The sequence below is a fragment of the Strix aluco genome, chromosome 7, assembly GCF_031877795.1.
Source record: "Strix aluco isolate bStrAlu1 chromosome 7, bStrAlu1.hap1, whole genome shotgun sequence".
NCBI lineage: Eukaryota > Metazoa > Chordata > Aves > Strigiformes > Strigidae > Strix > Strix aluco.
This window is the reverse complement of record NC_133937.1, coordinates 21553407-21697585: the sequence shown is the minus strand read 5'-3', so window position 1 is coordinate 21697585 and position 144179 is coordinate 21553407. Positions and strand designations below refer to the sequence as shown.

General features: G+C 41.2%; 3 protein-coding genes across 12 annotated transcripts; all 3 read left to right on the top strand.

The window, feature by feature from the left end:
• Positions 1-38635: 38635 nt before the first annotated feature.
• On the top strand, positions 38636-88613 carry ERCC6 (ERCC excision repair 6, chromatin remodeling factor). 10 transcript variants are annotated; one of them, XM_074830861.1, is made up of 22 exons: positions 38636-38706; positions 39117-39196; positions 39738-40171; positions 42713-42833; positions 45203-45311; positions 47149-47872; positions 57067-57192; positions 61011-61169; positions 66219-66354; positions 73119-73289; positions 73718-73894; positions 75267-75383; positions 76840-76935; positions 78757-78975; positions 79735-79845; positions 80289-80408; positions 81480-81574; positions 83468-83613; positions 83700-84431; positions 85041-85242; positions 85589-85667; positions 86102-88613. In XM_074830861.1, exons 3-22 carry the CDS (start codon positions 39741-39743, stop codon positions 86522-86524), a joined length of 4494 nt encoding a protein of 1497 aa, XP_074686962.1. In that variant the 5' UTR covers positions 38636-38706; positions 39117-39196; positions 39738-39740; the 3' UTR covers positions 86525-88613. The 10 variants fall into 10 exon arrangements, with proteins under 10 accessions (XP_074686962.1, XP_074686961.1, XP_074686959.1 ...); XM_074830860.1 differs by having other exon boundaries at positions 38650-38706; positions 39093-39196; XM_074830858.1 differs by having other exon boundaries at positions 38660-38706; positions 38964-39196.
• A 6565-nt stretch (positions 88614-95178) lies between these two features.
• Positions 95179-101512, top strand: LOC141925636 (bone morphogenetic protein 7-like). The gene is made up of 5 exons (XM_074830048.1): positions 95179-95538; positions 95782-95921; positions 96673-96789; positions 97986-98187; positions 99837-101512. The coding sequence occupies exons 1-5, from the start codon at positions 95244-95246 to the stop codon at positions 100283-100285; spliced, it is 1203 nt and encodes a 400-aa protein (XP_074686149.1). The 5' UTR covers positions 95179-95243; the 3' UTR covers positions 100286-101512.
• Positions 101513-117375: 15863 nt separating this feature from the next.
• DRGX (dorsal root ganglia homeobox) lies at positions 117376-134225 on the top strand. Its single transcript, XM_074830047.1, has 6 exons — positions 117376-117409; positions 120172-120269; positions 120500-120601; positions 123184-123356; positions 123696-123808; positions 133960-134225. The coding sequence occupies exons 1-6, from the start codon at positions 117376-117378 to the stop codon at positions 134223-134225; spliced, it is 786 nt and encodes a 261-aa protein (XP_074686148.1).
• The last annotated feature ends 9954 nt before the right edge of the window (positions 134226-144179 follow it).

Sequence of the window (144179 nt, the reverse complement as noted above, 5' to 3'; positions counted from 1 at the left end):
AATGCTAATCACTAAGGCAGAATATATTAAATTTACCCTCATGCCCCATTCAGTCTTCACAGCAAGTTAGCTGAAAACTGCAACCATTTCCGCTAGCAGCACTGGATGGTAGTTAGTAGTAATTAAATTACCAGAAATCTTCTCATAGAGAAATTCTTTTCATCTTGTGTACTCTAGAAACTGTTTTTACTGACTAGGCACTGCTCTGCTCCAAGGGAATAAGTCCATTTAAAACAGACTACATGCATTTCCCAGGTTTGGGTTATATTCTCCTACTTGATTGCCTCCCAGCTCCCCTCAGCAACAATATGCTGCAAGCAAGAAAAGGCCCAGACTGGAAAAAGAAACATGGTGAAACCAGATTAGGCTGTTCAGGCAAGATAAAGAGAGACAAATTGAAAACTACACAATACCCTGCAAGTATTACAGGCATATCCCACACCATGATCAAACCTGTGGTCTTTAGATACCAGCTATAAAGAAGTAAGCAACCTAAAATATTTGCATATTTAGGTACCTTTTGACATCCCACAGCCAGAGAAGGGGTGGAGGAACCTTGCCTTTTGTTGTGGAGAAAAAGCCTTACAGCCTTCCCTCATTCCCTAGCCTGGCACATTTCTCAGATGGCCTCGTTGGCTGGGCTTCGGACATGGGTGCTGCATGTTCTGATGTGATGGGGACACACCAGAATTCATCCCTGACAGCAGCATTTATAGCCGAGAGCAATGCTGAGCTGTTTGGTGTGGTCTGGATGGAGGTGCAGGATTCCATTTTTCCCTCTGCCACTTGCTTTAAAAAAGTTTGATGCATCCAAGGGCCAGAGCTGTGCATTTAGTGTATTTTTTGTGCTCTCTCTCTCAGGGCCTGGTCTTTATCTCAGTGATTTCAGAGAGCTTCAGGATTGCACTGGTTCAGGCTATGAGGAAAGCCAGCTTTTTCTGCTGACTCTAAAAACATAAAATAAGGCTTTTTACTGACCTATAAAGCAAGCGTCTAGGCCAGAGTTGTCAAAAATAGGGCACCAGCAAACTTATTTCACCTTATTTTTAATCCACCTAAATACCACAGGTTGGAAAGTTCATCTAGTACTCAAATGTTTATAGGGATCTTATTTTGCTCAAGAGGCTATAGAAAGGGAAATGGTGGAGGAGAAAATAGAATCCTGATGAAGAAAAATTAGGGCTGGTGGAAAAATTTGTCAGAATTCTTTTTCTGGACAGAAGTCAGACCCTTGAGTAAATGAAATTTTTAGAGTGCATGAAAAACATGTACTTTCTGCAGAAAAAAGAGCGTTTGTCATAACCTTTTGACTGAAAAGAAAGTGATTCTGCCAGATGCTCCTGGCTAACTCCTTTTGGTTTATAGGTGAAAAGTTGCCTTGTTTCACAGGGAGATTCAAGAGAAAGAGGAAGGGTCAGATAGGGAAGGGTCCAGTTACAGTTCTACACGAAAAGATTTTAAAATAAACCAGAGAATGTCCCACTACAAATAAGAAAGGAAGAAGGATCCTGAAAAGCGGATGAGACAAGAAAATGTAAACTTAAAGCACAGCTTCAGATTTAAGGAGGTGCATAAGAATGACAAAGTCAGTGTTCTTTTAATGTAGGAGTTGGAATAAGGTCTTTGGCCAAGACTAGGGCCTTTTCCACACATTCATTGCCTTCTTTAATGACAAGATCACAACCCATTTTTCCTACAGTGCTGTTCACTGCAGATACCTTGTTATTATGCTCCAGCATATCAAACTACAATATGCACATTTTTTATGATACATAAAAGATGTAAGCCTAGCTAACACAGATGGCTACATGACAGTCATGATGGGAAAAGGACAACATTTTCCATTAGACAAAGAGCCTTCAGTACATAAATATTGAAGTGTGACACGATATCAAGCTGCAGCTTATCACATTGGGTGCAGCTCTCCCTTAGACTGACTGAAATACAAAGTTTTTCTGCTGAATCCATGTCAGCCTAGGTCTGTTTCTTCAAATGAAGGATGTGAATGCCATGGCTCCAAGGAAGGTATTATTTCTTCACTTGCTCTTTCCCCACATGACAAAATGGGGAGTTATTTCTGACATTTCCCATTTAAATTTAAAATACTGCTGCTGTCAGGACCTATACAGAGCAAATCATGTTAGCTCTACTGATGTCAACACAGTGGGGCAAATTTACACCAGTGGAGCTTGTGACCCAAACTGACTCAGATCTCAGCAGTTTCTTCTATGAGATGGACCCCAGAAATGCCAGTTTTATCTCCCAAGCTTGACAAAAGCAGCTTAAAGGCTTTTCCATCACACTCAATGTGAGAGCTGATAAGGCTCAAAATCCAGAAATTGCTTACTTTACAACTTTAAGTCCCTTTCAAGCTGACCTTCTGCCCTGAAAGCCTAAGACCCCTCGCTAACAACTATATTTAGGCAACTAAAGAACTGGAACATCTGGGAATAATAACAGCAGTCTCACTTTGAAATGGCATTTATATACCATTGTCTAGAAGGGATCACCATGCTGCAAAAGCTTTGCAAAATCTACTTTGTAGATTTCAGACTGGAAAATTACCTGCTAGACAATTTGTGTTTCACCAGAGGTGATGAGTGACAATCACATATAGGAATAATCCAGTTATTCCAATAAAATCTTAAAACAAGGCTCTGCAATGTGATCAGGCAAAGAAAAAGACCCTTTAAAAAGCACCCAAAACTTTCCTCAAGCAGAATGTTTTTCATGAACTTTTAAAGGTGTATTTCAACATTGCCCTTCCAGCACTGAAAATGCAAAGCCATCAACAATTGACCAATGCCTGAGAAAGAGGAAATCAAAATGATGGGTATTTTCACCTCCCAAGCTGAGCAGCATGTGAAAAAACAAACAAGCAGTCTTCAGGATCTCATAGCACTTTCTTCTGATAGCTTCCTTTTAAAGGGGGCTGCAAAGCTCAATGGAGCTTTGGGTCAATATTAGCCACATTAGTTGTTTGTCCAGCCTGCTCTTCATCACAGCTTGCCTAGGGCTATGCATGTTCAACACATAAGTAAACAAAATAACTAATCTCATCTAAAAGTTCTTTGTAGATATCCAGAATTCTGTTGGTCCACCCTCTGATTCCTTGGGAATCCCTAAATGCTTTGGTAGTGCTGAAAAATAACAAGCCTACCTCACACAGCCAGGGGAGCAGAAGAAAATGTGGGATCTAGCTTGATCTAACACTGGACACTCAGGACTGTAAGCTGGGTGCATACATTAGCTTTTGGATCCCTCTTTGCTAGACTGTCCTGTACCAGAAGTAGGTGATAATTTGCTCAAGCCAGTGGCTAAGCTTACAGTGAAGTGCAAAAATAGCAGGTTACAGTTACACAGGACATCATATTTATTGGCTTTCTAATGTGAGGACATACTTCCTCAGGTGGGGGCTAACAGCTGTATCTGGATAGACAGCCAGGACAACCCAGGGAATTTCAGTATGATGGACCAAGTCTAGCAAACTTTTTCATGCTGTGGTCAGGAGTGGACATACAGACGGTCAAGAATTCATTTGCATCCAGACATATCAGTACATTGAGTATTTAAAAGCATTTGATGTATCATGCTGATACATGCAGAGATATCCAGGACCAGAATCTGACCTCAATTTGAGGCCAATAACCCAGTGCCTGTGGCTGAGATACTCATTCAGATTTACATCTCTGTTTCTGCCTGCTTGCAGTCATAGCAGCTCCATGTGATAATTAAATGCCTGTTACACTAGTACACTAGCACTAATTCCTGGACTAGTAGGAACATCCTAAATTTAGCAGCACAGCACCAACAGACAGCAAACAGTGTAAGACTGTGGGACTTGTTAGCATTTGCAAAACTCAACACACAGGCACTTACATACCAACCTCTACCACAGCTGAAAGCAAAGGCTGGGCTCCTAAATCCAACATTACTGGGATCAACATCAGGATCACTGTTAAGCTATGATCCAGTGATCATCTGAGTTGCAAACCCCTTTACTTTTGTCACCATCATCCAATGCAGTCAAAGGAGTTTTGATGAACCCCTACATGTGAAGCCAACACCATCCCCAGTCTTTGTCCTCTTTACTGGGTATTTGGAATTTAGTCAGGAATGCAGGACATCAGCCCAAGAAGATCCTCTGCAACTCCACTCCCACTGTCCCTGCACTCCACTTCCTCTTCTACCTCCCCGTAAGTAGCAACAAGTCTGCGAGAGTAGGTAAAAGACTTTTTTAGATAAGATTGCTTCCTTGAGGGGAATTTTGAAAATAATCTGAAATACGTTTTTTCAATGGAGTTTAAAAAAACTATGAAAAAGCAGCAGCATCTGGACAGCCCTGGTGTGCACTGCAAGGTGCAAAGCCTGCAGAGGAAGAGCAGCTCACATACTACTTAGCTGGTGAATTCAGGTCCACTCAGCAACCCTTGCTCAATCTGCAATGTCACACTTCCTCTTCAGCTCACCTGGGTGACTGTGCACTGTCTATGTGCTTGTCACATGCCTGGCAAGTGCTGAGGTCAAACTGAATTCCCACTGCCTCTCTGATTTCAGCTCTAGGCTCACTTAAAAACCCAAAGCTGTATCATGTAGCATGCATTCTTTAATTTTAAAATTAACTTCTGTGGGGACAAAAGGTGAAATAAAGTAGGGAAGTAGGACAGGGAAAGGCAGAGGAAATTGCTTTACTGGAACACATTTTATTAATTTTGGTACTGTCTCTTTTTCAGCTGGCCAAATAATTATCAAGGCTGTTTCAAATCCTGCAGAGGAGTTTGTGGAGACTTGAGTGATATGCACTTGTCACGACTCAGCCAGTCAACTTAAGGTTCCCAAGCATCAGCCTCTGAGCCAACAGGACACTTCATGACTCCACTAACAAAACCAATAATTAGAATTACTGAGAGTGACAGCTATGAAAAATAAACAGCAACAAAGATTAAAGACTCCAAAGTCACCCAACCAATGGGAACTAAAGTTTATGTACTCAGTTTAAAAAAGACCTCTTAGAGTTCCCCTGTGGTCTTTTGGCAATTTGATTTAATTTAGTCTGTCCCTCCAACAAATAATTTTTAAATTAAAAGGGAAAAAAAACCAACCCAAACACTGCAATGCATTTGTCCAGTGCTCAGGCTTGGTTGATTATAGCTCTCTAGCTTCCAGGAAAGCTTGGAAAGCTTTAAAAGCCAGATGACTGTTACTGGATCCATGAATTCTTCTCTTTTGCAGATGTTTCTCCCTTTACTTACACCCCAACAGGGCTCACGATTTCCAGTCACAGTCAGCTAGGAAGACGGGAGTCCCTGTCTCTGTAGAAACTGACCATAACCATATACATAGCCAATGTGTAGGTATACACGGCTCTGTACAGGTAGAGCAGGAGGGGCTGTTCCTGGTCCTGACCCCAGCACCACTAAAGAAGTAAGAGGAGGGTTTGAACACACACTTTCCACCCAAACAGTGGAGTCATTATTGCTTTTAGTACCTGCTAGACACAGGTCGATTAACAACACTGTTTTCTTCTGGACCTCTTATTTGGGCACTTGGGCTTGCCTTCCTCTGTTCTATACACTCTCTGATTGGGCAAATCATCTGACAGTTCAAAAGACTTACCTTTTTTCATTTTTGTCTGCCTTTTGTAGCCTGAAACCTTCACCTCCCTCCTCTGCAGAGGTGCCCCCTCAGTCCCTCTTCAGTTCTGATCATGCTAAGGGGAATTTGCAAAGCCAGCCACGCAAACCTCGGCTTTCCTCTGGTGCCCTTCAGGGTTACAGCCCTAACTCGCCTTTCTCCAACCCAAGTCTGCACCAATTTTAGCATAGAGATATGCACTGTAATCTGCTGAAAGGAGATGAAGGTCAAAGAGATAGAGTCAAGAAAACAGGTCCCATCTTGACAAGCATATGAATCTCTGCAGCTAAAAATCATACATTGCAGTATGAAATTAAGCTCTCTAGACATGTTCTCAAGCTGGAGGCTTACACTAGCCTCAACTCATGAAAGCTGGACTGCATGTGAGTGCTTGGTGCCTGCCAGAGGACCGAGCTCCTTCAGCACCACAGGGTGTGCTGGCCCCCCGTTACTCACAGATGAGATCCCTGAGCTGAATGCCATCTTTCAGTCAACATTACATAAAGCTTTTGAGTTACTGAATTTTCTTCTCAGGTGCTTCCTTCCAGACAGGTGTTTGTCAAACACTCATCCCACACTCTCTGAAGTCCGCAGAAAGGTTAGCAGGCACAGGGCCAGACCACAGCACCGCAGCACTAGCTTTAAATTTTCATGGAGAAAATTGCATACTCACTTTCATCCTCCTCCTAGCTGTAGTTTACAAACACCTGTCACTCAGAGATGGATCAAAAAGTTTCATCTATCTGCATGCCCCCAGATCATCCTCCTTTAGCTTTTGAAACATCTATTGGTACACCATTGTCCACCAAATATTGAAAATCCCTGATCTATTTTGAAAGCAATGTCAAAGGCTACTTGTACTCTTTGAGAGAAGGGATATCCAGTGCAATGAATCTGAGGAAGGAATTTAAGACATGAAAACCCTGACTGAATAGGAACAAATATCTGTGTGACTTCCTAGAAAAATGGTGATATTTCTTCATTTTTGTGGATACTTCATTTTATGCTGGAATATAGTTTTTATACTTTTCCTTACTCTTTTCTGCCAAGCAGGTTCTTCCCCATTCCTCCCTTTGTCTCTATTCCTTGTACTGATGGTGAGTTCAGGAACTTGCTTGTGAGGATCTTAATTTTAGAGACACATTTTTCCATATAAGACTTTTATCTTCTTTATATTCTTGTCCCATCTTTTCACTTAACACTGGGTTCTTACATGGTGAAAGAACAACAATCCAATTCAAAAAATGTTAATGCTGTTGGCTATCTCTTCTGTGGAACACGCACTCCTACTTTCTAGATGACTTGGCATCAGAAGTCCTACTGCTTACATGCCATCATACACACATGACTACACACAACTATACTTTATATAACAGAGCCAACCCTTGTGTATGGCCAGTTCATGGCCAGCATAAACTCAGCTGTGGCTCTATGGATTCTCATCATCCCTTGATTCTTACAAATTTACCTTTCTGATCTATTCAGCATTGTTTCATACAAACATATTACAGCCTCTGATCTATTTGTCTTCTGGATCACAGAGCATTATCATAGCTACAAGAGTGCAGGAATCAAGAAAACTCATCAGAAAAGCTTACCAAAGCTTATTTGGCAAGGATATCCAAGCAAACAAGGCTATGCTTTAAAAAAAAAATATAGTTTCTTTTCACCAGAAAAACAGGACTTTGGTGTTTATATTGCCACCAAAGCAACTGCAGTAGCACAGTAACTGTAGAACTTTGCTGGGACATTGATTTAATAAATAAAATATCTCAATAAACCAACGGCATTTCCTAAAACACCTGTTCTTGTCTGCTTCCTATCCAAGTTTTGGCATGATTGACTGTTGCTGAGCATTGAGATCTGATGAGATCATAGTCCAAAGCAGAATGTTGAGAATTAAAGGGAGGAGTCAACCAACATTATCAGAAGCCCTAAATTCTCATTCAAGTCAACACTGGTGGGCTGCATACCCTTTGGAAGTAATTACCGTATAGTTGCTGGCGAGGCACTTAAGAAATCACCTTTTGTCCTTCAATTCATTTTTATCAGGAAAATAACCAGACAAGCAATGAGTTTCAGTTGTTCCAAGACACTTATCTTTTTCTAGATTAAAATGAAATAAAAAGTGTAACAGTCATTTTTGCAGTACTTCAAAGGCTGATCCATGCAGCAAAAAACAATGGCAACATTTTGAGTCTATATTACAACAGTCAAGTCCCTCTCTATACTAGTGACCTGCAAGTATCACTTTACATCCTCCTTCATATATTATCTCCCTTACACCTAATCAGTCCCATTGTGATCTCAATGTAATTTGTAGAGTCCTTTATTATTTGTCAGTGGGAGGGCAGGGCCATAGTCTTTGGGGACTGCTCCAAAAGACATGAGAATATGCATCAATTGGTAACATTTAGGGACTATTGCAATCATTCTTTATAAATTCCACCCTAATTGCGAGGCTGCCACTGACCATGCCAACAGTTCCCGGTAATAGGCTTCTTCACATGAGGAGTGAAAGAGATCTGGCAGTAAGTGCTAGGTAGTGTCAGTGGCTTTCCTGAGTAATTTCCTGAGTTCCTACAGAAAATGAACCTGTAAGACAGCTGCCTTAAAGTTCAAGAGGCATAATCAGACACAGATGTGAAACAAGGGGAGCTCTTTGGGCTCAGTGAGAGAGTACATCATTTTGAACACACTCCTCCATTGGCGGCTAATTAGTTCCAATAAAATTGGGTGTGCGCTGTTTGTCAGGGCTCTGAAAAGTCATTCATTCCCTGAACACAGATAACAAAACACTGTGCCTGACCCACCTGTGCTGTCATTGAGATGAAACCGCTCATGTTGAGATTAATTTTTTAAAGGTGTCTTATCAAAACAACTATTTCATACTCATTAGAAGTATTTCTACCAGACTTTCCAACTACATTAGTCCCTCTCTATCTACTATGTACAGCCCTGTCCTGCTGCTGTGATCTGTCTGGATTTGCAAAGGCCAGTCATAGCTGAGATATTCAAGCCTAAGTCCAGGTTTTCTGAAAAGCCATCTCCACCTCTTCCAGTGATGGAGCACTGCAGAATCAAGTGAAAAAGCCTTGGAAGATGAAGCACCCACTAATGGGCACCACTGAAGGCCAGGCAGTATTAAACTTCATGCAGGTTGGCTGTTCTCCAGTGAAAGCCACCTGGAAGAGCCGTAGAGGAGAGGCTCAGACAGACAGAATATGCAGCATCACATTTGGAAGACTGCTGCTCTCAGAAAACACTGCTTATGACCTCAGGTGGAGTCTCTGCAAGAAATGCAAGTGCCTGAGACAAGTATACTAGAGTGTTGCAGTTTTGCACCAAGTTGATTCTCTGTTTTCATTGGGGTATTTCTTATTTTGCCTTTTTCTTTCCCCCATCCTTATTTAAAAGGAGATAAGATTTTGTCTAGTACTCGTTAAATCAAGAGGGAGAATCCCACTGACCACAAAGAATGGTGCATCAGTCTGTTTGCAAGGACACATTGTTGGTTTGACTCCAGTAGCATGAACAGATTGAAGATGCTTACATATTTACAGACTGGTTTACTCCTTGGAAAAATTCCTGAATGAATCCTGTAATGTTTCCCCTGTTTGAGAATCTTAAAGATAATTGCTTTGGCATAAGCCAATAAAAATGGCTCTTCCTTACTAGAATAACCATATCCTTGAATGAGTATAGTGAATTTGTATTTGGAGAAGAGACAGATCTTACATGTATTGCTCATGTTCAGTGAGTACATTTTTCTGCAGCATTCCTCCTCCTCCCCTTCACAAGGAAGCCTGTAAGTGGAGGATGAGATTTTTTTGCTAGGCTCTCTATTCACCAAGCCAAGGGACTGTTCAAGCCCAGTACCTTGACAGTCTGATCTTTTCATTGTAGAGATAAATAAGAACAGAAGCTTCTGGCCTTCTCTTTAATCAATACTGCACTCCCTGAGGAGGCTAGAATCAGCCAGGATCAGAAGAGAGAAGCTGTGGTCACTGCAGGTCATGGCTGTATTTGCTTTCTGGCTTCCTTCCAAAGTAATACCTTTTCTTGGACCAGAGTTTATTTAACGTTCTGAAAATATTCTTAACAACACCATTTCCTTTTTGAAGTTATTTTTTGCACAGCCCTTTGGGAAACACTGTAGCATGCTGGCCAGCATGTGTGCGTGAGCGTGTGCATGCTTGGGTCTCACACCACTGCCCAGAGCTTTCCCAACAGTTTCTGACCTCTGCAACCTCTGTTAAGTCTTAAGCAGTTGCTCAGTGCCTAGCCATCTGCAGACATAACTAGTGGCAATAGAAACAACCACTGGTTTAGTAGACCTAGGCCTAAACTGTGTCTTGCCCTCTCACTCAAAACCATATCTTTTTTTTCAAACATTATATACAGCTCAGCCATGGCAACATCACGTCGTGAAGTTAAACCATGCAGGATACTTGTCCCAGAAATTAAAAGGGAAGCAACCACACCCTGACAACATTTAGGCCAGGCCTGCCTGGTCTTTCTGCTACTGTTCTATGTTCACAGAGACCACGTGCACCTTAGCCAAGGTCCTCTCTCAGAGGTCAAACTGTAGATATTATGAAGGCAGTTGCAGAAAAGAGCTACGTCCCCATCTGGCATCCTCTGATCTAGGATCTCCAGTTCAGTTGTCATAACTCCACTCATGCTTAAGCCCAAGAAGATCCAGTTTGCATTGCATCCCTTTCACTTCCAGTTCAGACACCAGACTTAGTAAACAGTCTCAAATCTTCCACATGACAATAACATTGGGTCACAGCTGACCACTTTTTCATTTAGGAAATGGAAGATTAAACAGCACTCTGGCTCCCTCAGCAACAAAACCACAGGGCATTTCCTTCAGCCCCATGCTTTAGTTTCTCAGAGGATGTTTACCCACATGCTGCCAGAGCTAATGATGTGCGTCAGGTTTGGGGACTTATCGTGAACCAACTGTAGGATGAACTCGAGAAGCAGATTGTAACTGCATGGCATTTCTCAAGGTGAAGAATGGCTCAGTGAGCAGGAGCAAAGGGTGTTGATTAATAAACTTAAAAATTACACAGCTTACTTGTCCCTACAGAGTATTTATGTTGTACTAGAAAAATAGCAGTCTGAAAAATATGAGACATCACATGCTGTATTTAGAAATACCTCTCTACATTATTTCTCTCTCAGTCACTATGGGGTTAGATGAGACAATGCTTTCCATGGGTGCCGAACTGCATGTAAAAAGTCAGGGCTGATGACTTAGCCACTGCCTCCTGAGCAATGATTGGTTTCCCTTTTAGAAAAGAAAGAGAAAATCTGAGCTTGAACCAAAAAATTCATAGTGATCCAACTCTGTCTCTGGCTTTTGGATCAAGTAGCACGGTCAGCATGACCACTGTGGTACCTATTCAGTATTCTACCATTGGAAAATGTAGTTTTCTTGAACTTTAGATTCTCCATTGGAAAAAGATGTTAGTAGAACAGACCCTGGGGAGAGGGGGGAAGCATGGAAGGAGTCAAGAAGAAACATTTCACTTCAAAAAATTCCCTGCACCCACTCAGTTCCTCATATCCCTATTTTCTCCTATGGACTGCACTAACCTCCCAGTTGTCTCTTAATTTACTTGTTATCAGAGGCTTTGTGAGCTGCACCTTCCCTTATTCTTCCCTATTGAAATTACCTTTTTAATGCAAAGCTAGGAAATATGATTGAATATTTCTTTATACTTCCCTGGTAGCTTATGTGTATAGCACTAGTCTGAGTCTCTGTACTGAAGAAGGAGAGCACAGCCTCCCCCCATCAGTTCAGGACGCTGCATAGTCTCTATGTCTGTATCACAGATGTCAGTATCAGAGACCTTTCCCTGGACACAGCTCTTGTCCCAGCCCGCTCTCAATTGTGGCGCACTTGTGTTTTTCTTCTGCTCTCAATTCTACCTTAAACATGAACTCACAGACAAAATTATTTCCAAACAACTGTGAAGTGCAACTGCAGCAAAGGCTACTGAGTGAATGAGCTCAGTTGTTTAGCTTCTCAGAGTGCCCCAGCCAGGCCAGATCAAAGGAAAAGTGAATAACAGTATCATCAAATGAGCCACACAGAATTACCACACCTCTTCAAGTGAGACCATCCTTATCAGAACAGGCAAATCTCACTAACAGATTTAATTTCCTACGTCTGTGGGCAGCTTCTTAACAATATTAGAAACCTTCTGGTTTTCCTCCCAAAGAGTGGGGGGACAAAGTGGGGAAAATATAATTTCAGGAAAAAAATCTTTAGGACCATCACAGAATCTGTGATCTATTAAGCTTTCTGAAATGAACCACTTCCACAGCATGTATCATTCACTAGCCATTACACACATTCTGCAGAAAATGTCTCCCCCACCATGCAGAATGCCCATAGATAAATGCCATGCATCTGCGCTGTACTGCACAGGGAGCAGGGGAAAGGGCCACTATGTGAGTGAAAGGGTCACACTTCTACTCATGGCCTTGGCTGGAACAGCTGGGACTTCTCAGAATCTGAGGAACAGTCAATTCCTTCTGCTTGATATCTATTTCTTGAGCCACCAATTTACCCAAGTGTACAGTAGAAGGTGGTGTTACTGTAAAAGTCGCTTTCCCTGTGGCAGGTGCATCCGCCCAGTGAAAACAGAGCTTCCTGGCTGTTGAAACGTGGCAGCTTTTGGCTGTCTTTGTTTTCAGGGTCTCGCGGTAGCTGAGACCTTTGACCAATGGGAGCCGCTATTGACTACAGGTCAGATTCGGCCTGGGTATAAATGGAGTCCCCTGGGGGAGCCATTTTGAGCTTGTCCCCTGGAGCTGCACGCTGCGGTCAGAGGACTCTCCCCTTGGGTCAGGACGCTGCCCAAGGAAACTCCTCGAGGTACTTTGGGTCGGGACGCTGCCCTGAGCAGGTCCTCGAGGTTGAGAGCCCTCACTTTCTAGGTGAGTGATAGAGCGTTTTGGGTTGTCGTTAAACCCTAGGCTGTGAAGCTTTGTTTTTCGTTTTGGGTTCTCGTTAAACCCACGAAGTGAAGTTTACGTTTGGGGTTCCCGTTAAACCCCTAGGCTGTGAAGCTTTGTTTTTCGTTTTGGGTTCTCGTTAAACCCACGAAGTGAAGTTTTCGTTTGGGGTTGTCGTTAAACCCCTGGGGTGTGAGGCTTTGTTTTACGTTTCGGGTTCCCGTTAAACCCTAGGAAGTGAAGTTTTCGTTTGGGGTTGTCGTTAAACCCCCGGGGAGTGGGGCTTTGTAAAGTATTTCGGGTTACTGTCAAACCCCAGAAAGTTATTCTGTTCTCCTCTTGTGGACATCCGGATCTGTAATCTACGGAGAGCTGACTGGTGGTTTTATGGAAAAAATAAATCTATTTATTTTTTTTAAATTGGTGGTGGGTTGCTTATTTGGAAGCCTCCGTAACAATTGGCGTAGTCGGCAGGATGTCAATAGAGGAGTTGTTACAGAAATATAGCTGTGCCCCTTCCCCTTTAGAGATACAGTGGGCAAAAGAGAGGCGGCTTGACCCGGTAGAAGTTGTGAGAAAGTTGAAACAGAGCCGGGGAAGTTGGTGGATAAGCAGAAATGAAGAAAAAATGTGCGCCATATTAGGTGCTTGCTTGACTCAGGCGCAGGACTACTTTGCAGCAGTGGAGCTGGCAGAAGGAGTACAAAAGGCGGCTGGCATTCAGGCGATGAATAAGAGGGGGCGGTGTGGAATTCCGCTTGCGGCGCCGGTGGATCCCAGCCACCTTAAACCTCTCATCAGAGGGCTCCCGGATGCCTTAAAGACACATATCCAGTCCCTTAGAGAGATGGGCTGGATTGATTTGAGTGGGGGTGGGGGTGAAAATCGGAGGGTTCGACAAGTTAGTCGAACAGCTTCCCCCGCTGAACAGCCTGCTCGTAGAGAGTTTGAATTGCCCCGAGATAAGTTAGGCCGATTTTATGAGTCAGGAAGGAATGATCTTTGGCAGAAGGCACTGGCACTGGGGGTGCCCCGGGCCGGGTTGCATGGGCGGTCTACTGATAATATCTTAAAGTTGGTGGAATTGCTGGAGGGGAAAACTCGAAAACAAAGGGAAACACAGGTAACTCTACTCCCTCAGGAAGGGAAAATTAACCCTTTTGTGGCATCGAGGGGGGAGTTGAGAGAGTTAAAAAAACTAGTAGCTGCGGTTTGGGGATCGGGCCGCCCACTCCGCACGGTGAATTCCTGCCAATGGTCCGCTGATAAGGAACCTTATATATATATTCCTGTGGGTCCTAAACGGATAAGTTTGGAGTTTTCAATTGACATAGGGGCTCGAGTTAGTGTTTTAAATAGACAAGTCACTGAGTTAGGATTTAAACCATCAAGGAAATTTACAAATATAGTAGGTGTGATGGGGGCAATAGAAAAATGTCCCCTAGTGAGAACACATTTCTCTTGTAATTCTCTAGTTTGGCCAGTCTGTAAGTTAGATGAGCATTGGTGGTTAACAATTGATTATTGGAGATTGAATAGCAATATTCTACCTTTAACAGCTGCTGTCCCAAATATATCACCAGTAGTAGCAGCAATACAGGTAGCTGCTTATTTATGGATGGCTGCTTTAGATGTTAAAGATATGTTTCCTATGATTCCTCTGAGGGATGAAGATAAGCCTCAGTTTGCTTTTACCTGGGAGGGGATTCAATATGCTTTCAATCGACTCCCACAAGGGTATAAACATTTTCCCACTATTGCTCATAATACTTTGGCCAAGCTTCTTAATATGGTGGAGATGCTGTTGGGTGTTCATATATATCAGTATATAGGAAATATTAAAGAACAGGTAGGACAAGAAATTAAATTTTTAGGAGCTTGGTGGGTGGCTGGAGCAATTGTAGTATCTGATGATATTTTATCAGTTATTGAGAAGGGACAGATACCAGGTAATAAGGTAGAACTGCAGCAACTGTTGGGTTATTGGAGGAAGCATATACCAGGGTCTTCAGTAATTGCCTGCCCTTTATATGGTTTGCTGCGGAAAGATAGAGCATGGGACTGGATGTTACAGCATACAGAGGCCCTGAATGTTTTAAAGGATGAACTTAAAACTTATCAGAAGTTGGGGCCCTTACATCCACAGGACCCGTTGAGAGTGAAGTGGGGATTTGCAGAACATGCCTCTTATTGTGGCGTGTTTCAGAAGGGACCACAAGGACCAGTTAGACCTTTGTTATTTTCTTTCACTTCATTTAAGGAGGCTGAACGGCGGTATATAGAGTGGGTAAAGGGCCATGTAAGAGATGGAACCCCTGCTCCAAAATGGAATCAACAAGTAGATCATTTGGCCCAAATCAGGGTAGTTAATAGTGACAAAGGAGATTGGGATCGGCTGGTTGAGTGGCTACATATTAAGAGAGGTCACTCAGGGAAAATAGATCTCTGTTGTGGGTGTTGGTCCTGGGGATGGCCTGTGCCAATGAAGATGTGTGAAGCAATTCTTATGGCTTGTCCACAATGTCAAGTGAGGCTTAAGATTAACCATCCAAATCAAGCACCAGCCCAACATATTAAAGAAGGTAAGGGACTTTGGAGCACCTGGCAAGTTGATTATGTTGGTCCTTTAAAACCATCTCATGGAAGAAGGTACATCTTGGTGGGAGTAGGGGTGGTATCGGGACTAACTATGGCTACAGCTGTTAATGTAGCTACTGGAGGCCAAACAGTCCAAGTTTTAAAAGGATGGTTTTCAATTTTGCCCATTTCTGAATGTATTCAGAGTGATAATGGGTCACATTTTACAGCTGCAGTGGTGCAAGACTGGGCACGAGGGGAAGGTATTGAGTGGGTGTTTTATACACCATATTACCCTCAAGCCAATGGCATGGTGGAGCGATATGTATGCCAACCTGTCATGGTGAAGTTGCTCCTAGTTGGCATTGTGTCTATGGTCCTGGTAAAATCTAGGGGTTTATATGCCTGGGAGGCTTTAGATAAAGGTGAGGAAACCCACCGAATTAGTGTCCAATGGATAATCTCTGATTTTTAACTTGATGCCCGGGTTTTGATCCGAGGCCTAGTTTTGTTTTTATTAGGACCTCGGAGGAATGGATGATGTCGACATCTTGCCTGGCTGTGGGGATCCATATGGACAATCAAGATCCTGATGACAACGGGGTGGTGAAGGAGTCTTGTGAAATTGACAGCCCTCAGAAGAATATGATTGGACTTGGTGTTGTTATATTGGGCATTGATTGTTTGTTTTGTTAGAATGGTTAATCAGCCTTTTCAATTTTGACTGTATAATTACCTAGGGATGACAATCCACAATGAGCATGGAGACTCACCGGACCGCGCTCCCTTTTAACCTTGGAGGCAAGAGGTGACTGCACCACCACTCCAAGGAAACCAGCCGAATCATGACTGTAGTCACGGGGTGGATTGTGGCAGGTGCATCCGCCCAGTGAAAACAGAGCTTCCTGGCTGTTGAAACGTGGCAGCTTTTGGCTGTCTTTGTTTTCAGGGTCTCGCGGTAGCTGAGACCTTTGACCAATGGGAGCCGCTATTGACTACAGGTCAGATTCGGCCTGGGTATAAATGGAGTCCCCTGGGGGAGCCATTTTGAGCTTGTCCCCTGGAGCTGCACGCTGCGGTCAGAGGACTCTCCCCTTGGGTCAGGACGCTGCCCAAGGAAACTCCTCGAGGTACTTTGGGTCGGGACGCTGCCCTGAGCAGGTCCTCGAGGTTGAGAGCCCTCACTTTCTAGGTGAGTGATAGAGCGTTTTGGGTTGTCGTTAAACCCTAGGCTGTGAAGCTTTGTTTTTCGTTTTGGGTTCTCGTTAAACCCACGAAGTGAAGTTTACGTTTGGGGTTCCCGTTAAACCCCTAGGCTGTGAAGCTTTGTTTTTCGTTTTGGGTTCTCGTTAAACCCACGAAGTGAAGTTTTCGTTTGGGGTTGTCGTTAAACCCCTGGGGTGTGAGGCTTTGTTTTACGTTTCGGGTTCCCGTTAAACCCTAGGAAGTGAAGTTTTCGTTTGGGGTTGTCGTTAAACCCCCGGGGAGTGGGGCTTTGTAAAGTATTTCGGGTTACTGTCAAACCCCAGAAAGTTATTCTGTTCTCCTCTTGTGGACATCCGGATCTGTAATCTACGGAGAGCTGACTGGTGGTTTTATGGAAAAAATAAATCTATTTATTTTTTTTAAATTGGTGGTGGGTTGCTTATTTGGAAGCCTCCGTAACATTCCCACAGCACTCCTAAAGCTCCTCTGTCTAGATTTATATTCCTTCTGTTAAATAAATACAATAGCCTGCACTTCTAGTGGTGACTAAGCCACGATTGTTTTGTGTTTCAGTAAAAGTTTACATCTTGACAAACAGAGATGATCAGATTATTATATATCTGATGTGAACTGGAGAGTAATGCAATGCTAAATGGCTTAATGAGCTGGAAGAAAGCAAGCTCTGCTTAACCACTGCTTTTGCAGGCCTGCTAATATCTATAATTCATCCAAATAATTGGCAGATAGATGATCTATAGCAGCCAAGTAATTCTGTCCATTTCCACCTGGATAGTAAAAAATCTTGATGATAAAACAAAATGCTTGAATCTGTTGGCAGCAATAAATCCTTGTGTGTTGACAAAGGATCAGATCTAGCAGAGACCACAGAGATTAGAGACACTCTATGCTGGCTAGATCCCACCAGGGCAAACTGTGGTTGGGCGGGCAAGACAAGTAGCTACAACGTTACCCTCGATGAAGAGGAGGTGGGGGAAGATAAAATTCTGGTCTTAAAGCAATAGCAGCCTTGCTTATACACAGCTTTCTGGAAGGTAGAGTTGTGTAGCCTCCTTGGCCTGTGTCAACCATCATGTGAAGTTCTGTCAGACTAAGGTTTATGGGAAGACAGATGTGCCCCCATGCCTCACAACTATCTTCCAGTGAGAGGAGCTTTTAGACTATGTTGAATAAGATGTGAGAAAGAACTATGTCAGAGAAAAATAAAACCACCCTGATTTTAGCAAAGCCTCTTTCTTATAGCTACCACTCACTCAGCTTCAGAGAAATAAACACTGCAAAGTGGACACACAGCCTCCAGTACCCAGACACTGATGGGGTGCTCTGGGATGTATTAAACTTTCTGACAAAGAACAGCAGCACCAGTGAACTTGTAAGGTATCAGCAAAAATACACAGAGCTAAGCACTGGTCATATATGCTGCTAAAACAACCAGAGCTGGGGTTCCCTTTCTGGCACCAATCCAATACTTAGAAAAATGCTGCTGTTAGATGCAACTCCAAGTCAGCTGTCAACACCATCTAGCTTCTGGGCCTACACACTCTTGCTAACATCTGCCTCTGAACAGATAATCTGACCCTCCATAAACTCTGTTGAATCTAGATAGTGAACCAATCTTGTGTCTCAGACCAATCCAGTTACAGTTAACAGAACCACTAACATGCCAATTGCACTAAGAGCAGGGTTTGCCATTAGGAAGGCTCCATGCTTTAGAGCCTTCCAGGACATGCGACTGATGCTCCCTAACATGGAAATCATAACACAAGCAAGACTTGACAGTGTAGAGAATTTCCCTTCTTCACCTCAATAAACTTGTAGTCTTGGTCCTTGAATCATTCCAGTTACTTATAGGACATCATCAGGGAATCAGGTGGATGCAAACCTTCCGAGCATGAAAACAAATAGACAACACCTTGGAGAAAAAGAAAAAAATTATTTCATTGTGATCTATTACTTTTGCAGACAGATCTAAGGTATAAATCTACATGCTGTCTCTGAGTTTATCAGTTGACATAGGCTATAAGAACCAGAAACAGTCTTGAAAAACCCAAGATAGTCTTGATAAGAACTTTCATTATTGGCCATTGAGTTAAAAAAAAAAAAAAAAGCAACAGTCTGTGCTCATCTGGCAACCTCAAAACAGTCACTAGAGAAGCCCATTCCAGAGTTACAACGGCGCAATCCAACCATCTTCTTTTGCTCCCACACATGCTGTTCAAAGCAAGGCTTTTCCCTGTTCTCAGCAGCACATAACTGTGCTTTCACAGTGGAAGGACAAAGCACCATGGGTTTGATGTGCACTCTCAACATGTTATTATTTGTTCTGAAGAAAAATGTGCACAAGAAACCTCAAGCACTTCTGCAATAGATTGCATCTGGTTTACACTTGCTTTCATTCCAACTTATTTCAAGTTAAGCCTCCTGGTTATTAACCGGAACAAATTGCTCTCATGTTCCCTTCAGCTCGGTAATCAGGGGAAGATTTCATACCCATAAAAACGCATTAGATTGTTGTGATAACACTTTTGGGGGAAGGGGAGTTAATAAGAAACTCCTGCCAGCTTGAACACATTGGATACTTTCTCTTGAGCTAACGTCAGAGGATGTGCTCCACATGACCAACAGAGTCACTCAAGCTAGTGCTGTCCACAAAGCATAAAGAAACGTCCTGTCATACTTCCTAGCTTTGCATTAAACAGGTCCTTTTGACAAGGAAGAGTAAAGAAAGGAAGTTGCAGCTCACATGTCCTTGATTATAAGTAAATCAAGAGACAGCTGGGAAGTTAATCTCAGATGTAGCATTTGCAATGCATTGTCTTTGATGCAACACATCTCTCCCTTGTGATATACTGCCTTCCTGTAAGCAGCTGTGAGTCTTTTAAAATATTGCTTTCCTAAGGGTGACGTACACAGGCAACAGGTAGCTATTGGAAGCACATATTGGTATGCTGAACTCCAAGGAAGCACAAAACCTATGCCGGGGCTGTTCCACATAACCATGTGCAACACTGGAGCCCAGAGATGGCTCCTGTGGCACCTATGTCAGGTGGAATTTTTCTGTCAACCTCAGTGCAAGCAAGATCAGGTTCCTGAAGGCTCTGGCTGCAGTTCCCTCAGCAAACTAAACTGATCTCTGGACTCACTATTGCTGAAAGAGTGAAAGGGTCTTGGTGGCCCTCTCCACTGATAATTTTCACCTACATTAGTGAACTGAGTCAGGTCACAGATGGTCCCAACAAACACCAAAGTTGGCAGGAGAAAGAGGATGGGATGACACAACCAGGAGCAAGAGCAGGAGACACACACACTACCTCTCAACAAAAGTGTGTTAACCAAAATACTGTCAGAGAAGACTTCATAAGATGAGGTAAAATTGAGGAGCAGTTGCATAACAGCAGTGTAAGCTCAGGCTGCTGATGGTAAAAACAGGAAAAGTACAGTACCAAAATACTCCTGTATTCCTTAGGCCAGACAGTTGAGTGGCTGTGGGACAGACTGAACCAGCTTGCTAATCTACCCAGTCTTCATTCAGCTGACCCACCTCATCCAACTGCCACAGCACCAGCACTGCTCACACAAGGAGTGTGCAAACGCCCAGTTGGCAGCAGAGGGGGACACAACAGCACCCTGTAAACCCACAGCACAGCTGCCAATTAGCTTAAATCAGTTGTGAACCTCTATCTCCAATACAAGGGTCCCATGTGCCAGGAATGAACTATTCTACTCTGATTTACCTACCACCTGGTTGTATTAGTTTGTCACAATTTAATCATTCAAGACTTCAGGGAGTTTTAAGAGCATGCTGTGTTCCTACTTGGTAGTATGTTTAAGAACATGCTCTGTTCCTATTTGGTACTAAGTCATCATTGTGTAGTTTAAGAGTCAGAAGCTGTCAGGCTGCCAGCAGCACACTGTACATAGGAGATGATGTTTTTTGTTGTTTAACCATTGTTTAAGTTTAAATAAAATCTTAATTGCAAATGGAAAAAAAATATGTCTAGTCAATCCGGCCAGGTCTGTTCTGAAAAGAGTTTCCAAAGCCTGTTCTGCGTTTTATAATTGGGTAGTTCAATCTACTCCAGAAAAAATTTACTGGAGTTAACAATATGAAAGGGCTTGCTTCAATTGTTACCAAACGCCCGCTCAAGACAGAAAATCAGCTGGAGAGCACCATCTATTGGCCATAAAAAATTGCTGTATTGCTATCTTTTAGCTTTGTGTAACTCAAAGCCAAAGGCACTTCCACCACGGCTGAAGGTCACATCTCTGGCCAGCCAGCAGCTCCATCGCTAAGCGCAGTAGGGTGTGCGGGAAGGCACTCCAACCCATGCACATCTATAAAGCCCGTGCAGGGGCAGCTCTTTTACACTCAGGGCAGAAATTTTGACTTGAACTTACGCGACCCAAGGGCCAGCTGCTGAAGGGAGGACAGTCCAGGTAGTCCCAGTGCTTTATTTCAATGACATTTTCCTCCCTGCCAATGACCTCTAGGATTGGTGACTTCATGGCACAACCAAGCTACTGCTGTTTTCTGATTCTGGCTTTAGACAACCACTGACCCTTCACCTGAAGGTCCGTCCCACAGAACAGCAGCATCCCAGACCTGTGAAACCAATGTCAAAGTGGCACCTGGCCATTGTTTCTTCATGGTGCCAAGCAAATTCTTCAGCCCCTTGGCCTCATTTTCCTGTGTGTCTTAATACAGAAGGGGCAGGAGGAGGCTAGCCTACATCAGCACCTGTATTTTTGTGACACTCCATCAACAGCCCCATAGATGGCTGACTTGTCCACAAAGTGTTTCTTTGACCACAGAATTCTGTTCCTGAGGATTCCTACTCCACAACGGTCTTTAGACTATCTCTATTTAGATGCCTAAGTTTAGATTTCAAGGGTTGGTCCATGAACCCCACTTTTAACTGTGAAACACAACTCCCTGGGAAACACTTTTATTAAAGCTGGCTAACACTTTTGGCCAGAGAAGCAGGAAAGAAATCTTAAGTAGCTTTTCACTACTTTTTGCCTAATTGCCATTTGTGTTTATTAGAAACACCAAGGCGGCATAAAAATTAAGTTAATGCTGTCCTTCCACCCAGGGAGGCTGGCCCAGGCCAGGTCCAACAATGCAGGTCACCACCATACTCTGTGGCAATGGTGCTCTCCTGGAAGGCACCCTTAGAAGTCAAATAGGTTGAAAGGTCTCGCTCAGTGTCCACCTCCAGCAAGGTCAGAGAGACCTGGGTGCGGTACAAACATAAAAGAGGAGCAGAGCTCCACTGCAAAGGCACTGCTGCAGGTAACCTGAGTTCGGTTTCCCAAAATGACACCAGTGGTTCGGACTTTTTGCAGAAGCTGTATAAAGTTGGATAAATAAAAGTTATCAGCAATAACTGTGAACTAAACTAGCAATGATATCAGTGAATTAAATAGCCAGGCTGTGTTTTGGTTTGAACTAAAATGGAAGTTTCCTGAGAAACAGAAAAGCTTTTCTGTTCAAACCTGAGTATTTAATACCTATTTTTTCTAGGGAGAAATCTGTTAGTGTTTGGGGGTTTTTTTTTGGCAGGGGGGAGGGGGAGAGTTCATAGCTAAATTCTGAGTGGCTACGAACATGAAATTTCAGAGCAACCAAAATCCGGTCCCAATCAGAACATCTTGGCTCAACATAATCACTGGCTGAGAAAGCAATCTTAACAGTGGCAACAACTGCAGCCCCAACATCCCTGGAAAGTTCTGTCCACCATCGCAAATTTCCTGATCTAAAAATACAGAATGAAACAATACAAAACTAACTGGATTTCATGGGTGGGAGGGGGGTCCTCTTTTGTCAGAGCTCTTCCCCATAATCCCCATTCAAACTGGCCCAGGATACAGTAAGAGATGTGGCAGCACAGAAATGGAAAGGCAGGCCATGGTAAACTGCAACAAGTGCTCAAATAAATCGGTGCCAATAAGCTAAGCTCTACGGCAAATTTCTGCTGAAGAGTAGAGTGGAGACAATTAAATCAGAAGCAAAAATTATGGCTGACAGATAGCTTGATACAATTAGGAGAAAGATAAATCAGCCTGTTAGTTACTCCAAGAGGCAGGAGAGGGAATCCCCAGCAGACAGCACCCTCTCTGAGCTGCTTAAGCAGAATTCCCCTGGGAGAAGGCTGGCAGGTCTGAGGTCTCAGAGCCCAGAGCACAAATTGGAAAATAATGAAGCTGGTCTGCTGCGATTGCAATAGAGGTGACAGCGCTGCAAAACAAAGGGATTCTGGAGTCTGAATTAGGGCAGTGGGAGAGATCAGCTTGCACATACAGCAAGAGGTTGGGTTACATGTAATTGCTTCTGTGAAGAGTGGGTGGTTTGCAAGTGTTATGACAGCTGCAGAGCAGAGGATGTCTCTGCTATGAGACAGTACAAAGCTGGACCAGAAAAGGGATGCACAAGTCACCAAACTCTCTAACGCAGGGCGAGTACTTTGTCCCAACGCACTTGCACTATGCAGGGACTCCAGAAGCCATTAAGTTTATCAGGACTTACACTCATCCATTCATTCCCTCCCTGCATCCAAGGAGCACACAGTGTCTATACACAGACAAAAGAATAAATAAAACTGCAGGATAGCTAACAGGTCCATTCACTGCACAAATACATGCATTAACCATATCAGCAGGACTTTCTTCTCACAACTTGCAGGGCAGGGCTGGGGGACAGTAATTTTTCAATCTAGGTCTATCATTTTTATTGGGTTTTCATCCTCATCACTTGAAGGCAAAAAAGCTTTAATTGCACGTTCTTAACATGACAGGTTGTCTTGCCAATATAATCTGCATTCAGAAGTTCCTGGAACTGCACAGCTAATTACAACGTGATTTTAACCTTTAAATGACTGATACACAACCTCACCTTTAACTCCATCTTTACATCTTTTATCTAGCAATGCATTTGGCAAACAGTCCCTCTTGTCTGCACTTTCTATTTAAGATACTTAATACAGATGAGCCAGCAGCAGGACAGCTAGCACATTCCTATGCTAACAGCTCCCACGCACACAAGAGCTAGCTGTAAGCCTTGTTTCTTTTAAAAAGCGCTATATCTGGACACCGGTTTGGGTGCAGTGCTCACAAAGCATCTCCTCACATCCCAATAAACTGGGCACTGGTGCCTTGTAAATGCACACTCAGGGAGCCTGGAACTCTGCCTGCAGCCAAAACACGAGCAGGCCCCCAGGCTCTGGCAGGCCAGCTGGCCAGGGCTGCTCAGCCTGCTGGCACTGCCACTACCACCAGCCCTGTTGCACCCTCTCCCTACTCCCCATCTAGCAGGACCCCATGGGTACTGGTTTCTTCCCTCCTGACACCAGCATCGAAAAACTCTTTGGAAATGCTACACAATGGTTGTTTGTGGTGCAAGCAGGGCACATTTTCCCCTTCTGGTTTTATTCCACTGAGTCCTATTTTGCCTGTGCAGTGGTTGATCTCCTAAACTGTGTTAGGGTACCACTTGGTTTTCCTGTTCTTGGGAAACCGGCAAGTGAAAAATGGACTTGAACAAAAAGGAAAAAAGTTGCCCTGAAGAGCAGGGCAGCTGTTAGCCTTCCCTCTGCCAGAGGGGAGCAGGACAGCATTTTTAACACAGAGCGCAAGACAAAACTCCAGTTTAACAGTTTGGTTTTCACACTGCAGCAACAAATGTTCTTCCACAGTGCTTTCCATACCAAGTCCTGCTATGGAAATGAAATGGGGACCAGTATCCACCCACCTTCCTGCCCTGGTGCCCAGGACTCCCAACACTTGACACATCTGTGACCATTTCCTACAGGCCACTGTTTGGACAATCTTTGTTCACCCCTCTCCCAAGCCCTGTGGTCATTTCCCCAAGGATATAAGTCCATTACAAACCTTAATTACAGAGCCCACTTTAGCTCAGTCTGGACAGACCCAAGTGTTTTCAGCCCAGGAGGTGTCTCATTTCAGTCCTGAGGGAACCTGCCTAGACAACCACTGCTGCAAAACTAGTAGAGCCAGATTGTGCCTTGAAGGCTTGGGCCCATGTGGGAGCATCACTGAGCTGCATGACCGGGGCAGAAGCTTGAAATGCAATTCTCCAAGAGGAGGTGCAGTCCTTCCATAACCTGACAGTCATCTCTACTATACAGAAAGCACTACCCTCTTCCCTTGCTAACAATGAGGGTGGCTTGTGCCTGACAGGTCCACTGAGCTCTGAAAGTAAGACCCAAAAACTGCTGGGGAAAGGACCAGCAGAAAAACAGGATTAAACAGATAAAGAGTCTTTGTATCTGCCCCCTTCTACACACTTTTCTTCAAAAAAGCAAGACTATGTATCTCTGCCCCATGTCCTGAAAGAACACCTTTTGGTTCTGCTGATGTGCTTTCTCCTGGACCCTGCCAAGAGCTGTCTTTGATGCAGAGCAAAAACATGCCCAGTGCATCACAAAGTTCAACTGTGCCAGGAAATCTAGGAGTGAAACAGAGAACGATGCTGCAGAAACCCAGTATCTCTCCTTCTGCGCCTCCCAGTTCTTGCAGAAAGGGCAGACAGCTAGCACGGTGGTTTGCTGCAAAGGGATACAAAGCAGCACGCACCAAGCCATCACTATTCAGTGCACAAGAGAAGAGGCACTTCTGCATCAGGTCACTCCTGGGGGCCACAGCTGTACACTCTGACAGCCACTTCTTTCTCCCCAGTCCACTCATTATTCAGTCACACTATGGTGGCTCACAGAACTATAGGAAAAGCCTATTTGACCCTCACTGAGGAAAAATTCCCTTGCCTCTGATTTCACAGATCTAGCATTTTTAGCAGAGAGAATCAGGCTCTTGGGCCAGTTGTCACTCCCACTTAGTTCTCTGACAGTTTACCTGAGTAAAGGCAGAGAAATTCAGCCCTTCCACTGTAACCCAGTATGTACAAACCATGGGCAGGACGTGGCCCTGCTAAGAGTCACAGGAGCATTGTCACTGACTTTGCTTGGGCCATGATTCCACACTTAGTTTTCTATTGAGAGAGGAATGAGAAGCCCCCCCTCTTTCTTTCCCTGCCCCCATTCTCACTAGTGCTTGCACGTTCTCCAAATCTACAGCACAATTTGCACAGGAGATTCTTTGTTATTTTTCCTTTCCTGTAGTAGCACAAATCTAACATGGAACAACCTTGGCCTTTTTGATGTCAGATATGACTCATGAGATAGACACTGGCTTTACTGATTAATCTTACTTATGCACATGTCTTATTTCTCCCCTATGACTTGCCAAGAGCATTTATTCAGCTACACTAGGAACAAAATCTCAGCAATGTCTCCAGAGCATTACATATTGCAGACTCTGTCTCTTTGGCCCTCTGCATTAATTTTCTTCAAATGACACCAAGGGGCCAATACGTTAAGTTTGCACTATTGGTCTGACAAAATTTTGGCTTCTATTTATAATCATTTGTGTAAAAAGCATCAGTTTGGGTTAGCCTAGACCTATTGTGGAGGGAATTGCTCTAGCACAGATCATTCCAAAATTGCTTTCACTTTCTGTACTTGCTGATGTTTGTGATTTTGATGCAGTGTAAATTGTATCAGGGATACTGACAACTCTCTGATGTGCAATTGGAGGTGTACACTGGAAGACTCTATTAATCCTAGCTTTGGTCTCCTGTCCTTTTTAAGAGGATTTCTTTATAGAATTAGGTATTGATCCTACCCTAGTTATTGGAGTTGATTCACAGCTGGATGACTCCGTGGCCTGCTGGCATAAACAGTCTAAAATCAGATGAATACTAGGAGCAGTAATACACAAGATGCAACAAGGGTAATTCCAATTTCATACTAAGGATGGAGATTTCTGAGCCCCTTTGGACCCCTGCCCCAGTGTTTTACTTTCCTTACTGTTCTTTTTCTTCACCATCCATAACCTTATTCCTTACACATATTCTCCCAGGTTTGGGTATATCACAGTTGTATGTGACCCATGCTACAGGGCTTCTGATTTTTTTTTATGCTGACTTAACTGTAAGAAATGTAGCTGTCATGAAGTTCTTTGGTATTTAGTCTAAATTTTGTTTTTTTATGTTGTCATAATACTTCTGGTTATAAATTAATGCTGTCCCCAGATACTCTACAGGGAGAAGGACTGTAAAATGGTGTATCTTCATACAAAACATTCAAAGAACACAAAGGTTTCCCTAACACTGAGAGGTCTAGTGTGGATCCCACTCAGTCAAAGGAAAAATCCCCTCTTCCCTACATGGTTGTTCATGGATATGTTGAAAAAATTCCTGTAAGCTTCCTTTTGATGCAGGAGCTATGAGCTCCTAGATCTGCTAGATCAGCCTGCTCATCTTGTGGACTCTTCCAGGCAACTCACTAGGACCACTCCTGGGAGCAACTTTAAAGCGTACTGAATGCTGGTAAAGTCATATTGGTGTTAGCAGCCTGCTGCCAGACATTTTTTCTCCAGCCCTTCCTTACATGTGCATGGTGCTGCCATCTACCGAAGAGCAGTGATACTGATACGCAGTAAGACAGACACTGACAGTAGGGGAAAAGCTGCACCATGCCACCATTCCCTTACACAGAAAGGATGCAAATAACCTATCAGATAAAAATTTGGGGCTCTGTAAACCAATCCTAGATCTACCTTATATTATTCTTGCTGCAAGATACAGGAATGAGGAAGAGGTGTGACAACATCCTGAATGGACTTAGCAAAGACAGATATTTTAATACAGAACTTACTGGCTCACATTTGCTACTATGTGCCCTGAAGGAAAGCATAGCAATGCCTTTTATATATACCTAAACAAATGTATTGCTCTGCTTTGCCAATTCTAACCACATGGCAAAATACAAACCAGAGCTCCTACATCCTAGAAGTATACACCAGATACCCTACCGCGTAGCAATCATTAAACTCATAAGTCTAAGTTAAAAACATGGGACTATTCACTGAGCAATCTTGATCTGAAGATTTGGCTTTTGATCACTTTACAAGTAACTAAGCAAATAACCTAATGAGGTAACAGATTGATCCATATTTGGAAAAAAATTACTGTGCTGATATATTCAACAAGAAAATACAGCTAACCAGAACTATTCCTTGCAAAAACAGACCAGCATGAACAGAGTCCCAAACACCTCATCCCTTCCTCTTTCTAGCTACATTGTAATCATATTTGGCAGCTTCTGGAATTTAGGAAATATCATTATTTATATGCGTGCTTTTGAAAAGCCCAACAAATTTTTGCAACCTTAACTGCATCCTGCCTTAATGAAAAGCCTCTTAGCAGAGGCTCTGTAGAGCCTGGATCTGCTCCAGTGAAGTCTGTGGAAGGTTGCTTATGGATTTCAGCCTTTTAGGCACAAATCTAAAAAGATTCATTCACACAAAGAGCCTCAGTGAAGCCAAATAACTAGGTTTAGCCTAGGCTGCCCTGAGATATTTTATTACAGATGAAACCAATTCCCTTTGAAGATAAGGGAATGCTTTAGTCAAATGACTTTGTTTTGCTTTTGGCTAGATCTGTGTAAATCTGGAGTAATGCCACTGACTTCATAAGAACCTCATCCCAGATTTACAGTGATGTCACCAGGAGCAGCATGCAAGCCCTGGTTGATTGAAAATGAGTACCAAACCCTTTAATTGAAACTGAATCATAAAGTAACCACTGGGATGATATTTTCTCAATTGCACTTGTGATTATTTTTAATTTGTAGTTAATTATTAATGTAGCCATTAAAGTCTAAGAATTCACATAAATCAGTGTAATTTATGTGAGGAATTGAACATACCTAATTAACTCAAATTGTTGGTTATTAATTATCATTTTTTTCTGGGTAACCCTAATGTTATAGGGTGACCCAGAAAGTCTACTCTCTGCTTTCATAACGTATAGATATTTGAGATTTGCAGCATATTGAAAAGCCCACATTTTCTTCAGTATAACTTCCCCCAACTCAAACACATCCAAAGTGAGGTGCAGGGAGAATTAAGTTTTTTCTTAGGTAGATTCTCAATGTTTTGCTTACAAAATATTTGTATTTTGGACCAAAACAAGCCTAAAACATAAATGGAAAGAGAAAACTTTAGGCATAAAAACTCCATATTCTTCAAAAGTCTTTTCTCCTGAGAGAAACGCATTTTTGAGACACTTTTTTTCCACACTATTCATAATGCCAAAGCATTAAGCCAACGGTGAAGACGTTAGGGTTATGCTACACTTTTCAATGTAATTTAATGTAACATTAAGAAATCATTTGAGTTCCTGGCAAAGTCTACTCATTCCTTTATAAATGTTTAAGGCTCAAAGGGACCATTATCATAATCTAGTCCGATCTTCCACTAAACAGACAGCCAAGCATTGAGAGAGAACATACTGCAGATATCGTCAGTACTGAAGCTTTGTATACCCAGTCAGACATGGAAAACTCCACGGTGTCACTTGGATGTTGCACTGTTCTTCTAGTCTTAACCTATCAGGCTAAATTGGTGGAATTTCTCAAGGTAAATTTATTTACTCATCCATCTTAAGAAATTACATGATACAGAGCTAGGATTACACAACAGCATAGCCACTTACCTCATAGATGATCTTCACCTTTTCACCCCATTCTAACTTGCATCCAGTACTGCCTACCATTAGATCATGGCCTCTAGAGGCACTTGATGGAGGTATGGTACCTTTTAAATCTCCCAACACATGTAGTTAAACCCCTACACTGAGTAAGGTCCATCACTGATGCTCACCTTGGGTCATTATGACATAGAAAGCCGGCTGCGGGGACATTACTATTTCATCAGTGATGTCAGTAGCCAGGACATTTATCCATATTATTTCATCCTCTAACAGGGTCCTTGCCTCAGAAGATGTCATAGGGTCAGGAGATCTGGGGAAAAGTCCAGAGCTGAGGAGACGGAGAACGTCAACCTCAGAATAAGTCACAGAGAGATGCTGTCAAACACATCAAACCACAGACAGTAGCAAACCACTGTAAAGTATCAAGATGAAAGATGTTTTCCTATTATTCCTATAATTGATATTCTGGGTCTAATCAGTAATCCCAAACTTTATAACAGTTTGATCAGTCTCTTGGCCTCGTTGTTCTAGCTCCCACCTGATGCACCCTGGATCTATTTAAAACAGACCAGCTAAAATTATTTTCTTGGCCTGTTATTTGACCATGTCACATACAGCGAACCTGAGCCAAAGGCAGATCCAGTTCAGGCTGTGGTTCAGGTTTGGGTTTAAATCAAAAGAATGCTTGTGCTTTGAATAGATAGAACATTAGCAAGTAACAACAACGTAATTGCAAGTTTCCTTTGCAAGAATATAGTCACAGATGAGTAAAAGAAGAAACTAATCCCCTGGGTGATACGGTTTGAGGATCAATACAGTATGAAAACAGTTAGATCTTCAGAGACATGCAAACCGATTCAAAATGCAGTAGGGTTTTTCTGGACTAAGCTTCCAATTTTGACTCCATCCTAATAAAAATCAGAGTTGTATATATTTTTGTATCTTTCCCTTAACTTACATGAACTGATTTCCACCAATTTAAAGACCTAAACCTTCCCAAACTACCAAAGTTCAGGGGCCTCTTTTCTGCAGCTCCAACATTTTTACTAAGACATCTCCTACTTTGTGACATTTTAATTATTCACAGCACCAGTGTGCTGCAAGTGGAACATGCTGTGTATTCTCCATTCACTCATTCATTAGTTTTAATTAAACCCTTTAATTTTATTTATGCTGTCATGGACTGATTAACAATTTGCAGCACAAACCAGGAAGTCTTAAACAGCACCTTGAGAAATCTTCCTTGCTCTAAACAGAGATCTGCTATAATAACTACAGATCTGCAGGATTATGTTCTGAAAGGCAAAAGGAACCACATCAGCAGCTTTCCCAACGCAATTTTCTTTTAGCTGTTTAACAAAACATATCTCAAGGCCTTTGGTGAGAATCACAGATGATGAGGTATCCAAGGGATTCAACAGAATGAAACTGCAGACAGACACTGTGTAAGTTCCTTTATTAGAAGTAGTATATGGCTGAGCTGGACCAGCATGATGCAATAGGAACAGTGGACCAAGTCCCACTTCAGCAAAGACTCAAGACATTTTAAGTGTTGCCAAAAGGACGAAAGGCACTGAATAGAGCTTGTTAAAGGATAAATTCATGGAACAGCTTAAGTGACTCTAAACAGGGTCTTGATAGCTGTAACTTACACATTATTATTCTTTTAAACTCCTGTTATCCATTTGAAGCAGCTGTAATGTGCACCTTCTGACAACAGACCTTCTGTATCTCAAGACCTTCATTATGGTGATCTTAGAGCACCTGGGCCCATCAGTATGTATGCTATACCTCACTTAAATTCAAAGATTTAATTCCACTCAAAACAGCCACCCATATACATCTGCACTGCCCTGCTCAGCAATTAATTTTGGTCCTAGATTTCATAACAGCCTTTCTCTCACTCTTCACAGCTGTTCTTTCCTCATCACTCCCCCTCTACACATTTTCTTCTCACATCTGTTTCTGTCCCCATCTGCACATCCCAGATCTGCCTCTTTTGCTCCCTCAGCAGTGTGTCAACCCTCCTACCTGACTGGAAAAGCCTCCCTCAGAGGACTTTTTTCCCTCCTTTCCCTGCTACGTGAAGCTGTGCTCACCAGCTGAGGCAAGGCAGTCTTGGAGAAGAAGAAACAAGCACCTCCAATGAACAGAGCCCGTTCAAAGATTTGGGCAGGATACCCAGAGCTCCTGGGCCCTCTCTCCTACTCCCCTTCTCCATGAACCACTCCTGACAATAAGGAGTGGGGAAGAGAACAGGCAATCACACTCCCCCTCCCCCTTTGCTGGAATTAACTTGCAGGATTTTCAGCTACCTGGTGTCTACTTTAGAAATGTAACTTGCAACACTCTGATCAGTACAATACATGCTTTATACAACTCTAGGTTACTCTCAACTGCTGTGGAGCCCTCAAATAAATATTCACATTCTGCTATGGTCTTTTTGTGCAACCTAGCAAAATGCAGTTTACAGACAAGGAAGCAGTCTTACCATGAATGAGGGAGCTGTGCATTACCTACCCCTTATATGGTACAGGAGTCACACTGTAATGGGAGGGGCTAAGGGGGTAAAGGGGGAGAGGGAAAGCCTCCTCAGGGACCACAACCATCCCTATATAGCCACCATCATAAAGTCAATCCCTATTATTATGCTTATAGCCTTGCAATTAGGGAGAAATAAATACAGAGTGAGGCACTGACATTTCATCTTCCTGGCCTCTGCTTTGAGTACAAACTGAGGCCAGACAGGGAAATCTGTTTCAGTGTGTCAGTCTAAAGTGAACTAAAACAACACAACTCTTTATCCTTTGGCACAGCCTTCAAAATCTGCTCACAGAAGAATTCAGCAACGAGCTATTTATAGAGGCTGAACTACCTCCAGGCCCTGTGCATAAGGCTGTCCCAGGAGAGCCCAGCTAAGACAAAGCAGAGCAGCTCAAGCTGAATCTGCCTGCCTCATCAGGAAGGTTGAATTTCACTCTGGCCAAGAGCATTCTGGGCAACAAATGAGGCCTCCCATAATGTATTCCAATAAAAACAGAGGCTTTAAAAAGAAATCAGTGTTTTGTTCCCTTCCAAGACACATAAATCGTTTTAAATCGTGCTGTTTTAGAAGCCTTTGTGATTTCTTTTAGGCGATGCCTCCCTCTAGTGTTAAAGCAGGCAGGTGGCTGCTACCGAGTCTGTTTCTGTCAGCCCAGTTTTTAAGGAGGTGAAAGATTTTCGAGTACTTGAATATTCACATGCTTCTCTTCCTGGCACCATCTGACAGTTCAAATACGGTCTTAGCATGACTGTGCCAGCGAGCTTTAGGATGTAGGAATCATCGTACATGCTAGTCACTGCAAGGAGACCTAGCACAGGTCGCCAGCAGGTGAGAAAGCAGCAGCCTACAGCTGCCTGGGTAAGATGGCAGCAGGAGATCCTGGTTGTGGGATGCAAGGGCCAGAGCTTCATCATAAGCTTCTCACTGAACAGCTATGAAGTACACAAAATGTGAAAAGCTGGTTTGCAAATACTCAATGAACTTTAGGTTCAACTTCCCTCTTTGCCTGCAGGAGATTGATGCAACTGCTCTGGCAAGATCCTATTACACGCTTACTCAGTACTTAAAACTAATATATATTTGTTTGCTTTTTATATGGGGCCTTAAAAAGTGCTGTGTGCACACAGCTATAAAAGATAGATATCAAAGACACATGTGAAGCAATGATCTGGCTGCAAGCTCAGGAAGAGTCCTCTACAAGTTGCAAGAGATTCGGCTAGAAAGTCACTTTTTTCTTCCTCTGGAGAAACATGCAGCCCAAATAAGCACAAACAGAGTTTTCCTAAAAATTTGATATTGTCAAGGACTTCTTTACATGTGAGCCTTAGTCCAGCAATATTTGTTAGAAATACAAAAGGTGAGCAATCTAACCACAGTAAAGTAGTGGGAGAAACCTTCACTCCTGGAATTTGTTCCCATTTGTCGTCATGATAGTCATGATTTGAGTCATGGATAGATTTCTGCATTTAGTATCTTAAATGCACCACAGCAGGGAGAGAGAGGGGAAAAAAACCCAGGTTTATTTCTCTGCGATATAAAGAGTAAAAGCTATTGCTTGCCAACTACACAATTATTTTCAAAGAGCTTAGCATCTCTCTTAAGTTGATATATTGGCTTTATTACACTGGCATGGCTCTGAGAGATACTTGCCACCCAACTCGCTGGTACAAAGAGATACCGATGTTTTATTACTGTGGATGGAATTCCCATTTCTGCCAATGCTGCCAGCAATTCTGTGCCCTCCTGAGAAGTAATGCAGCCCCCTAAATCATTTATTATCTATTTTCATCACAACTTCATAGTTTTAGCATTTTGTTTTAAAAGTGTCAGTGCGCCTCAGCGTATAGCACAGAAATCTCCTAGGGTGTTGACTCAGACCCACAGCTGATACTTCATCAGGAAATTACTGAAAACTAGAGAAGGTAAACTGATACACACTGCCACTGCCATCTGTTTTTTAACAGAACAGTGCTGCCTGTGGGCCCTAGGACACTCTGTACCTGACTAACTGACCCCTCGAGCATAGTGCTGTGATTTTCCCCTTCTAAGCTGGCCTCAGGCAAGACAAGTGTACCCAGTTGATCAGCTCAGCCACAAGCAGCATTTCTAGGAATAGCCATAGCACAGGGAAGCACATAACTGCTTAGGGAAGTTTTAGGTGGAACCTGAGGTGTCCATCCCACTGCAGACCTCTAAGAAGGTAAAGGAAAAGTGTGTTCTCCTGAAATTCTGTCTCAAGATTTTACAAAGTTGTGTTTGAGGCTTCTTACAAAATTCCACTGGAGTCTTTCCCTCCGCTATGTTTAACAGGCTTATTTAAGCACCTGGCATTTTTTAAAGCTATTGTGTTTCACACTACTTGAAACATATTTTTTTCATAGAAAGGGGAATCAGCCCCTAGAACAATCTACCAAGTCATGTAGTGGATTTTCTACTGTTCAATGTATTTAAATCAAAATGTGATGTCTTGCTAAGCCATCTGTGCTACCTCAGCTCCAAGACACGGGCCTGATGTAGGAGTAACGGAATGAGAATTTTTGCTGTGTGTCACACAGGAGGTCAGAAAAAATGATCTAATGGTCCTGTCTGGCCTTAAGCTCTATGAACCTATGAATAAATGAAAATCTTAGGCCTAAGCACTTTGGGACAAGGAACATCTTTAAATATTTAGCAAAGCACTGTGTCCTCTGGGACTGCTCCATGAGGCTTAGCCATCTCAGGTCACCTTAATGCATGTAAACACTTGTGTGATAAGAGCTCAAAGAAGATGTTCAAATCCTGGGGTCACATAACTGAAAATGTAGTGGTTCAGATGATTACTTTTTTCTTAGCCAGTCAGTCCAAGCCTTTCTGTGCAGTTCTTCCATTGCAATCAGTCATAGTTCATGTACAGGATTTCCTCAGAACAAAATCCATTAATATATTCTGTCACAAAGTCCTTCCTTAGCCTTCAGTTTGGCAAAACACATACTAAAATCTATGGAGGAAAAGCCTAATTGAAAAAGCAAGATTGAAGATTTAGCCAACTGTCAGCAGGACATACCCTTAACAGCACAATTGGGCCACTAAAGGGCTTGAGAGGATCATCTCCTGCTAAGAACCAGGGACTTATATGTGGCAGATTATTACTGGGGACACTGGGTACCTCACCAGGATGTGTTTCCCATAGAATTCACAGGCCAAGACTGTTGGTATAACTTTTTAGAGTAGGAAACTGAATGGAAATGATGGACTAAAAATTAAACCACTGCCCCTTTCCTCCTCATCACTGACAATAATTTACAGAACATTATTTTTCATTACCCAGTTGAGAGTCACAGAAACATATTTGCTTCCTTTCCAAGTTGTTATTCTATTTGAGCTTCCTTGGAAGCTTGTTTGTGTTTCTTCACAGTCCTCCAGAACCGACAGCTGAACTCTGAACTGCTGCTTTACACACTCTGCCAGGATCCTTCCCAGTAATCCTGCAAGGCTGATAGAATGCAAAGATGTCCACACAGTTTAATCTCCCAGTCTTGCTAGTTCAAGTAAAAGAGCATAATTATTGCATGTCAAAAGTTGCCAGAACCAGCTCCAGCAAGAATTAAGGGTCATCACTAATGCTTGCATACAAGGAGGGTGAAGATTGTGGCTACATTAACAACATTAAAAAAACCTAACCAAACAAGCAGAACTTGTCCTGCCCAGGAAACCACACCGCCAGTGGTTTAGCAGAGCAGCTGCATTGCAGCTAGCAGTCATTTACATGTAGAAAATAATTTAAAAATTTGAAGGTAAATGCAATTAAATACTTCCATAAAATATAGAGAAACATGCATGCATAAATGCTATGTGAAAAGATCAGAAGCCATATGTGTATGTAGCTTAGAGCAGAATTGAACTTTTGGTTCATCAGAGGTTAACTTTGTGTGAAAATGACTGCACTGAAAATACAAATTTAAATTCATTCTGGTTTATAACAGATTTTGCACTTTTATAGCCTTTGCAATGGACAGTTCCAGGCAATAGCTGAGGCTGAGAACAGATCAAAACCACAGATCTCACCTGTTTACGCAAAACTATGTGTTGAGGTAGAAGAGGTAAAGAAAGGCCTAGTGTTGCAAACACATCAAGGATGGACCTCCACAGCACAACCTCTAAAGGCCTATAGAATCTATCCCTGCTATGACTTTAATGGAGCCATACTGATTTTCAATTGCTGGAGACCTGGCTTCAGCAGACTTCAGTCGAACAGCCTTCATTCACACCACCTGGGAGCCTGATCCAGTTTGCAACAGACTAGTTGTACAACATGCTTATTATTTATACATCATTCCCAGCGTATATGGTGTTTCACAGACAGATGACATTGACCTATCTCTGTCTGAAGGGTCTCCCACACTTTCATATCATGGTTTCAGAACACTCCCACAAAGATCATCTTCAGTCCCTCACATACAGAGCACAATAGGGATCTTTATGATCAAGCTCTACCAGGGATCTTTGGAGTCACAGTCTGGACACCAGTGTAACTGCTTTGTTCTGTGAGTACCTGTCTTGAAGAAACTGTATTTAATATTGGATTAGAGCCTCTTCTTCTGGACTTATTACTGACCATCTCCCACATTAGTAATCTCTTAACCCATAGAAGTCTGTTAACATATAGGAAAATCTTAACTCATTTTCCTCCCAAGCCTTTCATTTGAAAAATCCTCTCCTAGCAAATAATACAAAGATCTTCTTTTTCTTTTTCCAGGACAACTTATCTTGTTCCCCTCATTAATCAGTTTCTGGAAAACTGAGCCTACCCCTTAGTTTTGACAACAGCTTCATCCTTAAATACTCCCCGGTTGCTGTCTTTCTCACTCTGCTGAAAGACTTTGCACTCCACATTTTCAATTGTTTCAGCAATTACAAAGCATCATTCCTTGTACTTAGAACATGGCAACAAAGATTAAAAATAAGCCTCCTCATTCTAGTCATTAAATACTAAGTAAATGATATTTGCAGTAATATTTCAGGGTAAAGGAAACAAATAAGAGTATATCAACTAAGCACTGTTTTATTTACATGCTGACATTTCAGGTATTGGTCTTACAGACCTTAGAGAACCTGTTCTGTGTTTTCTTGAGAATTCCAGACATTGGGGGAAGGCGAGAATAAGGGAATGGAAGGAAAGGAACATCTTCAGTCAAGGACCTAAAATAAAGCCACCAACAATTTTGAGACACTCGTTAATACTCACACCAGTGGGTATTAAAGGAAATGGTATAATGTGTCAGAGAGCTGGCAACATGGAGAACTTGGAGGGATACAGTATTTTTTGGAAACTGTCAGTGGTGGTGATTTACGAGAAAAAAGTTACAGAACTCCTACTCCTGGAGCAACTGTGTAGAGACTCTGTGGGTGTGTTAGGTATGCCACAAATTTGGCAAAAAAAAGTCTCAGTGATGTTTGAAATGCTTGAATTGTTGGCTAATTCATTTATCAACAGTGTTTTACTAGCAATGTGGACTCCATCAATGCACTGTAGGAACACAGTTGAGAAAATGTCAGGCAATCAGTGTCTAGAGAGACTAGGACCTTCCTGGCACAAGAGAGATATGGGGCTACTTAGATAGAGTCCAGCAAAGAGCCACTAAGATGATTAGGGACTGGACCCCATGAGGGAAGGCTAAAAAGAACTGGGACTGTATAGACGAAAGAAGAAGGGAGGGAAGAACTCATCAATGTATACAAATACCTAAAGGCAGGGTGTAAAGAAGACAAAGTTCAAAATCTAATAGAAGTTATCTTCTCTCCCTATACACCCTAACCTACACCCTTAAACTTTCATGATTAAAACATTACATCTAGTCATACACAAACACCACCTCTGCTATTCCTGTTAAACAACTGGGACATTTCTGCATTGCTACAATCACAATATTCTACATGCAGGGTGACTGATCAGTAGGATCTGGGATTTCTTTTGATCAAAGGTGCACTATAAATTTATTATCATTACTGGACAAGCTTTCTTTCTCTCTTGGTCTGTAGGATTTTGTTGAAATTGTGAGAAGGATAAGGTATCATCCCTCTGGCACTTACTTATATACACCTGGTCTCCATACCTGAGTAATTTACAAAATAATACAGTTTTTTAAATTTGCATCTTGTTTCAAGACATTCACTGCAAACACATGGCATTAAGAATACACGGAGCAGGACTACTGAAAGGCAACTGAAGAAAGCAACTCTGTGGTCAAGCTGAATCATAAATTGTCCCCTGAAGCCAAGGGTTAAACTCTATTTGCCTCAGCATTTAATTAGCAAATCATTTCCAAATGTATTCTGCTACGTATTTATCCTCTCTGTGTTGGGCCAAGGCTGTCAGCAAGTAAATTCAGTTCTGCTGCCCAAAGGAGGAGGAGATGGGTCCAGGACTCTCATGCCACTGCAATGGGGAGAATGGGGAAATAAGGTAGCGAAAGCAAAATGACTCCTGGAGAAAATCTTGTTTTCTGCTTTTGTCACTACCAGAGAATTAGGAGGAAAATAGAAATGAATGCAGAAAACATAAGAAGCTGCTGCTAGAGAGCCCAGCAAGCAGGAGACCCTTAGAAGATTGCTCCTATTGCCAATTACTAAGCCTATAAGCAAGCCTGCTGCTAAATCCCAAACTGGACAGCGTCCTTCTTTTTGCCTTGGAGGGACCTCGATGCAGCCAAATTAAATTATTTGCTCAACAACTCTTGCTTTTTGAGTCCTGGGCTAATTTTGCAATCACTAGATCATGTATCCTTCCCCGAGCAATCACCTGCCGTTAAGGCATGTCAAGGGACTCCCTGTCAGCAGTTCCTCTGTAACCCTGGTCTACAGGCTCTTCTGCCACAAGCATCAGTCCCCGCGGGGCAGCCAGCCCGCGGTGACCCGTGTGCCACAGCAAGCGGCCCAGGCCGCGCCCAGGCACTGCCAGGCAAAGGCGCGGTAAGGAGGCGGCCTGACGAGCCCACGGTAAAGGCGGGCGGCTGCCGGCGCTGCGGGGGACAGCCGAGCACAGCTGCTCTCGCCACGGCCGGGCGGGGAGCCGCCGCCGCCGCAGGTCACCTCCCGTGGCCCGGCGCACGCGCAACCGCGACGCTCACCGACGTTGAGGAAGTGACGCATCCGCGCTCGGCGTGGGGGGGTGGTGAGTGGCGGAGCGCTGGGCCCGTATGCCGAGGTGAGTGCCGCGCAGCTCCGGCGGAGGCTGGGAGGGGCGGGAGCCTCCCGGAGCTCCTCGCGTTTCCATCCCGGCTGGGCTTTGTCGCCAGCCGTGAGGGACAGCCTGCGGCCGGCGGTCCTGTCCCGGCCCCACCGGCTCCGGGCTCGCTCGCAGAGAGAAGTGGTGAAGCACGGGGACTCGGGGGGTGGTGGGGGCTCTCCGAGGGGAACGGTCCGGTGCGCGGGGTTATCATGGTGCCTGTTGCCTAAATGCAGGGCCAGACCCATTGTCTGCGTGATTGGAGCTGATGGAAGAAAACCGTGAGCTGGGCCCGAGGTCCACGGGCTGCCGTGCTAGGAGAGGTTTCTGCGAATCCCACCTGTCTTATTAATGACTTCCTGCAGGTTAATATCACATGTTTTATCCAGAAGGTGATAAGAGAGACGTTTTTTCGGAAGACAGTCTCACCCTGAAGGATCCAAACAATACCAGCTCCGGGCTTGCCTTGGTAAGTCCAGTGTTAGCTTCCTAACAACTAAGATGGTTTATGTTCTCCTTCACAGCTGAATTGTCAAACTAAAGCCTACAGCCAAGTGTTCTCATCAGTGCTTTCACTGGCAAGTCTTATCCTGTTTCAAAAACTTACATTTTTTTGTTTTGGATATGTTAAGTTGTGTATGTTTATATTATGTCATAAGTCTGGAGCATGACCATTTACACACAAGACTGAGTTCACGCTCTGGCAAGAAGAGTAATTTTTACAGGTTATTTTATTTGTCTTGATATCAGCATCTTTCAGGAGTATTCCAAATAGCTGTCTTTAAGCAGTTTTGGCCACTTTTTCCTTTTGATTGTGGAAATTGGTCTGGAGAGGCCTTTGAGGGGAGGACTCATGAAGGAGTAGGCTACTAGATGTTTTGAAACAAGAATTTCTCATAAAGAAACGTGCTTGTTGTTTTGCTTACTTTTATTTGGGCACAGTTTTCATGAGGAACTTTGTGTGTGTGAATGTTCTTATGATGTGGTGATTCTTTGTTGCCTTTGAGCAGAGGATGCCAACAGACAACAGCCACCTGCCAGACAGTACCCAAGAACAAGACCCTGTTACTACTTCAAGCAGTAATTGTCTGCATAATGCTGAGGAATTGGGAATTGAACAAGAAAATGGCATGTATAGCAGTGACCTGGCTAATAGTATTAGAGTTCCCAACTCTGCCAGCCAGTCATCCACTTCCACGGCTGTTCCTTTGGAGGTGCCCAGAAGAGGACAACCCCTTTTACAGATCAACAGGCAGCAGATTCAATCCATTTCACATAGTGCACAGGCTGCTGAGCTCAAAGGTTTAGGAGTTGATGTCTATGACCAGGATGTATTGGAGCAAGGAGTTCTTCAGCAAGTAGATAATGCAATTAATGAAGCTAATAAAGCAACAAAAATAGCTGATGCGGAGAAAGAATATCAGTCAGTGCTGGATGACTTAAGGTAAATTGTGTCCTTTCTTACTGTTCCTTTCTGTTACTGTCTAAGGAGGCTTGGTGTTGCATGTTTTTAAAAGCTGGAAGATGAAAAGATGTTTTGAAAGCACTACATCACATGTACTCTTCTGAGTCACCCACCTTTTACAAAAGGAGAAAATATTTTTCTCATCAGAGTAATGCTTCATTGCTCTTATTTGACTAATTCGGTCATGCGTCAAGGCAGTAGAGGACAGCACATCTCCTTTTTCTGATTTGTCTCCTGTCTTACCAAGATGCATGTCCGTTTTCTGCGCAGTGGAGAAGTGCATTATATTCAAAGCTATAGTCAGAAAAAGTGCCACTTCTTCAATTCTGTATGTTTCATGCAGTTACCTGCTTCTGCTTATGTGCTTTCTGTAACTTAAATGACTCCCCATCATGAGTGTACTACAACCAAAACAATCTTGTCACAAATGCTTGTATGAAGTACTTAATGACACCTTAAAAGAAACAAATACTTAGTTGACATGGTATTGATAGTAGAAGACTTTGAGGGATAGGAGCCACTAATCTTTAGAGTTCTGATCTTAGATCTCCCTTTCTGTTTCTGGTCTCCTTGTAGAATTATTGTGTGAACTACTGCAGGTAAGTAATTCTACCTGTGCATCTTTCATTGTATTGCATTAATGTTGGCTTTTAGTGCTCAAGAGTGCTGTAGGACTCCATTATCTGTGTGAACTCTTGCATAGCTTTCTTGTTATGTATATGCTTAATTTTATGCACTTCATTAATTTTCCAGTTTGGGTGTGGAGATGAGAAATTAAGTAAGTTTGCAAAACTGGAACCTAATTTCAGATGTTATGTAGCAGAAGGACATAATGAGTAAAATGGTCATTGAGAGGAAGAATGGAGCAGTGTAACCACTGCAATTAGATTATGCGGTTATTGAAAGAGTGGTGCGCAGCACAGTCAGTTGTTATTTTCCTATTTTTCTTTAAGAGGCATCCTATGATTTTTCCTACCCCTATTTTCATCTTCCACTTGAAGTTGTAACATAAGATTTACGTGAGGGGATGCAAGCGGCTTATGCAGACCTGTAGAACCTCATCTGTATGAGATGTGATGTGCAAGTTTGAAAGTTAGTTTTGGAGAAAATTAGCAGAGATATAGCTGGCTTGTTGAGCAGAGGGACTAACAAAGGTAAAGACGTATGAGTAGAGTGTAATAGAGTTGATTAAAGTCCTATAACACAGTGCATGCATGAGTAGAGGTAAAAATCAGTCAAGAAGTGTTTTTTGAGTAGTTGGCACCACTTCATGGTGGGAGTTGCATGGTTCTATAATATACACACAAATTTAAGGAGAAGGAGAATAAAAAATGGTTGAAGTTAAATCCTGTTTAAATCCCACAGTCCTGTTAAATAAAGCTTTGTGGAAGAGGACAGTAGCAGTATATGTCAAGAGACCCTAGGGCCAAGGAAGCAAGGTCCAAAGGGTAGGAGGCGTGCAAGAGGATGGTATACTTCAAAGCAACAAAACAGAAAACTGAGAAAGGGGATGGGATGGGATGGGATGGTTCAAAAGTGTTGAAAGAACAGAGAAGTGAAGATGTCAGTGATAGCTGAGGAGCTGGTAGAATATGTCTCCTAGGAGAACAGTGGTAGAATCCAGATTAGAGCTGGAGAGAAATGTGGCCCAACAGTTTCCTCCCTGACAACTGAGGAGATTTATGTAGTGCTTTTGTTTGCATATGAGGGGAGTAATGGCTGCTTTGCAGGTGTTGTAACAAGTTTTCTTTGACATTTTTTGTAATGCTTTGAGATGCTAATTTGTGTATCCTTACAAAATATTCTATTTGAATCAACAAACCCAGATTTGTTGCTTCTGACGGTGGGGCAGTGCCTCCTTCTCTGCAAATGACTTCCCAGCAGAAACGGATGATACTAGGTTATAGTATGTGGTTCAACCTGAACTTCATATTGCATATGGAAACATGAAAAATGGTAGTGCAAGAGTAAGAAAGGTTTAATGTTGATGTACTGTTGATTCTTTGAGCTAGGCTGTCTTCCTGACACTATATTTGTATCTTGTAATCTATTCTTTGTGTAAAAGGGACATTGTAAATGTAAAAGAAATAGGCTTCCTTATAGAATGGCATCAAACTATTAAAAGAGTTTTAGAGGATGAAAACGTGGGATTTCCCATTTAGATTTTTGTTTTGCATTTTGTTTACCTTTGAATAATAAAAGCAACTACCATTACTTATTATCATCATCAGACTTGTAACTTTTGAGTGCTAAATATTGCAACAGTTAGTTCAATTTCCTTGCCTTTGGAATTTAGTATTAACAAAATTTTGTTTAAAAATATTTTATGATGCACAACTTCTTAAAGTGTTTAGTATTTCCAGTGTTGTTTAAATATAAGATGCTTATTTAGAAACTTACCTTTATTCCTTTTTAAATCTTACCTTAAATCTCCTGGAATTTCTAAATTGTCTGAATTGAGAATGTGCTATTTTTCTTTCTAGAGTTGACTTGTACATTGCAATCTTCTTGCTTTTTCAGATCATGTACAACGTCTCTGAAACAAATAGATAAAATTATTGAACAACTTTCACCCCAAGCTGCCAACAGCAAAGATATAAACAGAAAACTAGATTCTGTAAAACGGCAAAAATATAACAAGGTGATTGGATTACATTAATTTCCTGCTGACAATACTTAGCTTCTGCTTTGGTTTAAGGTTTGCATTATGTGTTCAATTGCTGTTCCTTCCCTTTTTAAAGGGTTTAATTTTCTATCAAAAAATGGAAATAACTAGTTTAAAGATGAGAGAGCTGATTTTTTTTTTTTTTTTTTTTTTTTTTTTATTCTAAGCTTCAGAACATGCTGTAAAACTCAAGTTCCAGGACCTGCTCGGAAGACTGATTTGCATTAATTTAATTAAATCCCTCCCAGTAGTATTTGGAGAATTAGCAAACCATTGTTAGGTCATGATTCAATAGTTGACCTAAATCTCATCTCTCCTGGTCTTCATTCACTACCTTCCTTTCCTTAATCCTCTTTCACTGTCTGTATCTTTCTTGTACCCAGTACACATCATTCCATTTTGTGAGCCATTTTAACTCATTGACTTGGCAAAAACTGCTCTAGCTTTTTTCTGCCAGCGTAGTACATTAAAGGCGTTTGTAGAGCAATCTAGCAGGCATCAGGGTGGTGTAAGCACTAGACCTCTACAGCTGTGAATAGGAAGGAGATTTGAAAAAAGGGAAACTTCTCCTGGTCAGGAATGTAGCACTTTGATCCGCTCACTGTCTGTGGAAATTCACCCTAATGTTTTCTCTAATGATAACCCTGACTGAAAAACTTATTGTCCTTTGCCCTCAGACACTTCTTCCCAATCTCAGGCTATTTGCCACTGAGTCGGTTGTTTGTTTTTTAACCTTGATCATTTCAGCAGCTTGGATAACACTGTGCTCACAATTTGGCCATTTAAGAGAGTGAGGGGCACAATACTGAGCAGCGGCACAGGACTAAGAACAAGTAGCTGGAAGTAGTGGGAAGAAATGCATTAAACCAGATTTACCACTGAATAGTGATCATGTAATTGGACACTATTTTGCTTGGTTTCATATTATTTGAAGTAATTTACACAAGTGTTAGTTGCAGGGAAAGCTTAAACCTCATTGAGAGTTCATTGTTACCCATCTCTAATAGTCCTTGAAGTGTAAGAATAAATCCCTGTATGAAAACTATAATCTGTAAAAGTGGTCCTAATAACCTCAGGAGTGTTTTGGAGGCTATTTGAAGGCAGGCAATGTATTTAAAGCTGGTGTCAACCTACTTTTTGCATGGAGAAGTGCCTTTTCATCTCTTCTTTTTGTAGTATTTTAAAAAAAATGGTTAAAGATGACCGAATTCATCTGTTATTGAGACAAATGGGAAATTAATGACTGGTACAGGACAGCTACTTCCTTAGGACTGTCATACAGGGAGTCTTTTATGATACAAAGTTCTCTGGTAGCAAGGATAATAGGGCATGCACAGAAGATAAGGTGTCATACCATATGTGAATATGCTTATCCTTTGTGGTTTGAAAAGTTCTACATGAAGACTAGTGAACCATTCTTCACCAAAAAAGAAAAAAAAATGTGCTCATTTTGCCATGAACTTTATTTTTACTGAAGTATGTGCCTCTCTAGGTAAGGAAATATTTCCAAAGAATGGAGTTACAAATGGGGAAAGTTACGTTGCCTATGTCTTTGTTTTACTGGTTGGAATTTCTTGTTTCATAAATGAAAGTTAGCAACACCAAGGAATCGCGTCATCAGTAGATACACAGTTGAGTATTACAGTCAGATAAAAGGTGTAACAGAAGACCTAGCTGTGAATTATTCTCATAGCAGTAATGAACTATACTTGTTATAGCATCTGTAGTGTTGATTTTTTCACTTACTTTTTAAAGTCATTTCACTTTGTAGCTTTTGCTGTTAAATTAGCTATGACCACTCCTGAATTAACTGTGTACAAATATATATTAGGATGATGGACTGATTTACCGTTTTAGTTTCTTTCTAACAAAACATTCCAAAACTTCTGGGATGATAAATAAATCTTATTAAATCTTATAGCTGCTTTTAGTGGCTTGCTAACCATTAACCTAGTCTTGCAAATCATGAACAAATCTTCTGGTGTTCTCTGTGCATCTCACTAATCCGGTCTTCCTTCACTAGAATCAACACATTCATAAAATTATCTGAGAAGATATACATAAAAATGCGTAATGTGCATGTGAAATTGTGTGTATAAACAGTCTGATCCTACTGTACACATCGTAAAATGATTGTATGCACAAAATTGTATGTGTTCTGTGGGTTGGAGCCCTACAGATACTGTAGTAACACTTTTTTTGTTTCAAATGCAATACTATGAACATTTGAATATGAGATTTTGGTGGAAAATACTGCAAATGTAGTAATTTAAGTCTTGTTTAAAATGATAGTAAGTTTATGAACCAGATTAAAAATTAAATTATGTATCTACTTGTTATTCAAGGAGCAACAGCTGAAGAAGATCAAAGCAAAACAAAAGCGTCTCCAAGCAATTCTTGGTGGAACAGAGATTCTTGATAAAGTAAATGAGATTGAGTTCGAGGAAGATGAAGGTATGAGAGAAGGCTATGAAAATTCTGTTCCTTTTTTTGTTTGAAGCTAGTTTGCAAGATCTTTGCCAATAAAGAAATAAATTTCAGTGGTTTGCTTTCAAAGAGAGGGTTAAGAGCACTTACTCTCTGCACCTGCAGAATTGCAGATCTTGTCATATTCATGTGGGAAGTTTTAAAAAATGAATGTTAATCCGTGTTCAGCTCAGAAGGGATGACTGAGGCACATTAGAGTATTGGGCTTAATAAATTGGAAATCCTAACATTTTTTCACAGCTAATTTGATAAAGATGACTAACATCATGACTGAATTACATTTTATATGCTGGATGCTATCAATCAGCATTAACGAAATTGGTTTTTCTTACTGTTGGGAAGTATCACTAGAAATGGAAGGGAAGAGTGCTTCTGTTTTTCAGGCTGCACTGTGATTTTAATAAATAAGGCTTCTTCTAAAGCAGGATATTTGTTCTCTGTGTTTCATGAAGTGTTCTTTCTCACTGCTGTCTGCAAACTGATCTTGGATTTTGTAACTCCAGCTTGGTTGTGTCTTGACCACAATCACTAATCTGCAGGGCAAGTTTGGACCCTATTGACATCTGCGTGTCACCTTTGGCTTGTATTGTTGTTTGCAGAGGTGTAAACTCTTTGTGCTATTTGTCCATTGCAGATGTGGCTAGAGATCTCACAGAGCTCATGTTTCTCTTCCTGATTCAACAAAACTTAGAGGAGTCAAAACCTCAGTAAACATTTCCTAGTAGAAAAGCATCTTTAATCCTTTTTCTTTGAATGAGTTCATGCAGTAAAACTCAGGCACCCAGCGTGATGAAATGTAACTAGGAGGTGTATGGAGCCCAAGACAGAAGAAACATAGTTGAGCAATTTCAGTGGTCTGAGAAACTGAGGGGGTGGAGAGGGAGAAGTTTCATGTCTGATGCATCATTGTTACTTGTTAAACATGTTTTGGTGATAAATACAGTGCTTTAAATGGGACCATATACAGTAGCATGCTGTGGTGGCAGTTCTGGTACAGCTATTTTGAAATTTTGGACCCTAATAATAGATTTCAGGCTGGAATTCCTCTTCACCTTCCTAAATTCAAAGCTTTTCCCTCTCTTTGGTTTCAAGCCAATTATAGTTGTTAATATGTAGAGTAACTGTGTATGCAGTATAACTGAAGTGCTCTTTTATGGCAGCGTGCTGTGAAGCCAGTCTGACTTTTAAAGTCATAATCCTAATATTAGTATTGTAGAGTAAGAAGATGGATTTTGCTTTCTTTTTTCTGAAGCATGTGAGAAGACAGTCTTTTTTGTGTTTTTGTAAGAATTGTGTCTGTCCAGGTGTAGAAATGTCAAATTTCAAGCTTATGAGTAGGGCTGAAAAAATCAATAATAAAATAGAAATGAACGATGTTGCTGCATATGGGAACATAGTGGTTTCTTGCACCAAACATGGTGACATGGGTTAACTTGACAGCATAGGGAGCACATTAGAGTTGATGTGCCATGGGGAACTGTAATTTCATGGTAGTTCTTGCTGCTGTGTGTTGTTTCAGAAGTATTTGTGTTTTGATAGTATCTGTAATGTTTCCTATATTAAGTTTGAGAAGTAGTTTTGAAGTAAAAGTTAGTCTGACTTTTTTAGCCTTCTGTTTTGTTGAGTTTTGCCTTTTTTGAACTTTTATGTGTGGTGATGATAATTTGGACTTTAAGTTGTGTATAAAGACTGAACTGAAAGCATATAAAGCTTGGGGGAAGGACCACCAAAACACCTTTGTTCCTGTGTTTGAGTTATTCAGAAGGGGTTAAAGGCATGCTGGATGTTCTGATTTTTGTTGTAGAACCTGGTCCATCATGTCTTGGCAGTATGCTTATGCCTGTTCAGGAAACAGAGTGGGAAGAGCTTATTCGTACTGGCCAGATGACTCCATTTGGAACTAAAATATCTCAGAAGCCAGAGAGAAAGACACCACGATTAATGCTAAATGAAGCATCTGATTTTGAGAAGTACTTAGCAGACCAAGCTAAGCTGTCATCTGAAAGAAAAAAGTTATCCATTCACAAAGGAGCAAAGAAGAAAGCACAAGCCAAAAATGCTCAGTGCATAGCTCCCACATCTACAAAGGAAAAAAGGGGTAAAGCCCTGTCAAAAACAGATAAACGCTTAAAAAAACACATGAGAAAACTCCAGAAGCATGCCCTCCAGATTCAGTCAAAAGCAGAGATTCCAAAAGAAAAGAAATACCTCGAGGCCAAGAAGTTCAGGCATGAACAGGAGGATGATAGTGGAGAGTCTGAGTATGTACCTGATGAGGAGCTCTTTGATCCAGAAGCAGCAGAGGAGGAGGAAGAGCAGGCATCTTCTCATGCTGAAAATGATTCCGATTATGAACTCAGGAATTTGTCAAGAAAAAGAAAATATTTGGTGAAGAGAGATTTTAAAGAAGCTGAAGACGATACTGACTTCTTTCCAAGCTCTGAGGAAGAAGAACATATACTGGGGAAGCGCAAAGTAAAGAGGTGGAGAGATGATGGAGATGAAGACTATTATAAACAGAGACTAAGGTTAGTCTTAGACATTTTTATTAGTAACTAACAAATGATATTGAACATGCAAAGGGCAATGTCTGTAATACACTGCTAGAAACTGAAGTAAGGAAAACGAGAGTCAGAATGATCATATCCTTCCAAAAGGAATCATACATACCTCTTAATTACAAAGACTTTGCTGTTAGACTTTTCTGATTGTTACAGGTCCTTCAGTAGTAAGCTATTTGTCTATCAGTGTGTGGTTTTTTGCAACAACGTATTACTTGGCAGCTTTATACTTAAGTACTGCTGTTGTGTGTAGATCTTAGGCTTACCTTTTTTAAAAAAAAAAGATTGTCTTCTGTTTCATAGGCAAAATTACAGTGCAGACAATGCCCTCCCTCTTCAGAGGGGTGGCACTTTTCCACTGAGAGAGAAATCTTTGGTTTGGGATGGGGTGAGATGCTTAGTTTTCAGCTTTAAATAATTAACTGCTAGTCAAGAAGAAATCATTTGAATAAATTATAGTTACATACTATTTTTGTAGAATATATTAGTTTATTGAAATCCGAGGCAATTACATATAGTTTATATGGCTAACAGGTTTATTTGAAAATCAATATTAAAAGGGTCTTTTGAATTTAAACTTGTAAAAAATTTACACTGGAAAGGACAATATCTATATTACTTGATTATTAGCACATGATATCTCTTGCATAACTGACATTAGAAGACATAAGTAATGAAGACTGGACATTTATACTGCTGTTAGTCAAGTCTAAGAAGAGCTGCTATGTTTGACAGTGATTTTCCTCTTTGTTCTTGATGAGAGTGAGGGTAACAACATCCTCATCTAAAGAGATAGTGACAGTGGTGGTGGCAGTGGTGTTTTCTGTTGCTATTATGACCTAAGGTTGTAAACTGAGGTTTCTAAGGAGTATCTAGTATGTTAGGTGGGGGAACACAGCTAAGAATGAAAATGGTAGCTGAAACACCTTGTGCTAATCTGTGATTTATGCAGTTTATACAACTTGGGTGTCAATGATCTTCCTGTAGCTACAGTGTGCTGTTGAGATGTTTTCTCTACTGATAGCATAGCTGTTGAGCTCCTAACATTAAGACTGAGCAACATTTCTGTTTTCACAACTGTCTGGAAAACATTTTGAAGGGGCAACAAAGTGACATGTAATTTGTTAGGCTGTTACAATGTTAACTAGACATGCCAGTGAAGTTAGAGACATTTCTGGACATACTGGGATTCAAAAGATCAAGATCACTAAAATGGTTGTTTTGTTTTAGTTGTTCTGTAACCACTGGCATGTTGTCTCTTTTCTCCTGTAAGGGTTGAGCTTCATGTAATGAACTTCAGCTTGTTGATAGCATGCTACTTGTAACTAATTACTTTCAGTGAATGTCCTTCAAGTAGTTTTATAGTCCTCTAGAAAATGATGGATTTCAACTTGAAGACAGCTGCTCTAGAGTGAAAGGAAGAGTATGTATTAGAGCTGTCAGTGAAGGGTGGTTGATGTAGTGGTAAGGCCTAGCATAGGAACTTGGTTAGCGTTTGGGAGACTTGAATTTTACACTTCTATAGAAATATAAAATCTTACTGATTTAAATGAAGCTGTGTCAGAGAAAGGGTCAGGAAGTAGAGGTATAAACACCATCTCTTCCTGTGGTGAGAGCCTGAGTTGCTGTGGAGAAAGAGGTCTCTTCTGATAGCAGAGGTACTCACAGTTGTAGAGTTACTGGTAACAAAACCTCAGGTAGGAAAAGCCCAACTTCACTTGCACATCCCAGGTTGCAGAGGCATATCAGGAACTGATATAAGGCAATAGATTTGCAATCCCAGGATGCTGCTTTTCAGACTTAAAGCGTAGTTTATTGCTCTTGAATAGCAGATTTTGGCAAGAGGCTAATCTGAACAACATCCAAAGGGTCAAAAAGAAATATGTTTTTTTATTGGATGCATTAACAAAAATTAATTGTACTTAATTGGTAAAATATTTACTATTTTATTGAATAAAACTGTATTCTTCACATTTAAATTAGACCAATATTAAATCATTTTTAATTCAGTGTTTTCATCAAGAGTAATTTATTTTGATTGAAAGTTTTAATATGACTCACAGTTTAAATTCATTCAAACACGTTTTTTAATAACGTTAAGATTGTGACAATTTATCCTTAGCAAAGTCATATCATAGACTACATTTCTTTTGGTTACTAAAGTTACAATAAAAGCCTAAATGAATTTTAGAAATATCAATAACTGTAATTGCTACCAAAACACTACATCTCTTAAAAATTTCATAGCTACAGTTATTGTGGCTGTTAAGCTGCAGCTGTCCACATTGACGTTTTTATGCTGACACCCCCAGGTAATCTTCATTATGGGAAATGCCATGAGAAAATAAAATGTAGTGAATTAAGAAACATATTAAGAATGCTATAGAAATGCTGTCATTTGCTTGCATTTATGTCTTGTTTCATGTCAGTTTTACTTTTGAATGCAAACAAATGGGTGAGATTATGGTATATTTTACCCCTGAGAGAGGCAGAGGAAAACCCTTTAGGATTACTTTAGTCTTCTGAACATCTAGTCTTGTGCTTGGCGCTGAATACAGTCCTACACTTTTAAAGATTGAAAATGAGTTTCCTTAACATTAAAACTTTTCAGAGATGGGACTTGAAGAGATTGGTCTGTGTCAAGGGGAAACTACGATGATGTTGTTAAAGCATGATAATTAGCTAACTGCAGGACTGCAGAATATCTCTAGAACAAGAGACTGTTTTCTGAACAGGAGCTGCTGTTATGTGCAGTAAACAGGGCAGGCGGGAGAGCACCTGGCTCTTTTAAAGGCTACTTGCAGTGGTTGGCCTAGTCACTCAAAGCAAGATGTGATCAGTGGAACATGAAAAAGTAAAAGTTAGCAATACAGAATTCAGCTTGCGCTCTCAGTAATTTCAGTTCTCTTCTCTTGCATGGGTCTTGTCTTTCTCTAGTTACTAGAGACATGTTGCTGTGCAGACAGGCAGGGGAAAAATCTATTCTGAAAAGGTTAACATCTAAGGTGCAAGAATAATGAACAGTAGCAAGGAACATCAGGGTTATGGAGAGTAAGGTAAATAAGTAGGATACTGTCAACAGCTAAAAAGTTCAAGATTCAGTGAAAAGTAGCATATCATCATTCCCAACTGTTCTTTGTACTGGCTATTACCAGCTGAACCTGGAGGATTAGATAATCAGACTCTGGGATGGTGCTGAAGATCTCAGAAACTTGATCCCCATCAACAGGTATGTTATCGATGTATATTTTGTTGTAGTCAACAGTGTCCATCTTGATCTAGAAGCATTCAGAATTGGTGCTGGTGGAATCTTAACATGTTGCCTCCTGCCTGGTGGAATGGTCAGGTCATGGCAGAGCCACTTTCTTTAAATACTGAGGAATGGGTGAAAATGCACCTATTCTCAGCTTCTTTTGCCTCAGATCACAAAATAAAAATAAGTTTGTATGCAGATTAAATGCATAGGAAACCTCTTTTTGTTCTCAACAAGAAAACTGCTGAATGATTTTCTTGTATTATTCTCAAGACACTGCAGATATGGAAACTGCAACTTAAGATTATTTTTTTTTGCATATTAATCAAAGTTTTCCTTTGAATGTATTAAAATGCAAAGCATAAGTATAACCAAGTAATTTTTGCTGCTTATAATATACGTAGTTAATGTGTTTACATTATTGACATCACTAATACAGTATCTACATAAGGTAGTAGCTTGGAGTCAAAACAGAACAAAAAATTAGCAGTCTTGCAGTCACTATGCCCATAGCAGTTTTCAGTATGATCTGCCTGGTGTTTCGAAGAAGGAATTACATGCCATGTTACAGGAGATGTCATGATATGGGAGATATGTGTTTTCTTGTGTATTCTGTATAGTTTATGGAGTACAGTTATTTGAATTCTTCAGTTGCTGTCAAGTGCTCAGAGGCAAGGCTGGGAAAGCTACTTCTTTCTGTGTCTCCCAAGCAACATCCCAGCAGCTGAGTAGCTGGAAGTTGTGACTATCAGTGCACAAAGCAGTTGATACAAAGAATCAAACAAAAAAGAAAATTTGCTTAAAAATAAGTTGGTTTTATCAGATCAGTTTTCAGGTGCTAGCTCTCTTTGAAGGATCTGAGTGACTGAATCTCTTGATATTTCAGAGTTATAAATTAAAAAAAGGATTAAATATTACCTTTCCTGAAAGATACTTTCTTAGAGCATCCTAACTGCTCTTTAAAATGACACAGCCAAGACACAAATGAAGATATATTTTGGCTCATTTGCTGAGTACACCTTTCATTCTAAGCTCAAGTGTGTAATTGTCTACATCAGTCTTAATTTACTTATGGAGACTTGTGGTACTAAATGCATGTATTTCATCTGTTAGGACATACCAATTAAATCCACCCATATAGACCATAAAAAGTTAGATCAGAAAAGTAATGCTCAATGCTTCAATTTAGCAAATTAGAATAATCTGTAAGGGATTCTTAGCTGTATAAAATAGAAAACATTTTGTGCTTCACAAATGCAAACTATATTAGACACTCAGCTTGGTTCCTGACTGTATTTTTTTTTTTTTCAAATGTGCTCATTACTGTTTTGGATGCAGAATTTCTTTCTAGGGTATTGCAATAAGTGGGAAGCGGGCTTAGAATCTGAGAAAGATTTAATTGTATGATATATGGCTTTCATACTGCACTTTCAGGATAAAATTGTATTTATGTCAGTGACCATGGACAGCATAAAATAGATTTCTCAAAGGTCATGCTTTTATTTTCAAGAGACCTTGGTGATATAGTAAAACCTGTATTTTCTGATTGTTTAGGCATACTGATGATGTTTAAGTGAGGTGCATAAGGAATGTATTGACCAAATGGCCAATATGTTACTGTGTAGTTTGGTCAAATATGAGCTACAGTTGTTTCTCCCTCCAAAGTTTGATTTCTGGGGAAAGGTGCAAGACCAGACTGACCAACTGACTTGACTGATCTGGTCTAGCAAATAGCATTTGTCCTCCCATTGTTTCAGCCACTTAGATATTTACACTTTTTTAAATAAAATAATGGCGTTTCAGGGTAGGATATCATAATACAATATCTTACATTAAGTTTGCAGCCTTTCAAAAACTAAATAGCTTCTTCAAACTTTGGAAGTTGTTAGTGGTAACAACAAACTGCTGCTTTTTCTTTGAACTGGTAATTGGGGGCAAAAAAACTTCCAGACCTTTGGAAGAGATGTAGTACCAGAGCTTTCAATACTAGAACTTGATGTAATTATACACTTCAGTAAAGCAACAGACACAGTGTGTATGAAATAAACTTTACTTTAGGAAAGTTAAGTACAGGGTTTATTAGTTCAAATTCTAGCTGTACATGTTTTCTAGGTATCTAATAATATTAAGAGAAATCTCAACATTGATCACACTTCTTACAGACAATATAGTAGTTATATTAAGGTGAAGTGCCTAAATTCCTGGACAGCTACGAGCTAATCTCAGAAACGTTTCTTCTTGGTTGTTTCTGGATCACTTTTTCTAATGTACACTAGAGGGCAATCTGTTTCTTCCCAGGGGAGACTGAAGCTCCAGTGTTGGCTAGTGGCAATTCAGATTGAAATATAGAAGCATACACTCATACAAATTATTGCCCTGCTTGAGTTTAATATGGATTGTATACCTAGCTGTCAGTTCAGAAGCTTTGTAATCTACAATTGTTTTGATTTTAGTGTGGTAAGTAGGAGTTTTGTTCCTTGGTTTGAGTCTTGTCATAACCCAATCAGATGAAATAATCCAGTTCTGACATGTCTCAGTTTCAGTAATGACACTGTCAGCATTTGTCAATTTGATTTGTTGATCTTTTCCTGGATCTCAGAAGAATAATTGACCATCAGTGCCTGATAGCAGAATACTGTAGTACTGAACAAAAATAAATGCATTTTATGCTGTGCCTCTAGAATGTATCATATCTGTCTGCTAGACCCCAGAGCATGAATGTTATTTTCCTACATCAAACATTTAACAGACTGCTAGTCTAAGATGGAGATTTCCATTCCTGTGTTAGGATAGATATATGAAAGTATCTGTGGGGAAAGCTTTGACACTTATATATTTTTAGTCAGTTCTTTTTTTACTACTTAACTGGATACCTAATTTCTTATAATGAAATAAGAACAATCCAATAATAAACATTAGCAACTCAATCAGTTTTTAATCAGAAAACTGAAGACCATCTTTGTCCATCTTGGGTTTTTTCCCCTGCATATGCTGCTTTTTCTCTCCATCATGATTTTTGCTTCTGAAAACTTCCTGACTTAAGAGATCAAAATATATTCTAATGAAGCTGGCTCTCTAAACCTGTCCAGCACTGTGTCTTTGTTTTTCAGTGTAATTGGTTTTGGCAGTTATAGTAACTTGTGTATATTTGGAGATGGTGGTATTATTTCCACTTGATAAAACAATGCCACAGTTCCAAGTTTGTGACTGGTTCCATAAAGGCAGACTGTAAGTATTTTCTCAAAAGGTACTGGTCTAGAAACCTGCCATTAATTATCTTTGTTTCATGAGAAATGATATATGACTGTGTTGTTTGTATATGAAGTGTTAAACTTCTTACCTGTTCTCTGGTTCCTAACCCAAGTTTTTTTTAAACAAATTTGCCAGAAACACAGAAATCTTTTAAGTGGAAGTTCCAACAAGTTTCACTGAAGTAAGTGCTCAGGAAAACAAGAGGAACTCTATTAATGCTGCCACTGGAGAAAACACAGCTTGAGCTTAAGTCTTGTTATGAGTTTGCAGATGCTGTGGAAGATGATTTTGAATGACCTAACAGCAAGTGTCTCTCTTAGTTTTTTCACAGTATTTCATACCAGAGAATGCAGAGTGGTGTCCTTAGGAAGACAGTCATTGGTTTAATTGCCCTCAGAACTGCTTATGTAGTTAAAAAATACGAGGGGAACACTTGACCTTCATTGCCTCGTTATTTTCGTGTTTAACATAGAAAACTTGAATCAAATTTGATTTTAAACAGTTTTAGCTAACAGGATTTTTCTCTAGTGGAGAAGGCACTTCTCATACCACATTGGAAGGAGTTATGGTACTGTACATGACATTGCACCAGTTGTCTGCTCTTAACATGACTATCTAGATAGCAGCATGGCTGAAGTCTTAAAGATGGAGCAACACTTGAGATGTTTTATCATGTCTTCTGGCTTGTTTGCCAGGTTGGAAGTGCAAAATATCAGGGATACTAGCTGTCTTGTGAGCAGGTGTTTCAGAAAAATTTTAACAGTGACTTCTGTCCCCCTCCTTTTGGCTAATTAGGTCAGGATATAATGAAACTGTTTAAGTTATGTTTCCATAGCTGATGATATTGACAACTTTGGACCAGAAATTAACTAATATTTTTATGATTATGCTTCTTTTTCCTGATGGATAAAATTGGGCTAGTAGCTTTGAAAACATAAGACTCTCAGCCCATAACTTTAAAGCACACTGGACTGTGCATAGCAAGGCTGGAAATAAAATATGGTTTGCATGTCAACCCCTAGATGCAGTTTATCTTCGAATGCTTAAAAGCAATGCAGAACTTTACAGAAAAATCAGGATAAATCATTTTAAAAATTTAATAAAAGAGGAAAATATTAATTTCCTCACATTTTTAAATAGTTCAGAAATCCTTTTTCCCCTGAATATGGGGTGCGTTTTGAGGAAGGGGGTTGGTTAGGGTTTTTTGTTTGTTTTTTAGAACTGTTAATCTATTATCCTGCCATAGTTTTGGCTGCTACAGAGGCAACCTAAGCTAACAAGAAGCTGTTTGTGTAATGGGTAAATGGTAAAACGTTACCAGGAGGGAAATGTTCTATTCACCTGCCTGTAATGTTTGTCATTCAGAAACTGGAGGTGTGCTGAAAAGCTGTTGCATCCTGTTAAGTCCTCCTCCATCCAGTTGTTGCAAGACTGTTCTAGAGTGCATTCTCCAGGGTTTGTTCAATGTAGAGTTAAAAGACTGGACAGATGAGTTTTCCAGCATCTAGCTGGGGAGACTGTTTGTTGCTTAATGCAGTAGATTTCAGTGCTCGGCAGCTTAACTCACTTTTGGCCTTCATTTTCCATTTGCTTCTTTTCATCCCACCGCTACTATTTATAGTTCTCTGTGACCTGAACAATTTTAGTCTTCATGTTTTATATTTCAGATACTTCTAGACTATCAGGTCTTCTCCTTCAGCCTTTTTATAAGATGAAATATGGCTGGGTTTGTGCTGCATCTAGAAGAGTAACATAAGGATGTTTTTCATTTGTCCTATAGCTTGCCAATTTCTGTAGGGATTTTGTCAGTTTATACACCACATTCAGTGTGCCTGCAGTGAATGGCACTTTCATGGGAGAATTCCAGCAAAACCCAAATTGTCAGTGAAGTGCTCTTGATAGATTAGTACATACTCAGCTAACAGTAGCATACACTTTACTATTACAGATAGATGTTTTTGGGTCACTAAAACACAAGTCCATAGTTCCCTTGGATGTTGATCCTTTGGTGCTTTTTTCAAAAGGGGGGGAATGATGGGGCAGGAAGGTAATTCTCTAACCTGCCTAGAGACCAAATAAGATTAGGCTGCAGACCACAAATCACTTTGTAAATTCAAAACCTGAGAAAAATCGTTCTCTTAATAATGACTGCTTAACCGATTTAGAGCATGTCACTCCAAAGATGATGTTGTTTCCAACTGAGTCTTCTGTATAAGATTATATGCTGCTGCACATTTCTCCAGGTGAAGGAAGTTAAGTATTTGATTAAATTAATAAAATAGCTTTGGAATACCTAAGCTTTATTGATATTTGGGAGGGGGAGAGGGTATGAAGGTTTGGGAATTTAAGGCAGCCAGAATTTTTTGATAGTGTTAACTGTTGATTTCATTCTATTAGTATTTCTGTCTATAGAAAATTATAACTGGCTATAAAAGTGATGGTTTATAACTAGTCAGGAGTGCATGCACCTTTTAATATGTCAGATATTTTGAGCATTTACCTGCATAACTCTCTCCTCAAAAGGATTACTATTTACATCATGACATGGGAGAATGCATTTTTGTTGGGTTTTTATCTGACTGAAAATTCAGTGTAGTTTTTCATATAGTATCTTTTCTATGCAATAATTGAATGTTGACTCCTTGTGTCACTCTAGGAGGTGGCAAAAAGAACGTTTGAAGGACAAAGATCATCAAACAGCTGAGGAACTTTCTGAAGAAAGTGACACTGAATTTGAAGAGGGTTTCAAAGTACCAGGATTTCTCTTCAAAAAGCTTTTTAAGTATGTATCATGTACTTTATTTTAATATTGTTTAATTAATTAATTATTTAATATGTTGCTGTATGCTGTTAATAATATTACTAGTCATGGTGATTCTGGATGCCCTTTGCTGTAACTTTTACTTCAGTGAATGATGCCTCAACTTTTACTTCACTTGTTTCTGTAGGATTATTTCTTTAAAAAAGGCTTCAGGATCAAACCTCAGAGAAACTAATTTATTACAAGCACAAAAGCAGTTACATGATGATAATTGGCTGGTCTGAATATTGTGAATGCATATCAGCTAAACTATGAATTGAGTAACTCTCCTTGTCTATTTTTATAAATGCTTTCTTTTATTGATAAATGCTTGATTTTAATTCAGGCGTGGAGTGGTAGAATATCTTTACTTTGAAGAATAAAGTGTTGGCAAGTTGTGATAATGCAAACAAGAAATACAGGTGTTTCTGGTTGGGTGGAGTGAGTGAAATCTTCTGCCAGTAAAAAATATAGACAACTTTAAATAACGACTCAAAGTCTACTCAAAGTAACTATTTATAATTCATATTATAAAAGTCTTGAACGTTTTGCCCAGTAAAATGTTGAAATATGGAGAATGCATTTTTAATTCCTTTACTAGATAGAAAACATTTTGCAACTCTTTCTTTAGTTATTTAGTGCTGGATTACAGATTTGGACATGACTGCTTTCTGTTTCAGTTTTTTGAGACCATGGGGCCCAGTGACACTTTCAAGTTCATTTCAGGAAGCTATTTACAAAAGGCAGCCCAAACAAGCTATCAGCTGACAAGTTAACTTCATCCATAATCTCTCCCTTAACTTTCATGCATAATAGGTTTGAATTTATTTTTGTTGGCAACATTTTGCACAGCAGGAAAAACATCTTTTCTTTCAAAAGATAACTCTCTAAAATATTATAATTAGCGTAGTAGAAAGCCCTGGTTTATAACGGGCATGTGGTATCCTTTCTAACAGGACCACTTAGTCTTAACCTCAAAGAAGTTATTACTGTTGTCCTGCAGTTCCTCAGAAGGAAAGCACTAGCTCTGAAATGGAATTGAATTAATGACTTGGTTGCCAGGACCATACACAGCCAATATGTGGTCTCCAGTTGTTTATGCAAAGGTACTGCAGAAATAATCATCCTGAGAATGGATGTGTGGTCTGAGCAACCCAAAGGGAATTGAAATAAAGCAGACAACTAAAAATTAATCTTGGAGATACCAGCCTCACTAATGAAGGGTATCCCTGCAAGCATGAGTCAGTTGGCAAAACTTCTTAAGTGGTTAGAAAGATCAATTGAGTTGAATGATTTGTCTGACTTGTAACTTAAATGCTGAAATCTCCAATGTAGGAAGGCCCATAGTCAATAGGCATTAAACTTTGAGTTCTGAACAAGTTTAGTACAAAAGATGGAAGTATATTGACCCAAAGAGGTGTACAGCAGCATATACTGGAAGATACTTACAAGATCTTCCTCCATAGTTGAATTGAATTTCGAAGAAGTTAGCTCACACTGCAATAATAGATCCCTAAGTTCGTTCTTTGGTAAGCCTGGTAAAGTGGACAATCTGTTTCTTACCTATATACTTGTCTGCTTTTGAGGAACATTCAGCAAGAATACAATTGGTGCTGCTGTGGAACAAAACCAAACACAGTGAACAAGACTGACTTACAAACATTGCCTTATACTGTCTGCACTTAGCCTGAGAGAGTGTTGTCTGTATAAACAAGAAACCAGGTTTCTTCATGATTTACTTTCAGTCTGTGATTTCCCTGATAAGTCTGAAATTCAATTTTGTCTCAGAAACAATGCAGCTAAACTCCTAGCTACTGTGGTGAATTTTGAGGGATGCATCACAGCATGATTGCTCACGTGCAATACAGTCCAGACGTAACTATTTTGGAAGACTAGGCAACAGTTTTATTTTACTTCTACAGTGTTTTTGAGTAAAAAACAAAACATAAAAATTGGTGCAATGAAAACGTAAGATAAAAGAGAATTTATTATCTCTCCATATAACCACAAAAAATTATTGGGGGGAGGAGATTTTTTTATTTGAATTTTTGCATACTTGCAGTTATTGCATGTTTATATGATTATACAAAGAAAGCACCTGCATTTTTTCCATTTTTACATAACCTTGGAGCAGAATTTTTCACAAACTTAATTCTTGACTGTGAAACATTCTCAGGAGAAGGGGAGAGAGGGGAAAAAATGCTTATAAATGCAGCTAGCTTTTATGCAGTGGTTATAATCCTAAGAAATAATACAAAATAATATCAGGAAGTTCCTGAATGATTGTCTTCTGAAGAGACATGCTGGACATTAATCTGGGGGAGCAGTTTCTGACTGGAATTAAGGTTCTCTCTAATTCTTTAGTATTTCTGTTAGAAAATATTTTGTCTTTATAAAATGTAATAATGGTAGCACCTTAAGCCAATTATAGCTAATCCTGCAAGCCATTTCATGGTTGTTTTTAGATTGCTGCATTTTTAAGATGAATTAATTTCTAACAAAATGTGTCTTTTAAGGGCTTCTTTGTATAATGCATTTGAGACACCAGCAGATAGTATGATGTCTGAACCATTAGATGTGTTCTTTGATCATCTTTTTCTAACTACTCAAGCCATTTGTTTGTCTCTGTTTAGCATTCTCTCAATCCATACAGAACTCATCATAAATTAATAGTACTTAGTAGACACTAGTGTCATTAGCTGTCAGTAGTCCTAAATATTATTTGTTCAAAGATCAAAACAGGATTTTGAAATGCACATAAGACAATGCCCTAAAATGAACAATCCCTGTTTTACAAAAAAAAATGCATTTTGCTTTTTGCTGTGCTCTGCACTCCAGGAATGCATGCCATCAAGAAAATTGTATCTGTAACCTTGTTCTTCCTCTAAGTTACAAGACGCATAAGGGCTGGAATGTGTATCTTTTTTAATTGTAATTTAAATATACTGTTTCTTCATTTCTTTCTGTTCTGTTTTCAATTTAACCCACACACGTGGTATGTTATTCCTACTGGTCTCACTATTTCATATCATTATAAAAAAGTATGTCCTAAAGCAATTCTCAGTCCAGCATCTTATCTCCACCTTTTTAGCTTGCCATTGTAAATCTTGTTTTCTAGTCGTCTTCTTTTAATTTGAATGTATTTTACATTGTTGCTTATACAATTTTCAGTGAATGAATGAGAGTAGAAACTGCCCTGATACTCTCACATGATAATGCTCTGCTGTATCCCATTCACTGGAATACTTTCTATTGTTTTGCCTTCCAAAACATTTTACCTTGTTGGCTTTTTTCTTCATTGAAAGAGACTAAATGTTGTTATATTAATTTATGTAAAAAATAAAGCATGCTTTGGCAAATGTGATCAGTTTTCACAGTGGAATATAAAGTCTGTACCCCTTACAAGTCAAGCTTTTCCTTCAGTTCAAGGTATATGTTCTAAATAATACAATTTACTAGACCCTTACATGTCACCTTTTCTGAAAAGAGAATGCTTTGTTAGAGTAGCTTTCCAAGTTGCTTTTAACACTTAAAATATACGTGAAATAAAATACCCTCTAATTACCATGACTATCAGTTTAATTAGAAATGTTTTAGTGTTGCATAAAGAATGAAAGTCACATGTAATGTCTGAGTACATCAAAAATGTATGACCTAGTAAATACAGCACTCGTGTAAAACACACATCCAGCATGTTATTGTAACTAGTATAAGAACCTTGCCAAATGATTAATTCATGGGTACTTTCTGTTATGATCTGTATTATCAAACATTTGCCATCTTCTCTTTCCTTGTTTTAGGTACCAGCAGACAGGTGTTAGGTGGCTCTGGGAATTGCACTGCCAGCAGGCAGGAGGAATTCTGGGAGATGAGATGGGATTGGGCAAGACCATCCAGATAATTGCCTTCTTGGCAGGTCTGAGCTACAGCAAGATCAGGACTCGTGGTTCAAATTACAGGCAAGTGCTCCTCTGCAGACTGTCAGTCTGTGGAGCTCAATTAATATTTCATCAGATGTATTGCTGGTGGAGGAGGGTCCTGTGAATTATTAATGACATTTCAATTACAATATTCCTTTAATTCTTTTAGTGGGGGACATCAAAGGAAAAATTTTACGAGACAATGGAGCTGTAGGGCAGGAAAAATTAAACATGTAACACTTTTAATGAATTCCAGGCATTGATGCTTCATTTTGCAGATGAGCAGCACTAGATATTTTGGGTCAATACAGTGTCTAAGGTTAGCTTCCACAAATGGATTGTTTACAAACTCGATTACATTAATATCAATAGTTTACACAATATGGAATTTTAAATTGGATGTAATACCTTTAGTTCCATTTATTAAATTTTACATTAAAATATTTGTTCTGGCAAGCCACCAGGTAAATGCTTTACAGGAAGCAGCAAGCTGATTTGCAATGAAAGTTAGAGTTTCTGATCGGCAGAGAATTACTCATGCCAAAAAAATAATAGTAAAACCAGTAACTTATACAGAGGAATTTCCATCTGCTTTTTTGTTGTTGCTTTTCAAAACTATGTTAGAGTGATTTGCCTTTCTTACAAGATCTTTTACGCTTTATTGTTACTGAAAAATGCTTTAAAATTCCTTCTTCATAGGTGAAATTACCGTAAAAGATACTTGTTGGTGTTCTTGGATTTATAAATGCATGCATGAACAATACTTGATTTTTCTAGTTTTGTTGGCTTGTTTACCTGATGTAAATTACTACATGCAGTTAAGCAAATATCATAGTACTATACTAAACAAAAATAATTAATTTAAATATGCTTCTATATAAAGTTATTTTCAGCATGTACATGAACATGTAAAATAGTGTTTTAAAGAGAAAATATTACTGCTTTTTCTCCAGTTGCTTTCTACTGTAGCTTTTGTATAAAAAACCTCCAGGTCCTCCATCACTCAGGCCAGCTGATTTATTTTGATATGGCTGTCTGATTTAAGGATGCTACTGTATAGATTATTTTGTGTAGGTATATTCCCTGTCCCAGCTGGAGGACTACTGAGTCAGTAGAAATCCTTCAAGAACATCTATTGACATTGTTACACCATTACAGCTTAAGACCTAAGATACTGCAATGAAACTACAATAAAACTTTGAAAAGGCCAAAATATAATTGCACACTTAAGTTGCAGTGTTCTTTCTGCATGTAAGATAATGTGTTCAGTTTCATTTTTTGGCTGGTGCATGTCATTTAAGTCTATCATGAAGTATCTACATGAGCCTGTATCTAGGTTGAAATCTGTTTCTGAAACCTGTTGAAGGGCTTGGGAGTCCACCAGTTTGGTTGTTTCCAAATACATTGTTTTGTTTAACAAAAATGTTAGCTTTCACTACAGACTCTGCTTCATTTATTTGAGAGATCAGATGAGAAACTCTGCCATAAAGTTTATACACTGATTATTTACTCATCTGTGCTCTTCATGATACTGAGATATACACATTAAACATTAAGGCTGAATCTCTATTATGAGTGGCAGAGAGATTAATTTCCATGGTGCTTGCATAAATAAAAATCCATTGTCCCAGAAAATTTGTATTGCTCTTGCTGCCCTGTTCTTTTATGTTCACTAGGATTTAGTTGCCATTTCAGTTTCATTTTGAAGGTGTGATTTGCCAGTTCTTGGCAATCGAGTTGGTTGTAATGCAGCATGTTTTCCTCTGCTAATTTTTTGAGTACTTTATATAGTATGACTACAGCTTCCTTTTTCTTAGTAGTAAGTTGCAGGAATAGCTCTTACTTGCAATTCTAATCACATCCAGTTAAATAAGAACTAATAAAGAATACTGCTGTGAATTTGGGTTTATAAACCAGAAGCAACAGAAGAAAGAGATTCGGGTATATTGGTCATATATATTGACCGTAAGCTATTAGTACAATGCAACTGTGAAAAAGGGACAGAATACATTATGACGATATATTTGGGGTAGGAACAGGGCAGTATTAGTATCCTGGGTACAAGGCACCGGTAAGGCTTTGGTTTTGAATGTTATTAGTATCACCTTTGTTCAAGGAAAACAAATATAAATTGGATGGGCAGCAGCACAAATCTGTTGCAGTGATTAGGAGAATGAAGGATGCCTCCTAAATGTAGCAAGCAGAAGTTCATGGGTTTGGTTTTGTGAAACAGCACAGATTGGAAGAAGTTAGATTACTCTTTTATATAAATAAATAAAAGCTCTCAAAAGAAAAATAAAATGTTGGTTAGTGGAAAGTGGTTAGAGCCAGACTAGACACAGAAGAGGTTTCACACAACCAAGTGGAGGGGGAGTGGATTTTCTGAAAATTGATCAAAGGAAGTGTGAACTCTGTGTAAACTGAACCGGGGGGGGGAGAAGAAAACACAGATAAACCCAGCACATGAGCTTGTTTGATACAGACCAAGGGGATAAACAGAGGTAATCTTTTACTACCCATGAAGAATGAGAAACTAATATGTTCTGGGAAAGTTGGCTTTTTTGCTATAGATATTTTTAAGAGCAGTAGCAGTGGTTATTTGGATTTGTAGCATAGTTGAAGCTATTTTTTGCATCTCTAACTTCTGACTTCCCCTTGGATTGCTGGGAGTTTTTTAATTAGACTATGTAAGGTTGTTATATAATATTTTTTCATAATGAAACAGATAAGCAACATCCAGGTTGTTATTCTGCATATGTATAAGCTTTTAATAAAGAATATTAGTTCTTAATGTCAGCAGTTTCTGAAGGCATTAACAGGATTTTTTTTAAAGCAGGGTATTTCTGGCATCTGGGAAATCCTTCTTTATTGCTATATGCATGTGGTTTGAATGGATACTGTGATCTTTTGAATTGTTTATTACCACTTGAATGGTACATAGTTGGCCAGACAGTATGTGATAACTGTAGCTATTGCCTTTGTTTGCAAAGTTTTTTTTCCTGTTTTTTAAAGAGCAAATATATTTGAAAAATAACTACTAGTAACTACTACTTAGTATATTCTCTACATGATTGTTGGTATTGGTTTGTGATGGTAATATTTCTTGTTTGGCTGTTGCATGTGAGATTTTTTTCACTTCTTAACCTTAACAGTAGCTCTGAATTTAATATACAGACTTTGTTTCAAACATCCTTAGTAATTCTCAGAAACAATCATATGATTAAGAAACTTATGAGACAGTTTAAGCCCAGCTCAGATCTCAACTTCCATTGATGATATATTCTGCTGCTTTAGAGTTCTTGTCTTATCTGTAAATTATGGTGATAATAGTACAGTGTATTACCAACATGAAGCAAAACACCTGTGTGTATGTCTATTTGTGAGACTCTAGCTACACATTCTTTTTAATAGAAGTAATAAAGTAGTTGTTTGTTAATGATTTCTTTTCTCTTATAGAAACAGCATTCACCCAAACCTGATTTGTATTACCACAGGAGGAAGTTCCCTTATGTCTTATTGTTTGGAGCTTTTCTGTTTCTGTGTTTATCTTGATAGATGCATCCATTAACTGTTCAGTGGATAGGCTAGAATCACAGAATGGTTTGGGTTGGAAGGGACCTTAAAGATCATCTAGTTCCAACCCCCCTGCCCTGGGCAGGGACACCTTCCACTAGATCAAGTTGCTCCAAGCCCCGTCCAACCTGGCCTTGAACACTGCCAGGGAGGGGGCAGCCACAACCTCTCTGGGAAACCTGTTCCAGTGCCTCACCACCCTCACAGTGAAGAACTTCTTCCTTACATCTAATCTAAATCTATCCTTTTTCAGTTTAAAGCCATTACCCTTTGTCCTGTCACTATGTGCCCTTGTAAAAGGTCCCTCTCTGGCTTTCCTGCAGGCTCCCTTTAGGTACCGGAAGGCTGCTATAAGGTCTCCCTGGAGCCTTCTCTTCTCCAGGCTGAACAACCCCAACTCTCTCAGCCTGTCCTCATAAGGGAGGTGCTCCAGACCCTGAGCATCCTTGTGGACTCCTCTGGACTTGCTCCAACAGGTCCGTGTCCTTATGTTGGGGGCCCCAGAGCTGGACACAGCACTGCAGGTGCGGTCTCACGAGAGTGGAGTAGAGGGGGAAAATCACCTCCATTGACCTGCTGGCCACACTTCTCCTGATGCAGCCCAGGATGCAATTGGCTTTCTGGGCTGCGGGTGCACACTGCCGCATCATGTTGAGCTTCCCTTATCTCCAGCATGTCGACTGCACCACACAGCTTGGTGTCATCAACAAACTCGCTGAGGGTGCACTCAATCCCACTGTCCATGTCCCCAACAAAGATGTTAAACAGAACTGGTCCCAATACTGACCCCCGAGGAACACCACTCATCACCATTCTCCATGTGGACATTGAGCTGTTGACCACAACTCTTTGAGTGCAACCATCCAGCCAATTCCTTACCCACCAAGCGGTCCATCCAGCAGATCCATGTCTCTCCAATTTAGAAACAAGGATGTTGTGCAGGACAGTGTCAAATGCTTTGCGCAAGTCCAGGTAGATGAAGTCAGTTGCTCTTCCCTTACCCACCAACACTGTAGCCCCATCGTAGAAGGCCACCAAATTCGTCAGACATGATTTGCCCTCAGTGAAGCTGTGTTGGCTGTTACCAATCACCTCCTTATTTTCCATGTGCCCTAGCATAGTTTCCAGGAGGATCTTGCAGACACAGAGGTGAGACTGACTGACCGTAGTTCCCCAGGTCTTCCTTTCTTCCCTTTTTAAAAATGGGGTTATGTTTCCCCTTTTTCAGTCAGTGGGAACTTTTCCAGACTGCCATGACTTCTCAAATATGATGGATAGTGGCTTAGCCACTTCATCCACTGGTTCCCTCTTCTTATAGCAGTACCCCTTTCATCTTCCTTTAAAAAACAGACTTCCAGAAAAAGAAAGTGCCAATTAATTTCTATAGGGCTCATATTCCACTTAACAGTGCAAGTGTTTCATTTTAATGTGTGTATTTTAATGAGCCACTTTATAGAGAGTATTTATTTATTACTATTTATTTAAAGAGTTTTTTTCTTGAATACTTTATTTTAGGTACCAGGGATTGGGTCCAACAGTGATTGTTTGTCCAGCTACTGTGATGCATCAGTGGGTAAAAGAATTCCACACTTGGTGGCCTCCATTTAGAGTCGCCATTCTTCATGAAACTGGTTCTTTTACTGACAAAAAGGTAATGGTTGACATCCATTTTGTAATTCAATAAACTTTTTTTTCTTTTTATTTGTGCTAGCAAAAAAAAAAATCCCAGTTCTGAATGTTTCTGTGAAAGCTTGTGCTCTTTCTGTGATTGTTTTAAAAGAACAAAAAGTTCACTGTCTTGTATAGATTTGTTAGGAAACTGGACAAAAAGGAGATGACTCGGAGTACATTTATATTATGATAGGGATAGCTTTGCCTGAACAAACTAGACATAGTAAAGGTTTCTTGCTTGAGGTTTGCTTGTACTGTAGTCCATGCTAGAAGTTCATGACTAGACTGCTTGTACACCAGATATGTGCTTCTAGTACTGGTGAATTGTTTCCTTGCACTTCCATACATCAGTATGTCATTGATATAATATTTAGTACATTTTGCTTGCACAGGCAATTTCCTCTTCAGTTGGTTAGTATGTCAGTTGATGTCACGTAGTCTCATTTTCTTTAATGACTGTTGTTTGTTGACTTTATTTTTTTTTTTTTTCAAGCAGTGTTTTTTCTGTCTTTTAATTTACTTGGCCAGTCTCTTAATATGCGTGTTCTTACTCCATTTCTTAAGTTGACAAGCCTGACTTGTCTGAAGTTTCAATCCTTGGCATCTTGTAGGAACAAAACAAGGAAAACTTAGGTTTTTGTTTTCCCTTAGCCTCATATTTCAGATGCTTTAAATGGATTTTTCAGGATTCAGCAAAACATTTTAAAATTTCTCTTTAAATATTTATTGAATTTCTTGTAATAACATTAAAATGATATGGTGCTTAATTGCACTTGATTAAACGTATTCTGAGGTAATTGATGCAGTTACAGTACATGGCAAAAAAGGAATAGCACGCTGTAATGTGCTAATAGCTTCCTGTTGTTCAATTAACTTGGTATGTTTTCAAGCCCTAAAAGTCTGTTGACCTCAATAACATGCTCGCATGTCTTCCTAAATTAAATAGTGAGTGCTTATTTTGGGGTATTTGTTAATTAATGCACTTGACAGACTGGCTCAAATTTTTCCACCTGCAGGAATAGTCAGGTTTTCAGGACTTCACCTTCCCATTATCGTCCTACAGATGCCTACTCAACAACTTAATATTAAGGAATTTGGGTAACATATGATCACTTTAGATAGGTTCAGTTCTCTAATTCTGCCCTAATGCCTCATCTTCTGAGAGCTGCAACAGTATGCTTTAAACAAGCGTCACTGCTGATGTGGTCTTCATCTCATGCATGTTTTTTTCCTAGATGCATGAATAACACTTGTACACTGAAAATATATAACACAAAATTCAGGCCAGGTGATTTACCTCCTGCCCAGAATTTCTTTTCAATATACATTCTTTCTATGAATACATTAGTGCTGATCTGATCTCATGAGAATTCCATCTTCTGATAACCTGTGGCCTTACAGGAGACTGCTTTTGCATGTGTTAACTTTGCAATACTCATCCAAGGACCATTCTGCCCTTATGCTCTGACATAAAACTTATATTTAAGCTTATACCTTAAGAAATAAATAAGAAAATTTGTGGTTAGACTGTGTAAGAACATACGTTTGTTCTTTGATTGAAATTAATTTACATGGCCAAAAGCCAAGTTGCTGTGCATCTGTGGTCTCAATGTTGCATGGACCTGTTTGGAATGAAACTGATAATTCCAGGATTCACATGTTGTTCTGTTAGTATATCATGGTTTATCACAAAGTAAATGAGGAGGGTGTTGTGCTGAACAGCTAACTTGCCAGGAGACAGGATTGGGGAACTGAATGTTGTTACCTGTTTTGGAGTGAGAAAGGTCACTTCAGCCTGTGGACTAACAGAGGTTAGAATGGTCTATTCTGGTGGAAGAATGTAATTGTCCCCCAAATTAACTGGACATCAGACAGTGAAGATCTTAATGGCTTTTGAAGAATGCATTATCCTGTAGTAGTTGGCCAGCAGGTTGTGTGATAAAACACAGTATTGCAGCTTGTTCTGTACAGACCTGTGAAAGAGAGACAGATGATTTCTAAGGAATAGAGAAAGATTAATCTTAAAACTAACGAAGGAGAATTTTGGAGGAAAAGAGTTAAGCAATGACAGGTGCCCCATAAGGCAAGACAGTATTTCATAGCAGAAAGGGACAACAGATGAAGTTACACTTGACAAAACTGTAGTTGATCTTTAGATGAGATGGATCTATGTAATTATTACCATAACAATGTCAGGAATCCTCAAATACTAGCAAATACTAAATCTTTCAGCACTGGTGAAATTATATGCTTTTATGAATAGGTATTTTCTGTTGTACATTCTAAGGTACCCAAGCATCAATGCAATATCCTGTCTCCCAGTTCTTTAGACTTGCCCACAGAAGTTTTTGCTTGACAGTGAAGAGTGGGAAGACATCTGTTCCAACTGTTTTTTCATAAATTGATACCATGCAATACCTTGCACATCTTTTCAGTTAGTGACATTTCTTTAGTGTTACAAAAGGACTTCTGAGCAGGGTCATAAGTGAAAGGCTTGCTGATTATTACCTTGGCATATCCTCTCTTCCCAGTCCATTTTGGTTTTCTTTGCAACCAACTTTAAAATTTCCCACAATAGTATGAAATAACAGCCTGAATTGTAAGCACCAGATTGGCTGCAAATCTGGTCAGCCTGTTTCAGATGAGTCATTGAGACATTCTGCTTAGGTATTTCTGCTGCTATAGTATTTGTGTAGGTTTTTAGCATACATGATGCTTCAAAAGAGAGACTATTTCAATTCCTTAGCTAAAATAACAATGGTAGACAATTTTGGCAGTAAGGGAGAGAAGTGTGAAGTTCCAATTCGAATTCCGAATTCCGAAGTTCGAAGATCCGAATCCGAAATCTGCCCTCCCCACAAGGGAAGGCAGATTGGTATTTTAGATGATGGAAGGAAGACATAATACCATGTTGGATAGGTGTCCAAGACTTTAGAGCTAGTTTAAGGCATTTGGATGAAATGTAAAACTTGCTTTATTATTATTTGTGATCACAGATCATTTGATTCTTCTATAATGATAAGGATACTTAAGTTGGAAGCAGTAGGAAGAACCAGGTTTAAGTAGTAGTCTTCCCCTGTGAAGTCAGCTTTCAGTTTGAGCAAGGTACAGCATTTGTGGCTAAATATGTCCTATGGTGCTGTCTTACGCTGTTAACCTCCTACTATGGTTTGCACTCAAATCTGATGTAGCTTAAAGTGACTTGTAAATATGAAGTCCTCTGAGACCTCTCAGGATGAGAGAAAATAAAGTAGTAAATCTAATGTAGTGTATCATAAATACTGTTTTATTTATAGTATAGAACAGAAGGTAGGGGAAAGAAGCTCTGTAAGTGTAGGAAAAAAAAGCCTCCTGTGCAAAGAGCTTGTCCTGTTGTTTGAAAACTTCTGATGGCATATGAGCATTTGTAAATCATAGAATGTAAGAGGCAAGATGAACTTTAGTTATCTAGGTGTAACATATTGCATATGGAAGGAGGCTGTATTTTTTAAGATAAAGGCTGAACTTTTAATTTCTAGATCTTTAGAATAGGTATCACTGAGCTTAACAATTGTTTCTGGTGGCACTCACATACCATTTGTAAAGCCATAATGTTGCTTTCTCTTATTCTGGTCAAATGCTGGACAGAGAATGCAGCCCTCGAAAGCAATTGACAGTTCATGACGCTTGCACCTGTGGAACCATCTATTTGAAGATGATTTTGCACACTGATGATCATAGACCTTCTACCTTCACAGTAGAGTACACAATCTACATGTAAAGAAAATAAGCTGCAGAGGTTACAGTTACTGGCATGACTGCATATGGAACCTCTATTTTAACCAAAGGCTCTATTTCTGAGTTAAGGACCAAACTCAGATAAACTTAGTACCATGCCACAAGAAGTAACATTCTTGTTAAATATGTAGTAAGTACTTTAGCTCTTTTTATTGCAACTTTTACATTATTAAACATTGTAGTATGTTCTTTTGAAGCCTCTTCATGGTGCCATTTAGATTGTTTCATTGGGGGCAGGGAAATAATAAAGAGGTTTTATAAGTTGAATTTATGGATCTCAGGGCTTAATGGTTGGTTATGAGATAGTGATAAGCCTGCTGAAGAATGCATTTTTGATTCACAAGCAATATATGGTTGTGTAAGTGACTAGATGTTATCTCTGTAAGTTCACGCTTGCCTTAAAGGTATCTGAATGTTTAGAGACTTTCATAGTTATTACTAGTCTAGTTCTTTAATTTCAGTCTTAACATACATGTTTCTGTTTAATACATAATATTATAGAAGAGTTCAGGTCCCCTTAAATATTTTTTAAAAGACTACTTTATGCTGAAAAAAAAATAAACCTTATTTCTGTAAGTATCAGTCAAAAAATTTGTGCTGTTTTTGTAGCTTCAGAAACAAACTTGTAGCTACAGTGAGGTACCAACAGGAAAAAAACATTTGTGTAGAAGTGTGTTCTTAGAATAAATCACAAACATTTTAGCCTTAAGAAATGGTGCTTTCCAGAAATCTTCCAGTCTTCGTATGTTGCATATATCCTGGTAAAGACAAGGCAACACAATCAACTTATCACCCTAAGTTAAGAGAAAATACTGTCCTTGAATTGTAAAGGCCTGAAGTACTGTGCTGAACAGAACTACAAGATCAGAATTACTCAGTCTATTCACATGTTCTTCTATTCATTAGCATCTTTTAAAGGGCAGAGTTCAGAATTTCAAAGGTAGATAACTGCTATGTAATCTTTTGGCATTAGTAGGATTTGCCTCTCAAGCTGATTTTTTAAAATTTTTTTTTAATTTTATTTTTAGTTTAACAATGCATGCCCTGAAACATTTCATTGAAGTTTGTTTCCTGGGGGGGGGGGAGGGTGGGAGTGGTGGTGTAATTAATTCATACCTGAATTTAATCAAACAGGAATCGTGAATTAAAGAATACATGTTAAATAGCATAAATTCTGAAATGCCACAGCCTCAAAACAGTGTTTATCCAATAATAAATCTGTTACCATATTTTAAAATATTTAAAATTATTCCAAGAACTGCGACTAAAGCGAAGGCAATCTCTGAGAAAGTACCCAATACAGTAAAATGAGAGTTAATAACTATTGTAGTGTGAGTTGATAAAATTTTGTTGTATTTCTTCATTGTCAGCACAAATCCTTGTTTATTAAAAATTTAGCTTGAAGGAAACTTTAATTAATTACAGGTTCAGTAAATCCTGACTAGGATTCTGCTGTGGTGTGTTTACAGTGAATGGCCTTCATGTGCCTGTGTTTCACTTCTGTTCTCTCTGCTACCTGACAACGTGATTTATGGCTGTTGTTTTCTACTAGTCCACTGTTTGCCCTCTAGGAGGGATTGGTCTCTTGAGCCTCCATAATAACAGCAGCACTTTCACAAAACATCTTTTAATGACAACAGTGTAGCATTCTGTAAGTCAGGCTAATTGCAGACATACCCTATTAATTGCAAAAACTAGGAGAGGTTACATATTTTACAAGCTTTTAATTTGAAATCGCCCGAGATGATTTGTCTTAAGTGTTTGGGTAGAGATGTCTACAATATTCTATGATAGGCCATTGCTGAGACTCTAGGACATAGTTGCAGACTATGCGGCAATCAGTGTACCAGGTAGAATTAAGCTTTGGATGTCCACACTTGCCTAGAAATCCTACTCTGTCTGTAATACAAATTGTTCTAAAGATTACATATTCTCTTGAGAATCATGATGTCAACATTAAATAATGTGTGTTATCAGGAGATGATAATCAGAAAGTAGAAATTCTTGAACAGTTAAACGCAGAAGAGCTTTTTGAATCTTGGGGTATATCTGAGCAAGAAATTTTGCAATAAATCATGAACTTTTAACACCATCTGAGCCTTTGAGATGGATTTTTCCCTTTCGTTTTTGTTGGGTTTGTTTTGTCTTAAGGGTGCTTCTAGTAATAAGGGGTTTGTCTTTCCTTTAGCAAATTCGGAGGTGGTTCTACTTTTTTTTTCTTTTACATTGGGTATGTTTGTTTCATCCAGAATTGCCTCCAAGCCCATCATCTTCTGTTTAAGTCTTCTAGATTTGTATGTGGAGGATAAATGCAAGAAAGATGAGTCTTGAATACTGTGAATGCTGTGGAAGGTGATAAAGACTGTCCCCACCCTACATAATTTACAGCTATAAAGGCTAGTACAAACTTGGGGAAAGGATATAACTTACAAGAGAAGCACACAATTTGAAGATTAATAACAAATATATTAATCCTATTAATGAGAAAGGTTGGACAGAATTTAGCATTAACCAAATAGATTTTTGTGATTGTTTTTCAGTTTTTTCACTTGTTTAGTTTTCCTCTAATGTTCTAGATCTTGCATGCAGTACACAAATCTGGGTTTGCGATGTGAATATAGAAGAACTTGAAGAAACTGGTTACTTTAATCAAATTTAATGTTTGTTTTTTCAGATATCACCTTAAAAAACAAACAAAGAAACCCCACCACCACTGTTTCGTTCTGACCAGGCTTCAGCTCAAATTCTCATCTGTTATAACATAGTATACAAGTATTTCATTCTTTCACAGATGAGCTAAGAACCATATAATCAAAACCTTGCCTATACTTACTTTTTTTTGCAAAGTAAATTATATATCTGCTTTTTCAAAACTTTTTGCACGTACCTTGGACAGCAAACCAGTAGTTCAGTAAGTCTGAGTTTTCTGTCTCACTGTTACTGACAACATGCACCTTTTGCTTTTAGGTGAAACTAATCCACGAAATCGCTTCATGCCACGGAATTTTAATTACGTCTTATTCATACATTCGCCTGATGCAGGATAACATCCACAGCTATGATTGGCATTATGTGATTCTGGATGAGGGTCACAAAATCCGAAATCCGAATGCTGCAGTCACACTTGCGTGCAAGCAGGTACTTTATGGAAGTTTTTAAGCACTCTGGAGGGAGGTTCCAAAATCTAGTAACCTGTATAAAAATATACATTTGACCGTTAATAAAGAATAAAAGCATAAATCACAATGGTCTGTATTTGACTATTTAATTTACTTAATATTTTTAATGAGTTTATATCAGTAAATTTACAGAAGTATGGTAGAGAAAAAAAATCAGAAATTTTAAATTGTGTAGTAATTTATCATTAGGGATAAATGTCAGATTGCTGGTGTTCATTTTCTGCTAACAGTTTATGGATGGTATATTGCAGAAAGCTCTTCAGGAATATGAGGCCACATATTTTAAAATGCGAATTCATTGATGGTGAAATTTAATATCCTCTGAGGCAGGTTACACCATGAACCATGAAAATAACTTTCTTTTGGTTTTGTGTTTTTTATTGATAGTTCCGCACACCCCATCGAATCATCTTGTCTGGCTCCCCTATGCAAAATAACCTAAAGGAGCTCTGGTCCCTCTTTGACTTTGTATTCCCAGGGAAACTGGGAACACTACCTGTGTTCATGGAGCAATTTTCTGTTCCAATAACCATGGGAGGATATGCCAATGCCTCTCCTGTCCAGGTAAATGCATCAAAAATATCACTTTGCTTGAAGGAAACTGTTATGTTGCTTCTAAACTGACTTCTAAATGTACTTCATGCTGTATGTTGTAGACACTAACCCAGAAGAGTTGCACGTGTGTTTTACTGCTGCGCCACATGTAAAAAGAACTGCTCAACTGAATGAGACCATTTCGTTTCTACAGCAGTATAGCTTATACACAGGGTTTTCTTCTCAAAAGACCTAAAGTTTAAATCGTTAGAAGTATTCTTCGGCATAAAGAAGAGATAAGCAAATTTGGGTAGGAGGTGACTGATCTTTTATGTTGATGTATTTAAATAGAACTTTCATGTTTGATATCAAGCTTCGGCAAATTATGCAATAGAGGAATCCTTAAATCTAAACTGAAAATTGATTATATTTAAACAAGCTAAAGTAGGTATTGGAATTCTGAAAGTAGATAAACTAATTCTGAAAGATAAATTATTTAATTTTGAAAGCAAAAATTATTTGGAATATTAATTTGAATAAATATGTCTGTTAATCTTTGTAGTTGTGGTTCTCAGTATGACTTCTTAAACAATTAGCTGATAAATTGTCTGCATAATAATCTGCAGACTAAGTTTCATATAAGTGCTAATAAACTTGTATCCTTTTAAATATTCTTTGTAATGTTTTGCACCTATACATTTCCAAAGTTTTTTTCCTTTTTCAGTTTAGGTACTCCCCATGTCTAATACATAATAATTTAGTAAATTGGACAGCCAATTTGTTTTTTACATATCAATAATTTATTATATTCTTTGTTTTGCTTTAGGAGAAATGAAGGTATTTTTGGCCATTATGTACAATTAATACCCAGCTCATGCATCCATTACCCATTATAGAACCATATGCTCCATTTAAGGCCAGAGTGACCTTTAGTTTCTGTGATCATGGGGATTTTCTTGTACTGATTTTTTTTTTTTAATAGTCTCAAGCGGGCACTAATCTTCACTTATTGTCTAGTAACCACCATTACCGCAGGCTTCTTTTTTGATCTTCAGTATATGTGTTAGCAGTTTTTCATGAGGATTTTGGTTCTGTGCAAGTGTATACTCACGTCTTGGCTTGGTTTCTAAAAGAAATACCTAATTTCTGGTCTCTTTTACAGTCCACTAAATTAGGAAAGATAAATCAGTGGTATCTGAGGAAGACTTACTCAATGTTATTGTTGCTAACATGAATTTTATTGCGGTTCATGTTGTGTTGGATATGTAACTGTGGGTCCACATAAAACATAAACCATCTCATTTTATCAAGATTTTCCTATTACTAATCATGGAATTTGACTTGTTGCTAAAATTAATATCAGGAACCAAAATACAACTTTTTCTCTTTCTTCCTTTTTCAGGTTAAAACTGCATACAAATGTGCCTGTGTGTTGCGGGACACCATAATCCCCTACTTGCTGCGAAGAATGAAGGCTGATGTAAAAATGAGCCTTTCACTTCCAGATAAAAATGAACAGGTTTGCTTATCTTTATTACTAGATCTGAGCCCTCTCCCTCCTCAAAATCCAATCTTTCAAGGACATTTGGAAATAATTTGCACTAATAGCAGATGAAATGCTATTTTAACTAAAGATAAGATGTAGAGCTTTCAAGTTGTATATTCTTTTCACCTGTGTTCTGAATGTTAAATTGTCATAGTTGCAGGGTCTATACAAGTACACTCTCATCTAAAAAACAAAGGATATATGAATTGAAGACAGGTCTGCTTAATACTATCGTCCTAGGTCACAGGTTGCATACAAATGATTTGTCTGTAGCGTGTTTCCTATGGTCCATCTCTTGGACACTTTAACATTGATTCCTGCTGTAAAAAGGTTAATTTGGGCAGCAAATAGTAGAGAAATACTTGATGGCAGTTGTTCATATTGCAAGCTAGGTGGTCCTGTAAATTTTAATAGATTTCCAAAATATTAGCCTTTTGATCTAAAACTTGTTTGCTCTACAAAGAGGTGGGATCTTTTTTAGGAAACATTTTGATTCAAAGTAGAGGATGTTGAAAGGATTATTTAAACAACTGAAATTACTACAAATATTCACTAGTAGTAATTATTAGACTCTTCTGCCACTCAGGTTTCAGTGCTTCAGGCTTTTTTTTCCCCTCTCCTCACTCTCTTCCTTCCTGTCTCCTCCCTGTAAGAGAGAAGTAGACGTGCTAGTCTTTGTAAAACAGTGCTGAAAGGTACATAATAAATGAGTAGGCCATATTCCATTTCTGCTGTGCAGTCTGATGATCTTTTTTTATAATCAAATTTTTAACTTCTGTATACTTTAAAGAGTCCAGGCTACTTACTCTAAAGAATGCAATCATAAACAGATTAAACAAATTTAATTTTTGTTCTTGTCAGTCACAGGGTACTACGTAAGTTTGACTTATGGCATAATGTTGGGTGCCTTGCAGGATGCAAGGAATTGATTTTGTTTCATTTTTGCCCATCAGACCATCTAAAAAATTATTATATGCTCACACTCAAAGGCTAATGATAGAACAGATTTTGTGTGCTAACCTTCCTATGAGGTACTAAGAATTTTCAAGTCATAAGGGAGATAGCAGACACACAGTGGAAAGTGTTTCTTATAAACATAGCTTTGAGAGAACGCTAACATTGCACAGTTACCTCATTAAAACTAGGAAATGGCAGCACTCCCAAAACTAAAGCAATTTGAGGGGAAAAAATAACAACTGGGAAAAAGCACAGAAAAACTCATGAAACCCATCTTAATGATTATGTTCATTCTCTAAAAATTCTAAGGTCTTTTTATTTCTAATGATTTCCATGCACTGTCTTTTAACTTAGTATTTCAGTATGTCAGACATCTGTGGAGCTTCATTGTAGCACATTGTAAAACTTTAAAATTCACTCTATTTGGAGCTTACAGGTTGGGCTTGAGCAGTTCATTTGTTTGTTTTGGTAGGTCCTCTTTTGCCGTTTGACAGATGAGCAGCGTCAAGTCTATCAAAATTTCATCAACTCTAAAGAAGTTTACCAGATTCTCAATGGAGACATGCAGGTTGGCATTAATTAAGGTTAATGACAGGTGGACTTTGATGGATAAAGTCGTGGACTGACCTTCACATTTTCTAGCTGGATTCTGAGCAGAAAGGGAAGGAAACACACTGCTCTTTTCTGCTTTTGTGGATGTGTGCTGGCTTTTTTTCTCAGAAATGTTCCATGGAGTATGTAGAATTACTGATCCATGTTTAGTAGCATGACCAGATAAAAGTAGGAATGGAATGGGCTTCACAATATGTTTGTGATCTTGGGAACAAATTATGGCTTGTTGGATGACCTGCTGTAGGTAACTGTATGCATGCTTTTAACCAATTGCAAAATTGAAGCAAAGGAAAAGAGTAATTTGTCCTGAGAGTACAGTTCAGGTATGATAATTTTGGGATGCGACAGTTGATGATTTCACAATCTTAAGATGTAACAGACCAAATAGTAAGCATCCTTGTTGTTGTCTTACTAGTCACTTCAACATCTTTTGCCTCCATCATCACAATGTAAGTGTTGAAGTTGTTGTGCCCAGGATGACAGCAGTAATTGAAATACAATTTCAAATGCCTGCTGTTGCCTGTATAGAAAGTCTGCTATTCCCCGTGACTCCTGCATTGCACGCATCTGGTTCATTTGACTTCTGTATGCATGCAATGGACTTTCTCACTCCCACTTTAGCTGCAGGATACAAATCTATTGTTTGTGAGAGGAGAGGTAATATGTCTTGGATAATGTGTAATTTACAACATGTTTCCTTGTCTTGTGGACTGTAAAAACCCTTCTTTCCTCACACCCAGTGACTCCAGTTAGTTGTATGGTCAGTACAGCCATGTATATTGCAGTGCCATATAAAGCAGATGTTGACCTTATTACTGTTTTGACTCCTTATTTTTCCAGCTCTTGCAAAGGTATAGTGGCCAAGGTTTTATAAGTGCCTAGCCTCTTTAGTTATCCCAACGAAAATTATTTTAAGGAGCTTGATCTTCAAGAGATGGCTTGTATAAGACTATCTGCAGAAATGTCTCTAAGATGTTACAGAATGGGCTATCACATTTGCTAGAGTTCTGAAAATTTTGAACAGTAAATGTCAATGCTTTTATTAGATGTTTTGTGATGACAGCAGTGAATCCCAGCTGAAAAAATAAACCCATTGTACAAACCAACCATAAATTATGAGCAGGCTCATCCAACTTGTAGTGACAGAAGCTTGAGGGATTTGCTGTTTCAAGCTAGTTCATTTTTATGAATGCCCATTATATGAGAAGAATAAATAATGCTTGTAATATTATTGAATGAATAACTGCACAGAACCCTTCTAACATGGCATCAAAAGTAGTAATTTTCAGCTTCATATGCTTGTTCAAATATGTTTACTCATCGCTTCTTTGTTACCTTGCCTTCTGGAGGGTACACTCGCTATCCACAAGGTCTGTCATAAATTACCTGATACCATGGTGGGGGTTGGAAGGAAGGACACAATAATTTCAAGTAACAAACTTGGCAGAATTCTTCCTTTTGAGTAGGAAAAATTTGACTGTGAGTTATAGCTAGGGACTGCTTTTGCTAATGTGGAAATTGTTGCAGAATTCTTTTAACATCACCAGAATAGGCTCACAAGAACAGAAAATTTCATTGACCTTCTCTTGTACTGATTTTTGCTAAAACTTTCTATGAAACAAGTATTAGCATCCTTTGGCTTCTCTAAAGAGCCAAACCACTATTAAAAACCAACTTCTTGATGATAACTGGATTAACCCATTGCTCTTTATTTTTCTCAACCACAACCCATGTATTTGTCAACAAAATAAACATATTTTTCTTCTGTATTCTTTAGATTTTCTCAGGACTAGTAGCTTTGAGAAAGATTTGCAACCACCCTGACCTCTTCTCTGGTGGTCCAAGGATTTTGAAGGGTGTACCAGATGCTGAAGTGGAGGAAGCAGATCAGTTTGGATATTGGAAACGTTCTGGAAAAATGATAGTGGTAGAATCCTTGCTGACAATATGGCACAAGCAAGGCCACAGAGTGTTGTTTTTCACTCAGTCAAGACAGGTAAGATGAGCTAATTTTTTTGAGTTTTAGTTATTGTGTGTGTGTGTCCTAACAAGACTTGTAATTAGAACCACCTTTTGCAGTATCCTTCTCAGAAAGTTGACATCTTCTTGAAAAAAAATACCAAAATGACTGATGTCTTTGGAATAATTGGAGACCAGTTCCCAAACTCAGTAAGCTTTACTGGAATGACACAGTGTTGTGGCAGTGTTGCCCAAATTCAATATACTGGGTCAAAGCTTATATCAGTTGTACCCATATAATACCAGGCTGAAGCAGTGGTGATGTATTTATTGCCCCTACTGTGTAGTTTCATGATAGAATTAGTAGTCAGTTTGCTCGCTCTGTTTACTGCACGTGTACATCTAATCCTCAGAATTGTGTGCTTTGGACCAGCAGCACAGACAGTGACCTTCATTCATTTTCCCTATGTATTCATGATTTTGTCTTGTTTCCATGGGCTCCCTTGGAATGCTGCAGCATCTACCTGGTTAATCGTCTTGAGACCATGGCTCTGGACTTCCCAAACTAAGCATAAACATTCCACTCATGCATTCAGCAGTGAAATAACTACTTTTTTGTTTTTTCCCCAATTGCGTAAGTTAATGATATTTCTGCTCATTTAAGATTCACAGGTTTTTGATCATCATCTTGTTTGTTTGATGGGCACTGCAGTTAGTACCAGAATTCTTATGACTTGATTGGACAGTTGCTCAGTCTTCACATCTGGGTTTCATTACATTTTTTCCATCACAACAGATGCTGCACATACTTGAAGTCTTTGTGAGAGACAGAAGCTATTCTTACCTCAGGATGGATGGCACCACAACAATAGCTTCCAGACAGCCCCTTATAACAAGATATAATGAGGTGAGATGTTGCATCCCACGCGCTAATGCTTATTAGTGAGTACGGTTGAGTTTTCCGTTTCTTTTTGGTCTGTTTTTAAACATACTACTTCAGGTTTGAAACACAAAACTGGGGAGTTCAGTCAAATGAAACCACTTCCTTTGTGTTGAGGGGAAAAAAGTTGTCACCTTTTTCACACTTAAATTGGGTTTTCTGCTAAGAAAAAAATGCAGTTGAAAAGGGGGAAAAGAAATGTTACTGGACAACAGCAAATGAAATTTAGATCAAACTACTTTTATTTGTCAAAAGAGATGCTAGGCAAACAAGGAAGTGTATTCCTTCTCTTGGCTTCCTTTGCATCTTTGCAAATAATGCTGATAATAAAAGAATCCAGGAAATAAATTTTAAAAATTGTCTTGTACTTTGGTAATTTTTGCTTTAGTAAATTCTCTGTTGTGTTGTAGGACAAATCCATATTTATTTTCCTTCTAACAACTCGTGTTGGTGGCATTGGAGTTAACTTGACTGGTGCTGACCGGGTTATTATTTATGATCCTGACTGGAATCCCAGTACGGATACACAGGTGAGTTTGGTTCGTTACATGCCATTTACCAGCTAAGTTGACATAAAACTGAAGACAGAATGACGTTTATCTCCTCAAATAGTGTTAAATCACTATGTTGCTCTTCCTTAAGTTGCTAAGTCCCAGCAATGGTCACTTAGGGTGCAGTTCCACATCATGATTACTCTTGTGGCAAAGCCAATTTAAGTGGTTCCCACCACATCCCCTTTATGCTGTTATACCTTACCACTCTTCAATATTGCCTGTTGTTCATATAGTCTGTCTAGAGTGCAGCCAAACAAACAGTTGAAATGGCCTGAGTTTTTTCAATAAACGAGCAAACAAACTACATGATTCTGAAGGGAGAGTACAGCAGTGCAAGCTCTTGAACAGGCATGACTGCTCATGGTGGCAATGCAGGGTAAGAAAAGGAGAACAAGTGTTGCTTAAATTGGCTTTGTCACTAAATAATGATATGTAGCTATGCCCTTAGAAGTTGCTGTTAAGCCAATACCTTAAAGAAGTTGTTCTTTATCTGATGGTGTGATGAGACTGGTTTATCAGATTCCTTAACAGTATATGGAGCTTACATGTTTGAGAGGAAAAAACTACTTTTGATGGAAATCCTATGTAGCTCTGAGATCTGCAACTGTGTAGCCTGACCTAGAGTGGTTTGTTTTAGTGGTCGGTTCAAGATGTTTGTAGGAAGGCTTTCAGTTAAGAAAAAAGAAGAAAAATTCAAAGGGAATGTGTATATTAAAGCTCTATTGTGAAATAGATCCCTTTTGGAGTATGTCTATATAAAGTACATATCCTAGATAAGAGTTCTAATTTTAATTTTTTGATATTTTTTTTTTTCATAGATTTCTTGGTACAATTGGAGACTTGTCTTTTTACATATGTAAACTTCCTAAATTGTTTGCGTCTCCTGCTGAGTTAGTTGTCTTAATACTGTAGAAATACCACAGCTATGTAACTTCTTGAACTATTTATTAAATGTCCAAACTAGGCTTGAAACAGTGGTATCCATAGCTCTCTGTCAAACACATGTCTAAGAGGCTAATGTCTGTAACCAAACCTTTTGTGTTCCAGGCTCGGGAACGTGCTTGGAGAATAGGCCAAAAGAAACAGGTGACTGTGTATAGGCTTCTCACTGCAGGTACTATTGAAGAGAAGATATACCACAGGTCAGTCAGAACAATTTCTTGTATACAGCCGTATGCTCAAGAAAATGTTTGTAGCGAATCTGAGGTGGAATAACAGTGACACACCTGTGCACAGGCACACATGGCTTGTAACCACCAATCTTGGTCATGATGGGCACATCACAGAAAACTTTTAAAAATTTCTGCTGAGAAATGATCCTTCTTCCAATATTAGACTCCCAGCTGAGGGCTGTGCTGCTGCCTTTCTAGCTCCAAGACCCACGTGCTAAATATACCTCATCAATCTGTTCCAGTGGCTGTGTCCAGCACATCCAGAATTCACAGTAAATGAGAGAGTATGGGGCACAGACAGGAAAAAATGAGCCCCTTACTCAACCTGAGACTCAACAAGTCTGAAATGCAAACTGAAATCAACAAGTTCTTTATATTGTCCTTAGGATATATAAAGATGTATGTGGTACATACATCCATTTACTGCTCTGCAAACCACATTTGATTTTATTCCCAAATCATTCCAAACTGAGAGAATTAAATCCCAAGAACTACCAGTCATATTCATGTTATTTATTCCAAAACGTAGCTAAAGCCTTGAAGTGCTTGTATTTCAGAATCAATGAAATCTTTGTTTTGCTTTCCCGTTCAGCTTTCTCAGTAGTTAGCTTCACTCATTAATTCCAAATGAACATACCTGGGAATCCTCTGTCTAGGCATTACTCTTTAGAACTGGAATATCCTCTTTGAAAACGCAGATGAATGAAAAGCTCTAAATAATGAAATACCCTCACTTATTGAGTGCCTTTTTTAATCTGTTTTACCACATGGACACAAAGCATCCGCTGTTGGTTGGCTTGTGTCCTGCTGGCATACTTCTGTTTGAAGAACACTGACCACATCAAGGAAGTGGGCTCTAAAGGTCAGGACAGCCATCAGAAATTCATTAATTTCCAGAACAGTGCAATGGCCTTTGAACTTTTAAGCAAGTTGTCTTTTCTCTTTGCCTGTGTTTTCTTCCCTGCAAATATGTGATCACCCATGCAAGAAGCTGTGAAACTCAGATAATTCTTAAAACCTTATAGACTTCTGATGGATGCAATACAGTAGCTGAGACCTATGTTTAAGCTTAGTTTTTGCCAATTGGATTTAAAAATTGTTTCCCTGCTCAATACCAGCAGAGCCAAAACCATGATAAAAACACTTCTTAAGAACTGATTTCCAGATTTATTTAGGGGTGTATTTTTTGTGCAGAAAAATAGTGCCTAGAACTTGCAATCGAAAGCTGTGTAGTACAAACATAACAGAGTAGATTTACCAATACTAGACTTCTTGCCGCTTAGTTCTTTCCCAGATTTGTTCCTTTCAGTCCTCTGCAGACTGGCTCTTTTTTCCTTTCCTCTCAACCACAAGTTTGTTTCCCTTTTCCATGGTTGTCATGCAGTCATCACCATCAGACTGAGCTACTCTGCTGCTTTTGATTCCTCCAATCAATTGAACCATTAAAATGTTGTCATTTTAACAAGCTCTTGTTTTTCTTTCAAGAGTGTTCTGATAGTTTTATTGTAATATATGCAAGCTTTTCAAATTTAATGGACAAAAAAAATTTCTAGCTGTGAAGTTATTTATTGCTTAGTTAAGGGATGCCTCATAGGATGTTTCAGGGATGGTGGTTACCTGTTGTGTTATGGGGTTGCTGCAAAACAATAAATCCCTGTGTTTAACAATTTAGTTGGCTGTTTGAAAGTTACTAACTCAAGATTGTCTTCTGGAAACTAACATCATCTTCCCACTGCTTAATTGTTCTGCAGGGTAACATTTGTGCTTATACAGTTTTCTGTTTAAGTACTGTATTCAGTACTTAAACATAGCTAGACATTGTTTCATGCACAAAGTATTTTTTTCTTTTTTTTTTTTTTTTAGACAAATCTTCAAACAGTTTTTAACAAACAGAGTGCTGAAAGACCCTAAGCAGAGGCGCTTTTTCAAATCCAATGACCTTTATGAACTTTTTACTCTGAGCAGCCCAGATGTGTCTCAGGGGACAGAAACAAGTGCAATTTTTGCAGGTATCCATTTTTTTTTTCCTGTTTGTTTAAAAGAAAAAATGTTTGAAGTGTTTGATAAATGGATACTAATTTTATTCATCCCTCAGGTACTGGTTCAGATGTTCAAGTCCCAAAACACCAATTGAAACGGAAACTTGAAAAGCCATCTGATAATGACACTTCTAAAGATGATCCCCATCCTACAAAAAGCAGCTCACTAAAGTACAGCAAATCATCCAATTCCTACTCAACCACCTGCATGACAAATTATTCTTCTAAAGCAACGGAGACAAGTGAGGAAACCAGAGGAAATTTGGAAGCCTTTGACCAAAATAGCTATGCAAAAGATAATGCACACGCTGCTACTAATATAATTTCATTGAATAAAAGCAAGGAGGAAAGCTTGGAAAGAGCTGACAAATTTATGTCCCAGTCATTACCAGGTGATGCAGGGTCTTCAGAGAATGCCAACTGCCTGAACATTGTGGTGACTAATGAAGTACATGGAGCAGCTAATGCAAATGTCAAGGGAGATTTTAGCCTTACGTGTGGTGCAGGTGGCTCTTGGGAAAAGCAGGTTGCTAAAACTGAAGATGAGCAATCAGATAATAATCATTATAAATGCACCTCAAAAACGAAGCACAGGGTGGATATGCTGTCACGTGAGAGCCACAAAGGTAAATCTAAGAAGAAACATCACAAAGATGCCAAATTTGAAGGAGAGCGCATTCCTCATCTAGTGAAACAAAAACAATACAGAAGGGAGAACAGTGAAGAGAAGGAGGAGGACTCAAAGAAAAATGATGATTACGTCTTGGAGAAACTTTTCAAAAAATCAGGTAATTGTTCAACAGTGTTAAACTATTTAAACAGAAGTATAGAAAACTTATGCAAGTGAGGGAAGGAGCAGTTCTGATACTCTGATGGTTAGAGGTACAATGCAATACGTGTTTTATCTATTCTGTTACTGTAGTGAAACATTAAAATGTTTATTGGTGAAATGCTCCTGTTATGAATGTGCTAATTACCTTGGCACAAACATTTCAGAGAGATCTGCAGCCTTCCAGAAACACTTCTGGATATAGAAGTAATGCAGTGTTTCTTCTGGAAATAAGGATGCAACCAACCTTCATTTACACAAGGGTTTCACTTCTGTCTGTCCTGTCCATAACAATAGAAATGATCGATTTACCCACATAATTGCCAAGTCTGTTGTAAATAATGACCTCATCAGCACACCAGAAGTGGTTTGCTGTCAAATTGCTTAACTGATAGAAGAGGGTTCTCTTAGTAGAAATTACTATACTAAAGTGCTGAATATAATCAACCTGAAAAAGGAAGAATGTGATTGTGGCATTCACTGAAATGGTGAATATTTAATTTTATAGATAGCGATGTAAATTAACAGATGTTCTCCTTCACCTTTTCTTGTGTCTTCTGTTTTTTAGGGGTACACAGTGTTATGAAGCATGATGCCATTATGGAAGCTTCCAGTGCAGATCATGTGCTGGTGGAAGCAGAAGCAAACAGAGTGGCCCAGGATGCCTTAAGAGTCTTAAAAGTCTCTCGACAGCGATGTTTAGGAGCGGCTTCTGGTGTGCCAACCTGGACAGGCATGCGTGGTCTTTCAGGTGCACCATCAGGAATAAAGTAAGTTCAGTTCTCACACTGCTTTTCCAAAAATAGAAGAGTTCCTTAGGATGCTATAGATTTATCTTTTTCTTTTTTTTTTTTTGCACTTGGTATTTGCAGTAACATGTATCAAAGTGGAATTTGATGTTTCATATTTAATAAAGACATGAAGACCTATTACAAGCCTAGGAAATCCATTCTGAAGTATAAAAAAAGCATTATTGTTGCACAGTAGATGAGAGAGAGTTTGGCAGAGGGCTCTTGAGAACCCTAAAATGCAAACCCAGTCAGTGTCTTTGGCAAAACTATCCTCATCATTTTGAGAAGGATGTTTTATGGAGTTAATTCTTCTGTGGGTTTTTAGGAGTCGATTTGGTCAAAAAAGAAACCCCATGCTGCATTCGTCACATTCCACTTGCGCATCACTTGCGAAGAAGTGCAAGGTGAGAGACACAAGCTATATTTCCCTTTTAATAGCTGATATATTTTAAATGTTCCAATTTATGTAACAAATCTGATTTATACTGTAGATGTCTCATACCCATTTGTATATGATTATATAGAATTCTAGAAATTTTAGTCACCCATTAATTTGATTTTTCAAGTTTTGATATAGCATCTTGATGAAATCTAATTAGATACAGCAGTTGCAAATTGCAACATGGTCTGGTTATCTGTCTCAAGACCAGCAATGCTCTTCCTTCACTTCCTAAATTCTAAAGCTGAGACCAGAACATATTGCCTCTTTATTGTGTATTTCAGATGACTAGCTTCTGAGTGTTCTTGTTTGTTGTTTAAACAGTAGGCAGATTTTGTTTAACAGATTCTGTGGATCTCAAAATCCAACTTTATCCATAGTCTGTACGTTTATTTACAGGATGCAGATACAATAAAGAAAGAAAATGTGAAGTGTAGTTCCAATGGGTATTTTGATGAAAAATCTGGAGAATCGTCATCCAGTGCACTAGACTCTTCATCTATATTAGCTAAGATAAGGGCAAGAAACCACCTTTTACCACAGCAGATGGGGAATGAGGGAGATGAGAATCATCAGCAAGCACCTGCCCCAGCCCCAGCTTCAACAGAATACGATGAACTGCTTGTGGATATGCGCAACTTCATAGCATTCCAGGCCCGCGTGGATGGCGAGGCAAGCACTCGGGAACTACTGCACAAATTTGAGTCCAAACTGCCTGCAGCGCAGTCCTGCGTCTTTAGAGAACTTCTCCGCAATCTCTGCACCTTCCATAGGAGCCTGAATGGTGAAGGTGTCTGGAGGCTAAAGCCAGAATTCCGCTGACCTTTGTCAAGGGAAGGCACCTGTCTGTGTATGCTCGGCCACCACTTTCCTTTCAAAGACTTACTGTTTGTCTTTTAAAATGAGGAATTATTTCATATTCATGATTTAATAATTTACTTGAGCAATCAGTGGTGCAGTGCTTGTTGCAGGCTCAGAGCTAACTTAATTTCTGATTTACACTATTTATATGAAAGTGCCATCTACCTCCTACATGAAACAATACAAAGTATCAGCACCTTTTCTTTAAAAGAAATCTTAATATAAATGGGATGAAGAATACATACTGACTTGCAATAAGATCCATGGATGTTGCTGTGGGTTGTAAGACTTTGATTTCTGTGAAATTCCAAGAACTTCTTCCTTGATTTTTTTGTATATTACTTGAATGGTCATGGGGCGCAGAGTGTACCATCAAAAAAAAAAAAAAAAGATATGATGATAGGGGTCAGCATAAGATTGACTTGTACTGACAAGTACATCAAAATTGTTGTATGACACTTTCAGCAGTAGTGAGAATTTTGTTGTAATGTTGGTGCTTTCATTGTTGCCAGCATCTAGCATACAGTAACTCAAGTCACTAATTAACTTTGGAAATAATTCTTCTGCCATGAAGGTTTAATCACCAAGAATGGAAAGCCTGGCAGGGTATTGAGATGACTGACAGTTGATAATTATGGAAAACCTATTATAGTACGGAAAACCTATTTACACCAGAGTCATGAATTTGGTTACAGTCCCATACACCACTGGCAATTGCTTGATACAATATTTCTTACCACTGAGGTGACAGTAACTGTTATGTTTGTCACAGGTTGTGGGTTGATAATTGAAATTCCATGAAATGTTCATGGGTCTCACTGTAATTTACGTCAAAATCTTTCCACTTCCCTGTTAGCACCTAATTTTATACCTTGACAAAGACTGAGGTGTTAGTTGGTCAGAGGGGGAATGGTTTCACTGTATTTTACTAAACATAATCACTTTTGGCCAGAGACGTAATTGGAGCATATACAGAAGTTACAGGTCATACCTATTCAGTAGATAGGGAAAATCTCAGTCTTCCTGACAGTCAGACCAATTCTAATACCCATTTTCTTCCAAGGAAGGAAGAATTGGATTATTTGTAACAAAATCAAGTACTACATTGGGTCTGTCTTCAAGGTACTAGTGTGCTTGCTACATAAGGAAATCTTAAGGGGGAAAAAATGGATAGATTTTGAGAAGAAAACCACATTCTTGCAGCAACATTAAATTACTGTACGGCTTAAACTAGGAACAGTTAAATATGCCTAACGTCCTTCCTATGCCTAAGCTATTGAGAAAAGGGAAAGCTGAGCTACTTTTAGGGTTTCATTCAGTGTGAAAGTATCTTGTTTACTTCAAGTGAAAGTACAAATATTGAAAGATGCATGGTGAAGCAAGAATACAAACTCTTTTCATAAAGAAAGCCTTCAAGATACTTCCAATGGGTTTTGCTTTTGTTTTTGCTCAGTGCTAAAGGAACTGTAGAGATTTGCAAAAAGTGGTGCCTCACTGTTTCAATAACTGGTTGGCTGACTTTTCACAGACAGTTGGAGAGGGCAGACAGTTCAGGAATCTGTTTCTTTTCCTCATGGCATTTGAAGGTGGGACTGTGTTGCACCTTTTCCTGACATCTTTCTGATCCATTTATATTCACTTACATTCCCTCTTTCAGGAGAAAGATGAAACCAAGAATCTAGGCTGCAATTACAAAACACTTTAAAAATTCTAGATCTGTTGATGTGAGTTAAAATGGATCAGTAAAAGAGGAAAAAACAAACCAGTTATGCTGTTCTCAAAGCCATAGAGAATTCTAACGCGTTTTGGGTGTCATGCCCACACGCATACCTATGCCTCAGGAACAAACCAGGCATTCAGGTGTCAGCAAAGCTGCTGTTGTCACCTTAGCTGTCAGTTCTGGTGTCCTGTTCCAAGATGTCTTAAAGACATCTCTCCTGTACTAAGGAAAGTTTGCAGCTTCTCACTGATCTGTTAATGTAAATGAACTTGCATGTGCTTTTTATAAATCCTTGGCTTTTATGGACTTATTAAAAAAGCAAAACCAAAAGTCTGTTCTAGAAGTCGTCTTTGTGGGCTGATGGAAGAATGGGGGAACCATCTTTTCCTGTATAGTGTGGCTCTGACTAAATGATTCATATTATCTTTAAGTATATCTCCATTTTTCATACAACTTCAGATTATGCATCCTAGCAACTAGATTTTTTTCTCAGTACTAGCTTTTAGACTCAATGAATATTAGTGTAAAACTCAAAAAAAAAATTTTTATGTATTTCATCTCAAAAGTGTATGTGATTAAAGGTCTACAGGCTGATTTACAGGTAAAAGTTGTTCTGGAATATAATATAGCTGCTATGCATTTTAAAGTAGAAAAGTTATTTCAGAATAATCCTACTTTATGGAATAAAAGCATTATCTGATTTTTGTTTGTTTAGCTTCACCTGTTTGAAAATGCAAAAGGAATTCACTTTAAAGAATATCCGAAACAATTCCTGACTACTAATACTGCATCATCAAACATGTTTACCATTAAATAACTTACAGATGTGTAGTATTTTTAAAAGCTTGTATTTTAGCCTTCTCAGTTTCCAAATATTCAATGCTGCAGCTGGTAGCTGCTACTTTATTTGTGCATGATTCCAAAAATCACTCATGTGGAATGCTTGTGTTTTAATAATTTGTTTTCTTACCTCAGCAAAAAGGGGATAAAGAATGATCAAAATACTGATGTTAATTTAGGAATCAAGTTGGAAAAAATCATTAAATTTTATTAAGGAAAGACATTTCAGCATGAAACATTATGATCTTTAATTATTTTTTTTTTAAATATACCAAAAGGAACTACTCAAAATTTCTTTTCTAATGCTAAGATGCTAAAAGTTGAGCACCATTTTACTCCAAAAATGTCATGCCAATATAGATGATGTGACCTACTACCCACACAGCTCAAAAGACACATGCAGTTGAACAAAAATCTAGAAAGCTAAATAGCAAAAACTTGGGATTGTTCTGTAAGTGGTTATGGGGACTATGTGCACTGTTTGGGTAAAATGTGCTTCACTGGTATTTTAACAGCAGAAGTTAAAACTTACCATAATTGTTCCTTCTGGTTTCAAACCATATTTGTAAAGAGGGATGTAAAAAAACCTCTCACTTTGTTTATTGTTTTCCCCCCTCCCCATCCCATCCTCCTTTTACATTCTTCCAGGTGTATATTCCCCTGTGTTCATCCTTTTGCTGAACACTTAAGTCTTGTATAGCCGACTCACTCATCTCTAGTATAAGAACTAAATTCTGACCTAAAGAAAAGAGATTCTGCTAAAGGTTGTAGGCATTTGACTCTTCTGAACAATAATGACCCACCACAAAATAAATGTTAGCAAGATGCTGAATGGATAGATTGATAGAAATGGTGATTAAAAATGGAGAGGAGTATCTTTAAATCCACAACTTCATACTGTGGCTCAGCCTCTTCTCAAAGGGCTACACCATGTGGAGAATTGAGTCCACTACAGCTAATAAATGTTACCCACACAAGTAGAGCTGTAGAGAATTGGGCTTTTCAGTCTGTAAGTTTTGGCTTCAGATGATAGTCACCTATAGACAGTTGTATTCAAGTCACAAGGTCAACTTTGCTTTTGATTTTGATTGCTAAACTTGGCTAATTTTGATTGTCTTCTAGTAGTGCAGTCCTCTGCCTTTCAAGAAGCTACAACAGAAGGGACAAGACTTTCAAAAGGACTTGATGAGATTTTTTCGGTTGTTCATAAAATCCTGCAGCACTTTCCTTCTTTGAGCTACTGAGTCATTAGGACTAAGAATTTTCCAGTTCCTCAGCTGTGGTAAATGTAGCTCCACTGACGTGGATGGACTGATGCTGTTCCTAGTCTTCTAATACTAGCCTTCATCAGAGCCAAAAAGCATGTCATCTGGGATGCTGCATGTATGTGATTGAAACAGCCACCGAACATTAGCCTTTCTCCAGTTTCTGTGTGCTTATTCGTACTGCTGTATGGAAAGGACAACTAGAGGTGAGTGCGCTCCTGAAAAGGGATAGTCTGTTGCACAGGTTTTTGGTTGATTTTCACAAAGAGTGATCTTGTGGGCTCCATTTTTGGCTGAACACCAGATACAGTTTGAGATGAGCTTTTCAGAAATCATGGAGATAGGCAGTGGCAATGATTTCAGTAGCCATCTGAAGGGACTTTGTGTCTTCATTCCCCAGTTAAAGTTATGGATGAAGTGCACTTGGTTATACTGATGTTAGTCTACAATTGAATCAGGGCTCTTCTCATCTACCAATTAACTTGGATTGGTAGTGAATGAATACTGCCAGGAACCATAATGCCCAATCACCAGTATGTAAGGGAAAAGCCCTTCACAGAGGGAGAATATCTTGCATTTGCTAAGACTGATCAGATACACAAAATCTATTCAGTAAACACAGCGTGAAAATGAGAAGGGAATCCTCATAACAGCATTGGTAGGGAGGGAGTGAATTTTCCAATATATTTTAAAAAGTTGCACATTGAGATCTATACAAAAAAAAAAAAATCCACATAATATGATATACCATACTTTCTCAGTGACAAAGATATCCTGGCAGGCATCACATAACTTTCACACTGTTTTTTCTAGTTATTGTTACAGTATGTATCCTTTAAGGAAAGCTGTCACAGGAAGCAGTAATTTAAGCAATTAATTTGACAAAACAGTCTCAGAGAAAACAATAACTTGACTAGCATTCCTTCAAGAGTAACACTTTTCTTCAACATAAAATAATTCTATTTTTAGAAGAAGGAACTGGGTAGATGAATAATAAAATCGGTGGGATGTACCAGACTTGCATTATTTTTGCATACTGCTCTGATTCCTATGTCAAATCTGCTAATAACAGTTTAAGCAGTTTTCTCTCTTAAAGGGAAGAGGTGTTGAGGAACAGCCGTATCTCAGTGGTTGAGCAAGGAAGGACGATGCAGTGTCTCTTGTGTGGGAGATGGCTGTGCTTTCTCAAAAGATACATAAAGATGATGAAAAGATTAGATGTGAAGAGACCCCGTAGCAGCTTTATCCAAACTTTGCTTACTCCCAGTATATGGGTCAAGAAATTATTTAAACCATGCAGAAAAATTAGGAAGGAATTAAATTAGACAGCATAGTCACTGAGATGGTTTAAAATGTGGAGTAATCTACCTGTTTGGTCTCTCAGGAGCAGGGAGATCAGTATTGTCCTGCTATAAACCTCTGGGTGACTTAAAGATGCGGTACTATACTGCCTGCTGCATTGGTCTTCCCATCTGATGGATGCGGTCTTTCGGGGAAGGAAAGAAATCTTTCAAGTCCTTTGGAAATGTTTCAGGAAATGATTAGCACAATACAAAAAAGTACAGTTGGAAAAGCAGAGACAATATGGCATCTTACTGTCTAGATCATTAATTCAGCAACTGTAGTTTACACAAAGCTATCACACAAAATTGCTGAGAGTCCAGTTTTTGAAGGGCCTGAGTAGGACACATGTCTTGGAGTCAGGATGTGCTGGCAAGTCTGCACTTGGGAGTTTATTTCCTCTGGGAAAGGTATTTATATATTAGATACATGGTAAAAACATTCTCTGCTACTTAAGGCCATTTATAATTTCCCTGTTCCAACATTCAAGCTAAATGCTGAATATACGCTTACTAACTCAGTGGCGCTCTCCATCCACCCAGCCCTCAAGGGACAGCTATTCTAGGCTCTGGGGTGACGTCAACACTCCTACTTCACATATTTCTCATGTGGTACAGTCCTGTTCCTTCAGCTGAGACTTAGAAGATAAAGTTTTCCTTAGTAATTCTTAACTTTTGTTGGTGACTCTGGCTTTGTTGCCTCTACTATCATTAAAAGTAAAGAGAAGTCTGACATCTTTAATGCAAGGGTCATTCCTCTTTTATTTTTTAAATGGGTCTAAGGTGCTATGAAGTGAGTGAAATGCCTTGTGTTCACTGCAAAAGCCACAGTGAAGACTACAGTGCATCGTTGCTGCATTCAGGGAGCAGAAAACTACTCCTTTTTTTTTTTTTTTTCCTCCAGAAAGAAGAGGTCTGTTGTGAGTCACTAAACTAGGAATTACAGAACCTGCACAGAGTGTATGGAGAAGTGTCAGGCAGCTATGTTGAGAAAGAAGCAATTTCCAGCCTGCTCTGTCCCCTAGTTTCTTATTGTTTGTGCTAACATGAAATGAATAGGAGAAGAGAGTATATTCTGAGCTGAACTCTTCATTTCTGAATGGCAGGGTTGGACTTGCATTTAAGACCAAACTTGCTAAGGTTCTGAAATGCACAGTGAAGGCTCCCAAGTAAACTTTGCTCTGTCCACTAATGATACCATGCAATGACCATGCTTTTTCAGTATTGCTGTCTCATATTAATTGTAATGGCATCAAAGATGATGTGGCAGGCCACATGATAAATCCCACTGTTCTCACCCATAAGCTATACCTGAAAGCTAGATGATTTTGAACTCTTCAGACCCTACGAGCTGTTTGTTCAGTCATTTGAGAGATGGAGAAGGAAAAGCAATGCCAATGCTGAACTCTTTAGAGAATCCACCTAAAATTTTAAGTTGTTAACTATCTATCATAGTTCCCTACAGATTCCCTGCTTTTCCTGGGCTCCCAAAGCCACACTGCTCACAACATGTAAGTTGAGAGAACCTATTTTTATTGTACAGAACAGGGAGGTTGAAGCCTTGCACTAATTGCAAACCAGTATGTAGTATCATCAGTGGAGCTATGACCAACTCCTGCATAAGGCTTACATAAGTGGTGAGTCATACAGTCTTACGAAAGAATAGGGAGCGAGGCTTTCATTATGTTGTTTGCCTAATCTGAAATATGAAAATAAAAGAACACAGCACTCAGTGGGTTACGTTTGGCTAACTGTAGACTGGAATTTCTGCCGTTGCACTACTATGATTGAGGCATTTCATTGTTTGTGGTCCCAGCTTATATTAAACAGAGAGGATTTTTTCATAAATCTTTGCCTCTAGGGCAGAGTTAAGGTTGTTTGGGAACCCTAGCTATGTGTTTCTAGACATTAATGTCTGGAAGCAGCATCAGGAGAGTAAAAATGGAGGTATAGGTCTAGGGAGGATACTAGGAGTAAATGAAGAGGCCCAAGGGCAGGGTAGGGTTTGTGAGGATAAGCACTGGAAGAAGCAGTGGAGTGGAAGCAAAGCTTTTAATGACTGAAAAACTGTCTAATGATGATTACTCCTATCTTACTAGCCTCTTTTCATGCACTTGGGCAGGTAGGGGAATGGATTTTACTTCATCCAGCACTGCTGTTAGCCATGAGCTGAGATACCTACAACCCTAAGAAGACAAATAAGAGAGTTTTGAAGATCAAAGTTAGTTGTAGCAATAGTGCTCTTTACACTGGTCTGATTAACCCATCACTGCTTCTCATTTTCCTCCATTAGTCCTCTGAACCTCATGTGGCAAGCTGGACCAGCAAGCTTGTCTCCTGGTGAAAAAAACAGTAATAATAACGATCAAAATTTTTTTTCAAACATGTGGCTACAATAGCTGGAGGCTGGAGCTGAAGAGCCACACAGCCAAGTGCCCTAGGAACTTCAGCTTTAGAGCACCAAAAGGTCAGTGCCCACATGCTTGCTCAGTGCAAGTACTCCTGTCTAATATAGTTGCCTAAGAAGAGGAGCCAGAAGATGTTCCTACCTGCCCTATAACCTACCTCCCTTTGCTTTCCTGCCTGGAAAGGGAATATGGGGCCATGTGGCACAAGCAGAACAGGCACAGCTGCGTGAACCATCAGGAATGTCTAATTGCTCCTCAGTAAGTTGCCAGACTGCCTTAAAAAGGACCTCTGAAGGATGGTTGGGAGGTGTAGTTCTTCGGGGGGAGGTGGAACTCCAACTAAGGGGGGGGGGCAAATTATTGAAAGCTGGTTTGGTTGGGCATTATCTAAGCCTTTAAAATAGCTTTTCAGAATGCGTATGCCTCCCCCCACCCCTTATTATTTAGAAGCTCTCGCCACACAGCACTAGCAGAAACCCAGACTCTGTTCCTGAAGCCTCCCCCTGGGCAGCTGTAAGGCCGGAGTTAAGAGACTTGTGTAAGCGCAGGCTCGGCCCTGCAGCCCGGCCGGGCAGAGTCCAGTCTGATACCCGGGCCCACAGGGGGAATCCTCTGGGCTGCGAGGCTGGAAGACTCGGAGGCGGGTGCTCACTTTCAAATGTACGTTTTATTGCTGGGGCGAGGACAGGAAACAGCACCTGGGATCAGCAATGCCTAAATCGAAGCCTTTTTAAAAGAAGTAAATTTAAAGAATAAGATTTTCACAAGTGCGGTTTTCTTTGAAGACACTTGACTTCCCCTGAAACCACCAGCCGTTCCCCCGAGCCCGGTTAGCGGCCCCCTCCCGTTAACGAGCAAGCGTCGATGCCTCCATTGAGCCCTTAAGGGGCCTTAATGGCCCGGGCGAGGCGCGGCCGCCCACCCCCGGGGGCAGCGGCCATCAGGGCTGAGCACCCTGCCCAGCGCTCCGCGCACTCGCCTCGCAGCCCTCAGCCTTGGCGGGTCGGGGTCCGCGGAAGGGCCGCTGCCCCCTCACCCCGTCGCGACTGTCGGCTCCGGGAGCCTCGCGGCACCCGAGGCGGCCTGCCCGAGCCCGCGCCGCCGGCCATGGCGGCCCGCCGCCTGGGCCTGGGCCTGGGCCTAGGCCTAGCCTGGCTGCTGAGCCTGCCGGCGGCGAGCGGCCTGCCCCTGGCCCCCCTCCCGCGGGATGAGGTCCTGGCGGCGGCCCTGCAGCGGCTGCGGGAGGTCTTCGACATCGAGGAGCTGCCGCCCGACGTCCTGCCCCGCAAGAAGCCGCCCCAGTTCATGGTGGATCTCTTCAACAAGGTGGCCGACGCCAACGGCATCACCCGCGCCCCGGGGCTGCTGGAGGGCGACGTGGTGCGCAGCTTCGAGGACCGAGGTGGGCCGGTGGCCCGGCCGGGGGCGGCGGGGCCCGGGCCGAGGGGTGAGCTCCCGGCGGCGGAGCGGCGGCGACCTGTCCCGAGCGGGCCAGCGGCCTCCGCGCCCGCCGCGCAGCCCCTTCACCTGCCGCATCGTGCCCCCCCTGCAGACTGGAGCGGACCTGGCGGCTGCTGTGGAAGACGCGGGGCTACGGCTTGTTTTGCGGGGTCGTGCGTTGTTCCTGAAGACGGCTCTTTTCCAGTTCCCGTGGACCAGTACCACTTCTACTTCGACATCAGCGCAATGGAGAAGGGCGAGCAGATGCTGAAAGCTGAGTTCAGGGTCTTCAAGCTGAAGAGGACACATGCGTCTAGAAGGTCTGACGTGAAACACTTTTGTAAAGTAAGTGGGGAAATAACCTGTCGGTTAAACACTTGTGCTTTCGACGTTAATAATACTGAAAATGAGGAGTGCAGCCGCTTACCACATAAACCCGCTTGATTTTTTTATTTAACTGTTGTCCTCACTTTTTCATTGCCTCCAGCACTCAAAAAAAAGAGATGCAGAGTTTTGACTTTGGCTGTACACTGTCCTTTGTGCGCTATGGCAGTGAGCTCTCCCTAAAGATACCTGTGTCAGACCTATCTCAAACCAGACTGTACCTTTCAGGGGTTTGAGATGTTTTGAAATTTGAAGCAAAATTTATCTGCTTGAGCTGTCTAGAAAATAATAATAATGATGAGGGATTCACAGGAAGACAGGGCATGTGAGGGCTCTGACGTTGAGTGTGTCTGTTCCTTTGGCAAAAGGCAGGACTGGACGTTTGCAGACCTGAAGACAAAGATGTGGAGGAACAGAAGACTTTCGTGGTATCAGGTGTTCAAGATAGAAAGAAGAGGGATGGTCAGGATATTTTTCTATAGTATCAAACAGTCCAGTATCCTGCCTCTGAACACATCTAGAAGTAGATGCATGTAGCGATACTTGTTTTTCTGTTAAACTGTCTAAAAACTACTTTTTGCCTAGTTTAGAATGATAATACAGTTTTAAATGTATGATGTGACAGAAACGTGCATAATCTTCATTCTCCTCGTGTTGCTGGAAGAACAACTGATTTCATTTCTTACTGTTTTGTTGTATTTCGCTCATCAAGGTGGAAGTGTATGAGCTCTTGGAGAGTGCAAGTAAGCCGCAGAAAAGACATCTCATTGCATCACGGTTATTGTCCCTGTACACAGAAGGCTGGGAAGTATTCAGCGTCACACAGACAGTAAGCAGAGAATTCTGACTTAATTTTAATTCTAAATCTCTGAAGATGTCAGTCAGCTCATAGCTCCAGCATTGCCCTTATGCTGGGTTTTGTGGTCAAATCAAACTGAAGGACAGCAACAGAGGGAGAAGCATTCTCTCTACACTTAAAAATACAGCCAGTGCTGCCTGAATTAAAAGAGAGGAGTTCACATGCTGCTAGCGGCACAGGCATGATGAGAACTGAGTAAACCAAATGCAGTCGATAGAAGGGACATCAGGCCGAAGTATGGCATTATGATTAAAACATGTTAGTCCTTAGGCTGTCAAAGGAGATGGCATTGATTATGTGTGAAGAGTAGGTTTTCATTTCTCCTTTTTATTCTGGTGACATTAGTACAGAGCAGTGTGCTTTAACGTTGTGTTTCTGGAATTTATCATGGTCGGATTGTTTTTCATTTAACTTCCTCTACAGACTTCTTTATTTGTTAGTTTCAAGACTTGTTTTGTAGATAAACTGTAATAGTATGTGAGTGCCTTTCCATAGCAAAAAACCAAACGTGGTTTAACGCCTACGTTTTCTTGGGTTTAAATCTGTACTCGTGGACAGCGTTTTTCATTGCCTAAGCTTTTATGATCAGACTGAACAGCATGCTTGGATGATGGGTTGAGTTGCATCTTAAGTCATGATAGCCCTGCTTGAGAATGGCCCGGCCTTATCTATTGGTCTGTAATTATAACAATTAGATAAAGTAAATTTGCTTGATTGCAAGTTAATTTCTTCAAATACCATGTTTGTTAGATGTAAATAAGTTTTAATGGTATGGAAAGTCTGGACAGTTCATATTATTCTGTTATTAAGATTTCTGTGAAAAATAAATTCCTGGCTAAAGTCAGAGAGTATTTTAATGTTAATTTTAATTCCTAGACTCATCTATTCACTAGTAAATTCTCTGAAATTAATTATCTTCCTGTAAATGTAGCTTTGGGGAATGTATATGGTATTTTGTATTTTTAAATGATGCATTACTGGTTTGAATATTAAACTCAGTTGAATCTCAGCTATACAGTTACCTCACTTCTGTCATAATATACGTTCTTATGCTCTCATAGATTGTTGCCCATTCCCTTTTCCTGATATAAACATTGCCTAATTGTAATGCTGTAATAAGAATATCGAAACAATTTTTTTTTTTTTCATTTCCCTGTCATTGCCAGGTTTCCAAGTGGGTTGCAAACAGCAGCTCCAACCATGGCTTTTTGGTAACTACAACACAAGTATTCAACAATAGAATTGAGCACAACCTGGTTAAGTTTGCTAAGAGCCAGGGCACTTTGCAGGAGAGTAGAAATGCTCTCCTGGTCCTCTTCACCAACAGTAACAAACGGAAGTCTTCCAACTTTATACCCTCTTCCACAAGTAAGTTCACACAAGAGCAGTAGCTCTGTTTTAGAATATGGACTACTTGTTTGTCTTCTGTTATCTTCTGTCTCATATATACCTAATCTCAGTATTTACTTGCAGTGTTGAAGCAGCTTGAAGTTCAGCCTTGTCACTGATCAGAGTTTGATTTGATAGTTCATGCTAGTAGGTCACCCAGCATCTTAAATTACCATTACCCTCAGAAAAATATGTTTGCAAGAAATATTCTTAAAGTCTAGGGGGAATCTGGTTTATTTTGTTTGTGAAGGGGTAGGAGTTCTATTTTTTTAAAATTACTATTTATATTATTTTTGTGGTGGTGAGGTTTGCATGAAAATTATAGCTTATGTTTAGGCTAAAAAAACTTCGGTGACTGGAAGACTTTGTGAAAATGCTGGTAAAGCAACTGTAAGTAGAGTTATTTAGTGCAGTTTTCAAGAGTGGAAAAGGTTGTTAAATAAGCAATTTAAATCCCTCTGTCCTTGGCTTGGTTTTTAAGCACCTGTTTAACTTCAGTGACTAATTAGCATTGTGACTAAAGGCTGCTTTCACCGAAAACAACGCCCTCGTTCCTTAAATTACAAAACAATGTCTTGCCTCTCCCACTGGTCCTCCAGTAAAACCAACTAAGGCTGCATTTTAGAGATTGATAAATGCAAAGGGCAAAAGCTGGGAGGAGGCAAAAATGATTCTGTTTTGGGTTTGCATGGTTTTCTGCTAAACGATTGAATTTGCATAATTAGAAACTAGGTAGGGTAGGTGGTGAAATTGATTAAAAACAAAAATGAGGCTGGCCTGTTCATTTTTGTTTTACAAATAAAACTTTTATAGTGAAATTCTGGATCCCAATTTAATGAGCATCAAGCTCTGTATGGGATGCTATGCCAGGATTGAGAAATTGATACCCATTTCTCAATGAAGGAACTCCCTAGACCTGCCTGTTGTTTGTGGTCAGTGAATCTGCGCAGATTGTTCTTCCACCAGCCTAACAATGTATGTCTAACAATGGTTTTCAGCTTCTGCACATAAATCTTGAGGTCTCCATGGACATTTATCAAGGCTTCTCAGAAGATGCTTTAAGAAAGCAAACCTGTTGTCAGTAAGCTTTGTGCTCTAGCAGAGTTGCATAAACCAGGTGCTAATTTTTTGAGATCCGAGAACTGAAAAATATTTTTAAAAATCACACTTTAGAAGCAGTCTGTTTTGCAGGTGTGTGGGTAGACTTCCTGAGAGGAGAATACTGGAGAGAGAAAAGGCTGTGATCTCCGCCCTCTGTTAGCACTGCTAAGCATCATGTGTGTTGTAGGAGTGGCCATATAAAGATTGTTAATACCAGATTCGGCCCTGAAAAGGGCCTGTGGAGTTCACAGAATGTGTTTAGTATATCACTGAGCTTTTTCTTTATATTTCTGCTGAGTTGGGGCCTTCCAGGCCACAAAGCAAAACACAAGATATGGCAGTGTTTGAAATATGGCTGAAATGGCAATTGAATACATACCCCTTCTGGTACTTTCACAATTTAAGTGCCATTTTTAAATCTACTCTGAAGACTTTGATGTAGATTTATGGAATAGATTTTCATGCAGAGTACTGTATTTAGGAAATTAATTTATTTTGAGAAAGATTAACACACAACTTCCTTTCAGAAACAGAGATGAACCCTCCCAGAAATGAAGCTTTACTTGTGCCTCGTGAAACTCAGATCATCGAAAGCAGCAATGCAAGCATGAACAGGAGACCTCGAGCTGCTGCAGTCCCTTCTGCCAAAAGCCAAGTAACAGCATGTCATCGAAGGGAACTCTACGTTGACTTCCGTGCTATTGGCTGGTCAGGATGGATTATTTACCCAAGTGGATACAATGCATTTTATTGCAGAGGATCCTGTCTCTTCCCCTTGGGGGAAGGTCTAAATGCAACAAACCATGCTACAGTTCAGTCCATAGTCCATACACTTAAACTATCTGAAGATGTCAGCACGCCCTGCTGTGTGCCAGATGAATTGAAGTCCCTCAATCTTCTCTACTTTGATGACAAAGAGAATGTGGTCCTTAAAAATTATAAAGACATGGTGGCAACAAGGTGTGGTTGTCATTAGCAGGAACTTTTTTTGTCTGCATTTGGCGTGCACCTGGATTCAGTTCCCCATTTGCCATTGAATATACCAAGGGAGATAGCATTTCTGTTTACAGGGGAGGAGAGCCAGAAACTCAGCTGTGCGTCAGATTCTTCTCCCCTCGCCATGGCTGTGTGGAAAGGTGTTTACAGCTGACTTCTGAAGAGCTGTGGGCTTCTGGAGGGTATGCTGACCCACATGGAGAGCTCTTTGAGCGCCTGTAGACAGAGGAAACCATTAGAACCAGGAACTCGCTACGTGAAGGAGTTGAAACGCATTGAGCGTTCAAATTAAGGTCTTGTTCTGCATATTGAGTCTCAGAATTTCCTATGGTTTAACAGGTATGGTATCCTGTCTCAGTCCAGGATGGGGTGCAGGTCCTTTAGTAACACAACCTTATTCAGTTTTGATTGCATGATTCAGTGGGGACATACGCTCCTACATAGAGCTTTCAGGATGAGTGTTTGCCCAGAGCTAATCTCAAGCCTCTACCATCTGCAGCTGATGCATTACCCAGAAATGCGCTTCTTCCCCCTGTTCTTTATGCAGCTCTACCAAATGCAGAGACCTCCCTGTAAGTCCCCATGGCACTTACTAGCCAATCCGAGGGAACATGTAGGTCAGTATTTATCTGGGAATCATCAAACTTGGCTTCCGACTCGGGGCTGCACCTCTCTGTGAAGAAGGGTCAGCCAGTCCCCTCTTCCACCATGGCCTGCTGTGGCTGTTTGGCTGTGTGGCAGCAGAGATTGCCTTTGTGTATATTTATACAGTGACTGTACAATGAGATCCTAAGCTTGGGTCAGAATCCCTATAGTTAAGCAGGAAGAAAGAAGACCACTAAGCTTTGAAGGTCTGTGGGAACATGCTGGATGCTGGCCTGGTCCTGTATTTGACGCAAGTTTGATGGAAGGTACTCACTGATTCCCTTCCTTTCTTCCTTGAAGAATAGGACATTGACTTGGAAGGGGCTCCCTGAGGTCTTTCAGCCTTGCTACAATTTCATGCAGTGACCAGCCCATTGCAGTTCCTCAGTCAGCTGATTGAGTTGTAACTTAAGCCTGGTTAGGTTTCTTGTCTCCATTAATCCTTGAAGGAGGCTGACTTCTCACAGAATGTGACATCTCCTGTGGGTAGAAACTTCCTGGAGAAATTTTTTACTCCAATGAAATAAAAAAATAATAATTTATGTAAATGTTTTTCTTTCTGTAAATACTGATGTCTGTAATAAATCTATTTTATTTAAAACCCAGACTTGGAGTATATTAACTTAATCTGTAATATAAAATGTTATTTTCAAATAAATGTAATGTAACATCTCTCTGTGTCCTTTGTGTTGTATTTGAACTTCCTTCCTAGAGTCATGAATGAAGTACTTTTCCAGAAGAGAGGACATTCCCACTGGCTTAAGTATCAAGTCCCCTGACTCAATGTCAAGGAGTGTAATGGACAAGCAGAATAGAGGTGTTTCCCTTCAGGGAGGATCCAGTAATTACTCCTAAAGTGAAACTCATATTGAAGCTTCTTGTAACTCTCACTTGAATTAGGTGTAGAGATTAAAGCCCTTCATGTTGGTCATATGTGGTGCTTGTAACAAGTCCTACCTCGTGGAGGTCCTGAACGTAACACACCTGAGATGGTTTCAATTTTCATGGTGTGTAAGGCCTTATTTTCATGTGTGTTGTAGTATTTTGGGATGCCTTTATTAAAATTTCACTAAACTAGAAAGCCATGACAAAAGTACTGTTAATTGCAGAAGGCTGTGCCCCATATGTGTTGGCCAGGCATGTGCTTATCAGAACTACAGACTGGAATAGGTGGAGTAGAGGAGCCTGAGCAAGAAAAGGATTTAGAAAGAAAGAGTGGCATGCATGGGTCTGTGTGGAGAGAAGGGTTTTCCCCTTAGCTGTTTCTCAGGAAGGCTACAGAGGCTGTTGTATCAGCAGAGCTGCAACAGTCCTAAGTCAGAACAGCTCCAAGGAGCAGGTCTTGCTGCTGGGAGCACCAGTTAGGGCAAAGGACTTGGTACTCAGTCCAGGCTGGAACAGGCAGTGAAGCATTCAGAAAGCTCAGATCTGTTGGGGACAAAAGGCTTGATTCCCCCAAGCCAGGGAAACAGGCTGTGACAGGGCTCCTGTATTTCCATCCCATAGTTCACGTGCTGAACCGGTGGTGTGTGAGCTATATGGTGCAGGCATAGGGACTCCAGTATGACTGAATGTTTCAAACCTGTTCTACGTGCCCAGCATGGCAGAACAAAAGTATTTGTCCTTTCTACAGAACAGCCCGTCATCACTATTGCTGACCACACTGCCCCGTGTTCAGAATTCCCAGACAAATAGCTAAAATCTTCCTCTGCCTACATAAAACTTGGGGGGAGCAGGGGAGAAAGGTGTTTTTATCTTGGTATATGGTCACCCTGGTAAAGTGGTATATAAATCTGGTAGCAGCGTGGTGCTGACTGCTGCATCAGCCACGCCCAGCCATTGGGTTCAGTGCCATTGGCAAAGGGACCTTGGAAAGCATAAAGCGTTGTAATCTCACTTCACTGGTTTACTTCCCAGGCTGCTGGTTTGCACTTTTTACTGCAGAAGTATCCGTGGTGTTTTAAGTCTGTAGGAACCACACCTTGGGAGTGGGAAAATGAATCTACAGTGAGTCCAGACAAGGTCATTTCTGAATGATGTTATCTATGCTTCTTTTGGTAGGGGCCCTAAGAACTGAAGCCAGAAGTTTTCACTGCCAAATAATGCTGGGAGAAAGACTGCATTTGGAACAGACTGGCTGAGGCAGGATCTGCGTCCAACACACTCCAGTCTTCTGTCTGTGACATGACAAATGCTTCTAGTACCACATCAGCTGCGTATCAGCTGCATCCTTCACTGCTCAACTTAGAGAATTGTCTATTTTTTCCAGGATATCTTAATGGGTTTCTTCTTGTTTCAGATGCCAGGGAAAAAAAAAAAAGGAAAATTTTCTGTTGAAAAGCAAGTATGATTAATAAATAAATGATGGGCACACTGAATATTAGCCAACATAGTGCTGCCCTACAATAGGTGAAATATGCACAGTCAAGCTAGGCGCACTCAGTAGTTTTGCACACATTAAATTATTTTTTTCTGCACCACTCAACATAGTCTCATTATGCCCCATTAAACCCTGATAATTAAAACAAAATATATTGGAATTGTTTATCCTGGACTTTGTAAGGAAATGAGGTTCATAATAATGCCAAGGGAAAAAATTTACACTACACCAGAACATGTAATTAGAATAACAATTAAGCACAAGTATGCTTGGGTTTTTTTTTTTTTTTCTTTTTAGAATAAAGGTACATTTTCTTGTTATTCATTAACTCAAATAAGTACGAATTCCAAAATAAGAAATGCTACGCCTTGGTTCAGTCAGAACATCATATGTTTAGGTGACATATCAAAAAGCAACAGCTAGTGTTTTGGAGGGAATAGGAGTAGTCTTCAGCATGGACAGTCTGCAAAAGGATTGGTGACTCGAATTGTGCACTGTTATATCATGTTGCATCACAACAGCAGCAAGAGAAAGCAAGGCTGGTAGCAAACCCTGTTGTGATAAACTGGCCTGAGATCAGTGAGGAGCACACCTGTCCCTGAAGACCTCTTCTTGTAAAGAACAGAAACAAAAAGGAATGACCACAGATTTTATATGCAGGATGTGTCCAAGAGCATCAACACCCCAGAGACTGGAATTCAGAGGTACACAGAGGAAGAGCCCCCGTTAAAGGACTGAGAGGAGCCTTGCAGCATCTCTCCCCTGCCCCCAGCTCCAAGCCTCAAGAGGGCACAGCTACAGCAGGCGTGGGGCTGGCTGAGCCGGCTCAGCTGGCGGCTGGAAGCAGAGTGCCCTGTCAGCCACTCGCCGTGGGGCATCTGTACAGCGCTCAGCTCTGCAACTCAAGGTCTGCTGGCTTGGATCTCTGACAGCTGATGGGTCTCTGCATCCTCTCCATAGCATGGAATCAGTGTGGTCCTCTTGTAAATAACACACCTTGCATTTTATACCCAGAGGCATATCGAAAGCAGGATTTCAGAGGCAGAAGGAGTCAGACAATGCCTAGAAAGAGAATCCAACCCCATGGTAAAGCTATAGGGTTATGCTCAATTCCATGATAAAGAGTTTGGCCTTGGTTTGGAACTAAAGAGGTCCAGGTATGTAATGTATGTGCAGTCACCCTTGTTATTACATAAGGTGAGGAGAACACCAAACCTGGCCCCCACAACACTGCAGTAGGATGGTAGTGGGATCTGAGCATGTTGTGGGGGAGAGCTAAGAACGCAAGTCCACAGGAGATCAAATTCCAAACTCTCCTGTTTGTAGGAATGTTTGTTTTAAGGGATTTCTGTGGTGCTCCTGTCATGAGATGTAGATGATTGGAAGGTGCTTCTTGGCACTGAAGCAGGGGGAGGGATATGCAGGGGATGTCCTGGGGCCAGTAACGCAGAAGGGATGGGCTTGGGGAAATTGGTCTGGGATGATTTCCTTTGTGAGGGGGGAGATAACTTAAATGTGCCTGCCCTGAGAAAGCTGGAGCACTGCAGTGCTGTAAGCAGCTGAAAAGCCTCTGCTCTATTCTGTCTGCTCTGCATACTCGAAAATGATGTTCACTATGAGGGATCCAGTCAGGAATGCTCTGAGTTGTTTCCAGATTGCCTGGGGTAGTTACTATGCTTCCTGTTCTCCGTGTAGGAAACGGAGCATTTATGAACATTATGTAAGTTTCAGGACTTTCCCACAGATACCGATCCCTCCAGATTGTCTCGAGTCCAGATTTAAGATCACGCATGCGAATATATACATGTAAATGTGTGTATACATGAGGGTTCTTCCTTATGTACACCCATGGGCACATGCATTCGTGTTCAGAGGCAGCCTCCCTCCTGGTTCATCCCGAACTGCTTCCCAAAGGATGGTGCTACTTAACCCCTAACGGAGGTGGAGTGCTCGGGGCTAATTTGAGTGCATTGCCACATCCAGAGGGTGCATTTCAATGGCTTTGTGTAAAAGTATGTCACGCCTAGGCCATTTCTCCCCTTCTGGTATTGAGTATAGCTCACCTCCAAAGAGAATAGTTAGCAGGTGTGAACTGACCTTTGGTGAATGAGACATTTGTGCCTTAAAGCACCTAATTAAATGTTTTCTTTCTTCCTACTGGGTTTATTGCTAGAAGCCATTCACAGAATAAGAGGGACTGCTAACTTTCTGTTGTCACAAGGATGTGTGCAGCTATAGATTCATGCAAATACTAACTGCCCTAATTCAGAGCTAGATCACAGTCTGTCTTGGTTCTGGAAAACAAAAGCTATAAGTTTTTCCCGTAAATGGGAAAATGACCTGTTACTGAGACATGATTGGCCTTTAATGGAAACCATGATTTGGTGATGCTGTAAATCCAGGCTTCATGACACAAAGCGGAGTTATGGCATAAATCCCAGTACACTGGTTCAGATCTACTCACAAAAATCTTGCATGGTTAGCTATCAGGTTAAACGGAGTTGTCAGGCAGCACAAAACTGGTGTGTGTACGTAAAAATCGATATAGACTCTGTACTGTGATCCACATAGGAATCGACTGTTTGTCCATGTCAAATTTTCTGCTGAATGTGCTGAGCCAGTGTTGGTGTCCAGGGAACTGTGTCCTCAAAAGCCATAGATGAAAAAATGGAGTATAATTTCCCCCCCAAATATCTAAAATTCCTTGGGGTTAAATCAAGTTAAGTATTGTGCTAGTTTTCCGGACACTGAAAGCCCTGCGGGCCAAAGTGCTGCTGGGAATAAATGGTCACAATTTTCAGAATAAGCAGTGAATTTTGGGTTTTGACTGTTACTCCCGGGATTTCCATTTTACTGCTGAAGTCCAGGCTGTAAGCGGAAGGTGTCACGGTTTCAGTGGTTCAAAATCAGAATTAGAACAGACAATGTTGCAAGAAAAATAATTGAGCAATAGGAGTTAAAACACTGGTTGCTTGACTGGAAAGACAGACATTTGCTGTTAGAGCTAAGACATCATCTCTGTTTAAAAAGCCGAACCAAACGTAAGCATGTTCGACAATCCATTCGATATCTAACTTAACTAGAGTAACCAATACTTTCTGAGAATTTTTTCAGTTTATTTAGTAGGGTTTATTCTTTCTGTACCACAAAAAGAAGAGGACTATGCACTGTGTTGGGGGAATGGAAGAAGTGATTTATTTTGCCATTCATAAAATACTCCTGTGCTTGATTTATCAAAACTACTCAACAATAGAATCACAGAAAAAAAAAAAATAGGCTGGAAAGGGCCTCTGTATATCATCTTTCTGGTCAAAGCAGGGTTGACTTCAAAGTCAGAGTAGGATGCTCAGGACCCTGTCCAGGTGAGTTGTGTATATCTCAAAAGATGGAGATCTGACAATGGCCCTTGGCCCTTGTCCCAATGCACACCCACTCTCAGCATGAGTATTTCCCTTGACCTCGTGACTATGGTCTTGCTAATGCAACGCAAAAGGGGGTTAGGGGTTAGCCTTCAGCACTGTGTAGGTGTACCAAGGGCATGTGATCAAGTCCTTATCCACAAGGATCCTCAGATAACCTAAGGAGTCAGCCCCTGGCCTGTGCCAATATATGGGGTTCTCTCTCAGGCACAAGACTGCATTTGATCAACTCCACGTGGTTCTTGTTGCTTCCTATTGATTCGCGGAAAAAAGACTCCACAACTCGAAATAGAGTTATAAAGCAGGTATGTTTTACTCCGGCCGGGGTGCAAGGGGATTTCTCCACAAAGTTTGCACACCCATAGCACTTTTTACCAAAAACTTATAGAGTGTGGATATACATATTCATTGGATTACATAACACAAACATACATATGCATGAATGAGGCTGGGTTAGTTCAAAAGACTGGTGTCAGCAGTTTATGTTATCTTTGCACCTGCGCATTGCCTCCTGGGGGGCATCTTCGGGAGGAAGGCTCCTAGTCTTTCTCACCTTGTTTTTCCCTCGGAGCATGCGCAGATTCTCTTAGCCAATTTCTTGAACAACAAAAATATTTTTCAGCCGGTTTACTCATCCTACAATCCGTATATGGCTATCTTTACTCATTACTGAGGCCCAACTAGTTAGACTACACCTGTTCTTCAAAGACAAAAACATGATGCTGAACACTGCAGTTCTTGGTAGATTTTCACAGTAAACTGCTTTGTTTTGATGGGCACGGTAGTTCTTGGTAAAATTCCACAGAACAGTCTGGGAAAGCAGGATTCTTAGTACTATTAAAAAATACTATAAGTATACTATAACTTGCTATAAGTAAGGAAATAAGTTGCTAAGCAGTTTTCTATAAGTAAATAAGTCTTAAAACAAGTAATAATTTCTCTGTATCACTATCCTGAATAACTTTCCATTTCCTAAATGTGGTATTTAGTTTTAGGACTGGGTTTTGACAGGGTTTTTCTGCTTCTTTTGTCACAAAGATTTTGTCTTGATAAAAAAATATTTCAAAACCTCACATTTATTTTAAGATTATGAAAATGCAAAAACATTTCTAAATTCTCCAGTGTTTCTCTGGAAATTCACAGCTGCTGAGTGAACCTGTTTACATTTACATATTACCCTGGAAAGTTTAGACGATTTCAAAATGCAAGTAGTTGATTTATTTTCATACAGTATTGTAGAACTATGCAAAACTTTGCTTTCTAGTTTTGTGGTGGAAAATGGGTCAGCAGGTAACTAACATATAATTTCTGAGATGTCTTGAGACTTCCTAGGATTATTTCTCCTAGATTATAATAAACTCTTGTTTCCAAATATAATTTATAATTATTACTCAGTAACAGTCTTCCTGATTCACAAGGGTACACTGTCACAGGTGCTGCATTTTCAGCCCTTGTTTTACAGGCTGAAGTCCTATTACTAACTGTAGCTAGTGACTTCTACCAAGATGAGGTTTTGACCTGGATATTGGGCTGCTGGTCTTGTGTGCACGGGCTGGCCAGTGGCTGAGACCTAGAGAAAATGGGGCTGGGATTCACTTCACCCAACTTCAGATACTGACAACACAGGCACCAACATGTGATCAAATTAATCCCACCCTGAGTGGTTTACCTGAGTCCTACAAGAGACTCGTAGTCTTAGCGCTGGACCACAAGACTAACATCCCACTGGCAGAACAGTGATGATAGGCAGTCACCAAGTGACTGGCCTGACAAGTCACCAAGTTCAAACTGGCCTGAGATCTTCGGAAGCCAAAAATTGCGGTACGGGTGGATGGGAGTCAGAGACTGCAGTGTTTCCAGCTGCCCACCAGCTCCCTCCCCTGGAGGCTACTGCCACCGCTGATGTGCTGCGCTTGGGGTGGGTCCACGGCCACTAAAGTCACCATCTGGCTGCTCATACTGGTTTATAAAGCTATTTCAAAGGCAGCAGTCTTAGGGAAATGGACAGGACAGACCGTGGTCACACATCAGGACACCAACTGCCTCTGTGGTTCAACACTTTTCAGCCTCACTGCTTTTCTCCAGCAGGTACTGTGCAGAAATGGGCAGAAATATTTTTCTCCATCACATGAGAATTTTTGGAGTCAAGCAGTCAAATCAGCTTTCAAATTTTTGCATGCCAAAAAGCTAAAAGAAAAATTTTACTAAAAATTTTTTTCATCGTTCCATGATCCTTTATTTTAATTTTAAGAACATTATTTTACATTTGTCATTTGAAATTATTTTAGGGTTTTCTTCATTACAAGTACCTTCTGGAAATTTTGAAAATTTTTATTTTTCAAACAAAATGCCAAGAGGGCATGTTGTTTTTTCTTTTTTTCTGTGAACAGCTTCAGTGTTAAAAACTCATCATTTAATCTTTAAAAAAAATAATTAAAATATTATGAACAGGCTCATTCTCATTCTAGGCAGCAGGAGATGTGCGTTCTCAGACTCATGATTGCAATTCCAGTGCACACATAAAATGTGAATGTAAACTTTGAAAGAGTAAATGTAACTTTCCCAAGGACGGGCTAAGAAAATAAACATATTTAAAAAAAAAAAAAAAAAAAAAAAAAAGGTTTGCACGTTGCAAACCCTAAATGAACTCCAGAGAATGCCAGCAGGGTTCTCTGCTCCCATCCAGCCAGGCAGCATAAATGAACTGATTAACAGCATGACCATGGCCATTCTCCTGTTACTTCTTGGATGACTGCTCATATAACTTGCTTCTCAAGCAAGGCCAGCCTTAGGTACAAGAATTCCAGCTGCCCAGAGCTCTGTGCTCCTCAAGACCACCCAATTTTTCCTTCTTCACCACACACTGTCATGAGATCAGCACTTTGTGGTAAGCTTGTGTGCTGACTAATCTCTACACAGAAGTCCACCAAGTAGATTATGCTTCTTACTTGATGGGCAAGTGACCTTACAAGTTCTATGATGTATGATAACCCATTCCTGTTCCAAGTCTTGTCTCAAGTCTTCCAGACTTATTTCACCAAATGCTTCAAGGTGCCTGAGATGGTGCTAGGACCTGAATTTTAAGGTAAGAAAATGGGACAGAGGGCACAGGAAAGGGTGGAGGAAGGGCTTTGTGGTTTAAGAAAATATGTTGGGAAAGATAAGGTTCATGAAGCTGGGGGTGAAAGTCTGAACAACTAGATGGATAATCTCTCAAGTTGAAATTTTTTTAGACTGCTTTAGGACCCTGCCTCTGAATTTTTCATGACCTTGCACTGTCTTGTTCTTAAAACCAAAGAATGAATTGCGATTTTCTCCTTTCCTTCATTCATGTAATATTCAGTTTGTTTAAATGGTTCCATCTCACTCTCTGAATCAACAAATTTCTGAACATCAGTGAACACCATTATCCATGTTTCAGTAATGCCTTTCATTAGCACAGAGCATCCAGATCCTTGGAAATAACTCCAGAGGGATTTGGATGGAGAAATGCCTAGTCCTAGTTTCCCACTGAATCAAATATTAACAGGTGGAGCAGGAATGGGCTTGAATTAAATCATGGTTAGAGGGTGGGCTGAGGGACTGAGGAGGTGTCGCACATAAACTGTGTCACCACCAGTAATGAGAAGAAGAAAAAGGAAGAAAGGAGAGTTTTAATCTTCTTTGTGCTATTCCACAGAATAAGCACAAGGGCTTGCCTTGTTGATACTAAGATAAAGATTTGGCTTTATCATACTTGGCTAAGAACAAGACCATAACAGCATCAAAATACCTATCCAGCTAGCATGAACATCATGTTGGACTATCACTGCACTCAGCTAGAGATCTGAGACAAGTTTATTCAGCCAGAAAGCCAATTACTCTGTCTTGTTAACACAAGGAGTTGCAGAGAAGTCAAGAGACCACGTCTCTGGAAAAGGTGAGCAGTTTTTAGGATTTCTAAAGTCACAGACAATAGTCAACATCTTTGAAAAGCATGTCATTGTTTTAGTGGCTCTACATGGAAGAGGAACATAAAACTGGGTAGCTATTTTTGAGAACATTATATTGGTTTATTGTTCCATCAGAACAAAGGAGAAATAAACAATAGTACAAATTATGTATATTTCAAGGGCCAGTTCTTGCAGACTTCCAAGCACCTGAAAAATTCCAAATAAACTGGCAAGTCCATGGGAGAATAAGGACCACCCAAAGAAAGTGTAAACCTAAATTTGAGATATCATGTGTCTTTCAATTTTTAACCTTGACCTCCACAGCTCTTGATCTTGTAGCAACTCTAGTACCTTTAAGCTATAGGAAATCACTTTTCTGCTTTGACTAGGGTAAATAATATCAATAATCGTATCATCCACATTTATGTGAGATCAGTTTTCAAAAACATTGGATTCTGATAAGCCAGAGCAGCTGCTTCTGGAAAAAACTTATCTCCAAAGGCAAGGTCAAATGTTTAAGATGTTAGCTTACACAGTCTGAGTTTACACCTCTCTTCTGCAGTAGTTGTCCCTTATGGACAACTTGAGTTAAATCAATTAGTCATTCTGTATCTCGTTTTTCTACCTTCAAGTCATGCTACTACTTTTTCTCACTCTTACAGATGCTCCCTTGGAAGTCTTTTCTCACAGATCTTGGTTAGAAGACTCATTTTAGTGGGAAAGAGCACATCTGGGAAGAAACACCTCTATATGACATCTTCACTAAAAACCCCAGCCTATGACCCTGAAAACCAGTGTTGTTTTGCCTCAGCAAATCCTGGTATAGTCCCAGCCTGCTCTCTTTGTCACTTCAAATGGTAAGCAGCACAGGGACTGGGCATAGGTTTCGTAAAGGCAAAGCTCCAGGGAGAGAACTGTTACTATTGAGGAAGGCTTCTGGCAGACTAATCCTCTGTACCACTAGAGATGCCAAAAGGTACCTTCTAGTTATCCATGGAAAGGGAAGGCAAAGTATGGTTTATGGGCTGTATTCTGCATGCTCATACAGTTTTGGCTCTAAGACTGTAGTCCTGGCCAGCTCTGAAAGGAAAAACATAGTTCTCTTGGACACAATACTGTATGGCAGATGGGGGAGAAGACACATGTGTATCTACTTAAAGCTTGGTGTGACCTGGGTTGAATGAGTATAATATTTGTGGGGACATAAAACCAAGAGGTCATGAGATCAGGCCTGGCACACTAAATGAATTCTCAGTGGTATGTAATTTAAGCTAATATCCTTCACTTCTCATGTGCTTCCTCTGCCATGTCATGAAATTTCTGTCCAAATCCATGGCTGCTCAGCCCTGGCCCAGGTGTTGATTAGAGACTTTCCTCTTCTATGTTACATATTCTTGTATCTAAGGACCATGTAATTTCAGTCCAGACAGCAGCTCTCAAACGAGAAAAAAATATATCCAGTATATGCATTACCCATTAGAGAGGGAGGGAAAAAAAAAAAAAAAAAAAAGGCTTACTTTCATTGTAAGTGGGACCAGGAACGTAAAAGTTCAATTACCAGAATGCATTTGCTTTGTACATTTTAAACCTGCTGTAGCTAGTATAACCGGCACATGCAGTTGGGTCTAATTGCTGCTTTCCAGCTTGACCTAATTGATGCTCTGATTTGCAGTCACCTACCTCTACAAGCCCATGTTTCATTACATTTTACCCTTGCTCCCGAAATCCTAAAACCCCCATGGGGAGAAATAGATTACAGCGATCCAGAGCTTTTGTGTGCAAACTGACAATTCTTTCTCCCCTATAATTTTCTTCATCTACACATGAACAGTGAAAATACAGTAGGTTGACAGAGAGATGTATTAGTAAACCCAAAATACTCCTTATTTAGGCAGGCATAACTCCTTTTAACTCACTAGAAGTTTTACTTAAACTCTGAATGAAAACTGCAGTGGTATAAAATCAGCTCAGAAATATTTTCATAACCTAATTGGGATGTTTATATTACAAAATTGTATTATTCTCAGTCTCTGCTGACAATGACAAAGAAAAAGTTCTTTGCTGAAGAACGTGTCAGTATTTTCCACGGAAAATGATTTAAAGAAAAGCTTTTGAAAAATGGAAACCTCATGGTTTTAACTTTAAATAAGCATTTCAGTCATCATTAAAAAAAACCTCTAATGTCTCCTGCAGCTTTGATTTCAAACACGTCACATTCTTCATTAAAGCAATCATTGTTAAAACAGAGGGACATAAAGCAACATAGGATTTATTCCTTCATTAAACTGATGATCCGTATATGAAGCCAATTAACATTATGAGTCTGGTGAACATCAAGTGTAAAGAGGTTACAGAAAATTAAAAGCAGTCACCTTGGTCTTTAGATAAAGAAAGAACACTTTTACATTATAAATTATAAGAGTGTCCAAGCGGGACAAATCGGCAAATTTCGTTAATTGGAAAATACATTTTACTGCACATGAATTAAGGTAAAATAACCTTTTAGATGCTAGCCTTTTTTTTGTGGTCAGGTATTGAGAATCACAGGAAAGGAAGTGTTTGGACATGGAAAGGCAAGAGAGCCATTTCATCAAACTTGAGCCATTCAGACTTTCTTGAGTTTTATAAATGATCCCCTCAAAGCTGAGCTCTCTCAAGGAAAACGTCCATTCAGTGATTTTGCTCATCAGTTCAGTCCTACGTTTTATTGTCATGGGAGAAAAATGAGAAGAGGTGTGTTTGTGTGTGCAGCACAGGAACAGTTCTGCTTTAAGACAGACACAATCAGCAAAATGTCTATCCAGAATTGACTTTTGCTTGCAGGCCTAGTAACCAATAATGATACCAATAATACTAACAATAATATAATAATAGTAATAGTAATAATAATAATAATGATTAAAAAAGTGTATGAGAGACACTTTAAGGACTTGGCATAAAAGGAATTTTTTTCTGAAATGTTGTGGCTCACGTCTGTATGCTATTTCATGCTACAGCTTGTTTTTAGCGCTTGCGTTTGGTAGCTAGATGAGAGGAACTACTAGAGAAATACTAGCCATGATTCAAAGCAATTTACTGGGTTTTTTTCCTGTGGTGTCAGCTTCGCAGGAAAGCGTCTGCAGAAGGAGGGCACGGAGAGACCCAGAAACAGCCCTTGCAGCAGCCCTCCCCGGGGAAGGGACTAACCCCGCGCTACACCCCAGCGGGCCGGGCCGGGCGGGGCGGGGCGGGGCGGTGCGGTGCCGGAGGGCGCGGTGCGGAGCGTTGCGGTGCCGGGGAGGAGCAGAGCGGTGCGGTGCCGGGGGAGCGCGGAGCGGTGCGGCGCGGAGCGGTGCGGTGCGGCGCGGCAGGCGCTCTCCGTGGTGCTGAAACGCGCCGCTTCCGCCGGCTCTGGGCTCCGGCCGGCCGACAACGGCACCCAAGACTCCACAGCGCTAACTTTTAATTATGTCAACCCCACGTTTCGTACATTAAAATTAAACAGGCACCGAACTGGAGAGGGGTGGGGGATTATATATTGGTTAGTTATCTCCTCGTTTTGCAGCTGCTGCTCCTTAGGAGAAAGTTGAGCCTCGCCCAGCTCAGGGTCCTTCTGCTTCTATTTAAAAAGCAGTGACTTGGAGCACTTCCCCGTGCCCCATTTCACCCTCTCTGCCTCCTGCAATACGCTGAACTTGCAGGCTTCAAACTGCTGGGGAAAGTGAGTCTTGGAGCCAAAACAGCAATGCAGCCCCCTGACTAGAGCAAGGCCTGAGAGCGCCATAATGAAGTTATTATTATTTTATTAGGGATTCTTATGATAAAACATTCTCTCTCACTCCTTTCTTCCCGACGTCAGAGAAAAAGGAAGAGGCACATCTGTCTCTGTGCAAAGGGATCCTTGCAGTACTGGCCCTACGTGGATTTTAAAGCTTGAGATGGAGAGGCTGGCAGGGGAGATCCGAACAGTACCTCTGGGTTATGTTCTTCTTTTTAAGGTTAATTGGCCTAAAGCTTATGCTCCTATTTTAAGGAGTGCAGTCGAACAGAACACTGGTCTTGTGTTTTGAACGGTGCTGTGAAAGCCGTCTCAATCCATAGTATACTTTGCTGTTCAGAGGCTTGCCTGGATGGTAAGTCAATATCTGTTGTCAAACAGCGATATCCCTAAAAGTGTTTATGTATGTGTATACATGTAAATATACATGTGTGCGTGTATATATATAAAAACATGTTTGAATACAGCTTTCTAAATCTATCACTAGTATGCTAAAATTATAGGTGAATGGAGAAGATAAGATCAGATCAAATCAAATCAATTTGGATCTCGGGTACAATTAATTTTTGCCTTGCTTTGCTAAAATAATGCTTTACAGGACTGAAACATAACTTCAGCTTGAATATATATTAGGGGAATTTCCACGTCTATGCCTAGTGTGAAAGGCAGATAGAGCAGGTGATATTTCCAAGGCTTATTAGTGTTTATTTAATGAGATCATATATGCAGAATAACTTTTCAAAGACATTGTCTCCTCAAAATCTCTATCTATTTCTGCATCTTTATCATCTGTATCCATCTCCTTTGCTTTGGTATGAACATGCTACATCTTTAAACTCCCATCACATCTAGGAGAGCCTGTGTAGATTTGCTCGCCCTTCCTGCACAGAACATTACAATGTTTATAAAATATTAAATTTGTGTAGTCTGCCGGAGAAGCAATTGTTCCAAAATAAAATCAGCAGTCTAGACGAAACATAGACACCAGAACTTATCAACAGTTGTCTGACTTACATCTTCTGATGCATCTTGAGTGGGTCATAATACCAACTTTATTTTCAGTGGTGCATAAATTAATTACACGCATTTAATAACCAAAATATCATTATATTCCCCCTTTAATATCATAAAGGCTTTACGCCAGGGAAGCACTTAATGTGCAGGGGGCCATAACAGGCTATTATCCTTGTGTAATGCTATTACAGAACCAATTATGCGCCATTATACTTGCTTTTTTTGCAGTTTATGTGATTTGATCCAATCCCGCGTCCCTGACTTGAAAATTTCATCTGGGTACTTTAAAGTCTAATTTTCACCCGGGCTGAGGCAAGGGCCATCTCTCTCCGCTGAGCCTATGTCTCGGATGCATTTTAAAAGTAATTGCAAAGGGTCCCGCCGCATATCATTTGCAGACGGGAAGCGAGCATAAATCCAGAGACCCCTCGCTGTGAACAAAATCAAACTTTGCCGTGGTACGATCGCTTGGAAAGGCAAGGCGCGTGCAGAGCGGCCCCCCAAAACCCATCCGGCGGCAATTAGCCGGCGCTTTGTCAGCGCCGGGGTCCAGGCGGCGGGGCAGGGCTCTCCCGGCGGGGCTCGGCTCGGCTCGGCTCGGCACGGCACGGCGCGGCACGGCACGGCGCGGAGGGCCCCCCCGGCCCCGCAACCCGGGGCACCCCGGGGCAGGGTGGTGCGGGGGGTCGTCGAGGGCCGCCGAGCCCCGGAGCGCCAACGCTCAGAAAATAATGGGATTTTGTTGCTGCTGTTCACATTCCTGGTGTTTGCTGAGAAATGACGGGTTTTTTCTTTTCATCTTTTTTTTTTTTTTTTTTTCCCCTGCTCTGCACACCACGTGGGCCATTTGTAGGGCCCAATAGACCTATCCAAGTTACTCACTGTAGACAGCGCTGGAAATAATCAGATTAAGGCCAATTATGCGTGAGATTATAAAGGCAAGTGCTGAGAGGCAGAGCATGCTGTAGACAGATATAAAGACATCTGGCCACTTCCAGAACTCCACAGAGCCCTTCTGTCTCTGCAGCCAACAACTCACAGCGCCTTATTCCAGTGCAAAATACTCCCAAACCTTACTGCTGGTTTTTACTTCTGTTCGGTTTAGGTATGGATTACTATTTTTATTTGCCTTGTGGATTTTTTAATATGACTGCATATAAATTTGAGTCGGTTTTTTTCCTTGCCGAGGACGTTTCCAACCTGAACACAGCTCCCAGTGTGTTGGATGCTTTAAAAAGAAGACAGCTTTTAGCTTTTATTGCTGTTTCGTTTAGGCAGAATAATTTACAATTTTTTTAAACGGTTCATTCTTAGCTATAAACATTTTTTTTCTTTATGTAATTATTTGCTCTGGAAAGGAATATTCGAGATAATTAGATAGATAAACAGATGAATGAATGGATAGATGGATGGAGATAGATAGATAGATAGATAGATAGATAGATAGATAGATAGATAGACAGACAGAAGCACAAGAGATAGATAATCTACTATTCGAGGGGGAAATAAACCCAACAAAACAGAACAAAAAAAGCAAAGAGAAGCAACAAAGTTTTAGTGATTCTGATGACTGTGCACCTACCACAGAGTTTTCTGCCTTTGGCTTTTTCAGTTCGTTGCACAGGGTTAGACACTACTTTCTCTGCTTCCTCTAGGATGGTATCTAGGATTACCAGTGAGTTTCTCTAGGTGTTTTCTTCTGGTTATTCACCTATTCTGTTCTTTCCCTCTCTCTCTCTGTCTTCAGGTCTGCAGGAGACGCCTCGGCGGTGCGTGGCGGTGCCCGGCTGGGGAGCTGGTGCGCGGGGGGTGCGCGGAAGCCCCGCGCCCCGCGGGCTGGCCCCGGCCCCGGCCCCGGCCCCGGCCCCGGCCGCCGTCGGCCTCGCAGCGGAGGGCAGCGGGCGCCCACCCAGCCGCGGGGCCATGTTCTACTTCCACTGCCCCCCGCAGCTAGAGGGTGAGTGTTGTCGCACAGAGACGTGTAAGTACAAGAGCTGAACTTCGAGGGGTGTGGGGGCGGGTGTGCGCTGGGGACGGACGGAGAAACTGTGGTCTGACTTGCTCCAGGACTGTCGGGGTACAGATATGTGCTGAGATAAGATGCAGATCTATAGAGTCAGCTAGCTATAAAGGCGCATCATCTTTCTCCTTGAGAAAACACAACCCTATTCCCCGTCCCCGTGTCCAGCTTTCCCCTCTTGTCACAGGATGGAAAGAAGGATTGCATGATTATTTTTTTTTTTTTAATTTGATTCCTGTTGGAAAGGCCTTGTTTTAACACCCCCACCCCCGTCATTTTGCCACCTGCCTCCCCTCTGTGGATAGCGATCCCGCAGTTGAGCCTCAGGCTACGAAAGAGATGCTTTTCTCCCCTCCCAGCACAGATGTTGGTGTCATGGCTGTAATCGGGACACTTTCAGGACGTGGTCACGCCTCCTCCCTCCAGCCAAAGGGACCGCATAAATCTTTAATGCTATTTTACAAACATTCTGCGGGAGGATGGGGGAAGACGGCGCACGACTGAAAAAAAAAAAAAAAAAGAAAAAAGCGAAAAATAAATATTAGGGAGGATATTTTCTTTGTGTTATTGATCAGAGGGTTTTGTTTATTTTTTGTTTGTTTATTTGTTTCCTTTTTAAAAAATACGACAGCCTTCGGGATTTCCCCGTGTGACCCCCGCCTATGCCCAGGGACCTCTGCACCACTCCCTCCGCCGGCGCTCGTAGCGCGGGGAGCATCCCCGGAGCCTCGGCCGCGCAACTTCAGCTCCGGACGGGCTGCCCTGCCGTGCCCGGGCACTGCTGGCGCTCGCCGCGGCTGCACGGCGGGGGAGGCGGCCCGTCCCCGTAAAATCCCCCCGACCGCCCAGCCCGCTCCTTGCATGGGCATCACCCGGCGAGCGAAGGGCTTTCCCCGCTGCAGCGCTGCCAGGAAGAGGTGGTCTAGCGGTTTCATCCTCCTCCGGGGAAGGGTCATCCCCCCTTCTAAGCGCGGCTGGCCCAGGGCCAGCGGACCCAAGCCGGTCTGCGCATCGCCGGCTGGAAAATTCGCTCCCCAAAGTTGTCTCCTTCCCGGCCGGGGGGACCGGGGCCCCTCCGCGCCCCGCCAGCCTACCCCGCCGTCCCCTGCCCGTGCCACCGAGCGCCGGGGCGGCTTTGTTCGTTAGGTTTTGGCAGACGGCTTTGGAAACGTGCTCTTGTTTGTTGGTTTGTTTGTTTGTCCGGTGGCAGTCTGGAGCTGGTTTTGGCGGCCCGAGTCGGGGAGCGGTCCCGGCGAGCCGCAGCCTCTCCGGGCCAGGGGGCCTGCGGGTGGAGGGGAGGGGGCCGTGCTGGGACTGGCCCCTCGCCTCCCGGCGGAGATCGGGCGGCCGGTCTGCCCTGCTAAAGGATGAAAACAGCGTAGAACATCCCAAGTGAAAAAAAAAAAAAATACACCTTCACCTGTCCCAAAAAACCTCATCACCCACCCACCACCAAACGGAAGAAACCGCAACAGAAAAGCCCTTTTCGGCCAGAGTTTCGGGTGGGTATGGGCACACTGGGAGGCCGGCCTCGCGGTGCCGGAGGGAAACGATCGGGCTCTGGGGGTCACCAGGACAGTATTTTATTCTCTGATGAGCATCTCCCAGGGCCTCAGCGAGCCGTTCGTCAATGCGAGGAGGGGGCTGGGGACCGTGTTTATTTTGCAAATGATGTTGCAAGATGAGCGGTGACCTCCAGCCCCGGTGTCCCGAGGCGGGTCTGGCCCGGGCCGGGCCGCTCCACCGGGCGGGTCGGCGAGTCGAGTCCCGGAGACACTCGGCAACACTTCTGTGGCTTTGGGTACTTTCAAGTTCCGTGGTTTTTGTTGTTTTGGTTTAGGTTTTGGTTTTTTGTGTGGTTTGGTTTGTTTTACCCTGTTTTATCAGCGAACAGAAAGGGAGCAAGGCATTTAAGCCAGGGCACGGGTGATACGTAAGTGGGGGAGCCGCGAAGGCCGGGGTCTGCTCCACGGAAGGTGGTTTGCATCCTGGCGGGCCGTCTGCCCTCTCCCGGCCTCCAGCCAGGGACAAACTCCCAGTGCCCCAGTCTCCCCCTCGGGCCCCTCGAACCCTCCTCCAGCCCCGCTGCTGAGTCCCAGCGGTTCAGCCGTGGCCAAGCCCCAGGCGCGCTCCCGCCGCCCCCGGTGCTCGGCGCTGTATGAAGGCCCGTGCCCGTGGTGGCCGTTCGCCTCCAGGGATGAGGGCGAGCACACGGGGGGCGGCTCGGCCGCTGCTCGGAGGGTGTGTGGGAGTGCGGGGAGAAAACTGCCAACGGCCCCAGCCCGGCTCCCTCCAGACACGGGAGCTTCCCCTCGCTCTCCCGGCAGACAGGCAGGGCTTCTACGAGCTCAAGCTGCCGTCCCCATGCCTAGGTCCAAGCCTGGTCTCCTTGTCCTTTTAAATCACACACGGCCCTAGAAAGACCCCGCGGCGGGGTGAGCTCAGGTCGGCAGGACCCCCCGGTGCCGGCAGGACCCCCCAGTCCGGTGGGGCACCCTCTGCCCGGGCCGCTCCCGCGGTGCTTCCCAGGCCGGCCGCGGTGCTCGGGGCTCCGTGCCCGCGGAGACGGGGCAGCGCTCCCCGTCCGCTGCGTTCCGCTCCACAACGGCTCCCAGCCGCCGGCCCCGCCGGGGTGGCCCCGTCTCCCGGCCCTTTGCCCTCCGCGGCCCGCGGCCCTTAACGCGGCTCTCCGCCCGCAGGCGCGGCCCCCTTCGGAGGTCACTCCGCCGGCGACTTCGACGACGGGTTCCTGCGAAGGAAGCAGCGCCGCAACCGCACCACCTTCACCCTGCAGCAGGTAGGAGTCTCCTCTCTGACCCCTGCCCTGCACCCCGATTGCCCCCCTGCCTGCCCCCCGCCGGCCCGCCCTGCACGCCCGGCCCCCTGCCCGGTCCCTCTTTCCCCACCCCTCGCAGAAGCCTCCCTGGGGCAGCCGGACAGACGCCCCCCGGGGGGGCAGCCCCCGGCCCGTTCCGCGCTCCGCGCCGTGCTCGGCCTCTGACAGATGTCTGCTCTCCCCCCCACCAGCTCGAGGCACTGGAAGCCGTTTTTGCTCAGACCCACTACCCCGATGTGTTCACCAGGGAAGAGTTGGCTATGAAAATCAACCTCACGGAAGCCAGGGTGCAGGTAAACATTCCGGGGAATTATTTAACTCTGGGGTATTCAAACTGGCAAACTTTTTTTTTTTTTTTTTTTTTTTTTGACATCATGACTGCAGAGTGCACATTTGGCCAAAGAACGCAAATGAAGACGATCTGTCATTTTCATGATGCACTTTAATAACATCAACATAATGTGGAATATTAGATTAGGTTGATTAATCGGTCATTCATAATTAACTAGTGATAATGTTCTACACTAATTTGTCCGCGTCTCCAAGGTACTAAATTACATCAATGCACATCCATTTCCTTGCTTTTGGAGGGGGTGTGTGTGGAGAAAAGAGCTGAGACGTGATTCTCCAAAGAAACTATGACCACTGTCGAGCAATGGGGTTAGTCAACTGCAGGGAGACCAGCTGCCAGGAAGAAATCTGCACCTCTTCAACTTTTCCCCCTTTCGCCTTCTTTCTGAACACTTAATTTAGACAGCTAAAGAGCCTGCAGAGAAATGCCCACACCTTTAATATGATCCAATAAATACCATTGGCTACAATTACTCTCTCTCTTTTCCACCCCTTCCTTTCTTGTTTCTTTCCCCCCACTTTTTTTTCTTTTGTATTTATTTTTTTTTCATCCAGGTGTTTGCTTTTCCATATCCAGGGATTAACTTTGTGTGTCTACAAGCTTAACTAAGAACAGCAGTCCTGCAGTTGCCAGAGATGGATCCCTATAACTCTGCAGGCATCCACCACAGAGTGGCAAACCATTTTTTGAACACGATTATGTATTCATTTTATTTATGGGGCTTTTCTGCATGCTGTTTCTGTATTTTTTTTTTTATTTAGGTGCTTGGGGTTAAGACTATGCAAAGATCTAATTGTAGGAAATATAATAGCTTGCCTTTTGTTCCCTAGGGTCATGTTAGTATCTCTTAAAACCCAATGGCTGAAGAGAGATAATGGAATTCACCGCAGTAAATTGGGGATTGTAAACAAATTATTTCTCCTATAATCAGATTATGCGATCCTGATTATTAAATCTGAACATGAATCATTGGTCATATGCGGGCAAATTAAACTGATTATTATTTGGAAATGAAAATCCCCTTTTGCCACTGCATTGTAGGTACTGGCTTAAAAAAAATGCCATTTTGGCTATTGGTGCCTAAAGACTGAACTGCAAATTGAGATAAATGGGACAATTATTGAGCATTCAGAAGTGGAAGATCATAACTTCTTCCTGAAAGGTGCAAGGGTGAGATAGGGGTGGTGACAATTAGATTGCTGAGGACTGGTGTTTAGCCTTGTTGTTGGCTATTATGCAAACAGACAATAGATGCAAGCATTTGTTTAGCCTGCTTTCATGCAGGGACATGGGGAAACACAGAGGATGGGAGATATGTTTACATTTATACCCCTTGCTCATTCAAATATGATTAATGTGCTATAAAGCAGAGTCTTAATCGAAGATGATGTTGTCAAACAATAACTAAATAGGGAAATAAACGACTTCATCATGCTCTTTCCTCAGAAGCAGGCGAACTGTCAGTGCAAAGTCATTAAAATATGATAATGAAAAATAGCTCAATTAAATGTTGTTATAGCTGTGACCTTCATTCAATTAAGACACAAGAAAGTGTCTGCATTTTGCTTTGCATTTAACTGCTCTAAATTTAGAATATAGATAAAATCATTATTCAACGTTTGCTGATACATGCAATTAAAAGGCAGCTAACTAAAATGGAGTTGTAGGAGGAGAATAATAATAATAACAATCTTGCCTATACTTGAAGTCATGTATTAAAATGTGGATTTCCTGACCTCAAGAGAGGCTTGGCATTTTCCACCTCAAATAAAGTGCTTTCAGAGCATCAGCTCCAGGGTAAATGTTAAAAAAAAAAGTGTTTGGACTAAAAGTCAGGGGATAAAATCAAGAACATGAATATTTGTATTGCATTACAGGGAAAAAGTGTTTTGGAAACTGGTGTGTATTAAACTGCAGAATGATCTTCCAGAATTAGTACCTACCACCTTTTGAGTTCTCTGAATGCAGACTGGACAAATACATCAGTGGAATAACAGCAAGTATCAGTCCTCTTCAGGAAATAGGCTGGATAAGATGGCCTAATACATACCTTTTCATTTCTGACCTCTCTGATTCTAGCAGCAGCTCATTTAAAGACTTACATATGGTTTAGTGAGAGTGCTTATGTATGTATTTAAGTCCATCCCTACACAAAAGGATTTGGATGTGTTAAAACACAGAAGTCAGTGAGAATTAAATGTGAGCATAAAGGCAAGGATGTGTTTAAATGTTTTGCTAACTGGTACAGTAACATCAAAATATTTTTTTTTAAATTTTATTTTTAACAGGTCTCTGGAATGTCTTTAGACTTCCAGGTCTGGCTTGTTTTCCAGACACAGAAATATTCCAGATGATACAAATGTAATCCTAAGGCTCAACTAGAATGACAATGGGGACATAAAATAAGAGAAAGTTTTAGCCAAGCTTCTAAATGACTCATTTCAATAGAGTAATAATTTACAATTTCCTTGCTTAACATTTGGCTAAACATGGTATTCAGCCTGGATTGCCCTCCTCCTCCAGGTGTGGTTCCAAAATCGAAGAGCTAAATGGAGGAAAACAGAGAGGGGTGCTTCTGACCAAGAAGGTTCTAAGGAAACAATGGCTGAGGTGGCGCCTCCTGCAAGGAATTTAAATTCCCCTTCTCCAGCAGATCAAACCAGGAATAAAAAAGAGGGTCTGGAGATCCAGCAGAGGTAGGAGTAATACATGTTATCAACTGCCTCTCTTTGGGGCAAACATGCATCATATGTGTGTACATAGATACAGATTTGCCTGCTGCTAACCGTTGACCTACACAGCATCATCTTCACATACAGCCCAGATCATTAGAAGATGAGCTGTCTCTCGTGCAACTCACTGCTCCCTGTGGAGATGCTGAGAAGCTGGTGACTGTGGGAGGCTGATGTAACTCGGGTTTGGTCCCATCTAGTTGGATGCTAAGACACCAATGTATTTGTGTGCATGCACAAATGCTGTCTTTGGAATCAGTTAGTTCTGGTTTAGTAAGGAAGTTGTTTTCTCTTCTTCATCAGCCTGAGTCGAGCAGTGGGTCCTACAGGACCTTTCTTCCCTTCCTGCCTGCCGGGGACTCTTCTCAACACAGCCACGTATGCACAAGCTTTATCCCATGTCGCCTCTCTAAAAGGTAAGTGACTTTGTTTAACTTCATGGATAAGGTCAAAGAGAGGGTCTTTCGAGCTAAGCACTTGAGGCAGTGGGGAAGCCTTTGGGAAATGATGGGTCCTTCCCTCTGTTATGATTGGCAGTGATTGCACAGACTGATGCTGCAGGTACAGAAGTGAGTCTCTTGTAAGTTGTACCACCATTTGTGGTAAAGCTCCTTCACTTTACTCAGTTTTAGTGAGCTCAGGGTTTGTCTCAAGGAGCAAGGCAGGTAGGCTTTGCTCCTTTAGAGTTTTCTTTGCATATGCTTTTTTTTTAAAGAGTCAGATTTATACTAATAAATTAGTTATACACATCCTTTTGCATTATACATTATCTGGCACAGTTACTGATGCTTCATCCGCTCTTTGCATGTGGTTTCCTTTGCAGTGCATCTCTGCACAATGCCAGACCTTTCTCTTCTTGAACAGTAGGTCCCCTTTGAGAACTTGAATAAAGCGTGTGCATGGGGACAGGGGAGGATACAAAGTAATTCCTCATTACCCGGGACGTAGGCTTCAGGAAGGGTACATCCAGCGTCTGTATCCCTTTCAGTTCCCAAAAAGCAGCAGTATGCATCTTTTAAAAATAAATCACCAGCTGATCCATTAGCTGTTCCTAGTCTAACAATTTATAAGACTAAGGGTGTAAGCAGGATGAATTCAATTTATAGATTTATAGGATGTAAAGCCTCATAGCACTGCCAAGCACAAAGTGGCACATACATTTGCTCTATGCTCCAATGTGGTACAATAATTTGTGAGGAAATTTTCCCAGTTTAAGACCCTCCACTATGAACACAAATGTCCTCTAATACCTCTCACTATGTTCTCTGGCATACCTCATGCTCTTTGTATTTCCAGTTAAATCAGCATTGCCAAGGTATATTCCTGAAGCAAATGATTGGAACTGCTGAGTTTTGCATTAAGTCCAGTGTCCTGCTCCCTTTTCCCCTTTTCCTCCCATCTTTCAAAAAAAAGCTGAAGCCAGACACACCATACAGCTACTGCTATTTTGATAGGTGTGGGACCTATGATTTTGAATCAAAAAAAGCCACACAAGTGTGATATGAACCCTAAAACTTCAAGGATGACTGTCAGCCTAAACCCTGTAAGTGGGCAGAGGCTGTTGGACTGCATGAATCCTCTTGATCTCTGCCCTGTGACTGTGAAGTCTTGAGGCAGAGACTTTTGGATTCTGCCATTGGGCAGGAACAGCTTCTCTCCAGTAGTAGATACAGGTGAGATTCTTAAGGCAAAAAGGTTGATAAATGTAGTCCTGGTCAGGTTGAAAGGTGTGGAAATGGGGCTGTGTTCAGTGAATTATTTTGGATGGAAGTAAAGGATTTTTTTTTTCTTAAAATTTACATTTAAGCATTTTCAAGATTAAATGCATCAATAGATTGTTCTCATTGTTTTCATGTTTAAAAGTAGGTAAATTTTAGGAAAAATAACCCCAATAAACAAAAGCCAATACAAATGAATGAAAAAAAATGTCATGAGGATTTTTTTAAGTGTTATTTATTTGAAAGACTTCCAGATATTATTTTCTGGGTTTTTACAGCTCAGCCACTAAATTGAGAAATTAATAATTTGCTCCTTTTTGCTTGATAGCAGTTTTACAACCTAGGGGCAGGAAAAATCCTATTCCTGAATCTCTTGCAGAGATACTTATTAGATATAGTCAGTTGCCCAGGCTAAGAGTCAGTGTCCCTGAAAAATTGGTCCCAAACGTAAATATAAGTTTTTTATAATTTGTATAGGGATGGTCAATTATCAGATGCATGCGTATTCTCTTGATGAATGTTGTCAGCTACATGTGCAGTTCATTGCTGAGGTGCCCCATTTATATTTCCTGCCTGGCACTAGAAATCCCCAGATACATGCAAGGGGACTGGGATAATGTAGTATATTTCAATTTTAAGAAATCCAGTTACAGATTTGAATATCTGCATATCTACTTACCAGGAGCTTTGTGGAGCTGCCTATACCTGTCAGCATATTGTTATACTTGCAAGGAACTGGTAGACTGAACTGCTGCTTTCAGAGGAGATCTTTTTCTTCTGCAGCTAGGTCTCAGTAATGTCAAATTTTGGCTTTGAGGTTAAGGGAGAAGAATTTGTTATTCTCTAAGGTGGCAAATTTGATTTATACAAGCAGAGAATAATTGTAGCATCTTTCTTGTGGTATTTATATATGGAGTATTGTCTCCTCTTTCCTCCGCTCATCTCCACAAGTTCCTCTTTCCCTGTTTCTCCAAGAGCAATTCATTTGGGCTTGGGCAGGGGCTGTGCACAGCAGAACTTGAGCTTCAATCTCATTAATTGGCAATGATGAACAGGGCAATCTCTAGAGGTTCTGAGTGGACCAAAAGTATCACAGGCCTGATTCACATTTTGTTTTTCTTTGGTATGGAAACACCAGGTGAATGATGGTTTGTTTAAACCAATGTATATGAGAACAGAACCAAGCTCACATGTCAGCCTGGAGAAAGAGATAATGGCTGTGGAAAGGAAGGAAAGGACAGGGAGAGACACAGTGTTCACAAAACCTTTATATGATGTTCTCCATCTTGTTCAGTTCAGTTTGTTTGACTCTCCCTTCTCATTTCCCCCACTGAGCTAGGAGCTGATTTGCATACCTCAGGCCTGTCAAAGGAGAACTAACCCTACATTTAGGTGGGCATTAGTCTGTGTCCTTATGTGTCTTAATGAAGTGACCTAAGCCTCTCCCTTGAGAATCTAGTCGCATTTTGCAGCAGAAATGCCGACAGGAGTCTGCCACAGTGATTCTGAGGGCATAGGACTTTATGCCACAAGAAATCCCAGCAAATTCAGCACAGGGCATAAAATTCTGAGCTGTTTGGGTTTTGGATTGCTTGGATAAGGAGAAATTCAACAAGTAGTAAGGTTTTCCAAGATTTTGCAAATTTTATTGAAGAGTGCAATGATCAGGAGCTCTTCCTGGTATCTCTTTTGTGCCGACCATTCTTGAAACTACCAGGAATTCTTTGTGCTTTTGAAAGCAAAATAGTTGCTCCAGAATCAGAGCACCATTTCACTACCAATGGATGCATAACCCCACTTTCTTCTATGCAAATATCAAATTAAATGCAGCTCCTCTATGTGGATCCCATACATAGATATGTATTCTCACCACTGGGAGAATAATCCTGGCCAGTAAAGGGAATCATATTCTTCAGTAAGGCTGTAAAAGCTGCCTGCAGACAAATGGGCACTCTCAGACATCAGATACTGTGGGGAAGTCTAGTTTGTTTTCTTATTCTTTTGAGGAGACAAGACGTGTTTTGTTGGGCTTGTGAGCCAACACTTTGTTGGTGTCAGTGAGTAATATTTGACCAATGCTTTAGAAGGAGACAATTAAAATCAATACAGTGAATAACAAGAGATGATGGTGATGTAACTAATTAATAATTATTTTATGCTCTCAGGGACCATTTTCACTCTGCCACCTGAGAGTTCTGTAAAGAAACTAATACCTCTCTTTCTCTTTCTCCGCCTTTGATTGCTTGGCTCCAGACCCAGATTTCCAAGGCTGCATAAAGTGTCTAGGGCACATGGTTTCTGGATCTAATTTGTAGTATAAGGATATAATAGTTGATGATGAAGTTGGTCTAGTAGAGACAAGAAATCTCTAGTAGAGACAAGGGGCAGGGACTCAGCCTGCAACTTTGCTTTCGGAAAGACTGTGCGGTCAACTGTAGACTTGCCTCATGTTTTGTGTTTCACCGCAACTCTGCAACAGGCAGCTCTCATCTGAACCCCACATGTGCCACTTCTAGGTAAATGAGGGATATTGTTGGCGCATGAGACTAGATCTGCTCTGATGAATGACAAGAAAGCTATTCCCCCTAAGCACTATGCCCCATGAGCCCTGCTGTCTCTGCAACTGAGATTTTATTTTTTTTTCGTCAAAGGGATGGTATTGCCACCACAGGATGTTCTGTGAAGAAAGCAGGTCAGCTATATAATAGCAATCAGAATTCTAATTCAGAGCATAGATTGTTCAAGAGAAGAATATATTATCACAGGACAGTTTTTCCCCATTTCTATCAAATATTCTCTATTCAGTAATACAACAGACTTTTTCCTTTCCTTAGGTGAATCCTCTCCCTCTCTGAAGTTTAGCACATCAGAGGCTGTACTTAGTAGCAAGCATCTGTTAACTAACATATCACCTCACTATGTACTATTCTTTCAGGAAATACAGTTTCTCATTTGAAAAATTAGCGTAAGATCATAATTTCTGTGGTATAGAAGGTTTCCTACTTCAGGGTTTTAGTTCTTCACCACTGGCCATAGTCAGGAAGAAGGTTGGCTCACATAGATGAAATTTCTTGTGTTCGTTACTCTCTGAAATTGTCCTAATTTGACAACTATGTTACTTCATTGTGGTGACTTCGATGTTTTCATGATCTTCCAAGATGAATCACTTACTGTAAACCATGCATCTGCAGTCCATTTAGTAGACTTAATTGCAGACCTCAAATATGAGGGGAAAATACTTGTTTTATTTATGGGCTGTATAACAAGAGTCATCAGGAGAAGCTAGTGTTCTGTGCAGAGAGAGACCTCAAAGTACCTTCTTAATGGATGACAGCATGAATGCAATTCATTAATGTAGAAGATGTTATTAATGGGTGTAAACAAAAATCTCCGTTTTTTAGCGGAAGTGTTCTACCATTCTGGTGGCTGAGGCCAAGAGTGTGTCTGTTACATTCCACTGAAATTTCCCCAGACCCCGTGATGAGTGCAGTGTATGAGGAGAGAAATAATTACACTTGCCAGGGAATTACTTTCATAATTCACCCACAGCTCTGCTCTATGCAAGTTATAGCTCAGTTGGTGTCACGGCACCTCCACACCACTGATAGAGAAGCAGGATTGCATTATGCACATCAAAGTGGATATTCCAGGGCACCATTGATTAGGCTCTTTTATGGTTTGTTGCTGCTGTGGTTGCTGTTGTTCATATTAGGGAGGCCTAATTGCAGTATCCAGGAAAAAATACACAACTAGAAGTGCCCATCCATTACATTTCAATTTCTATTACGGAAAGATGAAGAGAATTTGCCTGATTCCATTGTGCAATTCCCATTGCCAAGGCTGGGAAAGACATGTTCAAGGACCCAACTTACCCTTGAACTGGTGTTTACGGAAGTGAAACACCACTGCTTACCCTAAGACTGGGGAACGGGAATCAAAACTTTGGGGTCCTTTATTTTCTCTGTCATTCCTGATTATGGGTTTACTGACTTTTCTCATGTAACATAGCAAATATATCAAGTGGGTTCTGTTTGGCATTTTCCCTAGTTTACCTGCCACTGTGACTTTAGAGAACTTAAAACATTTCTTCAGTTTGCTGCAGATGCAGAGACCTTGAGCAAATTTGATTCTTGTATCACAGGTCCCTGACTCTGGCACTGCCCTACCTCACAAGTAGATTTTTTTTTGGTCTTTATCACAAATATTTGGGAATATGCAGATACTAGGAGCCCTAAGAGCCATGGGAAGGAAATGGTTGCTGGCTTGTTCCTCCAGGACAAGTCTTGATTAGGTTAGTGGACCTTAGCTGGGCAGGGGTTCCTATTGACCCCTCTTGGAGTGACACAAGTCAGTAGGATTTAGGGTCAGATCATGTTTTTGATGTGTAAGGGAAGAGTGGTAAATGATTGCTGAGCTGACAGTATTCAAAGGGCTAGTTCTGTTCTTCCAGCTCTTGCGGGCTTTGCTGTCAGCTTTCCTGTCCAAACAGGCAAGGTCCTGGCTTCTGAATTATTTTTTTGCAACAGTACTAATGGCACAATAAGGGAGGATGAAATCACCCCGTTCCAGTGTCAAATTATTTACACAAAAAGCCTCCTGCTAGAGCAACTGAGCCAAATCATCAGCTCTTTGTTTTTTGCATTGGGCGTATATGGTTCACAAGCCAAGGAGATGTGAACTTACAACATTTGGGCTCTGCTGTCAGCTCTTCTAGCCTCTGGGCAGCACAGGGTGCCTTCCACACTTAACCAGCTTAGGGACTAGAAGGAGGAACAATCTAGCACAACTTTAGCAGCCTTGAGGCTACCCTAAATTATACTGGGAGCATCTGGTGCCTCTGCTTTAAGATCATGCCTTTCTTGTTCTTCTGACCCTGCTGATTCAGAGCTCAAGAAGGTTTGGATAAAGCTGCTTTTGTTTTTCCTGCTTGTGCCTCAGGCTTTAATAGATAGAGTGTTGGTGTCATGTATGAAGAGCAAGAGGAAGCTCCCTTTGAATCAGCTCTCACTGGTAAACGACACTATGAACTCAAGGTTGTTGTTGACCTTCCAACCCCTGTGAAAGTGATTTCAGAGTTTATGAGGATTTAGAGCTCAAGTAAACCAATGTGACTACTGTCAGAAGAAAACAATACTTAAATGAAGCATATTTTATCTGAAAACTAAACAGCATCCATTGACAGGTGAGGATTTTAAACAGGAATTTTTCCTCGCTTTGTTCCATGTCAGGTTGCTGTCCAGCTGTCCACATTAAATGCTGATATGCACAAATACTGAAAGAGGAAAGGAACTGGGGTTTTGTCTTTTGGAAAGGCTATCTATTAAATTCTTTAAACTGTTGAATTGAAATACTAAATATATATTTTAAATACTTATGTATCAATATGGGCCCTGCTCCCACCCCACTATTCTCAGCTGAAACAGAACCTTGGAACTGCACAAAAGGGTCTGCAACCAAAATTGTAGAACAAATATCGTTTCAATTGAAATGTGATGTTGGCAGAGACAAGACAGAACAAATTTAATTTTTCCTGTCAGTCTCTGTAGTAGATCAATTAAACTGCCAAGTGGATCAAATATTTCAGACTGTATTTATTACATTAAGTATTTATGTTCAGGCTGAGCATTTAAAGTATGATCTCATATAGGAATACAAGGAGGTTCAGATCAATTCAGCAGAATTTGCTGTAAGTTAATGGAAATCTAATTGTGTATTTTAATTTTGTGTACAGGAGGCAGTAAGTTCCTGAAAGAAAGAAAACCGTAACCTGTCCTTATTGTAGCAACTTGATCCAAATCCCATTAAAGTAATATCAGACTGTCATAGATGTTAGTGGAAACTGAATCAAGATCTAGGGCTAACAGCTTAACCCTCACTGATTTTGACGGGAGCTAGGTGCCTAAACTCCTCTGAGGATTCAAAAATCAGTAGGAATGATTCCTTCCTTCCCCACTGTGGACTCAGGGTTACTGCAATAAGATGTAAAAACCACTGACGTCTGCTATATGTGGATGCCTCTTTCTTGGTGAAAGTCACATCCCTGTCCATCGTGGGCTGATGGGCAGGTGGAGACCTTGGACTCCTGAGTCTCCCATCGTTTGTCTTGGCTTTTGTACCAGCAAATTACGATAGATTTCACTGGACTTACAAGCTGCAGACACAGGCAATTGTAAGGTAGATTCAACCTTCCTTACAACCTACATTAAAAGAAACAGGACTAAATCCTACTCTCCTGTATTCTAGCTCGACCCTGGAGGAACTGACACTTGTTACTTTACATTTTTTCGGGTGTGAGCTGTTTTTTGCAAGTGCTTTAACCTCAGTTAAAATGAAAGGAATGGTTTCTGGGTGATTTATTGCTAGAGATAGCCTAGTTTCCACCACAGGTAACTGCACCCTCAGGTTGCAGACCCACTAGGTAATATCAGGTCTAATTATTAAGCGAGGAGCTTAGATTCATACTGAAGACTGATAAATATTTTATCCCTCTCTAACAGTGTAATGAAAATTATTCTTAGGGGATGGTGCTGATTCCTGCTCTTTTGAAAAGGGGAAGACTCTTTTCCACTTCTCCCCACCTCCCACTAAGCAGACAGTGTCTGTGCTCAGTCTTGCGTTAGGTACCACAGTTGGGCCAGCCCTCCCCTCAGCCTGGGAGCTGAACAGCTGCATTCGAAAGTCTCACTCAGCTTGTGTTAGAAAGCAGCATTGCAAAGACAGCTAATGAGCAGGCAGGCCTCCATGCTTCCCCATTTCAGAGCTGAACCTTAAGGTAGTGAGGCTTAATACTAGTGAGAAGACAGACTTCTGTGTGGCTTCTGCAGCTAAAGACCTGCTGCAATCTGTAGGGACTCTGAAGTACCAATCTTCCTCTCTTTCTTCTTGGTAGAACAGTGGCTGTCCAGCACCCCACAAGTGACTGCAATTCAACAGGGCAAAAAATTACTTTATGAGAGTGGTTGGTGGTGACAAAAACTGTAATTTGTGCTAGTGATTCGATTTTGTTATAAACCCTCCTTCTGACCTGCTCAAAGAAGCCACAGAATTTAAGATTGAGCTTCCTAGTGATAAAATCAAAAAAATGGAGGATTTTAGTTAAGTGCTGAAACTTGCTTGTGCAATTCATTTGAATGCCTGGACCCATGGAAATGTTAGTCTGCTGATCTTATGCTCTATCAGAGGAGTATTACAAAGAAAAAGAAGATTTTCCGGTTACATTAATATCTTGTCCCTTGCAGATTCTGTTTTTTTTAAACGCAAACAGTACTTTTTCCTCAATGTTACCTGCAAGCTGCTAATCTCTGACAATTGCTTTGGAGAAGTCTTGCCAACAGCCTAAAAACAAACAACTGTCTGCCTGCATCCCTAGCAGATGGGTGCTGACCCGTTGCTACCAAGAGCAGAAATGTAAAAGAAAGACTACCTGCTCCCTGCAGGTTATTAGTTCCATCACTTAGTCATGAGCCATTTAACTCAAATATTAACTGCAGAAATTAAAGCAAGTCCTTGGCTTGGAAAGATCAGAGGAAGACATTGCGTTGTGTCAAGATGTGTGTGGCCAGCTTGTTTCTTGTTGGGAGTTAGCGTATCAGCAAAGGACAGGCTATTGCCAGGGGTGTAGAAGAGGATGTGGAGTTTGTGTGGCCTCTGAGACCCCTAGAAAAGTGGTGTCACCCAAGGTTTCTCACCAGAGAGCAAATTAATGTACCAGCTCAGCTATCCCACCCTTCCTCCCCTCCCTACTCCTCTGACACATTCTCTTTCATTCAGTAGATGCATCTAAGCTAGGTACCAGCGTGGCTTTTTGGATGGACTACATGTCCCGCCCAGTGGTCAACCTATATTTCCAGATGTGCTTGTTTGGGAACTGCCTCAAATCCCAGCATTATCTAAGATAAGCCAGAGGAAGAGCCTGCAGTGGTCCAGCTCAGGAAGGCAGCTGGTGGAGTGAGGACTGCCTCTGTCAATGGGTTGCAGGGAGCCTTTTGGCTTAAAGGGATAGGAATACCCATTTCACCCTCTCTCCAGTGTTTTATTGCCTGCTTGGAACAGCTCATGTGTCTCAGATGACAGGGTAGAGATGGTCTGACCCGTCTCTCCTGATGGGACTCTTAAGCCACGTCAGCAGTAGCAGCTTTAGGTGACCTTGGCTCACTTCTGGAGGCCATTCTCTTCGAGGTGTCATCTTTAAGCAGCACAGACATGAGGTGGGTGAAGGTAGAACAGACTCTTGCAGGTAGCCATGATGCCAATAGTTAGCAGGGGCCTGGCCAAGAAAAAGCCTATCTCATCTTACAGTGAGATAGGAGAAGGTCATTAGTTCCTACATAATAACCAGAATGTTTTGACCTTTCTCTCTGCAGTAATCTTTCAGATATAGACAGGTGATGGGACCCCCCATGCTCACCCAACAAATGCAGCTGCCCAAATTGATCAGGCTTCAGTGTGCAGGGGTAGGGCAGGGGATACCTCCAGCATGGAGCTGAAAGTAGCCACAGAGCAGCAGCTTGGTATGAGAGCAGGGGCAAGTTGTGGGGAAATCTCATGTGTGATCTAAACTTCACTGCTTGCTTCTGACTCTGCTTGCCCTCGCTCACTCTGTTTGCACCCTGGATTACTCACAGTGTAAGATCCTTCACAGTGGGCCTCAGCAGAACAAGATGTGACTTTTCTAGCCCTGATCCAGAGATTATCTGTGTTCCCACTAAATGTCAACATGGGAGGGAATTGTTGCCATTCGAGACTCCAACCCCATCTCTGTCGTCTCCAGATTGACCATGGAGGGAACAGTCAGACAGTCCCCATGACCTTCCCTATCAGTGATGGTGCCTTGTCTCCTTCCTCCCCAGGGGGCCCGCTGTGCTCGTGCTGCGTTCCAGACCCCATGGGCCTCTCCTTCCTGCCCACCTACGGCTGCCAAAGCAACCGCACCGCCAGCGTGGCCGCGCTGCGCATGAAGGCCCGGGAGCACTCGGAGGCTGTGCTCCAGTCTGCCAACCTCCTGCCCGCCACCAGCAGCAGCCCCACTCCTCCCACCAAACCCGGCCCCGAGGGCAGCCAGGACAAGCAGCCCTCTCCGGCCAAGGAGCACATGGAAGGGGAGAAGAGTGTATGAGACCAGACCGGCACTGGCCCCTCAGCTGAGGGCAGGGACCCGCCGCCAGGGCTCTGCCACGGGGTGAACTACAGTGTGGCCATGCCCCAGCAGGATGTCATGGGGCCACCAGGGACCCAGCAAATCTGAGTGGCCTCTTTGGCTGCCTTTCACGCACCCTTGCTTTTCTTGCGCCGCTGTAGGTCCATTCCCCTGATTTATCAGCACTATCTGTGTTTGGAAACATTTGTGAAACTGTTTTTAGCTCCCCCCTCCACATCCCAGGGGCACTGAAACACCCAGGATCCTGGCTTCCTCCCACACATCTCAGCTTCCCATCCTGCGTGAGGTGGAGGGCTGGCAGCAGGGCAGCACTTCCAGATGCGAGGTCTGAGGCAGGAGAGGCATCCAGGCATTATTTACCCCACCACGCACAGCAGAGGTGAAGGAATATGCAGGTATATACCAATTTGGCCTGCTGTTTTCTGATGGCATTTGACTTCAGTCAAATCTATCCCAGGCAAGCCAGGTGTAAGAGAAGCAGAAAATAGAACAAAATTCTTCAGAATTTTTTCCTTGTCCCTTCTTTTCTCCAAAAGTGAAACTTTTCATGAGTAGATTACTGGGAAATTTCTGAGATCAGTTTACCTGTGAATAAAATCCTTGCACTAGTGTCTGTGTGAACATTAGTCTGCTATTCTTGCCATTCCCTGGGTTAGACATAAAGGACACATGACTGCAGAGCAGCATTCATAGCTTCAAATGGTAATGCTGGTATTTATTGGAGAGTGCAGTTGTGTCTAGATCTGCACAAAGCTGGGAGTATTTTAGCATCATTCTCTTGGAAAGAAAGACTGGAGAACAAAATAATCCTGCATTGCAACACTGCAAATATGTGCTTGCATGTTTTGTTTTTAATAAAGAGAAAATAAAGCTTGGAAGGATATTCCTTTATGCCATCCAAAATCAGATTATTTCATTCACTGAAGGCTTGTAATGAATCTAGATATGAAAATGTCTTAATTATTACAGAGTGGGCACAGGGCAAAGGAGAAATTGGTGCCTCAGGAAATATAGTTTTATCTCTGACCCAAAACTCCCCAAAGCAAAACAGACTAATATCTGATGCTCTAGAGCAGGCATTTCCATCTGGGGTGCCCCACATATTTTTCATGGGAAATGCACATGCAGATTTAAACTTAGTGACATGGGTTTGCTTTTCTTAGGTGCCTTTTGCAGACTCCTTACACTTGTCCACAGATGTCTCTGGAGAACAGGGTGAAACCGCTGCTCTGAGCCTTGACCAAGTAACGTGGAGGCTAGTGGAAGGATTCCTGTCAGCTCTGATTCTGCACGTTGTGCTGAGGACCTCCTGCAATGCACTGAGCATGTGCTTTTACTTGGGGTTGTGTTTGGCTTCTCACAGAATCTGAGGTTGGGTATGTGCTTAGAAAGGCAATCCTGAGTAAGATTGGCAGCAAAAATATCTCTCCCCCACCTAACTGATCTCAGCCCATGAATTTCATAGAACCTGGGACTTCTCTGGGGTTTGCAGGACTCTCCCACCCCCCCTGGTGCACACCTTCCTTTCCGTGAGGCAGGGCTTGGTGCCAGCACCCATTTAAATGGTGGAAGCCCTGGTCTTCAGGGGGTGGCTTGGCAGCACCAAACACCTTCATTGCTCCAGGAGTGAAGAGTACCAGGCATTCCTCCAGGGTGGCGTTTGTGTCTTCTGGACACAAGTCATCAGAGAGGGCATTGCTGGGTCTATCCTTGGATCCAGGTACAAAGAAAAGTCTGACAGGGCCCACATTCATCAAATGCAGTAATTTTGCTTTTCTTTTGCTACATGTGTGTTTCTTTCGGCAATCCTGAACTGTCCTAATTAAGGGGGAGAACATGCAGTAGTCTGTGATCCACCTTTGTGTTCCAGCTTCAGGAGCTGCTCTGCTGAACTGTAGGTAGAGGTGGCTTCCCTGGTTGCAAAATTATGGCTCAGATTAAACAACAGCAACAATCTTTTTCTTCCACCAAAATAAAATAGATTGCTGTGTGCTTTGTTGTGGGAAGTGGTTGGAGAAGAGAGAATTTTTCTTAGTGATCTTCCCAATCATAGTTTTTTTGTGCTCCCTCTCCCAAAAGACTAAAAAAAAAATTCCACTCCAAAGAGGCAGGTCCAACTTCATTTCAACATAATTACCTTGCATTCAGTTGATCTTCAGCCCTTCTGTACACTAACTCTTCAATCTAATTGTTTGATTAAACTCGTATTTCCTCCAGAAAGGTACATAAATAAGTGAATTGTTGAGCAAATTAAGAATACTTAACAGCATTGCATCTGAAAAGTAGTTACGCTGATTAAATTTTCTGTCCTTGAGGATTTTCAGGAAATTACTTTTGATCGTCAATAACACAATTAAGTAAACTACACGCACATTAGCATGAATAATTGATAAGAAATTATGTATTACCACGAAGCACTGATTTAATAATTCATGATGCGACACTCTAGTGACTGTGCAAAACTGGATAGCATCGACAAGTCTGCCTGATGTTGCTGGAAATGCTGCAATTACAAACAAGTCCATAGTTTTGTTGTACAATAAAGAAAAGTATCTGATGCATGCTGTAGTTTCTGTTTGTTTAATACTTGAATAAATTTAGAAAGAAGACTCTGAAAAGTTCCTGTACTGTTTTCATTCAGATCAATTTCTCCGTCCAAGCATCTGCTCTCACATTGTTGACTGTCCAGTTCTGCTTAGACCACAAAGATGTTGCAGAGTGGAGGGGCCTCTCAGATTCACAGCTGGAACCTGCTGGGTGTCTCACAACTTGCAAAATCAGGGGGCTCAAAGTTTTGCAGAGACCCCTGTTAGGAACAAAGTGGCCTTAGTCCCTGTTAAGCCTGAGCCCAAAGTCTTTTACACTCTTCAGTGTCTGATGTATCTGTGATTATAATTATTTGGTATGATTTTGTGGGTGGTTGCTCTAAGCCAGCCATAAATGAAGCTTTCAGATTTGTATGTTCTGAGTCTGCACAATACCACATTAAACCCTAGCCCAATTCACCAACGATCCTTGCGACTTCCCTAGGGGAGGCAGATACATATTTTCATTCTCGTTAGCATGTTGGGGAAACAAGGGCATGGTGAGCCACGTGTTCCTCTCAAGTTTTGTTCTGAGATCTGTCTCCTCAGGGCAGCGCAGCCCAAGGGAACTTGCTCGAGGTCACTGAGCAGTAGCACAAGGGCAAGAGCAAAACTCAAGAGATCTGTGTCTCAGTCGTGCCCGCTTCTAGCCACCAGACCCTGCTCCCTTCCAGATAGACTGCCCACTGCGGATGAGCCACCTACCTTCTTTCTGTGCTATCATATATCAGGGCTATGCCACTTAAACCACTCCTGTAATGGCCATCTCAGTAGCTCTGATTAAGTCTGGCATTTAAAAGTTTATAACTCAGCTATAAAAAGTCACTCAGGCTGAACCCCAGCGTGAGAGGCCCAAGCCCAAGGGGATGATTTACATGCGAGCTATTCCAAAATCAACCTGTGTGATATTTTTTCAGTTCTGTGATGGAAAAATGGAAGCCCAAGGTTTGAGGGACAGATATAAGACAAAGATGTTTTGTTTAATGGCTTACTGCATTGTCACTAGATCCCATGCAGTAATTCTCTGTGAATTTCCACACTAGCATGAGCCACACACAGCATGAACAGCCTCTGTGCAAATGTCACTTGCATGATTTTGGTAAAGCATCTCCAGTTCTGGGCTCTTTTCTCAAGAAATCACAAACATCCACAATGCCCAAATTTACCCTCATCCCCCACCTTCCCTGCTTGGACCATCTCCCAACATCCTCACTCACTACTCTGCAGAAAGCCTGCGGTCCTGCCTCCAGCTCTGGTGCTGACTTTCAGCTTGTGCTTTCCCCATGCCACAGTCCCTGCTGCCCTGCGCAGGGCCCGGCCCCACTGCTGAGGCCAGTGCCGGGGAGGCTTTGGCAGAGTCAGCCAGTGAGCCGGTGCTCCAGGCGTGTGCGTGCGGTTATTGCAGCATGTTGGTCTGGGTTTTGTTAATGGGGGTTGATGCAAAGCATCAGGCCATGAGACCTTCTTTAGAAGGTTGCATGCCATTCTTTCAGTTCTCCATGCTTTTTATCTCTTGCACATATATTTAGGCCTCCTTATGCCTACATACATTAGCAGGAAATGTGGAGTCGAGAATGCACCTTTGCTCAGTTATGCTGTAGACCAGTCCTTCCTACACTGCATGCTGGATAGTAATGAGATTGTTAGGCTAAGAGGCTCTTTATTAAGAGTATTATTTACAGTGATGCTGAAGGCCATGTGCATGCAGAAAAATATCTTGGTATACCATTAGTTCTTCCCTCTTGCAGTCGGTGCCCTCCGCTCTGTGTGTCCCACAGGTTGCTGCCCTTGGTAAGTTTGGGTTGACCTTCTCTACACCTCCCGGAGGACTCCCCCATCATGTGTTAGGGCCAGGGAGAAAAGCCTGCTGGTAGTGCTGTGTCTCTGGGAAGTTTGCACTTCTGCTGCGCACTTAAGCTTTCTGCTTCCCTGCAGCAGAAAGAAACCGGCACAGTGTGGGAGGAAGTCGTTTGCTGCTGGGTGGACCACGAGGGAGCAGGGGATGGAGATGAAATGCTTGTGGTGTGCTGCTGCGGCGCATTCTCCCTCTAAAAGAGCTGTTACTCAATAAAGATCCTGTTGTGCCTGGCCGTTTACGTGGTGGAAGCCGTGTGTAAAGCGGGGGAAGTGAGAAGCCCTGAATTGATACCCAGGCTCTGAGTACATAATTCAGACCTTTCCACTGAAGAGTTTGACACCCCTTCCATAAATAAAAGAACAGTAGAGTACAATAAACAATGCTTTATTCTTTCCAGTTAAAAACTTCCTTTGCACTGTAGTAAAATATTGACTTCAGGTCACCATATTACCACACAATATGATCTTTTCCTGATACCAACCAAAGCAGCCTTTCAATAGATCTGGCCCGTGAGAATGAGAATATCATTGGTATGTAGCAAATCCAGCCTTATTTGAGAGTGATGTGTTGACTGTATTTTAATAATCCAACCACAACATCCTTGTTACAAGGCCTAAGCTCTCTTCCATAAAACAAGTAGGTGCTGGTCTGCTGTCTCAGAAGTCTGAGCATCATTTTGTGGAGCTATGACAAGTCTCCTGTGGTAAACTCATAATAGTTAAAACTCACCAAGATTTAAAGTATTGGCCTGCATAACTCATCAAGTATCTAACCTTGATGGCTTCTTCTGCCCAGGTTGGGAGACCTCTGATAGTACGGTCAGAAAATGCACCCGAGAGAGCAGCCATTAGAAGGAAGCCCAGACGCAACCAGTCTGAGATGCTGGTCCTTGGGACTGGTCAAGACCAGGAGAAAACTTTTAATTTCTAATTAAGGTGTGTTTGCTTTGTCAGCTGAACTGGTTTACCTTTCAGTTCTCCTGCTTCAGAATTTTTGTTTATTAAATTCCAGCATTCAGCATTGGCCCTAGAGACTAACACTTGCTATAGTGGCAAATTTATTAAGACTCCCCTAGGTATTGAATAGGCTGATGTTTTTTATTATATGCACACAGCTTCTTTACACCCGCACTGTACATGAGCCGATGTGTTAAATAAGATCCAAAGCCCATTAAATGAAGAAGCCCATCTCTGCAAAGAAGACTCCCCAGGAACCTAAACTCTGCCTGTTATATCACAGCTGGCTCACCCTTGCTCCATCGTGCTGGCTGAAGCCATCAGGTTTTGGCAGATGCTTGAGAACCAAGATGCTGATGTGATCACCACTCCTTGGCACAGCAAGGGAAAGGAGCATCCCTGGGAGTTGTTCATTTTTATTAGAAATATTTCTGTAGCAGTGTGCAAGAAATTGACTGCTGGCAGGGAAGGAAGATGTACAGGAGAAAAGAACTGATCCTATTTCTTCTCTGAACCATTATTCATGTTTAGAGCTAAACCTAACTGGGACTGAGCAAGAGGTTCTCCAGGGAGGATTTCACAATCATCATCTGATGGGGATCAGAAAGTTTCAAAAATCCCACCCAGAAAGCCAAGTACCTGAATACTTCTCCTGTGGGGCTGAATGGGGGAGTAATCCAGATTGATGTTGCAGCTTGTTGTTCAGACAAATAATACAGACCATAAGCAGCCAGGCATTTATGTGTGTGTACACGCACGTGTGAGCACATGCAAACTACAGCTTAATTTCTTTTTGGTGGAGCTTCCCTCCACAGAGCTCAGGACCTGCATTTAGGTGAGTCAGCTTCATGCACCCCACAGCCATTTCTCTGTCAGGGAAGCCCAGGACACTCTGCACATTTTATCCCTACCTCCACTATAACGCTGTGGGATGGAGCTCACAGCATGGGTCCAAGCTGGAAGGAAAGGAAGGAGGGTTTCTTGCTCAGTGCTTTCTTACTAGTGATCCCTTTGCACTGTGCCCAGCCATCCTGAGCCCTACGTAACTCTTTTTTTCAGTGCAGATGTACCAAAGGGAGGTTTTTCTTGCTAAGGGATCCCCTTTTATAGTAACTGAACCAGCCTCCATAGCTTGGGAGGTTTGCTGTTCCCTCAGTGGGGGCTCATGAGCCATCTAAGACCCCTCAGTACCTCTGTCACCCTGCTGCTCAATGCCACACTGCCTTGGCTGCACCACATCGTCACCAGAGATGAGGAGCAGTACAGCTGAAGATAAAAGTGATCCTCTTTGCCCCACACAAAGGGATCACCAAATTTTGGCTGAAATTGTGTTGGTTGGATTCAATTTGTTTTGTTAAAATATCATAGATCTGCCGCTCTGTACAAATGTCAAGTGTCTAGAGAGCTGCTGAGGCTGGGAAGCCTCTCGTTTATGGGAAACTCTGGCAATCTTCCAATTTCTACCCAGTTCAGGTCAAATCAAACTTTTAAAACAATAATACAGTGAATTAAGAGTTATGCCTTTGCACCAGCTTGATGAATCAGATACATATTAAAATTACTTTAGTGACACAGGTGCTCTTCTGTTCTGCAATACACCATTTACCAGATACTGTGAAACAGGAAGGGAGTGAATAAATGCGAATCGTTGTTATCAATTATATTTTAGAATTGCATTAATGAGCCAGGAAAGGAGGAGCCAAGGTACTAGAGACACCTTGTTCCTACTGCCACCGTGTGGGCAGGTGATTTAGCCTTCATTTCATTGTCTCTGGGACTTACATGTGTCCAACCCAAACAGCTCCTGCATGTCAGGGTGGATATATCTGGGCCACAGTTTAACAAGGCCCATAGGAAAGCAAACCTTAGCACCTGCCACTAAAGGGACTTGCGCTGGCCAGATGTTACTTTTGTAAACGATGATACCTTTTAAGAACATTACTCTTCCTTCACCCTCTCTCCCTGCCCTCTGCCTGGGACTCTCTCACTTCCCGAGCTCAGCTCCTAGCATTTCTATAAACAGGAGGGAGCATTTTGGGCTCAGTACAGGCGGACCGGGAAGCCTTTGTGAAGTGCTCCTGCTGGCAGACGGCAATAAGCAACAAGGGGCAGAAAAGTCTTCAAACAGCCCAGCATGGTACAGAAGATGATCTCTGCTGTGTGCTGTGTTAGCAGCATATACACAGCAATGTGAGCATTAATTTGGGGGAATTAGGAATGAGCAAGCGTTTTGTTTGATTCAGGCTTGATTTAAGATTAGCCAGAATAAAAAGTACACGTTGGGATCTATGTGGTTTTATTTATGGCCTCTGAGCACCACAGGCTTCCTCCTGCTCAGGCCCTACATCAGGCATATGTGAGATTAGCTGACAATGCTGTTCCAGCAAAAGCCCATAGTACAGATGCAGTCACATGTATAAACCTTAGTTTTAACACTTGAATCAGATTTATTTACAGGGTGGTCTTACTGCCATGGTACAAAGCTCGGTTCTACCAACAAAGCTGTGCCCCCTGAAGGAGTGTGTCAAGCTCTGTATGGATATACCGCTGCTCTTACATTAGTGCCACTCTCACACTGTAAATGTGGCTGGAAGCTTTTCAAGGACCAGGCTGTTGTTTGCGTTTTTCAGATGAGAAGCATAAAAATTGACAAGTGTAAGCCACATGGTTAGAGTCCTACTGAGCACAATCAGATAACCTCTCTTAGTATACTCCAGGGATGCAGATATTGCACACCATTAAACATGTCTTGAATGCCCAGAAGGATATAAAACTACAACCAGGTTCCTCTACCACTTTGAAAACACAGTTAGTTAGCAGTGGGAATAGCCCCCCCCCCCCATCAGTGTTAATAACAAGACCGTCAGCACAGAGCTGGTCGCACGGCAGCTGTATCCAGAGCTACGGACAGTCCAGCACAAGAGGGAGCTCCACAGTGGCTCATCAGTGGCAGCCGGCGCTATGACCACTTGTCTGTAACTGGACCAGAAACTGTTTTGCCCTCACATAGTCATTTTGCTGATGGTGACATCTCTTCCTCATTCCATACTGGACCAAAAAAAAAACCCACCTCAAAAAACAAACACTGAAAAAAAAAAAAGCCAAAACAATATTCATCCCAACCACCACAATGTAATGAACCAACTTGGACTATTGGAAACATTCTGAGATATTTGGAAACGTTTGCTTTAGCTTCAACTTCTTAATACATGTTTTTTAATTAATGATTTCTTTGAAAAGAAAAAAAAAGGTCTAGGACTGTTCACTTATACATACATGTAAACAAATGAGGTCTTCTCAATAATCTTTCAGCAAATTTCCCAGCTCAGAAGTCAGCTGTTGAAATCAAGTGATTTTTTTAACCAGCAATTTCATTGTTGTCAAAGCAGCCTTCTTTTTTTTTTTTTTTTTCAGCAGAGAAGCTGTTTTACTGGAAAATTCCTGCTAAGGTGCAGTCACATGACTTGGCTCTGTCAGTAGGTTTCTGGGCCAGTACTCCAGCTGGTATTTGATCCTGCTTGGTTTATGCTAGAGCTCATCTGGTTGCTAAGGTAAGAAGTTTACTGTTAGTAGGATCAGTGCTAGGGCCAGTTATGCTGATGTTGGGACCGATCCCGTTGCCAGGAGAAGTTTGGTGTCTTGAGTTGATAATTCAGTGGTTTCACGAAGGGGGAGTATTAAGCAAAAGGGATTCTCCATCTTGCTTTACAATCCTATCTGCCCCAGCCTGGGGGACTGCTCAGGACTCACCAGCTGCATCAGCTTTAGCAAGAGGTGTGAGGGTGACCACTCGTTCCTCCAAGAGGGGAGATGGAGATATGGGGGCATCCCAGGTACATCCCCTAGTCCTGGCAAGAATATGGAAAGAAACAAACATTCATGTCCCCGGGGTAGTGGAACATGGGAAGCCCAGGGAAAATGGAGCTCCCTTGAGGCAGACTGTGCAAGTAACTGGACTGACAGGTGGGAGATGCAAAGGACAGTTCAAGGGCACTGTTTAGATCACATCCAGACACTTCAATAGAACATGAATAGTATATCTATAATTATATATACAGATATAGACATACCTATATACATGTCTATATAGGCATACATCCATGTATGGATGTATTATCAACAGTAAGATTGTCTTATAATATAATGGAGTATGACATTCTCCTTTAATTTATTTCTGACTTTTCCATTGGAAAGTTCACAAAGACACAGCCAGTTTTGACATGGAATAATTCTGAAATGTTTTCATCCATATTCCTTGGGAAGGGATGCAGTCTCAGGAGACCTGATCCAGGCAGGCAGCACTCGCCAGCAGAAACCAATTTTGCCAAAAGACTTTCAGCGATCTCAGTGCAATCAAAGAAAGGATTTCTCTTGGGCCAGATCCAGTTCGCATCCTCTGCAGCTTACCGGCAATGGGAATAGCAAGAAGGATTGCTGTTTATCTCAGAGTCTGTCTGCCATCTGCGGCCTGTCAATGTAAGGAAGATCCCATAGAAGGCCACCTTAGCTCACC

What these genes read in the sequence shown, in the direction of transcription:
- DRGX (XM_074830047.1), top strand. Translation starts at nt 117,376, where the DNA reads ATGTTCTACTTCCACTGCCCCCCGCAGCTAGAGG. An exon ending in CTGCCCCCCGCAGCTAGAGG is followed by an intron (nt 117,410 to 120,171) that starts GTGAGTGTTGTC and finishes CTCCGCCCGCAG; the next exon opens with GCGCGGCCCCCTTCGGAGGT. An exon ending in TCACGGAAGCCAGGGTGCAG is followed by an intron (nt 120,602 to 123,183) that starts GTAAACATTCCG and finishes CTCCTCCTCCAG; the next exon opens with GTGTGGTTCCAAAATCGAAG.
- ERCC6 (XM_074830860.1), top strand. Translation starts at nt 39,104, where the DNA reads ATGTTTTATCCAGAAGGTGATAAGAGAGACGTTTTTTCGGAAGACAGT. An exon ending in TTCCAGATAAAAATGAACAG is followed by an intron (nt 75,384 to 76,839) that starts GTTTGCTTATCT and finishes TTGTTTTGGTAG; the next exon opens with GTCCTCTTTTGCCGTTTGAC. An exon ending in ATCCCAGTACGGATACACAG is followed by an intron (nt 80,409 to 81,479) that starts GTGAGTTTGGTT and finishes TTTGTGTTCCAG; the next exon opens with GCTCGGGAACGTGCTTGGAG.
- LOC141925636 (XM_074830048.1), top strand. Translation starts at nt 95,244, where the DNA reads ATGGCGGCCCGCCGCCTGGGCCTGGGCCTGGGCCTAGGCCTAGCCTGG. An exon ending in GCGCAGCTTCGAGGACCGAG is followed by an intron (nt 95,539 to 95,781) that starts GTGGGCCGGTGG and finishes GCTCTTTTCCAG; the next exon opens with TTCCCGTGGACCAGTACCAC. An exon ending in TATTCAGCGTCACACAGACA is followed by an intron (nt 96,790 to 97,985) that starts GTAAGCAGAGAA and finishes TGTCATTGCCAG; the next exon opens with GTTTCCAAGTGGGTTGCAAA.